Raw genomic sequence first — 144,179 nt, 5'->3', positions numbered from 1 at the left:
GCAGTTTCCTTCATTGTTTCCATCATTTCTTTCATTGTTTTCAACATGCGTAATCTAAATTCCCTTTCTGTCATTCCTAACATTTCTGTATAGGTGGAATCCTCTGCAGTAGCTACCTCATGGTCCCTTGGTGGGGTTGTTCTGGACTGGTTCTTCATGTTGCCTGGAGTTTTATTCTGATTCTTCCTCATGAGTGATTTCTTTTGTCTGTTTCCTTGCCCTAATTTTCCTTTCACTTCCTCTTGCTCTTTACGTTCTCATGCCTGTGGAAGTTGCGGGCGGGTTTAGACGGATTGAACACATGCGACCTCTTGCCGGTTTTCCACTATTTTAGTCCTCCTCTTGGGGTCCAGAAGTCTCTCGCTGACACCCTGTATCCTCTCAGGGGTGATGATAGGCAGATCCCACCAGCCAGAGATGCCTGGAGTCCTATCTCCCCAGACTCACGGTGCCCAGATGCAAGGAAGCTGTTACTCGGCTGCCATCTTGCTCCGCCTCCCGGACATCATTTTCTTATACCGTTTCCCACATAGACGCCAGCCCCCAGTCCCTTATGGGAAACTCATGATTAATTCAGGGGAAACTTAATCTGTATGTTTCTGATTCATTTGCTCAATGTTCTTTGGTTAAGAGCTTGTTGATGTCCAAAGAGTCTTATGGGATTTTTTTTCTTTTTTCTTTTTTTTATTATTAAATCATAGCTGTGTACATTAATGCGATCATGGGGCACCATACACTGGTTTTATACACAGTTTGACGCATTTTCATCACACTGGTTGACAAAGCCTTCCTGGCATTTTCTTAGTTATTGTGTTAAAACAATTATATTCTACATTTACTAAGTTTCACAAGTATCCTTGTAAGATGCACCGCAGGTGTAATCCCACCAATCACCCTCCCTCCGCCCATGCCCCCCCTCCCCCTTCCCCATATTCTTAGGTTATAACTGGTCATGCAAAAGCCATAAATCAGTTTCATAGTAGGGCTGAGTACATTGGATACTTTTTCTTCTATTCTTGAGATACTTTACTAAGAAGAATATGTTCTAGCTCCATCCATGTAAACATGAAAGAGGTAAAGTCTCCATATTTCTTTAAGGCTGCATAATATTCCATGGTGTACATGTACCACAATTTATTAATCCATTAATGGATTGATTATAACAAAGATATTTGTACCAGAATGTTTATTGCAGCCCAATTCATAATTGCTAAGTCATGGAAAAAGTCTTATGGAATTTTTGTAAGTTTTTTAAATTGTTTCTTCAACCCAGAAAAGCATACTTTTTTTTTTTTGGGTGAGACATAGTCTCACCATTACCCTGGGTAGAGAGTGCTGTGGCATCATTGTAACTAATAGCAACCTTAAATTCTTGGGCTCAAGCAATCCTCCTGCCTCAGCCTCCCAAGTAGCTGAGACTACAGACGCCCACCACCACAGCACCTGTCTAGTTTTTCTATTTTCAGTAGAGACATTTTATGTACGATTTCACTCTTACCCTGGCTGGTCTTGAATTCCTGTGATCAAGCAATCCTCCTGCCTTTGGCTCCCAGAGTACTGGGATTATAGGCATGAGTCACCATGCTCAGCCCAGAAAATCTTATTTTCTAGCTTAAAGGGCCCCTCAAAATCAGAAAAACCTCTGTATCGCCTGAAAACACCACATTGAGGGAGTCACCTTAGGCAAATGTGTATGCATGCCAGATGTGAGCTGTGAATTAGGTACAGATGAATAGCCCTCCCGAGGCCGGAGCCGCACCCGAGAAGGGACGCCAACAGAACCTGAATAGAACCGGGGTATGTGGACCTGCCATTTTTTTCATTGCTAAGGAGCAACCAGGGAAGTCCCAGAAATTGTAAAGTCAGATTCAATTTATAATGCACGTGTGGAGCCAAATAATTCTCGATAAGCTTTGTACAACCTCTTTGAGCAAGGCGGAGAATTCTAGGACCGCTTTCAGATTCATAAATAGAAAACAGCTTCGTGCATGAGCACACTTAGCAGTTTGCTCAACACTATTCATCAGCCAGGCTTTATTTCCTGGAAAGCAAGAGACAGTCTGAAGATGTTGATGATGGGGTTAAACAAATTCCAACAGGAACACCAAGTCGGTGGGCTTGTTTGGGACCAGTGAACAACGGTTGGACAGTGTGTGCAAAAGTGGGAGAATAATTTTTTACCAGCCTTTAAGGGTACCTGATGGCTTTTGGAAAAGAATGATCCACAAATCACCCTTTTAAACTAAGGACTTGGCAATGCTTGCAGACCCAACTGAAAATGGCATTTTACTGCTAAGAGCTTGGAATCATCATGGCTTGTGTGTCATTTTTTGCTGGGCCAGAAACGTGTTACGCTATCACAACTCTGGGTTTGGCCATTTTGCCAAAGTAAGTTGCTATTTAACTCTCCTAAAAAGTTTTCCAGGCCCACCAGATAGCAGTGAGGTAACTTAGAAAGGAGGGACGGTGATGAACCCCCCACTTCAATAAATGCCACTACCTTCTGTGTTGTTTCTAAAGGGGCATGGGGAACAATTCTTTTCTTTCCAAGATTTCCAAATGTGACTTCTCAGCACATTCTGTGAACTCTTCCCTCTCAGCCGTGGTCTTCAGATGGACAACATTAGCTTTACCTGGAAGTTTGTTGCAATTTCCAACTCATAGGCTCCACGCACACCTGCAGAACGGCGATCCGCTCTTCACTCAGCTTCTCAGGGAGTCATGTGCATGTTGAACTCAGACAGACCTCTCCGTGAAACACCTTGTGATTCTTCCCCACCTTCTGCTCTGTCTCCCTCTAGTCCATTTCCTAATTCAGTTACCAGAGTAGTCTTTAAAAAAAAAAATAAAGTTAATCAAACCAACTCATCCTGCTCTTTAAAACCTAAAATTTTATATCACATGAAGCAAAATATGAACCTCTTGCCATTGCTTACAAATTCTATACAAAGGGGCCCCTGCACCTCCCCACCCCCTCTCGACCATTTGGTCTGGTCTGTGCTCCTGACATGCTGGTATTTCTGTCCTTTCCAGCCAGCCTTTCCTCCACTTGGTTGGCCTTGGCAGACCTCGGGTTTTTCACCATTCAGGTTCATCATCACCTACATAACTTTCCTGGAGAACTCTCCCCAGCTACTGTCACAGTACGTTTGTGCTGCTATGACAAAAGAGCAGAAATGTACTTCCTCATAATTCTAGAGGCTGGTAAGTCCAAGGTCTAAGCACTGGCAGATGAGGGCTGCTCTCTGCTTCCAAGACGGTAGCTTGTTGCTGCGTCTATTGGAGGGGAGGAAAGCTGTGTCCTTACAGCGTGGGATGGAAAATGGGAAAGGCATAAGATGATTCCCTCCAGCCCTTTTTAAAGGCATTATTCCATGTATGAGGGTATAGTCCTTAGGACTTAATCAATTCCCCAAAGACCTCTTACTGCCACCACAATGGGGGGAAGCTTTCAACACAAGGATGTGGAGGGACATTTGGACACCAGCAGCCACCAAACTTAAATCCATTTCCAAAGTAGTCACTTTCTATCATATCACCTTCTTTTCTTTTTTTTATTGCTTCATGAATTATCTGAAACTGGTCTTTTTTATTTCTTAATGTATTTTTTTGATCCTTATCTAGAATGAACACTTTGGGAAACTTTTCCTATCTCATTTCAGCTGTATTCTCAATACCTAGAATGATACCTGGAGCAGAGGAGGCAGTTAAATGTCTATTTGTTGAATGAATGAATGAATTTATCACTGTATGATCTGGACAAAAGCCAGCATCTTGCCATATATGTTGCTTCCTCTTTTCCTTCCTCTTTTTCTTTGCCGAATATTTGTTAAGCATTTAATCTATGCTAGGTACAAAGCAAACTGGGGGAGGAGAAACAGATCCAATCACTATCTATCTGAATGTACTAGGAAGGGGAGGACAATGTCACCTGAAATCACAGCAATGCTGCTCCATGGAGCATATAACATCCCCATAACTTAGTCCAGGGGAAGTAACAGGAGCCAGGGGATAAAGCTGAGTAGGTGTCAACCATCAGTGAAGGGAGAGGTAGGGAAAGCATTTTTGTGCAGAAAGAGTAATGTTTCCAAAGGCAACATGGCAGGTTGAAGAAACAAAAAGGGGCCCAGAGAATAAATGGGATACTACAGGTGATGGAGCTGGCAAGGCAGGTAGGCAGATCTGCAGGGCCTTCTGGGTAAACTATTTCTCTCTATATATGTATATAGGTTTGCCTAGACAGTTAAAGTTCGTCTCTGAGACCTGCTGTTACAGCATCCCCTTATATTCTTCAAAGTGTCCTGGTTTGAATGATAAACTATGTGGTCACTCTTATAGGCCATCGCATAGGCATTTGTTTTCAGAGGCTTACCACAGAGCTCTGTGGTTAAGAATGACAACTTTGAATCCAAACTGCCTGGATTTTCAAGTGAGTGGCTTGCTATTATTTGCATTGTGTATCCTTAGACAAATTGCTAAACTTCTCTGAGCCTTGACTTCCTTGTCAGTTAGATGGGGATGCAATAATTGTAAGTGTTCAGGTCATGCAGTTTTAATGAGGATTAAATGAGTTAATACACGTCAAGCTTGTAGCATAGTGTGTGTTACACATAGTAGGTAGGTACCTGCTAAGTGTTAGTTATATTAATATAGTTAATATTTTTAATATCTTGTATGATGACAGCTCTAAATGGTCATTCAGAAAAAGTTTCAAATTTACTTTGAAGTGTAGACTAGGTGCTGGCATCAGCGCACAGCTTCCCAAGGCGAGTAATTTAAAGATGACCATGGTGATATTCAGCAAAGAGGTATATAGCACTTTTCTAGAATGAGTTCACAAACTTAATTGTCAGACCTTGTATGAATAATGGAAGCCTGTGGAAGATTTTAGAAGGGGCTGACATGGTTAGAATTCTGTTTTTCAGAGGCCATTTAGACGTTCATGTAGAATATTTGGGGGGAAAGATTAAAGGAGGGAATGCTTACAGAGTTCTTCAGAAAATGTAAATATTTGATAACTAGACACAATAAGTGATCATCCCTATTATGATCATCTTCCACTAAAAGTAGAAGAATCCAGAAGTAATACAGTTCTTGCACACTTTCGACCAATTTCTATTTGGTAGTTTTGGGGGACAAAACTGTTATTTAGAACTTGAGAGCCAACTGAATATTTTCCTAGAATTATCAGGAGAAGTAGCAAAGATCAGAGGTGGAAGGACCCCCAATTTACTCTTTTTAGCTAAATTCTACATTCCCCTAAAGCAACTCAGTCTGTGCATTGCTCAAAGGATTTCCATGTGGATATTCTATTTGCTATTCAATGATTTCCAGGGGTTAAAAAAAAAAAAAATCAGCCACAGCAAGAAGGGTTGGGAGGTTTCAGCAAATTCCTCCCCGTGGGCCTTGACTTGAACTTTCTGGGTCTGGAATATCTCTCACACAGCTCCCTGACACTCCTGTTACCCCAAGGGTGAGAGGAAGCGATGTGAATGAAAAGGGGCCTCTTTCTCCCAGGGTTAGCGTGAGACACACCTCACAGTCACTTGTCACTTTGAAACTCCCTCTCCCAGGAGTGTGGAGAAGGATTACAGAAACCTTGGCAGATAATTAACATCGCCCGGTGTGAACAGAAGGGATTTGTCACACCGTGACTTGAGTATCACTGCTTTCTCACTAAACCTGCGGAACTGCGGAAAGGTGAGGATTTACAGGAAAACCCCATTTCAGATCGGCTGAGGAACGAGGGGTGTTGTGGTAAATTGTTAATGATTTGGTTAACCAGGACTCATCATGTTACCCCATCTGGATTTCCCAGTCTAAAGACTTAGAAGCCACCGCGGTGATTTTAGCAAACAAAGTTCTCTGACCTTTCCCAAGGCCTTCATAAGCCTTTGGGAATGCATTAGAATGATTGGAGTCCATGGGGGGAAATGGAGCTTTTAGAATTCTTTGGTGGATTGACTTTTGAATAAAAGAGGACCTAGTGTACTGAATTAGACATCACTGGTGAAAATCACACAAAACAGTGGCAGATAGGACCTGAGAAAAGAAAAGGAACCAGTTTTGGATGTAAGGCAACCTTCTAATCTCCAATTCATCAATAAAAATATCCTACTTATTTGCCATTGACAGAGCATTGAAAGCTCAATGTCTTTATTTTTCGGGTCTCTAAGGAATCAAAAAGAGATTTCTTGGGAGCCAGGCAGGTTGCCACGAAGGTACTTTAAAGAGCTGGGTCTTTTCAGGCTGGTGTAGAAAGAAGGATAAGAAATTAAAGAATACCTTGGACGGACAATCCAGGTGGAGGCACAGGGAGGGTAGCAGTGATGGTGACGCGATGCATTGTGTTCTGAGTACAACACATGGGGCTGCTGGTAATAAAGATGAAGATAATGTCAACATTTATTAATCTTCACTCCCACTGAGTTCTTCGTAACAACATTTGAAACTCACGTCATATTCCTAATTCCACAGACCAAAAAACCTGAAGATTTTTAATTATTTATTTATTTATTGAGAGAGTCTCACTCTACTGCCTTGGGTAGAGCGCCATGGCATCATAGCTCACAACAACCTGAATCTCTTGGGTTCAAGTGATCCTCTTGCCTCAGCCTCCCAAGTAGCTAAGACTACAGGTGACCACCACAACGCCAGGCTAATTTTTCTTTTATTTGGTAGAGACAGGGTTTAGCTCTTGCTCAGGCTGTTCTAGAACTCTTGAGCTCAAGCAACCCACCCACCTTGGCCTCACAGAGTGCAGAGATCACAGGTGTGAGCCACTGTGCCCGGCCTAAAAACTGAAGATCAGATAGTTTAAGTATCAGTCCAGATTGTAAAAGAACTTGAGTGCCAAGCCAAGCTCTTTGTGATTATGTCCTTTATAACAGGCTATTTTGTTGACATCAGTGGAATGCAATATATTCTGAACTCTTGGGACAGTGATATCAAGCTTTAGGTACTGGACTTTTATACCTTTTTTATGTGTAGAAGCCAAGTTAATGTAAAAAAAAAAGTATCTTGCTGGGAAGGTACAGTCTAATTCGTAAGTAGATGAGATCAGTATTTGAAGAATGTGATGTATGAAAAAAAAATAAACCTCCCCTCAAAATATCCCTCCCATCCCTCAGTGCCGTGAAGTTCCATTTGTGAAGATGCATTTCTTAGAGCCCGAGACTATTTTGGAAATATCTATAGTCTTTGTTTTCTTGCCTCCTTCCCTTGCTCTTTTTTCTTTCATTTTCTAGCATGTGTTGAGCTCCTGCCAAGTATATGGCATGCTGCTCCAAGTGGAGGATACAAACAAGAAAAGCACGCCCCCTCCAAAAGACCTTGGGAGTCTAATGAGGAAATAATCAGGCTAAGGCTAGACAGCCATTGCCATGAAATCCAGCAGTGGGGGACTGCAGAGAGAAAACTCCATAAAGGAGACTGAGACCCTCAGAAAAGATTGTGCAAAGGAAGGAATATTCTAGCAGAGGTCCAAAGGATAGATGAAATACAGGACAGGCATTCCAGGCAATGGGGAAAGCCCTTTCAAAGGCCTGGTGGTGGCCGGGTGGGGCAGCTCAGGCCTGTAATCCCAGCACTCCGGGAGGCTGAGGCAGGTGGACTGCCTGACTGCACGAGTTCGAGATCAGCCTGAACAAGAGCCAGATCCCCATCTCTACTAAAAAAAAAAAAAAAGAAAAAAAAAGAAGAAAGAAAACCTAGCGTGGCATAATGGTAGGCATCTGTAGTCCTAGCCACTCTGGAGGCAGGGGCAAGAGGATCGCTTGAGTCCAGGAGTTTGAGGTTGCTATGAGCTATGATGCCTTGGCACTCTACTTAGGGAGACAGAGTAAGACTCTGTTCTCCCCTCCCAAAAAAAGCCTGATGTCATGAAATGAAGCTATGTGAGGTTGGAGAATACTGAGTGTTGGCTACTTTTAGGACATAATTTGGGATGGGGTGGGGGATTTTAAATTTTATCCTGTAGCTGAATAGTCACTCTAAAGATCAGTACTCTTTTAGCTAAAAGTAACTGCAAGGTAATTTACAAACACCTGGGAAATCCAGGGCCTCTGTGACCATTAATACCAATTGTTTTTCAACTCTGGTTTCTTCTGGGTCAACTTCATCCTTAGAAAAATATGGCACCCAAAGGTCTAGGCTTATATCTAGCAATCCCTACACCAAGAGGTAACCTTTTCAGAATATTTCCACATAAAAGTGCCACAGGAAATTCTCATTGGTTCTGCTTGGGTTGTGTTCCTTTGTCTGAACCAATCACTGAAGTTAAGAGGATGTTGACTTTGATTGACAGATCATACTGGACCTGGTGGGGTGAAATTTGCCTAAATCCCACAGGTATTTCCTCAAGGAGACACTGGATATCTTCTGTGTTGGAAGCTAGCTCCCACAATACGTGTGACTCCTAGCTCCTGACACCCTCTTGGCAGTGGAAATTAAAAGAGAATAAATATTCTTTGTGTAATTATTTTGATAGGGAAACTGGGCATTGCACCATGAAACTTTGCTGAGACCACAAATATGTTCAGGAGAAAAAACTTTGGAAAATTTTGATAAAAGATGTGACATGATGGATTTGGTACTGGAAACTTCTTGTTTTATCTTAGAAATACATCATTTAGCCCTACTATAAAAAAAAAGATATATTTTGCCAATGGGAAAAAAATAACTAAAAGCTATGGCCCCTCAGATGTTGAGCAAAATCGATTGTCTTGGAAGAAGTTCCACATTTGCACAGTGGCCACACACACACCTGCCATAGTAGAGCTTCTTCCTTTGGCTGTGCGCTCATCCCCTGGTTACTGAAAGTGCTGGCTGCTTTCAGCAGCTTTCAGAAGCTCCCTCCTCCAAAGTGGATCAACTGTGTTGTTCCACTAACTATCCAGGGCTCCCTGTGGGATCAGGCTGAGGCCAGCGTTCTGAAAGCACTGTTGCCTGGATTTACCCCTGTGCCCCATCTTAGGGGCAGCTTTCTCCTTTGAGAATCCCCATCTGAGGTTCTACTTCCAGAGAACTGACACCAAACACCTGCAGACACATTTCTGCAGAGCTCCTGGGCAATGAGCCATCTTCACCTGAGATCTTTAAAGGGGGTGGGTGAGTACCAACAGCTGTCTAGGAACTGAAGCCGAGAGAAAGGATGGTTAGGAAAAGAGCACAAACTCTGTGCTCTGTAACTGCGCCGCTGTGGGCCAGGCCCCCTTCTTTTCTCTGAAGTTCTCAGCACGTGTCTGAATTCTGAAGCTTACTCTTTGCTCAACAAATACCCATTGCCCTGCTGCACTTTGAAATTTTGGGGCTAAGTCTAATGCTTTGATTTGCAGCTTTTGTAATCCATAGAACCCCACCCTTCCGGGAGCCTTGGGATATAGACACAGGAGGAGAACATAGCTTGGCTCTAACCTCATAGTATTCTCCTTAAACTAACAAAACAGAAAACAAAAACAAAACTTCCCCCTCGCTCAAGCCAGACAATCTTAATGTGATGCATGTGGTTATATTTTAGCTCAACCTGAGGCTAGCTGTGCAGATCCCAGAGAGGTTCAGATTCTATTTCTTTTTTGTTTCTAAATGTGTTTCTTTTACAGAGATTATTTGAATGGAATCATTTGTCTAGATCCATAAGTAACTGGGATTTTTTTCATGGTTTTCTTTGGCTTCTCTGTAAAAGATGTATTTTAAATCAGAGAGCAGCTGCATTTGTAGCAAATACAACAGGAAGACCTGATAATGTCCCTAAAAGCTCGTGAGGTGGGAACCTAATTTACCTTCACTCACTCCATCCACTTGAAGTTCTCCGGTTTAGCTTCAGAATTCTCTTCTTCCAGAACAGGCATCACTTAGAGAAAGTTCATTGAGGACAGGGTGTGGGTTCTCCATCTGACCTTTGGGAGTCTCAGTAAAGTTCCATGGTCCAGTTCCCAGTTTCCCTGTCAAAATAATTACCAAAAAGGATATTTATTCTGTTTTAATTTTCACTGCAGGAAGGGTGTCAGGAGCTGGGAGTTAATTGGCTAAGCTTCTCACGCAGCTATGTCTACCTTACGCAGGCTGGTTAAGTTCAAAGAACCTGAAAAGACCTGAGTCTTAACCAGGTACCAGGCTGATTTTTAAGAAGGGTGTGGATCATGGGAGAAATTCCTTGGGTCTTATATAACAATGAGATCTATATATCAGCAAGAGTGCTAATAAAGGCTTCACTTTATTTCTGGGCCCCACCTAACTCTGTCCATCTGCCATTTGTGGTTACACCCTCAGGCACTTTTCCTAGTGCCCCACTCCCTGTGGTACCACATTTTTTTCTTTTGACAATAACTTTTTCTTATTTAAATTTTATTTTCCTCTACCCAGCCCAAGGCTGGGTTTTTCACGTACCTAGAATTTTATGTTAATTACTGTCTGAGGCTGCCATATTCTGACATTGTCTTAGTACTGTTTCTCTTGACTGCTTTCTTTTTATTGCCTACATTTTCCATCTTCCTTCTTCAATATTTGTCTAGCTGGGTGAACTTTCGGTGAGCACAAAAGAGGATTGGACCAAATGTGCAGTTATTTCCCTCTGAAGTTAGTCTGGATAGATACTTTCCTAGAATGGTGTTCTTAAGAGTTTGATTCTGCAACATTTCCTTAGATTTGGCATGGGTGGTGCAGTTGCCCTTCTTTTTTTATTATTAAATCATAGCTGTGTACATTAATATGATCATGGGGCACCGTACACTTGGTTCACAGACCGTTTGACACATTTTCATCACACTAGTTAACATAGCCTTCCTGGCATTTTCTTAGTTACTTTGCTAAGACAATTACATTCCACATTTACTAAGTTTCACATGTACCCTTGTAAGATGCACCTTAACTGAACTAGAGGATGTACAATAATATTAGAGATTGTCAGATAAAGATTGTGATATCTTAGTAAAACATCACAAGAATGGAGAAGCATGAATCCTATGTACTCAATTTTGATATGAGGACAATTAATGACAATTAAGGTTATGGGGGGGAAGCAGAAAGAGGGACGGAGGGAGGGGGGTGGGACCTTGGTGTGTGTCACACTTTATGGGGGCAAGACATGATTGCAAGAGGGACTTTACCTAACAATTGCAATCAGTGTAACCTGGCTTATTGTACCCTCAATGAATCCCCAACAATAAAAAAAAAAAAAGATTGTGATATCATGACGACAGCCCAAGAATGTCTTTTAAAAGCTTTAAAGACAAATTACAGAGAGAAAGATGTTGTAATAAAAAATGCAACTTAGCGAAGTTGAATCATCCTCCAAACATTGTTGTGAAAGGTCCAAAAATAAAAATAGAGTGTAATAGATGGTAAAATTATAGCATCTGAGAACAAAAATGATTTAACAAAACTTTCCTGGAAATGACATAAGAGGGAAGAAGTTGGGCTTCGTTTAAGTAGAGATAAAAGGTGGTCATAGAATTGGAAATATATACATAGATAGATTTGTGTATTTAATAGGTCTGATCATATTTAATAGACCATGGATAGATCAGAGCATGGCACTTTTTGTCAGTTTCCCACCCACCGCTCTGTACACAAGCTTTCATTTTGGTGTGTTGCCCTGAAGATGTCTCTGTAACTTAACAAGAGTGATGTCCCAATTCTTATTTTTCCATGACAATGCCAGTGAAAGGAGCTTTTTCAGTCCCCTGCTCCAGACTCATCAGTGCAATGAAGTATTTTCACTTTTAGAGGTCTATGATTTCTTCTGACCTTGAAGTTCTGTTTGCTATTGAAATGGGACTCCCCTGTGTAGACACTGAAAAGCTGGTGAGTTCATCCTCAAATGATGAAGTCATTGCTGACCTCTCTCATGGACATCTTTGTGAACTCCAAGTCCTGTTTAAATGAATTGTGACATATCATCCAGAAATATGATTATGGAATTACATGACTACAGATACTTCCAAGGTGCTGAGCACATTTCATTGAGTGTTATTAGAGCCCTGAGCCAAGGAAACATTTTTGAAATTTAGACAGAGAGGCTGAGAGAGAGATGTGCTTCTAAAATCCCCGGAAGACGCGGCAACTCTGAGAAGTGGGAGGAGCAGCCAAAATGCATTGCCAGGGAGCTGAACTTTGGGGTAACTCATTAGCAAAAGCAGAATTTTCCCTTTCTCATGTTTTTGCTTGCTCATTTCCCCCCCCAAGGAGAGAAACATAGTCATTTGACTTGAAACATGTCTGTAGTACATTCTAAACCATTTCCATTGTAAGAAATCATTTTGAAAAAAGTTCTTGTAATAATTTCCAAGTAGAGAGCAATAGTTTATTTTAATTACCTTCAGAGATTCATAGTGAATTTTCTGTCTGTCTCTATTTCCCATTTAAAATTAAATCATGTAATTTCGTCTTCGTATGTTTCATGTACGCTTTACGAAGATCATAAAATGTAAGGGCCAACAATGAACAATTTTTAACTGACAACCTAAGGGACTTAATACGAAATGTAAACACTGCCATTCAAATTCTTTAAAATCTTGTCTTTTCTTGGGAAGGAAAAACTGACATATATGACATCCAGTTTACAAGTACTATTATTTCTGATTTAGAATATTTATTATTTTTGCTTTATTCCCTAGTGCAATGCTTAGACCCATTTATAACTCTTGATTAAGATTTGAGGTAATCCAAGATTGATGGGTATTTAAGCCTGGGAAATGTGTCTGCTCCTTTTAGAGGTTATGCTAAGATGCTTCTGTGTCTGAAAATCTGGAAGCGATAATGGCTTTGCAATATTCAATTAGATTTCCTTGTTCTTACTGACAAAGTACCCACAATGGAAACCTGATACTGCCTAACTTTGGTACCTGCCAAGTCTTCTTTGGATCTAAAGAAAAAAGAACATGTTAGTGTAAAGAATATTTGGAGATGTCATTTGAGTGTATGATAATCTCATTGGATGAATTAGAGTCAGATGCAAGAAAACTCACGTTTACCCAGAAGTTGGCATTTATGGAGCAAATCACTTAATTAGCTGAGGAATTAATTTATTTGCTAATAAGATCTGTGGAAAAATGTTTAAGTGTAGATAGATGTAAACTTTAAAAATTTGCATTGATTTTTTGAATTGCAGATTAAAAAAAAAATAACAGCAGCAACAACAAGCCTGCTGTTGGCGTGCAGTATTAGGAGGATGGCCATGAACTTTCTTACATTAACTGGAATATTTGAAAGTGAAAACAGGCACTATTAACGATGAACGGCAGCATAGGTAGTTTAAACCAGAATGTTCAGTAACTCTAAGTGAGACTGGTAATACTAGAAGCGTAGTGATGATATGTAATTCTATAATCCAAGGAGTCCAGTCCAATCAGGATAATAGTTGGACAGACAGACACAGACACGCATTCCAGCATCCAAAGAAATTTGATTATTCATGATAGCCAAGATGTGGAATCAACTAAGTGTCCATCAGCAGGTGAATGGGCAAAGAAAACGCGGCCTATGGCAGGATTATGTTGTGTGCGCCGTACGCGTGATGTATATTTGTATATTCCTACATGATGGGATATTATTCAACTTTTAAAAATAAGTGAATTTGTCATTTGTTACAACATGGATGAACCTGGAGGACATTATGGTAAGTGAAATAAGCCAGTTGGGGAAGACAAAACTACTTGATCTTACTATCTTATTTACATAGATGTCCTCCACTGTTCACAGGAGATTGGTTCCAGGACCTCTGTGAATACCAGAAAATCCACACATGGTCAAGTTTCTTACAGAAAATAGTGTAGCTTTTGCATATCCTCTTGTACACTTTAGATCCCCTGTCTATTACTTATAATACCTGATACAATGTAAATGCTATCTGAATAGTTGTTACACTGTATTATTCCAGGAGTAATGACAAGAGGAAAAAATCTGTACACGCTCAGTGCTTACGCTGATTGTACTTTGATTTTTCTGAATATTCCCAATGCTTTAATTTTTCCTAAATATTCCCAGTGCTTTGATTTTTCCTAAATATTCTCAATGTGTGGTTGGTTGAATCCACGGATGCAGAACCCACGGATATGGAGGACTATGTGTTTAATCTAAAAACGAAAAAACTCATAGAAACAGAGTAGATAGGTATTTGCCAGGGGATGGGGAGCAGGGGAATGGGGAGATGTTGGTCAAAGTTTCAGTTATGTGGGATGAATGAGTTCTGGACATCAGTGACAGCGTGGTGATCATAGCTAATGATACTATGTTGTATATTTGAAATTTGCAAAAAGAATAAATCTTTGATGTTCTCACCACACATAAAAAAACAGTAGCTATGTAAGGTGAGAGATATGTTAATTAGCTTAATTATGGTAATCATTTCATATGTGTACATATATCATTATGTATATTACACATATGTATGCATTATATACATGTAATCATCATGATGTACGCCTTAAATACATACAATTTTTATTTGTCAATTATACCTCAGTAAAGATGGGAGGAAAAAAAATCCCAAAAGAAATTTGGAAATATTGAAGTTTTTCATTTGCATTTCTTGAATTCCACGAAGAACATAAAAACATAACCGTGGAAACATTACTTCAAATCTCCTTTCAACAAATTTCCTCACATACCAGACCAGCACTTTTCTCCTCAGAGAAAATTTATTTTATTTAATATTTTAATCTCCTGGACCTGTCTTGGCCTGTACTCATGTTTTTCTTTTTTCCTCTGCCCTGTTTATATTGATTCTGCAACACATAAACTCCAAAGATCTTTTCTGGCTAGGCCAGACTCTTCAGGGAGGACTCCGGGAGAGGAAGAAACTGAGCTGACAAAGTATAATCCTCTTTAGCAGACAGAGAGTGGGCAAAGCTCTAATATTCATCTATTAATAGTCTTGGTCCTGGGCCAATCACTTAGAGGAATGGAGAATTTTCTGTATGGCTGGCACTAGAATAAAATTAAAACCTCACCTAAATCTCACATTGACGTAGAAGCTCTTGATCTCCCACTTTTCAGAGAAGAAGATTGAGGTTTGCTGGGGTAGGTGAGTTGCTCAAGCAGCAGAGACAGGACGTAAACCTGGCAGTTCGATTACAGAGTGGATGCCCCTGGACAGTTTGTGCACAGCCAGACTTGAACCTCTTACCACTGGGATTGCTGAAAAGGCAGTAAAAACCCTCATCTCAAATGTGCTGTCATAAAACACGCTCAGCTTTAAGTTCATGTTCTTTTCTTGATAGAAAATGTTCTTTCTCATTTTGAAAATCACTCTGGTGTGAGTGGGGTGTCTAGAAGGCTTTCTGATAAATGAATTTAATATGACAATAAATGTATATGAAAACAGTCTCTTTGGAAGTTACACACAATTGAACAGAACACACAATGAAAAAGGGCTATTTTTCATCTGCTGAAGAAGTAGTTATCATCGACTGAGTTTAGCAGCAATTGCCAGAAAGACATCAAACATTTTTAATGCTCAGAATATTTTTTTACTACTGCCTGAAGGACATCTGATGAGCCGTCTGTTGTAAATCAATAATTTTCTCTAGATTAATGAGGAACTAAAACTGTTTCCAATAAATCTCCAAACGCTTAGCATATTTTGAAAACCAGTCATTTCATGAGAATTAGATTTCTTCCCTGTCCCTCCTTAAAAGTGAGCTGAGGATGGAAAGAGGAAGAAAAAAATAATGAAACATTTTGGAATAAAAGAGAAAAGTGAAAAACTGTATGAAAGTATATGCCTTCCAGGGTTTAAAAAAAAAATAATCTAAATAATCTCAGCTATTCAGAGGGGTTCTCTGTGGTTCAGAGTGATACAATTCACAGCAGGTAAGATGCCCCTGTACCCTCTGGGCAGCTTCCCGTGACAGTCCGCTGGCTACTTAATGGCTGGTCAGTCTTTGGTATCAAATGAGTGGCTGGAATATATTGAACATAGCTGAATCCTTGTCCAAATTATGGTGTCTGAATCCTGGCAATGGTCTGTAGCAATTGGGTAACTGGAGCATGTCTTGGAATGTGGATGGATGTGGCCCACTTTCTGTCTACTATTTTTTCTTTCTTTTTAATTTTTCCCTGGTATTTAGAATGCATCATGGGAAAAGAAAAATGTGGGCTCAATTCATCCATTAATTTGATACTGTTATAAGTCTGTTTTTCCTGAGAACTTTCTTATAAAACTGGAAGGTGAAAATAAATGCTTTGAGGAGAGGAGAAGTAGAGAAGTATTTTTTTTTTCCCCTAAATGTATCTGGGTGATTCTAAAGTCAAGCTGAAATCTGAAGAGTAACCTAGTGGTTAATAAATCATTGTAATTTCTATTCACCAGACAAAGGAAAGCAGATGATAATCTGCTTGTAATAATAATCCCTGCCCCCTAACCCCGGGCTTATTTTGTGGAAGGAAGAATATTGCAGCTGGACAATAGTTTATCCTGAGCTGGGTTTCTTCTCTCTAGCCCAGCTTTCTCTTTAGCAAGCTGCAGTGAACATAAGAATTTCAGTTTCTGGGTTACAACTTGGTGTAATCACATTGTCTGACCTCTGTCCAATGGAAGATGAGCCAAAATGATAGATGCTGCTTCCCGGCCTGGCCCATAAAACCCTCTCTGATGCCATCTTATTTTTCTTTTTCCATGTACCGGGTTGAATTGATGGGGGCCCCTGGGACCTACAGGAGGGTAGAGGCACAGTATAGAAGGTGCCTGGGTCCCAAAATGAACACATGGACGCCTACCCCACTGTAAAAGCCCATTATTGGCCAATGACAGGCATGAGAGTTTAAACATATTGTGTTAAGCTGCCGAAATTTAGGGATTGCTTTTTATAGCAGCTAGCCTTACTTACTCTACTAATACTGGGCTAGCTTATGCCATGATTAGGATGATGGCCATTTATGATGATCATGACCCTGATCCCTAGGTTAGGCTGTCTGGATTCTGATCCTGGCCTCTGCCTGGTAGTGTCTACACGGTTCTGGGCAGATAGATAACTTGCCTTCCTCTCTGGACTCAGTTTTTTTTTTTTTTTTTTTTTTTTCAGTAGCAAAATACAGAATTTGGACCAATGCCTTTAAGATAAGTTATGGTTTTTTGGTTGACAGCAGCTCTGACAAACTGAAAACAAAGGAATTTGTCATAGGGTACAAGTAGCTCATAGTATCTGAGACACTGTTAGAGAACCAGGTTCAGAGAGGGCAAGAATCAGGGAAGAGCTGGTGGGTGATCCAGACGGCAAGAGGTCATGAGGAATCTCGTGGAGGGCTCCCTCAGAGAGTTTTTTTTTAATAGTTATTTTCTTTCTTTGTCTATTTTTCTGTGTTAAAAAAACTACCCTGTAACTTTGTAGCTTAACACATTTGTATAGTTTGTGGTTTTGTTAAGTTGATGTTTTGGGCTCAGCTGAACTTTTCTGCAGACCCGGGCCAGGTCTGGCTGGTTGCAGCTGAGCTCACTCAGGCATCTGCCTGCCAGCTGCCACGCCAGTTAGGGGTCCGTCACCCTAAGGTGGCCCAACTGGGATGGCTTGTTTCTGTTCCAGGTGATCTCTTGTCATCTGTTAGGTAAGTGATAGTTTGTTCACTTGGCACGTGGGCAGGAATCCAAGAGATGGAAGGAAGTGTGCAAGGTCCGGTGAGGCCCACGATCAGAACCTTTGCTATCATGTCCCTTCTGCTATATTCTCTGGGACAAAGCAAGTCGCAAGTCCAACCCAGATTCAAGGAGGGGATAAATAGACTCTACCTCTTGATGAGAGGAGCTGATGAATTTACGTTGCAAAGTGTGTGGATGTGGTGTGGTAGTGCAGAAGAACTGGGACCATTTAATCTATCATGCTTGCTGGGATCCTACATTTACTCCTTGGGTAGGAGAAAGCTGGTCAATGTCACACTCCTTCAAAGAGTGAAGCAAAGATGGTAGAAGTTAGTTCCCCAAAAGAAATTAGAATGAAAGGGAGATGATCTGAGCTGGGCAGACCTGGGTTCTGAAACCCATCACTATTATCTGGATGTGTGATCTCAACAAAACACAGACACTCGCAGAGCCTACTTTATCTTCTGCAACATGGCTTTAGTAATATTTACAAGATTGTTGGGAGAATTGGAGATGATATAAGTAAGGCATAATACCATGTTATGTACAGTGGCATACGGTAACTTCTCTAGTCTTCACTTTGAACTGACAGTGGAATGAGAGGCAGGGTGTGTATTTATCTCCTTTGGGGTCTTCTGAAAACGTTGCAGGAGAACTTTTAGCACTCAAGCTCAATGTACTTTTGCTTTTACCACTACATTTAGGAGCATTAGTCACTAAGAAGATCTGTCTTCACTCTTCTCAGAAATTAAGTTTGCTCCAGGGCTGCTTTCAGCTGGCAAATTGGAGCAGCCACGTTGTCCTCATGAGCCCCCTTCTTCCGTATTGGTTGAGCGGTGGGGTGTCTCTGATTTATCCCACGATTCAACCCTTGATTATACCCTTGGCTGTGTCTAAGAAACATCCCGCAACCTTGCCAGAGTTTTATTCTGAAAAATACTGTGGCTTTATGGAGCCTGAGGTTCCTTTTGTCTCTAAGATGTTTGACAAGTGAGTGTTGAATGAGCGTATGTGTGACTAGATGGATAAATGAACGATTTGGTGTAATATCCTTGTTTCCTAGTGACAGCTTTAAACATATTAAAAGTCTTAATTAAATGTGAGCAATGATCTATCTCTGAAAGCTGCTAGAAGAGATATTTTAGGGATAGAATTGCAGATGTAAAGTATAGTAAAATAGCATGTTTGTTTTTTTCTTTTTCTTAAAGCTGTTTATCTTTTCAGTCTGAATGAGCTCTTACAGAGTTTGCCATCTAGGATCTAAAGCTGAATTTTATTAATTTGTCCTGAGACTCGCTGTTTTGAGCTTTTGGGATTACGTGCAAGGAGTATACCACCTTGTTTTGAAAACTAAGATTGGAGAACATGTTTGCCGACTTGAGAATCCCAAACTGAATGTGGATATAGTTAGGAACTGTAGTGGTGTGACTGAGATACTGTACCAAGCCACCCTGCCTGCCCACATCCCCCCCTGCCACCTTCACCTGCACCCTCCTGCTTCTTGAGTGTTGAAAGTACATTTGTTACACCCCTCTGCATCATTTTCCCTGACTATAGGGCTGGTGAATTTTAGCCTGTTTGTGCTGTGTCCTCTGCCCTCCACCTGGAATTGTGAAAATGGCATAAAGAGGACAGACCCTAGTCAGCAAAGCCCCTCATAAAGTCCAGACAATGGATGTGGTGTTAGGACACAGTGGATTCTATTTGCTAAGCTGATCCTATTTGGAATATCTGGATGGTGGATACACTGCTTGATTTTTATGGAAAAAACTCCAAGGATTTTATAACCATGAAGGGGCACAAAGTAGGGTGATGGAATAAACTGTGAGTTTTCTTGGGACATTCAGGTTTATGTATCTGTTGTTCTGTCATCCACCCACCCAGGTTAGCATTTGTTCTTGATTTTTTTTTATGTGAAAATCTATTATCAACATTTGCATTAAAATAATCTCAGACACATGGGGAAGGAAGGCCTCCATATTGTACTTTCATGTCTCCTGTGGTCTTGCTTTAGCAGCGTGTGAGATGCATGTGGAGGATCAGAGCTCTCATTTCAATATATGGTCCAATCTGAGAAGGACCAGAGATGACCCAGTTTTCTCTTCCTAACTCTTTCCAGTTGCATCAGAATCGGCATACTCATTTCCAGGGCAGCACGCACAACACATTCAGCAGGAGGGGCTTCTGCGGGCTGATTTCTGAGGACCACGGTGGGAGAACTCAAGGCTCTGTCCAGCCAGGGGTGCCATGTCCTGGTGACACTTGCAAGGCATGGCTTCAAGGACAAGATTAGATAAAGTGGTTTCACCAAAGATTTTATTGGCTTTTTTGTTTCCTCACTTAATTCATAGAATTTAAGCAGAGATCTTGGAAGTTCACTCTGATAAAGGCGAGTTATTTTTTCATAAATGAGTTTCTTGTTCACATTAGTTGGAGATCTTTAAAGCAAAGTACTCAATGGATAGACTGCCAAGAAAATTTCCTCACTTGAAGCTTTTAGAGACTTGAAGTTATTGACAACAAAGCTTGCAGACAAGGAAGACACTTAAATTTATTTCTACACATTATGTGTGTTTAGCAATGAAAGCTCCAATGGTGTGCAGGATTTCTATTTGAAACTCTATAATTATGTTATGGAAAAACTCCACTTGTGGGAAAAATACATTATTAGAGCTCCTATTTTTAACTGGATAAAATTGTATTTTATATGCTGGAATAAAATAAAACTGAGAAGGTCCGTGATGCTGTCATGTCTATGTTTAGTAAAGCATTCAAAAGTATCATAGCCAATTTTTTTGAGAAGTTTTGCTTATAAAATATCTACCTAAAAAGTACTCTGAAAAGGAGCAAAAAGTCAGCACCTATAAAAGTATTGGGGCTGTAATTTTTATACCATTCAATAAATAATAATAGAATAGATAATGACCTTGGCTGCAGACTGAGTTGCATGCCCCAAATTCATATAATGAAGCCCCATAATTAAGGTTAAATAATATCCTAAAGGTGAGGCCGTGAGCCAGTTGTATCAGTCTACTTATAAGAAAAGGTGCTGGGGAATCTTCTCCTTTCTTTTTCTGTGTCTTTCTGTGGACCCAGAAAGGTGGCTGTCTATGAGACAGGAAAAGAGTCTTCATCAGAAATTAAGTCAGCTGGAACCTTGATCTTGGAATCTTGAAGCTCCAGAATTGTGAAAAATACACTTTTGTTGTTTAACTACCCAGTCTGGGGTATTTCATTATCGCAGCATGAGCAGACTTATACAGGCTTGATTAAGCAGAATTTACTGTGAGCTTGGTAGGTACTATAGCTAATGCCAAAAGAGTTTTCTATAAAAGAATTAAAAATTGCATATACTTTAATCATGTCACTTGGATAAGGATTTCAACATCTTATGAACAAAAAAATAATAAGATAATTTTGAAAACCTTTAGAAAAATATCAGCAATATGGTATGAGACCCATGCAGCTAAGAAACTGATTGAAGTATATAAATATATAGCAAGGAAATTGTTTTGCTTATGTTATTTTTTAATTTTCAGATAATAAATATTACATTCAAGAAATTAATGTATGTGGATCTATTCTATACTTTAAAAAATTATTATTTTGTAAAAATGGTTTGGGCAGAACTATTTTATAGTTCTACCATAAATAAGAATTGATATGTTCATTGATTTAAAAATATTTGCAAGTATCATTTAGCTTTATTTGTTTTTAACAAATTTTTTTCACTCTCAAAATTTCTTCTAGATTGGGTTATAAATTACATGATCATGCTTTGTATGGATGAAATAGTCTGTCTGGGTAAGGCATTTTCATGGAAATTTGTGGTTGTTGTCCCTTAATTAATTTAAATTGTATTGATAGATGTAAAGTGGATTCCTCCTACTCAACTGGGGCAGAAAACAGTTTGGAGTGATATTTAAATCTTTGGTCCCCTAGCAAGGACATCCCTTCAAGTAGGTGACAACATGTAACAAAATTCTAGCCAATGGAAGGCTGGCAGAAAATATGTATTTTACATCCTAAACTGGTTCCTGAAATACCTTGAGTGATCCTCTAATATTCTCTTTCCTTTCCAATTGGATTGATGGCAATAATCCACCTGAGGACTTGCAGACCCTAAAAGATGGCACAGCCAGGTGACAGGTGGTTCCAACTCTCTGAGTGAGAGGAGGCAGACAGCCACTTGATTATGAAAACAATTTGAACCCTGAAGGTATATGAATGAGCAGATATACATTAGTCCTTTGGGCTAAATTTGGATTGCCTTTATAATAAACACACATTAAAGAAACAAGTAATAATAATACCTACCATACAGTGGTATGCAAAGCATATATTGATTTACAAACTTTGTGCTAAATACGTGTATAAGCCCAATGTTCATAGCAACCCTTTGAGGTAGATACTTTATTAACCCCATTTTATAGACAGGATTGTGAGGCTTAGAGAATTTAAATAATTTGCCAAAAGTCACATATGTGGAAAATCTGGAATAAGGATTAGAGTCCAGGTGTACTGGACTTCAACACCTGGGCTTGGGCTTTTAATCATAATATCAACCATAGAAGAGACGTTCACTCTCAGTGCCTCAACCTCTTAAATCTTGCCCTGATTCACGATGGTGATGACGGTTGACATTTCTGCACACTCGCTAGTTTTCTGGCCCTATGCTCTACGCTCTATGTGTGATGGCTTACTAAGTCTTCACAACTATCCTATGAGACAGACATTATTACTGTCTGGTATGTGTATACCTAAGTGCATCTAGTAGCTACAGTTAGTACTCAATAAATGTAAATCAATCTAGCTTCCAGAAGGGAAAGCTGCAGGTTAGACAGATTAAGTCACTGGCCACAGTACCTTATTGGAATACTCTTTCAAAGAAAGTGCTTTGAGTAATTTAAATCTTTCTGTTTCAGTTTGTACAGGTTGCAACGCTTCTCTGCAAAGGAAAAAGATGAGAAGGGGAAAAGCAGTAGGGAGTTAAAGCATATTCCCAAGTCAAGGGGTGATGAGGAAACTTATATTTCCTAAGCTGAGTGTTCCCATTACATTAAGAAAGAGGTTTTTCATGTCTTCTCCCACCTCCAACACATATTTCTTTGCAGACCATTATTACTTCTGTGAATCAACAGAGAGCCCAATTCTGCCAAAATGAAGGTAGCACAGCTCAGCTTCACCGGAGACTGGTGGTAGCCAGTCTTCACATTAATTTTGTGCCAGGAGCGGGGGGAAAAGCAGCAGACAACGAGGTTTGAGAAATTGTAGCTACATGGTCTGGCTCAGCCTTCTCTACCGCCCAAAATGACGGGAACAAGAAAAGGAAAAAGAAGCAGAGAAACAAAGCCCCAGACAGAAGGCAGGAGGAGACACTGGGGCAGCTCCAGCTTTCAGCAAGCCGGCTCTGTTCCACTTCCTTTCGATTGTCCAGGAAAGCTAAGAAAAGTAAAAACAAGGCTGTGGCTCCGTGGAAGCAGCCCTGTGGAAACGTCAGGTTAAACAATCGGCCTGTGGGTCAATTGTGAAGGGCGTTAATGTGCGAGACCCCGATAAAGAGATTGCACGAATGGCCACAAAGCATTTCATATTTAAATATGGATCCAAGTTTGTTCTGCACAACAGTATAAATATAACCAAGGTGGGGTGGGGAAGGGGATTTGGAAATCAGCCGATTTTAAGACAGCCAACACAAACACTGCAACAAACGCAGGCTTCGCACAACCTTTGTGCTCATTAGTGGTTATTGGCACGGACTCCCAGAAACACGGAGAGGCCGTGAAACGCAATGGTCGAGGTATCGCATGCCCTGGTGGTAAGAGAACACACTGCTTATCTGAAAACAACCTTCTCCTCAAGATACATTGCTTTTCCTGAAAGAGAGGATCTTGTTTTATTTTGTTCCATGATGGTAGCAGAGTCTCGGAAAGTGTGCACTATTTGAGGAGGCCTTTAGTTTCTTTTCTGTGGCTGTCTCATCATGGGATACATCAGAAAGTTGGAAGCCCCTGTCCTGGAAGAGGTTTTATATTAGGTATTTAATAGGAAGAAATATATTACAGCCTCTTTAGCAAATTCGTACTGCACAAAAGGGTATTTTATAATTGACTGAGCAGGCCATATAAAATTAGTAAACTTGGATCTGGTTCCTAAAAAGTTGGCAGAATTCCCTAGAAAGCCACATTTGAAGGTTTTTAATATATGTTATGAGGCAGAAAAGAATAATTATCTTCTATTGATGTTCCCGAGTGAGAGACGTGTATTTGTGCAGCCCTTTCAAAGAACACCGTTGGTATTGCCAAACTGCTGGGTTTGGGATGGTGTCCTCTCTGCTGCGGCTTGCGGGCTGCTTCTCCCAGAAAAAGCAGACACTACTCGGTGATGCCATGAGACTGCTACCTTGAGAAAGGTGTTTTTGCCAAGGGTCTTGGAACGCTTGGCTGAGAAATTTCCAGAATAAATACTTTTGAAGCCTATGGGTGTGACATGAAACTACCTTGAGTGACTGTGTCGAACACGGGTGCTTGGGTTGTAAGACGCTGCCCCTCTCCTGCTTCTTTCTCCTGAGAGGGTCACCTCGCACTCAGAGCACTCACAGGTTTCCAAAGCATTGGATTTCTGAGGCCAGTGTGGGTTTCCTTAAATACAGACCCCCAGATATGAATTTGCACATATAATTAGATTATTTAGAAATGGATCTCAGGAAGCACATTGAAGGAGCAGGTAAAGTGAGTGAGCACAGAGGAAGGGGCGGTGGTGAAGAAACTCACGACCTCCTTTGAGTTTGGTCCTGCAGAGACTCTCGGTCCACTGTGTGAAACACAACTGAACATCGTCTCTCTCTCTCTCTTTCTTTTTTTTTGGCTTTTAGTTATAGCCCCATATTATCTCTATTATAGCCATCATATTTTCTCCATAGTTACAAACAAACAAACAAAAAAAGGATACAAAAGAGTAAAAATGAGAACAAAATTCTCCAAGTTATTAGAAGTATACCCTGTTTTCCCAAAAATAAGACCTACTTACAGGAAAGATAAGACGTCCCCTGAAAATAAGACCTAGTGCATCTTTGGGAGCACACCTTAAAATAAGACACTGTCTTATTTTCGGGGAAACAGGGTAGATCCTCAGGAAAGAGTTTACCAGAAAGGTTTGAACATTGTCTCTTGGAGGATAAGGCAGTTCAGGCACTTACCCGCCAGCTCTGGTATCCCCTGTGCAGAGGGTTCCACTGAGTTGCTAACCTTTCCTCGGAGACATTCCAGCCTATGTTAGGTTGATAGAGCATTATCCCACAGCCAGAGAATAGGCCCGGACAGTGTCAGACAGACAGTTTGGTCAACATGAGCAGGAACTCTTTTGCTGGCTCCTTTGCAAGCGAATTTTGGTGGGATTTTGGAAGCATCAGCTATACCCACCGTCTCTGAAAATTAAGATGGACTCCTTAGAAAGGAAAGAGTCCTTATTTTTGATAATTGACTTCCCAATCTTTGTTTTTCCTTTTCTTGATGTAAATCTTTCTAGTCTTTTGGAGTAACTGCATATCGGTCGCCTTTGACATCCATAATTGCTAAAAGAAGTAATAATTATAGAATTTAACATTTATAGAGTTCTCATCCTGTTGTGAAAGGCACTATTTAATTCTTACAACAACCTTATAATGTAGGTATTATTATCCTGGTTTTACAATAAGAAAACTGCGGGTCAGAGAGGTTACATTTCCCAAGGGACAGAGTCATGAATCTCCCACAAAGTTAACCATTAAAATTCTACATTTCCACCATCAAATTGGGAAAAGATACATCTTCCAGCCAGACATAGGAGCTTTTAGATGGATATAATGACTGACATGGCAGCTGGCCTCCAATATGATCTGCCGTGGTCCTAATCTCCTGAGACTTGAGGCTTGACAGTCCTCTTTGCAGTGAGTCAGGGATGGTCTGCATGGATCCATATGACAGCACAGAGGCAGCAGCATGTGACTTTTGAGGGAGCATTGCAGCCTCTTGACTTGTCCACTCTGTAGAAACAACACGCGATGTTAAGAGGACAATTAAGCCCGTGGAAGGTCCACGTAGTGAGGAACTGAGGACTTCTTCCCGTCAACAGCACCAACTTGCTGACCATGTACCAAAGTGACCTTGGAAGTGGATCCTCTAGCTCCTGTCCAAGTTTTTAGATGACCACATCCCCAGGCAACATCTAGCAAAACATTGAGGAGAGAAATTAAGAAAGATCTTGGTAATACATACCCTATTTCTAGTTTTATAAAACTCAATGATGCTGAAATGTCTATATTCCTTAAATTGTTCTATTTTAATTAAAAATCTCATCATGCTTTCTGCTAGAAATTGAAAAGTTAAAATTTGTACGGAAAAGCAAAAGACCTAGAGCAGCTAAAGGATCTTAACAAAGAGGAAAGTTGGAGGAACTACTTTATCTTATTTCAAATCTTATTTTGAAGCTATACTCATTGACAGTGTGGTATTGTTGTAAAATTAGGCATATAAATCAATTCAACAGAATAGAGAGTCCAGAGCCGGACTCATACATATAGAGTCAATTAATTTTTAACTAAGTGGCTACCTAATTGAGTAGATAAGGGATAAACTTCCCAACAGATCTTTCTGAAACAACTGGATCCCTTCACAGAGAGAAATGGATATCAGATTCTCATAACATGTATAAAATTCCACTCAAATTGAGTTTTAGATCTAAATATAAAAGCTAAGAATGTAAAATTAAATACAGAAGCTAAAAATATAAAACTTGTAGCAGTCATGGGAGAAATATTTACAAAGATTTCTAAGATGTGGCGCAAAACACTAATTTTATAAGAAAAAAATGATTATGTATATGTGACTGAAGTTAAAACCTACATTTTTCAAAAGATATTCTTAAAAATGCATAATATGCATGTCTGAAGAGAAAGTAATTTCAATAAATATATCTGATGAGGTACTTTTATGAAAAATATATGAATAACTCTGATAATTCAATAATAATAAGACAGATAATTCAACATCCTTAATTATCAGAGAAATGCAAATCAAAACTACTTTGAGATATCATCTAACTCCAGTAAGATTAGCACACATCACAAAATCCCCAAACCAGAGATGTTGGCTTGGATTTGGAGAAAAGGGCACACTTCTACACTGATGGTGGGAATGCAAACTATACGTTCCTTTTGGAAAGATGTTTGGAGAACACTTAGGGATCTAAAAACAGACCTGCCATTCGATCCTACAATTCCTCTACTAGGTATCTACCCAAAAGACCAAAAATCACATTATAACAAAGATATTTGTACCAGAATGTTTATTGCAGCCCAATTCATAATTGCTAAATCATGGAAGAAGCCCAAGCACCCATCGGAAATGAATGGATTAATAAACTGTGGTATATACACACCATGGAATATTAGGCAGCCTTAAAGAAAGATGGAGACTTTACCTCTTTCATGTTTACATGGATGGAGCTGGAACATATTCTTCTTAGCAAAGTGTCTCAAGAATGGAAGAAAAAGTATTCAATGTACTCAGCCCTACTATGAAACAAATTTATAGCTTTCGTATGAAAGCTACAACCCAGTTATAACCTAAGAATATGGGGAAAGGGGAGGGGGGGAGGGGGGAGGATAGGTGGAGGAAGGGTAATTGGTGGGATCACATCTACGGTGCATCTTACATGTGAAATTTACTAAGTGTAGAATATAAATGTCTTAACACAACTAAAAAAATGCTATGAAGGCTATGTTAACCAGTTTGATGAAAATATTTCAAATTGTATATAAAACCAGCACATTGTACCCCATGTGCATTAATGTACACAGCTATGATTTAATAAAAAAAAAAAATAGAAAGATTAGCTGGGCACTAGTGCCTGTAGTTCCAGCCACTCAGAAGGCTGAGGCAAGAGGACCTCTTGAGCCCAAGACTTTGAGGGTACTGTGAGCTATGCTGCCATAGCACTCTACCCAGGGAGACTCGAGGGAGACTCTGTCTCAAATAAAAAAAAAATATATATATATATATCATATGTAGCCATTATATGTATAAATTTTCAATTAAGAGTTTTTTAAAATAGTTAAAAAGATAGGCAAAAGACTCAAACAGAGGTTTCAAAAAGAAGTTATTGGAATGAACAGTTATTATGAACAGTTTTATATATATGTGTGTGTGTATATATATATATATATATATATATGATGTTTATGTTTGAAACCCTAATCCCCAATATGACTGACCATATATGGAGATGAGCCTTTTAAGTGGTAATTAGGGTTTGATGAGGATGTGAGGGTGAGGCCCTCATCTGATGGGATTAGTGCCCTTATATAAGAAGGTACAAAAGGTTGTATTCCTTTTCTCTCTTTCTCTTTGCCTCTGCTGTGTGAGAACCCAGCAAGAAGGGAGCCATCTGAAAGCTAGAAAGAAATTCCTCACCACATCCCAATCATGCCAGCACCATGATCTAAAACTTTCACCTTCCAGAGCTGTAGAAAAATAAAATTATGTTGTTTAGGGCATCCAGTCTATAGTTTTCTTTTATGGAAGTGCAAGCTGAGTAACAAAGCCTGTAAGTCTATTAATAGATGTTCAATATTACCAGTCAGGAAGGAAATGCACATTAAAAAACACGATGAGGTTATCACCACATACACATACACAAGAATGATAAATTTTAAAATGTTGACAATACCAAGATTTGGCAGGGATCTAGAGCAACTGGATGTTTCATACATTGTTGGTGTAAAATTGTGCAACCACTTAGGAAAATAGTTTAATGGTTTCTTACAAAGTTAAACATCCATTTACCCTATGAACTAGTAATTTTTCTCCTGGATACATTATCAAGAGAAATTAAAACTTAGGTTCACAAAAAAAAAAAAAAATCTTTTTTTCATGTTCATGGCAGCTTTATTTGCAATAGTCAGACACTGAAAACAAGCCAGAAGAAAGGATGAAGAAATTGTGGTGTCTCTGTATGAGGAACTACAATTCAGAAATAAAAAGAAGGAACTTCTGATACCTGCAACAATGTGGATGAATCTTATAGACATTACACTGAGTAAAGAAAAGCAGAAAATGTTGTAGATTCTGCTAAGTTGAATTTTTAGGACATACAAAATTAAATTATAGTGATTCTTAGAAGTCAGGTCAGTCTCTCCTTAGGGCCAGAAGTAGGCTGACTGTAAAGGGGCATGAGGCAGCTTTCTGGAATGTTGAAACTATTTTGCATCTTGATTGGGGTATATTGTTGTACAAGTGTACATATTTATTAAAGATTAAAAATGTGCATTATATTGTATATAAATTATACTGAAATAAGGTGAAAAAAATAAGAACAAGACCCGAAAAAGATTAAATGAGGGGCATTTGTTATATTATCTTTTGTACTCTTTTGTGTTTTTAAAAGAATAATTTTTCTCTCATAGGTGTATTCCTAGAGAATTCTCAGGCTCCTGACATGTCCATATTTATCCCTTATATTCCATCTCCCTTCCTATTGCTTTGATACGTCATCCTTGCATTTGGATGTATGAAAGTTTTCTAGAAATAGTGAATTTTGTTTGTATCATTTGGTGCCTTTTTTTAGTTACAAAGTGATTTTTGGCTTGCAAAGTTCATGGATTTACATAGTTGTAGGTTGTCTCAGAAGTTTTTCCAAAATGCAGGATATTTTTTTTTCGTGTATGTGAGCTTTGGGATATTTCTCCCTCTCTTTTTCATTGAGAAAGCATATTTGAAATGCTTAATTAGGTCCCGGAATGAATTCTTGCTAATACCAAGCCCATGGGAAAATATAGCTTGGGTTGACAATTTCCTTACCCAGCTAAAATTCTAGATCTCAGGTTTTCCTCCTTCACAGCTTAAACCTGTGGAGCTTTCTCCTTTTGTATGCATCCCTTTCAAACTCCCAGGTAAATGCATTTTTGTTTCTTCATATAAAAGTCCTTAACACTGAGTGAAAAGATTGAACATTTCTAGGTCAAATTTTTAATGAGAGTCAGAAAACTTCCATCATCTCACTCATTTTATGGTAGCTGGTAGCAGGAATTGCTTCTTCTAGAAAGGAATTTTGCCTGTCCAATTCATTGCTGTATCTCTGTCACCTAGAACTGTGTTTAATAATCATGAAATTTTTACAGATAAGGAAATAAATGCTCAGAAAGATTTAAATGAGTTGCTTAAAGCCACATTGCTCATGACCCAGCAATTTCACTTCTGTGAATAGACACAAACGTGTAGGAAACAGTGTGTCCAAGAGATTATTTGTACAAACATGCTCACAGCATTATTCATAACAGCCAAAAGATAGAAGCCATCAACAGGTGAATGGATTAACAAAATGGGGGATATGAATACAATGGAATATTATTTGGCCCTTAAAAAGAAAATTCTAAGGTCTGCTATAACCTGGCTGAAACTTAAGGCCATCATACTAAGTGAAATAAACCAGTCACGAATGATCAAATACCACATGATTCTACTTCAGTGAGAAACCTAGTGTAATCAAACTCACAAAGGTAGATAGTAGGATGGCGGTTTTCAGGGGCTACGGAGAAGTAAAGTGAGGGGATGTCTAATGGGTATTAAGTTTTAGTTTTGCATGATAAAAATAGTTCTAGCGATGAATGGCAATGATGATTGTATAACAATGTGAATGTAATTAATACCACTGAAACGTGTACTTAAAAATGGTTAAGATGGGGCTAGGTGTGGTGACTCACACCTGTAATCCTAGCACTCTGGGAGACTGAGGTGGGAGGATCACAGCCTGAGCAACGGTGAGACCATATCTTTATTAAAAATAGAAAAATTAGCCAGGCATTGTGACAGGGATCTGTAGTCCCAGCTACTCAGAGAGGTGAGGCAGTAGAATCGCTCAAAACCAGGACTTTGGTGTTGTGATGATCCAGGCTGATGCCGGAGCACTCCAGCCTGGATGGCAGAGCAAGACTCTGTCTCCAAAAAAAAAAAAAAAAAAAAATGAGTAAGATGGTACGTTTTGTGTTATGGTATATTTTGCTGAAATTATAATATAGTCACATAGCGCATGGCAGATTGATAGAACCTGCTATTGTCTGAATGTCTGTGTCCCCCACCAATTCAAATGTTGAAACCTATTTATTAATGTGATGGGACTGGAAGGTGGGGATTAGGATTACGATTAGGATTAGGTCTTGGGTGATGAGATCACAAGAGCATAGCCCTTGTGGATGAAATGAATTCTCTTCTTTCCCCTTCCACCATGTGAGGGTATAAGAGGAAGGAGACATCCACAAGCCAGAACGTAGGCCCCTGCCAGACACCAAAACCCCTGGCACGTCCATCTTGGACTTTGCAGCCTCTAGAAGTACAAGAAGTAAATTTCTCCTGTTTATAAGCTACCGAGTTTATGAAACTTCTTTGTTTTACTTTCAACATATTAAGGAGTTGATACAAAGGTTTTTTGTTATTACTTTACAGTTGCTCAGATCAACTAAGACAGAACTCAAGCCCAGTCAGTCTCTCAGCTTCCAAGTTCGACTCTGATGATTCTTATAGCCTGCTGACATTTCAGATGCTGTTAGGTGGGTTTCTCCCTATCTGACTTGATATGGAGGAAAATCATGAAGGTGATCACCTAATACCATGACTTTGAAGATGCTGGGATAGCTCTGCCACTCATAAAAGAGGAGCTTTCTTAATTAGCTTCATGTCCCCTGACATTTCACTATTTTGGTCATTCTCAGTCTTGGCAGCACATGAGATCACCAGAGAAGATTTAAAAAATACTAATGGCTGTGTTCTGCCTCCTACCCCCACCAGCCCTGGGTATTCTGATGTAAACCAACTGGAGTCTAGACTGGGTATCAGGATTCTTAGAAGCTCCAGTTCTAAATGCAGCCAAGAAGGATGGCTCTGTTAGGAGACAGATGTCTTGATTCCTGGTAGCACAGGGTCCCTCTGTGCAGCAGACCTCCAGACGTTCTTCAGATCATAAGTGCTGAGCCAAACTGTAGCCTTGGGCGTCTTATTTTCAGCTCTGGAGGAAAGTTCACCAGATCCTTTCTTGACATTTAGTTAATAGCATGTGTTTAAAACAAGGGCCCTGAGTCTGGCTGCTTGGATTGGAATTTTAACTGTACCACCTGCTATCCATGTGACTTCAGCCTAATTGCTTAACTTCTCTGAATCCCCAAATAGACATGATATGTCTTCTTATTCACAGAATTATTTGAGAAATGAATGATATAATTCCTCTAGAGCAGTGGGTCCTGTCGCGACCCCCAGGAACTGTATTAAGGGGCTGCAGCATTAGGGAGGTGGAGTACAACTTCTCTAGAGCATGGTGTTCAACAAAAGCTGAGAACTTAATCAGTTTTACTACTTATTATAAAAAATGCATATTCTTGATTCTGGTATTGTTTGTTTTTATCATTTTGTGATGAGACAAATTTCTATAATTGGATACTTAGGTTTACTATGCATGGAATATAGAAGTTTCTGAGTTTCTAAAGGTCAAAGGAGGGGGGACAGGGTGGAGAGACTGGTGAGAGGAGGCGAGAGAGAGAGAAAGAGAGAAAAAGAGAGAGAGAGAAAAGGAGGAAAAAGATAGAGCCGGAAAGGATGGTCAGACTACCAACAGTGCTTACTAAAATAAGATAATCAGAGAAAACTTTTTGACCGAACTCGACACCAGATACAAACAGAAGCTTTGAGAAGACACCGGAAAGCATCATCAGGAGGGAGAGGGCTGCCACCCATGGATGGAAAGCACGTTGGCAGAAGAAACTCAGAGAAGAAAGAACGAGCCTTGGAATCAGCCAAAAGGAAGATAGAATTCAGAGAAAGACCACGAAGGCCAACACTTCAAAGATATTTTTTTTTTATAGTGCTACATGAAAAGCTTAAACTTGGAAGAAAAGCATGTTTGGGTTTATATTTTGAATCTTTTTTGCAAAGGAAAAAAGCCTGTCTTTGAATTGTGCATAGGAGCCATAGAAACAGCTCTGTGATGAATTCATATACACTATGATGAATCCAAATGCACCTCCCCATCTTTCAGACTTGAGGGCTGCCTGAACTCCTCTGTGTACAGTTCCCCCTCACCCCTCTCTACCCCCGAGTACAATATCATACCCCCTGCAGTGGGAAGGAAAGACTGCCTTGACCTAGTTGCAGAGAGCTGAGACCTGCCCAAGGGAATGAGCTCAAATCCTCTGATAACGGTGCAGCTGGAAGCCTGGCCCAGGTCCATGACGGTCATCCTGAATAGTTGTTGTCCTTCAGAAGGGTGTGTTGTCCATGCACCTTGGGTGGGTGCTGGGAATATTCACTGCTTATTCCTGAAGGCATCCATTCCATTTGCTGACTAATTCTTTTGAGACTTAGTCAGAGAGAAGGGTTTTGGCTTTTCCTTTCTGTGCTCAAAACATGGGCCTCTACTCTCACCATTTGGGAAAGTTAGCCTTTCTCTTCATCATCTGGAAGGTTTGCAGATTTCTGCTGTAAGACTGGTGACCCTTCCAGCCTTCTACTCCCTCAGAGCTCCTCTATGCCCTTGCTGGAATGGGCCTCTGTGTGCAGAAATCCCTGGGTATTCTTCCATTCTCCTGTCTCACTGTTTGACACACCTCCCCACACTGGGATAAAAAAGGCAATTTCAATCCCTTAAGGTTCACTTTTCACCCATCTACTTGGTGGCTCCCATGGGATTAGCTTGGAGAAAAGAAAATCTCCAAGGAGTTTCCATAAGTCAAGGGCTGGGAAGCTCCTCCCTGGTGCCATCAGGTCGGCTAGCCTGCATGTTTTGAAGTTGTTGTTGTTTTAATATAACAGTTCAGGCTTGAAAACCAGTACATTTGGAACTATAAACTAGATGAAAACAAGCTATAATGAAAGTGAAAAAAATATCAGTTTACTGCCGATTGAAAATCAGGACCAGATGAGGCTGTGAGGCGCTGGACATTTAATTTACCGAAGGAGGTCACTGCTTGGCAAAAACCAGGCTTCCTACCAGCAATATTGTGTTTATTCGTTTGTACACTGCCCCAGTTTGTAGGAGGGAATTAATGAACAAGCTTGTTTGAAGTTCTTTCTGCCTTCCTATATCATAGTATGTTTCATTTCATGTCATTTGGAAAGGGGGCAGGGTAGGAAAAAATGTCAGTGGCCCACCTGATGGTCCAGTTTTGTCTCCTAAAAAGCACAGAAGGCTGGGGACTCACAGAGGAGTGTCAAGACACTCAGTGGAAAGAGGAGGGAGGGGGTATCGTCTGCTCCAACCAGAAGGGCAACTCACTGTACCTCCTCTCCAAAGAAGGGAGAAAAGCAAAATAGAGTAAGAACACGGAAGAGCCTATCCTAGTGTGGCCCATAGCCCGGCAGCGCACGTGTCACTGGCAGCTTATCAGTCCTGCGATCCCCAGTCCTCATGTAAGCCCTTCTGGAAGGGATACCTGTGATGCTTTTGTTCCGAGGTTGCCCATGGGCAAGGCAAAGACTGCTTTAAATCGACAGATCTGTTCTGTTTGGGTGGTAGAGTGTTGGCCCACAAAATATTTTTTTTAGAATAAAATTTGTCACTAACATTTACAAATCTGGATGTCAAAATGTTTAGATTTACAGCTCATTGTGGCAAAAATTGCAGGTCAATCAATTGGATCTACACTTTTTGCAGGACATAATCTGTTGGAACTGAGCACAACTTGCTTTATGGTTTTGTGTGGCCACAAAATGTGCTTTATTTTCTTCCCTCCAACCCTAAGGTCAAAGAAAATGTGCTTTATTTTCTTCTTTCCATCCCTAAGGTCAATGTCTATTGTAGTTTGGCACAGACTGGAGGTGCTTGTTGATTGGCTTGAAAAGGGGCATGTGGGCTAACCCACTGCTCAAGAAAACATAAAAGAAATACTACTGAGGGCTTTTTTCTTTTATTGTTTGGGATTCATTGAAGGTACAAAGAGGTCACACTGATTGCATTTGTTAGATAAAGTCCCTCTTATAAATGTATCCCACCCCCAATACACTGCGACCCCCCATCCCCTCCCTCCTTCCCTCTCCCGGCTCCCTCATTCCCCTACCCCACCCTTGTATTAGCTCATCTACTGCCTTCATATTAGAATTGAGTACATTGGATTTTAAGAAAAGATTTTTTTTCTCTCTGAGGGAATTTCTGTTCTTTTTCTTGGCTCTGTCGTCATGTGTGGAGTTAACATTTGTACCCATCTTGCTACTCATCTGTGAAAGAAATCAGACCAACTTGGCAGACTGGAAACACAAGAGAACCTGGACCCTTGAGAACCTTGATGAACTGTGGAATCCACCCATCCTGATCCTGCCCCACCTCAGCGCTTCCTGCTGGAAGTGATAATACAGTTCCTTATTGTTTAAGCTGTGTTGCTACCTGCAACCAAAAACATCCTAACTGATTCAGCAGACAGAAAAGCAATTCTCCAGAATAGAAAGCTGCATGCTTTGTTTATATCTGCCATCTTTACTGGTGTCTATTATCTGCGTAGTTTGAGCCTGAATGTCTAAACCTTGGCATGATAAGCCATACTGACTGTCCTGGGTTGGAGTGCGGTTCTGTTGTGACGCTCGTGTGTGGCAGTACCTCGTACCACCCCAGGTAAAAGGATGTGGTAGAACACAATGTGTGCTTAAGAGAGTAGATTCTGGATCCAGTGTTTCCTGATCTAGGCAAGTACCTTGTTCAACCTCCATACCCTCCTCTACTAACTAAGTAAACTACTAACTTACCTTAGAGGGTCGTTGTGCAGGTTAGATGAGATGGTTGCAATAATCTGCCTTCTTCTTCTGAGTTTCTTTTTTTTTTTTTGTGATTTTTGGCTGGGGCTGGGTTTGAACCCGCCACCTCCGGCATATGGGACCAGCGCCCTACTCCTTGAGCCACAGGAGCCTCCCTGCCTTCTTCTTCTGATGCTTGAGGATTGATAGCTTTTAGGCCTCACCCCTCTCTTTTCCTCATGCCTCCCTTTGGGGAAGCGGATAAAGCTTAGCGTTTCCTCTTTTGGTACTGGTAGGAGATTCAAACCACACAAGCCCCCATCTGTATACAGAAGCACTTACCTTGCCCAAGCCTGTCCCTTTTCCCTGGGCTCTCTCATTTTTAGTCGAGCTAGTGGGGGGCCTGCCCTACCCTGAAAGCCTCAGGCTGTGAATAATGAGTGTTGTCATGCCCTCTTGGTGAGTGTGGCATCATCATTCTTGACATCCAAACAGAATTTTGGGTGCAGGTATGTCTGGTTCCTACGGAGTAGTCACAACAATGATGTGTGTAGGGCAGAGGTCACGTCACAGGTGCTCATTCTAACCCTGCACAGCCATGAAAGGGAGTATCACGGTCAGGAATCACTTCTAAGAACATTTTTGAACATTCACGGATGGAAAGAAAATTGTTTTGCAAGCCCTTTGTGTTCATCACTTCCCTCTATCATTGTCTTTCTGCCATTCTTGTTCTATCTTCACTTTTTCCCTCTGTTTTTTGAGCTTTTAAACAAATTCTAGAAAATTCACTCATAAGCAATTTAGTATGTGTCTTTTGTAGATGCAAGGACCTTTCTTATGTTTTAGAATTTTAAGTGTTTATTGTTATATTTTGTTATACTAGTAAAATGATTAGTATAGTTAAGTGAATTAACATATCTATCCTTGTCACATTGTTAGCTTTTCATTTTTGTGGTAAAAACATAAGATTTACTCTAATTGACACTGTACGCAAATATCCAGGATATAATACAATATTACTAAGTATTGTCTTTGTGGACAAAGAAATTATGGTGATATATGAGAGGTAGAATATTATTCAGCCCTGAGAAAGGAGGTCATTTATGACAACAGGAATGAAACTAGAGGACATTATTCTTATTTTATTTTTTTAAAACCACTGTCACACAACACAATTATCTAATTAATTCTCTAACATCATCAAACATGTTGTGTTTTTTCAGTTTTCCTTCATCCCCTCAAACATGTCTTTTACAATTGCCTTCTAAATCAGAATCCCAAATAAAGTCCACATATCTTTAATTTTCTACACAGCCATTTGTTGTTTTTATTATTAGTTAATTTGCTATCTTGTTGATCAACTCTGTTCACCCTTTGAAGCTCCATTACAGGAAAGCAACATAATTCCCGTCAATTTTGTGTGCTGGTGTGTCCTTGGCATCTGGCATAGCACGTATACTCAGTCCTCAATAAATATCTGTTGAAGAATAAATAGAAGAATGAATGAAAGGCCACTTAGGAGAATTGCTCGGTCCAAACATCAACCTGTATGTATCTGTACAATCTCTCTTTTTGGGCTCCAAAATCTACATACAGGACACAGACTCAATTCTTTTCCTCTTGCTTAAGAAGATAAAAATAAGAAGTGAAAACTGAGTGAAAAGTCAGCAGACTTTCTTGAGGGAGTCCTTGGGAGATGATGCTAAATAGTTAACCAGTTCTAACAAGATTGAATGATGAATACACAGAGATAATCTTTTTTTTTAGGTGAATTAGCAAAGGTTGAATCAGCTTTATTAGAGCAATTTACCAAGTGAGAGCGGACTAATGATATATTCACTTTCTGAATCCCTGATTTTATCAGCACCTAACAAAAGAATTTCAGATTTTTTTGAATTGGACTTCAATTTACATAACGTTATATAAAGGGAATGTTTTTCTCAATTATTACAAATACTACAGGAATTATATTTTGATCTTTAAATGAATTACAGCTCTGAAATAGCAGATCATTTAAAAGCAAGTCTGTGGGGACCCAAAGAAATGTCCATGAGATCTCAAGGCCATGTACCTTACCATCATTCTGGAAATGGCATACTTGCATTTTATTTTTTGTAAATTCAAGAAAATCTCACAGAATTCTTGTGAGTCTGAGTGGTTCTCAAAACCTTTTTCCTTTAGGCTCATGGCAGAGTTGGCACACGTGATCTAAAACGTGCATATTTTTGGTCTAAAGGTCAAGTACTATCCTTCCGATGTTGAGAGCCAGTATGTGGCCTATTGTATTAGGGGGAAATGGAGAAAGAAGAGTGAAAAGACAAACAATAATTTATACAGGGCTCTGGACAAAACTTGAAAAAAGAAAAACTCTTGTTTCTTCCCTCTCAAATATCGGTGACATTTAATGTGGCATTAAAATATTAAATAAAATATCAATGCACTAATACACATATATTTTTCATCACTTCACCCACATTATGCATATAGCCTCTGAACGGAAATATAAAAAGAAGGTCGAGAATACTAGCGTTGCCAAGATCACACAGAGACTGCTACTTTAGATGATCTAACAGATCTTGGTGATCACACACATAGATCTGAGGGACCCAGAGGCATGCAGCTTTATTTACCATCCGTCTGTTAGCACCCCAAGTCTTGGCTGAGAGAGCAGCTCTGCAGATCTGAGAATTCTGTCTTCCTTTCCAAGCATCCCCAGCTGGGCTTTTCAGAGGATTAATGGAACCTGAAGAAATAATGTTTCCTCCCTTTCAAACTTGGGGCAAATGAGGGAGGGTTAATATAATAACTCAGAGTTAGTTACAGGGCCTTTCATGTTTTTGTCTGTAACCCTGGTAGAGACATTTCTTTACTTACCTTCCATAAGAGAAGTCAATTAATGTTTGTAGAGACTCAAAGAATGAATTCCACATCCAAAGAGGGTCATTGCTGTATTGGGTGGGGGGGAAAAGACTCTGTATTTTTGCTGGCTAATACAGCATTTCTAGATGCTCATTAAGCTGTTAAAAAATGTGAAATGATGATTCACTGCGTACCCCTCCCAACCCCCCTCCCTGCTCCAATTTGCCTGTGGCTAGAAGGAATGTATACTGACTTGAGTTAAAGAAGAAACTTGTGGTTTTCATTATAGTCTGTAAACATCGATTGCTGAAAGCCTCAAGCGTGCTATCATCTCCTGCCACACACATGCTTTATATACAGTTCATCTTGGAAAACGGATTGGGAGAACACCATGTTTACAACTCCAGAGAAACCCATCTAATGGGGGGGCTGGTCTGCCTGAGGCCTCTGACCATCACTGTTCACAGCTAAGTGGAGGTCTCCTCTGATGGCCTAAGCCGAGCCCAAGTTTCCTTAATGGAAGTCCTCCCTGGTGTCTGCAGTGCCCTTTGCCTCAACGTAATAGGAAAAACAAAATGCCCTTTGCTTCTCTTTTCAGTTTTGTCCTTAGGTCTTAGCCTTAAAGTCATTTGAAGAGCTGGTTTATCTATTATGTCCAAGGCCACTGGCAGTGCCACCATTTTGGATTAAAGATTAATTTAATTTTATGGGTGTTGGGGGGCAGGGTGCAGACAATTCAGGTCATTATTCTGGTAGAGTCTGATGGGTTTAAAGGGCATCCCGAGGGGGATTGCAGAGGATATCCTGAGATCTGCTTGGCATAGAGGCTGTGACTGATAAGAAGAGATCGACGGGTCATTTTCTTCTGGAAGGAGGAATCATAAATGTGGTATGGGTGGGAAAAGTAGAACAGGGTTGAATTTGCTTCTGGCTTTGGCATGCAGTGGGTCTGTGACCTGGGCCATTGCTTTCTAAATTTTATGTATATGCATCACCTGGCGGGGGGTGGGGGGACAGATTGACTCAGCAGGTGTGGATGGGGACTAAGACTGCCCAACTGGTCTTCCCACACTGTGCTAGGAGGAGCAGAGAACCCAGCAAGTCCCCTAACTCATGGGAACCCCACTTTGTTCTCTAGTAAAACAGGATTTAGAATAATGCCAGCCTTTCAGAATAATCTTTGGGACTCACAATGCTGGTCAGAGTGCCCGGTGTGGGCAGCAGCTGGGGGAAGGCAAATCTTGGATGTTGGCTATGGGATCCCAGAATGTCAGTGATGGAAGACACTGAGGCAAGGCCTCTTTCCCCACCTTTTGCAGGTGTCTGTAGTGGCTTAGTAAATCACTACAACTGTGCCTGTTTTCTGAGTCCAAATCGAGGCCCAGTAGACAGAGGTGTGTGATTCGTACTCAGGGTGGGTGTGACTTGACTCCCTGGCACAATTTGACCTATGATTTGATGTAAAATGAGTCATCATTGCAAATATTTCTCCTCCCTGTTCTCTCCCCACACCCCTTGTTTATTTATTTACTGTAATGAACTAAGGAGGTCCTGAGACAGGCCAGGCTAATATCTTTGATTCCAAACAGAATGGGCAAGGAGTCTGTGATTCCATTCATGCTGAGCTAGAAGCATTTGCTTTCCTCTGTTGTCTCACTTCCCACTCATCCAGACTCCCAGCTCTGCATCTCCTTTCCTCAGCTCTTAAGAATGTAGAGGCAGGCCTAGTCCGTCCTCCTTAATCAAATGACAGGATCAGTAAACACTATAAAATCATACCTTTCTGCTCTTTCTGCATTGCAGTAGTGGAGAAGGCACTAATAATGCCATGAAAAGGCTGATTAAAACCTCATAAACCCCAGAGTCTTTGAGTTTGGAAAGTGGCTGTCAAGAAAGGCTTGATTTCACAGCTTGCTTCTTAAGAACTCAATGGTCCTTATTAGGAAGTAATTCTCACTTTCTACTACTCTCTACTGAGACTTAGCAACATAAGGTTGTTGAAAGAACCTCCACATGGCTCAGTTTGGAAGAAGGCAATGCTTCTGGAGTTTCCCAGTTTGTGGAGTGTTGTGTTTGCTGTCACCCGTTTTCAGCAGTCAGAGCCAGTTGTCTGTATGAAGCTAATGATGTTGGAGACTTCACCCTAGGCATGTTTGTAGGACTCGGTACAAAGAGACAGTTGATTCTATGACACCAGATGGCATTGCTCATTTCTCTGAACAAGGGGAGGACCCGGAAAAGGCAGAGGCTGGCTTCCCGAACCCTGAAACCTCTGCCATGTGGAGGGGAGGCCTGCGTTCTGGACAAGTGGGTGGCTGCTTTGTCTTCGTTTGCAAGAGGTGCCCGCAAACAACAGATGGCAGAAAATAGGCAAGGGGTGTGTTTCTTCAATAACCACCAGGAATGGGGGTCACATAGGGAGATACACAGGTTTAGGGCAAGACAGGATCGCATAGTGGCCATTCCTGGGGTGAGTAGGACCTCAAACCTGAGAGGGAATGGTCTTCATACCCTCACCTCCTGATTATTGCTTTAGGAGGGCAAATAACTAATTCACCTGACCAATGTACAGATAGGTCTCAAAGTACCATCTGAGGACTTCTAGGCTCTGAGCGTTCTAAGCATGTGACAGCTGCTGGTGAGGACCAAAACTAAGTGAGTGTGTGAGTCTGACTGTAGAGACCCTGTGGGAACAATGGTTAGCAACCAGCCAACCGAATGTGACCCATTCCCCCAAACAGCCCCAATTCCTTACCTTTCCTGTTGGTTCCCCCATCCCTTGGATCTGGGCTGGCCTTGTGAGTTGCTTTGGCCAATAGTCTAGTGAAGGTAAAAGGTGATGTCTCCAAGCCAGGGACTCAGGAGGCCTTGCACACTTTCACTTGCTGCTGGGACTTCCACAAGCATCCTATGAACAAGCCCTGCTGGCCTGCAGGGGGATGAAGCATGGAGAATGGCCATCCAGGTGAGGCTTGTCATAGACCACCCAGCCCTCAGCAGCTCCCTCCTGCAACAATGCAGATGTGTGAGTGAGCCCAGTTAAGATCAACCAAGCCCACCTAAGAGGAGAGGAGCCCATATATTTGTGAACTAAATAAATGCTTGGTGGTGGTGGGCACCTGTAGTCCCAGTTACTCGGGGGCTGAAGTAAGAGGATCGCTTGGGCCTAAGAGTTTGAGGTTGTGAGCTATGATGCCATAGCACTCTACTGAGGGTTACAAAGTGAAACTCTATCTCAAAACAAACAAACAAACAGACAAACAAAAACCAATTAAACAAAAAAAGAAACTTTGAACATACAAAACAATTAAGAGACTTTTTTCAGTGAACAGCCATATACCTACAACCTAGTATATTTTTAAAACACATATCCATCTTTCTGCCTGTCCTTCTATTCATCCATCAATGCATCTCCTTTTTGTAATTATTATTATTTGATTTGATTTTTAATAAAATTTTATTTTATTAAATATGGGTTCGTTACGTAAGAATTAGAAGGATGGCAGGTGAACTTAGGAATGAGAAAGATGGGAAAAGAGAAAGGAGGCATTGGGGAGTCATGATATGTGGTTTATTTACTGTGAATTCTCAGGAATATTTATTTCAGCTCTTTTCAAATGTCTGGCACTGTGCTGGGCCCATTGCGTGGAACCAGTTGTGGAAGCCAGCCTGTATGCTGGGAAACTTAGTCTCAGCTGGTGTGATAAGATGCAGGGCAAATGCCTCTGGTACTGGCATCGCAGACTCATGGCTTGCCTCTGATTTCAGCCCGCTCGTGGAGGACAGTTCCATGAACTGAAGGCTCCAGCCCAGCCGCCAGCATCTCACTTCAGGGTATACTATGTGGCTTCCTCTGCTCTGCCCCAGGGCTTTCTGCCAAGCCGTGGGAGCTAGAGCTTGTTTAGATTATAATTGGCACTCAGAAGGCTTTGGTGGGACACTCAATCAGTGAGGGGTCTGATAGGGAGTTGCCCCAGCCTCCTACCTTGCACTCAGACAAAGTGCACCTAGTAGAACTGAGTATTATCATCTGCTATCTGACCTGATAATGCTCCTTTGTATCAGCTTGTCTTCCTTCCTGTCTTCATTCCCTCTGTCCTCTCACTCCTGGTTCTGAAACCCTTTCCCAAACAAGCCACTTAAGTCCATACCTTGTCACAGGTTCTACTTTTCCCCAGTTAAGAGAAAAAAAAAATAGACTCAGAAAATCATAAATCACATAGCAATATAACACTAAAAGGCAGTATGTTTGAAAGACAGATGTATTGATATAAACAAATGGAAAATATAAAGGTTTAAGACACAAGACATCACTGAATATTAGGGTCATTAGTGTCAAACATTTGAGAATGTGATTTCAATCCATTGTTAAATGGAATCCTTGGCATGAGAATCTGTGGGAGGCAATTTTTCTGGATTCTTAGAAACCTCTTTTTTTTTTTCCCTTTACTAAATTTCAGCCATGAACAGTGCCTAAGTAATGCAGTGGAAACTTTCACCACCCAGTGCCCACCGTGAATTATCAACTTGTTGACTGCCAATGCAATTTGAAACTCAACTTGTCTCTATTTCTTTCCTATCTTTGCTTGTGGCATAACTTTATTAGGGTTGACCCCTTATGCTTTAGGGATGATTGTTAAGCTCCATTCCCTGGTAGGATATTATGAGCATATTCAATGCCAACATAGTCCTGTGAACAAGTAGGCTGGGAAAGCCAGGGATGGTTAGTGATTGAACTTGTCATTCCCGAGAAGTGCAAATGCCATGTGGTTGGCTTTTAAATCAAGACCAGATGGCAAACAGTATTTAGAGGCTCTTGGTTATTTTCCAGTTTTTCTAAATGCTCAGAAGTCAGATGAAAAGTGGGGATATTTTTGCTACAGTGAAATTCTGGCATTTGTATCGAGTTGCCTCGATTTCCACCAGGGAGGGCCAGCTCTGAAATGTGGCTCAGAAAGGGAGTAGTGAGGAAGGACTCCTGTGAGAGGGTGGTCCCGTAGGGTCAGTGATTAGGCCAGAGAAAGGGCAGGGTGGGAAGTTTTGGAGGGCAGCTTCCTCCACCGTGCCTTTTTTTAAGCAGACAGCTTTAGTTTGCCAGACTGATTTCTCTCTCACTCTTCATCACCAGCTCAGAGCCTAAGAGGCGAGGAAGTAGCAGAGGGGAAGCAGGAAAGAGGAAATTCAAAAGAGAGTGAAAATAACTGCACATCATGGAGAGCATAAACAACTTGCAAACCTTTGGTAACAGGCAGCCATAGGTAGAAGAAAGGAGATGAGGCAGACCTACTCTCTGCTCCAAGTTCCCACATCTGCACAACTGTCCACCTTCTGAAAACACTTTAAAAGCTCTAAACATTAACTATTTTGTTCTTTTCAAAGTTTATAACCTTTTCCCTTATGCTCAGCTGTGTTCCGATGACATTTTTTTCTCTGTTAAAGAGGATTGGTTTATGAGAACAGGATGTTTGTATTAAATATTAAATCGTCAAAGCTTCCTTCAGCTGAGCTTGGCTTTAGTTTTGATGGAAATAGACAAACCTACATTCCTACAGAACTACAGAGAGTACAAAGAGTTTGTCAAATCTTGATAGTGTGGCCCGGCATTGGGCCAAGAACAGAATAATTGGCTAATGTCTGCATAATTCTTTGAAGATACAAAGTACTGTGTAAGTTCTAAGCAGTAGTATTGAGAGTCAAGCCAGCCCTCGGGGGCCTGATTCTAGGGGTCATAGGTTATACTCTCCTCCAATTCTCTCTCGAGGAGCAAAGCCATTGGTTCATGTGGATGAACCGGACTCTTCGTGGGGAGCCATCTGGGGTGCAGAAGTTGGCCTTAGCTCTGGGGTGCCTACTCACACTGCTTCTTCTTGGAGGCTTGTTATAAACTCATCTCTGGCTTTTGGAAGCGATGCAGTGTCCTAGAAAGTAATCTTCACTTCACATGTAAACTCTCTGAGCTTAGGAGGAAGAACTTTGAGAAATTGAGCCAATACTACAGAGCTTAGCAGGATTTTCTAACTATTCTGCATCAACATGTACTCACAACAATGAAGGTAATATGGCAAAATAAGTACTGGACATGTGCAGCCCTCCTCTTGGAGAGTTGTGAAACAGATAAGTATATTGTATGCATGAAGAGTTGTCAAGGAAATGGAACCCATGCAAGGTAGTTTAGTGCAATTTAATACAGGTGCTGAGCTGGAAACACACTGGAAGGGCTCAAAATAGAGGAAGGTGAGGCAATCTAAAAACCAAGCCCAGGGCTGGAGGGCAGAGCAGGGAGGCAGTGTCAGGGGAGCTCAGAGGCTTCTTAGGGAGGTTTGATCCTGGGAAGGCCCATGTTGACACGAGCTGGAGCCACTGAGGAGACACAACCTCCGCACAAGGCAGAGAGATGAGGAGGAATACCCTGGCCACCAGAGCTTCCCACCCATCCAGAAACCAAAATGGCAAGGGGGTTCAGGAAGTGTGCTCTGTGAGGGGCCAGCCCTATGGTGCAAAGCAGAGCAGAGGTGGCTGAGAGATGGATCCCAGAGCCACCAGGTGAGTGGACAGGCAGGTGCATGACAAGTGCAGACAAGCCGCAGTCGCGAGGGACATCAGAATCGGGGACATCATTTGACAAAAGGCCTTTGAAAGTTTTGATTTAACTTCCATTGATCCTGTGTTGCCATGTTGCATGGAGTTTCAGTAGGATTTCCAATTTCTACGCAAGCTCTGCTGACTTCCCCTGAAGCAGCTTGTTGGTGTTATGCTGAGATTAACCAGAGATAAAGAATCAAAACTAAGTGGAGGCCAGGGCTTGTGGCTTTTGTTTCTCCTCCCTTCTTTACCCACATTGCGGAGGCAGAGGCAGGCATGGAGTTTGAGGGTTGGGTTAGTGATGGCTACTGTGATGCTGGCAGAGGGAAGTCCCCTCTAGGGGCCGAGACAGGGGACATTGACAAATCGGGACTCTCCTCAGGGGACTTTGAGGTAGATGTTGCCAATGGAACTTTCTGTTTGTTTGTTTTTTAAGATAGTCTTACTATGTCACCCTTGGTATAATGCCATGGCATCACAGCTCACAGCAAACTCCAATTCTTGGGCTTAAGTGATTCTCTTGCCTCAGCCTCACAAGTAGCTGGGACTATAGGTGCCCGCCACAAACCCGGCTATTTTTTCGTTGCAGTTTTCATTGTTGTTTTAGCTGGCTCGGGCTGGTACCCTACCTGCTGAGCTACACACTGGCGCCAGTAGAACTTTTATATCTGCAAATGGGTATGACTGTCACATGGAAAGTTTACAGCTGAGAGTTGGGACTATCGGTCTCAAGTGTCAGACCCTCCACCTATCACCTCAGCTGCCCTCTAGAGCCAGCTGTCCCCCTTCTCTGTGCTCTGGGTCTCCTGCCTTGATGCCTGGTCCTTCCCAGGACTACAGCCTTCAGCCACATCTATCGTAAGTGACACACACTTGTAAGTGTACACACCTCGGCAGTGTCATCTGCATCTCTGTGAATCCTTTGTAGTGTGTACACGTTTGCGTTCATCTCTGTGTATAGATTTCTGCTCTTCCTCCTGCACTAGAAGTGGGGAAAGCACTAGAAAGCGCAGTGCTGGTATTTCAGGGGAGCATTCACCCCAAACACTCTGCAGCATGCATCCCCCTGTGAAGGGACCTGTGGGGTCTGCTGCCCTGAGCCCTGACTGAGAACTGGGCATAGAGAGAGGATTTGGTGTAGAGTGCCAAGCTTTCTTCAGAACAAAGGAGAACCCTTTCAGAAAGAAGGTGACAAGGCATGAAGCCATTAAAATTTTGATCCCAAATCTGGAAAGCATGCTTAGGAAAGGTATTTCTACTAGAGGACCATGGTATCCAATTCCCTGGCTGCTGCCCTCCAAGCTCAGCCAGTGGCAAGGGAGCATTACCCTGTGTCTGCCACCAAATTCCAAAAGTAGTTGCTTTTCATTTCTTGGCTTTCTCCTTGCCACAAAAGCAACACATTTAATAAGGCCATTTTCTCTTAGTGCTCAATATTTCACTGACTTTGACAAGTGATGGGGGTAATTTAGGCCTTGACAATGAGATTGCCGGTAATCTAGGAGTAGGGTGAGGCTTTGTTCTTCTCTGAATATAATTTTTCCTATTTTTCTTCTTTTGGTCTGGATAAATTTCCACTCCTTCAATCAGCTCTTATATTCGAGAGTTTGTCTGGCTGCCTGAGAAGCCGATTATCTTTGTAGTCTAAATCTTCAACCTGTTTATTAACCACAATTTCCTTCGTTCCTGGCTTTGCTCAGCTTTTTAATGCATCTCCTCAAGTCAACATGGGCCAGAAGGCTTTCTCAGTAATCAATAAGAATACCCATCCCTTTTGGATATAGTATCAGTTTATGCCAAACTTTAGCCAAACCCAGGAGGACCTTTGCATACAATGTTGATTAGATTACTGCAAATAGACCAAGCAGCTAATCTCTAGAATTCTCCCAAATTCCAGATTTAGAATTCAACTCAATATTATGATATCAAATATATTAAAAGGTGAGAGAGAAAGAAAAGGAAAATCAGTCACATGATTAAATGCAATTGAACAAATTACCGGCATGTTTCCTGCTAGTGTGGTAAAATCCCATTGAAACCTCTTTGGAGGGGATGTAAGTGAGACCTCCCACAACAGTTGTTTGGAGCTTTGTGTCTTTTGCTGCTTTGCTCTTCTTGGTTGTGGCTGGGATGGAAGGTGGGAGTAGGAAAAACCACGAGAAAGGCCATGCTTGTGATATTGCCAGCCTGACTGGAAACAGGAAATACCAAGAATCTTGTACTAAATGTGGAGACTTCCAGCCTCATTTTGCAGTCTCAGAAGTTTGAATAGAGGTTAGACCTGGCTGCAAATCTTGGGCGTACGTTTCAACAAAACTTCCGGTCTCAGGGTGACCCACCCTATGTCAGAGAAGTTGCCTGTGAAATTCAGTCTTGGTTATCTAAATTCTGAGATGACCAATTCCCAATGCCCTTCAACTTTTTGAGAGCACCATGCATAGAAGGTGGGCTTTGGCCATTATTGGACAATGGGAAAGAGATAGTATCACCTTGAAAAGTCTCCAAGCCACATTTTTCTGTGGCTTAGATAAAATCCTACTGGGACAAAAGGGGGAAGAATCTAGACAATTACTACTCACAGTGGCGGTATTAACATCACCTGGGAGCTTGGCAGAAATGCAGACTCTCGGGCCTAAACCTACACTTTCTACATCAGAATCTGTGTTTTCTTTCATAACCTTTTCCAGGGATGTGTGTACAAAGTGGAGCATCAAAAGCATTGACCTGGATGACTCCTGATGGTTCTTTGAAAGTTCAGGGATTTCTACTTGGTGTGTGAATATTGAATAGTTTCTGGAAAATAGTTATATAGTTATATAATACTATCTATACAGCAGAGGTAGTGTAGTTTCTGTGTAATCTGAAGGGTCCCATAATGCTTTCCTCTGATTCATTCTCCAAAATTTCCTTCCACTGGAGGGGTTTGAATGTGTGTGTGCACATGTGTGTGTATTTCCCTTACTACTATATAACAAATTATTAGAAATCTAGCAGCTGAAAATAACACACATTTATTATCTAACAATTTCCATGGATCACTAGTCTGGATGTAGATTAACTGGGTCCTCTGCGTACTGTCTCATTAGGCTGAAAGGAAGGTGTCAGTTGGGACTTCAGTTTCATCTAAAACTCAGGATCCTCTTTCAGCTATTGACCAAATTCATTTCCTGGGGCTGTATAACTTATACCTCTGTTTTCTCACTAGCTGTTGGTTGGGGACAGCTCTTAGCTCCCAGATGCTGCTCTTAGTTTATGCAACTTGGCCCCCCTCCTCTCACAACATGAGTCTTTGCTTCTGCTAGGCCATTGGAAAGCCAATACTGTCCCACCTGGTTAAGCCAGGCTCACGCAGGATAATTTCCCTTTGGATTGGCTCAAAGTCAATTGACAGGGACCTCAATTCTATTTGCAAAATCTCTTTTGTTATATTATGTCATATAATATAATATAATTATGAGAGTGATATCCCATTATATTCTCATGTTTTGCCTGTACTCAAGGGATAAGGGATTATACAGAGTATCTACGTCAGGGAATACTGGGGCCATGATAGAACTCAGCCTGCCATTATAAATACACATACGCAGAAAGACAGACAGACAGACACACAAATTGCGTACAATTTATATGTAAGCGAATTATAGGATTATACATAAATAAAAACTCTTTGGAATAAAGTAACATGTACCAAATTGTATGGCTTCACTTCACACTTTTATTATTTTTACATAATTTTGAAAATATTATACCATTACTCACATACAAGGTGGCCATAAAGTTCATGATTGCACACAAACTTTATGGCCACCCTGTATATTTTCTTTAAATTTATTACCTTTTGAAGTTAAACATGTGTTCAGAAGGAAACTTTAAATGCCAGTAACATAATTGAAAGCCATTATCAGATTTTATGAAGTAGAAGGTAACACGACATACAAATTCAAGAGGAAGAAGACAATATCAAATTAAATCTATCAACTATTGCCTGGACTTGAAGTCTGAATCTGATGTTTGCTTTTCTTTGATACAAAGGGAGTGTATCAAGTATTTAAAGAGGGATTATGATGTCCTAACTTTAAATCAAATCGTTCTCTCTGATATAATCAGGAGTTGAAAGGAGTGTGAAAAGAATCACTTTCTCACCACATGTTTCAGTGTTCTTGATGCTGGATAATTACCCCCCGATTAAGGTGAGCCCCACACGTTAGTATATGTTGGGTTTCCTGAGGGTCTTTATGAAAAATAGTATTTTTTGCCCTGAGTGAAATAACATGTATGCCTGGTATGTGACTTTATTTCACTAGGTCTTTGTTTCTTCTTGTATAAAATAGTCATACCAGCATGTCAACTACTCTCATTTCACTAGAAATAATTTCTAAGTACTCTTCTAGCTGCAAGATCTATGATTATATCCAATTAGTGACATTAGATTAATTGCATGGGATTTTTTTTTTTTTAACTAGATTGACCAGTTTGGCCTCCTGGCAAGGAATAGCTTTCATTGAAAGATTAAGATGTCGGAAGATGTGAAGCAGATGGTAAAGACTATGCTCATCTTACATAGGAACTGTCACTCAATGAAGATGAGCCTATATGGGGCCATGTGGGGCCTGTGGACGGTCATGGAAGCAACACAGGATGATGACAGACTTCTGGTGGTGGCAGTGGATCGGCCATAGACTGGGAAGAGATGACTGCCAAAGAGTTTAGGAGACATCGAGACAAACCATTTAACTCCCCTTTTCATAAAGCAGAGCCTGACCTTCAACAGCCTACTGGTGGGTATCTTCCATCTGCCCCTTTCGGTCCATTGACTGTTGTTTGCCCTGATCTGATGTCTGCAACTCCACTGACTTCCAGCTAGGTTGGTAGGAGGCACCAGGAAGAGTGGGGAGGGCTGAAGGATGCTGGTGATGGGTCATCTATTCCCCAGATTCCTGCCTGCTCCCTAATCACAGACTGGCTGGTCCTGATGTGGAAGGCCACAGCTCTGGCGGGGCAGCCCTCTCCTCCAGCTTACCGTCAGTACTCTGGTGACTGCCTCCAACTCTTCCCTTTTTGGTTTAGGGGTCAAAACATGCTCCTGTCTTGCCAGTCCATGTTGGTTTTCTAAATCCCTCCCACCAACAGAAAATAATCCCTTCCTGAAATTCTTCTCAGTTTGTGTGTGCCATCCTTTCCTCACCAGGATCCCCTGTACACACTGCCAGCAGATTCGAAGAATATAAGCTTTGGAATATTCCATGGCTGTAAGTAAAAGAGATGCTGTCCTGTTAAGGGCTCACTTTTCCCATTGTGGCTTGTGAAGTGAGATGCTGGTGACATTCTTCTTAGGAGTTCCCACATCTGATTACTTGATCTGAGTTCTTCCTATATACTGCAGACCCGAGCTGTAAATAAAAAGATACTCAGAAATAAGAGTGTATTATTGTTCTTTTATTTTAGGAAAACTATCTTCTGAAAGGGTAAGTAATAGATTTACTCTGCTGAAGTACAGTTCAATCTGATTTCTACTTTTAATCTCAAAATGACAGAAGTGCTTTTGAACTGGGGAATATAATATAATGATGCTTCTCTTTAGTATTACGCAGACTTTTTTTTGTTTGTTTTTTGAGACAGATCTCTCTATGCTGCCCTTGGTGAAGTGCTGTTGTGTCACAATTCACAGCAACCTCAAACTCTTGGGCTTAAGTGATTCTCTTGCTTCAGCCTCCCAAATATCTGGGACTACAGGTGCCCACCCACAATGCCCAGCTATTTTTTTGTTGTAGTTGTCATTGTGTTTTGGCAGGCCCGGGCCGGGTTTGAACCTGCTGGCCCCAGTGTATATGGCCAGTGCCCCAGATGCTGAGCTACAGGCACCGACTTGACTTGAAATGAGACACTTAAGTCCATTGAACCTTTTCAATTTTGTCTATGAAAAGGATCAAAGTCACAGGTATAAGCCTGAGACAGGATGCTGAGCATCTCATAAAGGAAAGAGAAATGAGGCTGGATGCCAATTATCCTAGAATTCAATGGTTTCTATTTCAAACCAGGATAGGGACTGAAACTTATTTTTTTTCCAAATTGAACAATAGCTATATTCCAGCAAAAGATTAGGTAGGATGAACCTGAATTTGCAGACAAAAAGACGTGGATATTTCCTTAAAAGGAATCACAGGAAGCTTGCCATGTATTATTCTGGTGAGTCCTTATGAAGGAAGCACTCATCCTATTATTTGGTGACTCAGCTTTCTTCAGCTAGATTAAGCTTAGATACTGTCAACAGTGACACTTGAACCAGAAAATCTAATGACAGTTGTTCTCTTTGTATGTAACGAGATGAAATAGTGTGAACAGATGATCGTAGGCGCCTTTGTATGTACTATGAAACATTTTAGGCTTGTAACTCCAGCTTCTCTTGAAGAATTTGGCTTCCTGATAAGAACAATAACCACTCTTCATTTATTGAGTATAAAAGTTGAGTAAATATAGCTAAGAACCACCGCTGTGGGAACTGGCTGCAGGTGATTTACAGACAACCCAACAAATAGCATTCTGTGCAACGGTTTTCTCCTTTCAATCATCTTTCAGGCCTTCAGATTATATTCAGGAGTTGGTTTCAGTTTGTTGAGATCATATTTCATTGATTTTAGAATGCAATAATTTTTCATGTTAACATCACTGGGATTGGGGTGGGTCCTACAATTTGATGCTTCTAAACACGTTTTTAGTCATCTGGAAGTAAGATGCACTTGAATTATGATCACATGGCTGAACTAAAGTTTAGTTACTCTTCATACTGTTAAATTTAAAACATTAGCATAAAAGAGTTCTTTGAATATCTACTAAATATATAATAGATTCTTTTTGAAAAGAGTATTATCCCACAGTTTAATTGGCAGCAGTTTCTTTTTCTTTGCATAACATCATAGAATAATGTGTCTTATTCATTGGCGTGAATGAACGGCATCATAGAGTCTAGGAGACGTACACTTGGAGGCCAGGCGACCAACAGAAGGTCTTGCTAAGCTGAGGAGCTGCCTGGACTTAAGAGGAAGCAGGGCAATACGAAGGAGACCTTTTCGGGAGAGTGAGAGTGACTGCCTCAAACCAGCAGTTAGAGCACGGCGTGACCTTGGCAAAGCTGTTTAACGTCTCTGAGCCTCAGTAACGCTTCCATTTAATGATCATAACAATAATATGTAGCTCAGGATATTGTTGTAGAAACTAAGTGAGACTGCATTCATAAATATGTCTTTTTTAAAAAACTATGTCTAGAAAGATTCTTTACAGTGTTATTATTCATAAGAATGTACCAAAATTCATCTTATTGCCCTAAGGAAAAAAAGATGGGCACATTATTGTGTATCTACAGAATGGATGTCTATGCAGGGCTCCAGTGCAACTTTTAAGAGAACATTTGATCATATGGGGAGATACAAACACATGAAATACTAATTAACAAAAGGAGGATACAAAAAAAAAATAAGTAATTTTAAAATATTTTGTAAGTTATATAGGTAAGATATTATTACAAAAATGCAACAACAATCATGCATTTTCTATTATAATCTATAAAGCTGGTTCACCTACATTTTCCCATCTCAGGATGGAGCTAGAACATATTCTTCTTAGTAAAGTATCTCAAGAATGGAAGAAAAAGTATCCAATGTACTCAGCCCTACTATGAAACTAATTTATGGCTTTCATATGAAAGCTATAACCCAATTATAGCCCAAGAATATTGGGAAAGGGAAGAGGGAGGGGAGGGGGGAGGATGGGCAGAGGGAGGGTGATTGGTGGGATTACACCTAAGGTGCATCTTACAAGGGTACATGTGAAACTTACTAAATGTAGACTATAAATGTCTTAACACAGTAACTAAGAAAATGCCAGGAAGGCTTTGTTAACCAGTGTGATGAAAATATGTCAAATGGTATATAAAACCAGTGTATGGTGCCCCATGGTTGCATTAATGTACACAGCTATGATTTAATAATAAATAAAAAAAAAAGCAGGGCATTTTCCCATCTCATTTCCTCATGGGAACTCTGTTAAGTGCCAGCCTGTGACCAGTGGAGGATGTCACAGTTAGAGAGCTGATGCCGTGAACGTTCAGGATAGCTGCTGTCAGCTGTCTCTTCATCCATGGCTGTGTCTGAGAATGTCCAGGTCTGTGATGAAGGGAATGGGGCCCCACAGGGCCAGGCATCAGAACACCTTGCTTCTCATTCTGTCCCTGACCTTGTGTCACCTGCCACCTTAGACAAGTTGTTCTGCGTCTGAGGTAAACTGGGCTAGAAAAAAAGGTGAGAGTCTCTTAGGCTTGGTGAGAGTGGATCTGACACTCTTCGACTTAAGAATCTGGAAATTGTGTCCCCCAGTTTAAAGTCCTGGATTGCTCTTTTAACTCTTCCTTCTGTTCTGTCTTTCACAGCTATCCGCTGGGTCCCCTCACTGGTGTCCTCTCCTTCTGTGTCTACAGCTCTTCCCCACAGCTACCACCCGAGGACCAATCTTCATCCACTCCCACATGGAAATGGGCCATTCACCTTGCCCCCTGCGGGCTATGAAGATTTTCATTACCTTTGGACTCCATTCTCACTGATTTATTTGTTTCTCCTGTGTGATTTCTCTCCGGAGGTAGTTTATTAAATCGCTACCCCTCCAACAGGAGTTTTCTAAGGCTGCTCAGAGTTGGTTCATTGCCTTCACTCCCGTCCCGGGAGTTCTCCATTTGCTGCCCCAGCAGTTACTCTATTCATTCCCCTTCTCTGCCCTCTCTTGTTTAGTATGGCCTCCTCCTGCACGCTTTTTTTTTTGAGACAGAGTCTCACTATGTCACCCTGGGTAGAGTGCTCGGGCGTCACAGCTCACAGCAACTTCCAACTCTTGGGCTTAAGTGATTCTCTTGCCTCAGCCTCCCAAGTAGCTAGGACTACAGGCTCCCACCGCAACTCCCAGCTATTTTTTGTTGCAGTTGTCATTGTTGTTTAGCTGGCCCAGGCCAGATTTGAACTCGCAAATCGTGGTGTATGTGGCTGGCGCCGGAACCACTGTACTATGGGTGCCAAGCCCTCCTGCACACATTTTTATCACACTCATTCCCTGAGACATACAGAACGCATTAAAACCTTCGACCTCTCCTGGTACCTATTATCTTGAGCAAACAATTCAGTTCCCTTCCAGCTACTGTCTTGTAATGGATAATCTTACTTTTGCTAATTTGCTAATTTAGTTTCACCATAAACAAGTCGTTTTTCTCCTCTGCATCCAAGATCCCTTATTTGTCACGAATAGATAATAACACTTCATATTGCGACTATTGCCCAGTGGTGTGTTGAGAATCAAATGCTGCAATGTGAGAGAAAGCCTTTTGCAAAGGTAAACCTTAGAATGTCATATTGCTTGACAACCTTCAGTCCTGTAGGTGACTTTGCCAGGGCTCCAAGCAGATCCCCTTGGATCACTTTTAGTGGTTGAGGGTGGTTGGTTATCCTCAACCTCTAGGTGCTTTAATTTTTGTACCTTGATCTATTCTAGAGTCTTGCCCCCACAGGGAGCAGAAAATGCCTGGGAGTTGACACCTCCTCAGCATGGCCTTTATTTCATTACTGATGGGTAAAAGAATCAGTGACTTTCTAGGGAGGGGGACAAATTTTGAGGTGTGAGGATCTTGCTGAGGCTGGTTGTCACCAGCCATCATACCCACTTTTTAAAAAATTTCATTTATTTATTTATTTTTTGAGACAGTCTTACTATGTCACCCTTGGTAGAATACAGTGGTGTCATGGCTCACAGCAACTCTAACTCTTGGGCTTAAGCAATTCTCTTGCCTCAGTCTCCCAAGTAGCTGCGACTACAGGCACCCACCACAATGCCTGACTATTTTTTGTTGCAGTTGTCATTGTTGTTTAGCTGGTCCAGGCTGGGTTTGAACCTGCCAGTCTCTGTGTATGTGGCTGGCACTGTAACCACTGTGCTACAGGTGCCAAGCCTTTTTTTTACTTTTTGAGACAGTCTTAACTCTGTTGCCCGGGGTAGAGTGCTGTGTCATCATCTTATCTCACAGCAACCTCAAACTCTTGGGCACAAGAGACACACTTGCCTCAGCCTCCTGAGTAGCTGGGACTATAGGCACCCACCACCACAGATGCTAATTTTTCTAATTTTCTAATAGTAGAGATGGGATTTTGCTCATGCTCAGGCTGTTCGCAAACTCCTAAGCTCAAGCAACCCGCCTGCCTCGGCCTCTCAGAGTGCTGGGATTCCAGGCGTGAGCCGCCACGCCTGGCCATCATGCCCTTTATTGGTATGGCCTCTTCCCTACCCTTCTCACTCACTTATCAGTTTCTCTTTGGAGAACTTTCTTGTCTAAACCCCTTACATACATACCTTCTCCTCAAATTTTACCTGAGGCACTCAACCTGACACATCAGTCTTATGAGCTTATTCAGAGATGTGATTTCCACAGCATGAGTCGTTTGTTGACCTGTAATCTCAGGTGCGTATTTATATACACATACTCACTGGGAAAATACTAACAGGGGAGCATTGTCCTCACGTGGAGCTGGTCACCCCCTTTGTGGACATAAAGGCTCACCCTTAGAAAGTGAGAGAGCCGGGGTTTGAGCATCTTGGTCCTGAGTCCAGTGTTCTTCCTTCTGTTTCCTGTCTGTGGATGCCAGATGTTCTTGTTCATCTCCCTGAGGAATTTTGAAAGTATTGTTGGTTGATAATATTAGTTTTTATAACCTATAAGCGAAATGATGTAAAAAATCTTGTATACATTTAGTTTGCCTTTCGGTCCTATTTCAGTTTCCAGGGAGAAACATGGTGAGTTTGGTCAGTCACTATTGCGTGTGATTCCTGGGTTGACTTTTTTTTTTTTTTTATTGTTGGGGATTCATTGAGGGTACAATAAACCATGTTACACTGATTGCATTTGTTAGGTAAAGTCCCTCTTGGGTTGACTTTTAAGTTAGACAAAGGTTTAGAAGAGCTTGGCTTGGCCTCAGGGCAGCCAGAAATCTCTTCCTATTGATGGCTAAGGTCTTAGATAACGGCAAAAACCCACCCACAGGCTTCTTGGTAAAACATTCACATGAGGGATGGTAGGAGCAAAATGTATAAAGACATGTCCTTTGAATCTGAGCCACTGAGCGCAAAGCTAGGTATTAAATCTGCTAACATTTTGAAGTCCTGGGGAAAGGTGGAACTTCAGATAGAATGCTAAGAATTTGATTGCTTCTTCAAGAGGGCAAGAAGACAAATGGGCCACATGCGGGGCCTTCCGAGTACCCCCCAAAATCAGGTTTTGAGAATCTTGATGTCATAGAATAGTAGGTTGATGTTTGGGAAGTGTAGGAAGAGCACAAGGAAACATAAAGACCCCCACATTGATCTCCAAACACTCCTGCTTAGTGTAATTTATATCTGCACTGACCAATTTAGCACTCCTCTGGGATGGATCACTTAATTAGAAAGAATAAAAAAAAACTGTTGTTTGATGTATGTGTCTTAATTATTTCCAAGTGGCAGAATTGATTCTCCCTGTTATGAATTTGCCTCCATTTGTGAGACTAATGAAGCACCATTAAAGGCAATGGAAGGTCAGAGGTCACCCTTTCTTTACATTTCGTGTCTTCAAGCTGGTGGATTATTTATGAGGGTTATTATGTCTCGGATAATGCTCCCAGTTTTTCAGGAGAGTTATATCAGTCCGTAATGACGAGGTGCCACACAATTCGACTTCATTCACACGAGCTCCAGATGTCAACTGCAAAGGAGGGGACCACGGGTATTATTAACTGCCGCAGATATTGGCAGTGGTCAAAATGGCTTTTATAATCTTGGATATAAGGATGTGGCCACTGTGGGCTATAAAACTTGTTCTTACCCAGTGTTGTAGACAGTGCCTTGTATCCTACAGAAAAGGTGCTTTTTCACCAAGAGAGCTCATAGACTGGGTTCTGAAATGTTTTTTTCTTTTGGATTTCATTTTTCCCCCTTTTATATTAAATCATAGCTGTGTACATTAGTGCAATTATGGGGTACAATGTGCTGGTTTTATGTACAATTTTAAATACTTTCATCAAACTGGTTAACATAACTTTCACCACATTTCAACCAGAAATTCACACTTTCCTGAAAAATAGAGCATAGAGCATAACTATGAGAAGGGTCATGAGTTTGTGTTTCTACACTAGACTTTCTGAGTTCAAGTGCCTATAATTTATATAGTCCTGGGCCTATTCCTTAACATCCCCATGACTCAGTTTCCTCCTCTGTGAAAAGAGCATAAGAGACAATGTTGAGAAATAAATAAGTTCATGCAAAAATGCTTACGATAGTTTCTGGCATACATTAAGGTGTTGATAGTTACTATTATAATGACTTACAATTTCTCATAGGGTTATGTTCTTCATTTCTGCCCAGTTTCTGCCCCACAGCTTAACTGCTGGGCAGGGCTAGTGGGTTGAAACTTGGGTGGATTATCTGTTCATTCCCCTCTGCTTTGTCCCAGCTTTCCCTCAGGGCCACACTCTGCCGCCTTCTCTCTCTGGGCCCAGTCAGGATTCCCATTACCTCTTCTGGAGGGAATTTGTCACAAGCCAGTTCTCATTAGGATGGGAAGTGGAGAGTTGCTGTGCATGTGTTTGTGCAAGGGGCCATGGTGGGGTGGCGACTGGATGGCACATTCTGGAGGCAGATGAAATCAGGTCTTTAAATTCATGATGGAAGCGTCTTATAACCTGGGTCAAGTTATTTCCTCACTCTGAGCCTCAAATCCTCACCTACACAATGGGTGTAAATCACAAAGTGGTTGCGAGCATCAAATGCAACAAAGAGCTTGGCAGAACTCCTGGCACAGGGTATGCCATCTAGTTTATAATCAACACTGCTTCAAAACTGTCCTTGTCAGCTTTTATATGAAGAATCTCACTAAATTATGCAAATGTGAAGTGATAAATTCTAGCACTGCCAGAGTGCTCAGGGTTCAGACAGTTCCACTCTTGATCTTCTGTCTTTGGTAGAAACCCACGGGCACACTCTCCTTTGACTAGGTGGTCAGTGAAATGGCATTTGTCACTGCCAGTGGAGGGCCCTACACTCATTTTGGAGAGATGGCAAGGGCTCGGGTCTCATGCATTTGTTATTGCTGGAATTGAAATCTCATTTAGGCTTTGTCCTCTGCTAGAGAGAATTGGGCGGGGTGGGAGGAGGCTTCACTGTAAAATGTGGAGCTGGGGATATTGTTCAAAAGGTGAAGTCACATGGGGACAGGACTAGAACTAGAACTCCACAGTCATGAGGCTGATGCTCAGCCCAGGGCTGACCCTGGGAAGGCAGCAAAGGGTGCCTCCCAGCTCTGAGATGGGCTGGAAGAGAAGCAGGGAAGCCCAGCCGATCTTCAGCTTTTGTGCTGTCTAAACTCTGAGTCCATCTGGGAGGCCATAGGACCTGAGGTGGAAGGCCCAGGCTTTGGGTTTTCCCCATCTCCTGGGTTCCTTGAGGCCCAGGCTTTGAGAGACACAACAGCACACACCAAGTCCCATACTGAATGCCATGGAGTGTTTCAGGGGGTCATTGATGTTTTACCTAAAATAGTCTGAGATGGATAGAGTGATTTGTGGTGATGATGGTTTAATCCTAATGACAATCCTACACAACAGATTTCCTCCCATGATCTATTTTTAAATAATAATAGCGAAAATTTACTGAGTGCTTCCTATGAGTATTTTAAATTTATGATCGCATTTTATTTGCATAGCACCCTTTCGAAGTAGCTGCTAGTGTTGATCCCATTTTATAGATGAAGACTTAAAGCCCAGAGGGAGGAGACTTCCATGTAAGTCTCACAGCCAGAAAAGAGGAGAGTCATCCCTAGGGTGGCTTTTGTCAAGAGTGACAGGTAGAAGTTTGTCATCCAAGCTCTGACTTTTTGAGAGTGAGAAGTGGCACTGTCAATGATAACCCAAGGGCAACGAGCAAATGGAGGGCCACCTCGCAAACTGGGACACCCACCAACTCTAGGCTCTAACACAGTCTATTTTGATTTTGGAATTATTTTTAAATAAATCAACCCAGGCAAGTGATTATAAATGGATGTTCCAGGCATCTTTGCTAAGTTGGAAAGTGAATGATTTGAGGGGCAGGGAAGCCTTTTAATATTCCTCAAATGCATGCACGTTTCTCTCTGCCCCATGGGTATGATTCTTAAGTCTGATTCAATATTGTCTTTTTTTTTTAAATTTCTTTTCTGTTTCTTTCTTTTTTTCTTGGAGACAGGGTCTTTTGCTTACTGTAGCCTCAAACTCCTGGGCTCAACAATCCTCTGAGCAGCTGGGTGTACAGGTGAGTTCCACCACACCTGGTTAATACTTTTTCTACCTTTTTGTAGGGTCTTGCTCTTGCTCAGGCTGGTCTGGAACTCCTGGACTCAAGAAATCCTCTCATCTCTGCCTCCCAAAGTGATAAAAACCTCAGGTCTTTTCCTTTCTTTTTATTTTTTTTTTAATGTGGCCTTCAGTCATGACCGTTAGATTTTCATTTCAACTCCCAAGAATCCTTCTCAAAATCAACATGGTGCTTCAATATAGTAGGGAAGTTAAGCAGCTTCCCTTGTATTGAATAATAATTAGATGCCTTTGTCACCTGTGATCTTGTCCTAAGATAAACCAGATGTATCTCTAAACTTATCACAGGTGGGGCTACTATGAATTTAGTTGTCAGGAAAGAAGACCTGGGGAGAATCATCTGAATTCGGAATTGTTTAATAGAAAGTTTTGGGATATGAGGCAAAGTTAGAACAGAAAACATTCTGATCATCTTCTTCCTAGTCCATGTTCCAGAACACATTGGAAGATAGGATCAGGCCAGTCGTGCCACATGCTGATAAGCTATGGCCCTTAGTTAAATATTCATGGAAAGGATGTTTGCTTTTGTCCAGAGCCATAATAGTTTGCTGTGTTTGGGGTAGGTGATGCCATTCACAAGAAATAAACACCAAAATGGATCATCTGGAACTTGCTTATTGATAATCTCTGCAAACTTTTGTTTTGTTGGGCAGTGCTATTAAAGATGAAATTATCTGGCCTTCCTTAAAGGGCCTGTTTCTACAAAAGGAAGCTTTGGGAAGGCCAGCCTGTTTCAACACTTGGATGTTCTGGTTTCCGAGGAAACCAAATGAGGAGGCTTCTGGAGAACTCCCCATCAGTGCAACGGTCTATTTTGAAGACTATTTTAATGAGTAGATTGTGACCCGGACTGGTCTTAGGGTGGTCCACAGCTTTTACTATCTTAATTTGTAAAGGCCAGAGGTCACGATCTGAGTGGCAAAGAAAGAATGAAGCTCATTATTATGCGTCACCGAGAAACGAACTGTGGGACACTGCAGTTTCCTCTCACTGACACTCTGACCGCTGGGTACACGTGCATCTCAGAGTTATCTTGCCCATTAGGCAAGAGTATTAAGGAAATGCCTCTTGATAGTCATCGAGGGGTGCTCCTATGTGGTGGGCTCCAGCGGCCAGAGGCGGTCCTCAGGTGAAGAATTCCAGGAGCTGGTTGGAAGTCAGCCAGGACTCATGGCAATTGTACCTGTCATGGGACATACAGGGAGGGAGCCTGGGCACACGTGCTACACAGTCCTTGCAGTGAGGGCAGTGGTAGGTGAAGGGGGGAGGAAAAGAAGCAGGGAGGCTCTTTTAAGAATCGTTCAACGTCAATTGGGATCATGAATGTAAAGTAAAGTATCCTGGAGCCTGAAAGCTGAGTTTCTTGGTAGTCGATGAAATCTCTGAATGCAGATGCTGATGTGCCTGTGTTTATTTTTATAGTCCTTTTCATTCATTGACTGTACAAAGACAGAAAGGGTGAAGGACCATAACTTTAGAATTTACAGATCAAATTCCAGGGATGCTTGTTATATTTTGACCTTTCAGAAATTCGAGACTACTCAAGTCATCTTTAGTTAATTTCATAAATACTTTTGTTTGTGTTGCCCATTTCCTTACGATTTCTATTTAACTATTTTAACTGAGTGTATTTTAAGTATTCTAGAGTTAAGGTATAGAAATAAAGCACGTATTTTCAAAATGTTGGGCTTTGTTTCTCTATCAGGGAGATTTTCTGATCTGAATATCTAGAAATAAATTGGTTCTGTTATCATCTTGTACATTATTATATATATAAACATATATATATATATATAATTATCTGGGTATAAATGATCAGATCTGCCAGGCATATAGTCTTTTTTGATCAATAGTTATGTGTATATGTATCTGAATCTCTCCATTCTCCATCTACTCTCTACCCCTGAATTTATTTTTCTACCTAGTTTTAAAGGTAAATCAATGATATTAATATAATTTTCATTCACTGGTGTTTTTACATAATTTATCTCTCTCTCCACACACACAGACACACACATGCAATTGAACACAACTTTTAATAGGAAACTAAGAACACATAACCAGCTTTTTTCATTATATTTCAGATTTGGCATTTTTTACAGAGAAGCGTGGGTCTTCTGTGCATCTGATTGGAGAGTTCTGAAGGGGAAGATGGTGAAGGAGGCTTTGGTCTTATCTCACATAGTAATGATGGGAACTAGTCTTAAAACAGCTTAAGAACTGCTAAGATAGAAGACTTTCATCTGAAAGTTATAGCAAATATTGGGGCTTTGCAACAAACTCAAACCACTTTTAAGAAAGAGATACAAGATTTTTGTTCTTTTGGACAGCAAGTAACCAGGTTTGTGTTGGTTATAATAATAAACTAAATCAAATCCATCTTATCAAGAGACAAATTCTGATACAAAAAAGAGGAAAATCAAATACTTCAGTTCTGCTCACAAGTTCAGGGCTCATCATTTTATTTCTATGTGAAATATTCGTTGGGCAGCTAATGTAGTCTAAATACTGAATATGCTAGGTGCTAGCTGTTCCTACACTCTTCATTTACACTAAGGTAAAGGCCTTGCACCTCTGCCTCCTGCCTCCTGCCTCCTCCCTTTTGTGCACTCAGGTGGGCAGGCATGTATGTTCTTGTTAATCATTTGCCTGGGCCTTGAACTCTTGGGAGAAGCATCCTAAGCATGGAAAGAATTCTGCTGGAAATTGCCCATTGATCACTACCCCTTAGAATTTTTAAAAGGCCAGCTTTATTTGGCCCTAGTATCCTCTAGGGAACACAGACCTTCTAATCTCAAGTTTGAAAAATATGGAAACAAGTTATGAACTGCAGGAAATGATGCTGTAGCAGAATGGTGGCACCGAAGGGTTAGGGTCTCAGTGGATCTGGAGTCAAGCTCTGCCTCAATCATTTCCCAGCCGTGTAGCAAGCTCCATTCTCAGAGCTGGGTGATGGGCCTGCACTGCACCTTGTGCTCTGACAGGCTGTGCCTATTAGATGTGTATCTCTGCCCAGGCATCTTCCTCCTCATGGGCAAGATGCCCACGAGACTAGTGACATACGCTAAGACACACTCTCTCTGTCAGGTCATGCCCCAAGTAAATGAGAACAGAATCCACTGTTAAAACTGCCATGGATCCTTTCCAAGGCCCGGAGGGGACTCTTCTCTCAGTGCGTCCTCCTGACAGAAGGTGTCCCAGCTAGCGGATGCAGTGTTAGATCTGACGGTGGCCAAGGCCACCTGTTTCTAGAGTGATGGGGTCTGGATGAAGCATGGGCAGAGCCTGTGTCAGATAAAAGATACCAAGCAATTAGCACCATCTTCACTCAGAGAAAGTGTGCAACAAACACTAGCTATGATAACTGGCAAAAGATGGGCTCATATCTCTAATGTCTAATTTGTTCATTTCTACATCTGATAAAAAGAGAGAAAACCTTTAGCATAAAATCGAGCCATAATTGGTTGAGCACATTCACTCTGTTAGAAGGGACAGACCTCCCTCTGCCTGTGTAGACAGTTAGCTGTAGATATGTAGCATGGGACACAGTTATTCAGATGGAAGTTTTTCTATCCCCAGCGTGTAGAAGAGGGCCATGCCTCTGTACAAAGACAGAAAATAAATTGTGTGAGGGAGGAAAAGAAAAAGAGTATCAAATGAGCCCTGAAAGCATACAGGGAAGATGATAAGGAAATATTTGACATATTATGCCCTTCAGAGATAACTAATCAAAAGCTGAGTTGGCTTTATTGCTTTCACAAAATGCTTTTGTTATGGGGACATTCCCCAGGGCCAGCCAGTCCCGTGACAGTTGTCTGCAGGTTTCAAGTTCAAGAGAGATTACTGTCTCTAAAGCATCATTTTTAAAGACTTTTTTTTTTCTTCTGGAAAGGGGCAGGTAATTCGATCCATGCATTATAGTAAGGAAGGCACATAGGAATTGTGTTTCTAGTCTGCTGGGCCACTCACGTGAACAGAAGCAAGTAAAACTCTGTTGCATATGTGTCCTGAGTGACAGAGGCTGAGGTGGAGTGGGGAGAGGAAATCTCATCAAGCCTATAGTCAATAGAAAATGCTTCCAAAATGAAGACACTCGGTAGGAAATGACTTGGAAAGCTACAAGCTGGAGTTAGACCAAGAAAACCAGACCACTTGGGGTCCTAGTTGCTGAAAATTTTCAAGATCAGCAGTAAGGCATGGTCTAATGTTGGGCTCCCTTGAAGCAGAGCTTGAGACAAGGATTTAGTGCACATGATTTGTTGAAGAAGTGCTGTGGGAGAAAGGGAATGAGGGAAGTAGGATGGACCAGGGAAGGTGTTGAACAAGTACAAGTTCTTAGCTGGAGTTGAGCTTTAGCCTCATTCCCTGGGAAACTCTGTGGTTTATCTTATCTTGAAGCCAGAAAATTGATTTCATTTATTTATTTTTAAAATTCATTTCAGAAAAATCACTGACTGCCTGTCTATGGCTCCCAGCAGGAGCAGGAAGTATAATCTTCTAGCTAAGTTGGCTCTGGTTTAGCCAAGGTCAATAATCCAAATAAGGGGGGAATTATAAAATACTGGCAGCTGTGGAGGATGAGAGCAACAGCCTGTTTGAGGGAATTGTAGTGGGGAACAAGGATGTCCACTACAGAAATCGTGGTAGGTGATTTTATATGTGTGTTTGTATGTGCAGACACTTAACTTTGAGCTTCAGGATTATGCTTACCTAAGTGTGTTTCTGGGGGTCACAAATATGAGTTCTAAGTATGACTACGTCTACATCACTCATGGACATGTTTGGTTCAACTGTGAGTATTAAGAAGCTCTACGGCACAACTAGGGCTTTCAGGAGTGCCAGATTCCTCCTCTGTACAAAACCGTGTACTCTGGAACATGGTTTGGCCCCTGTGGTGTAAACTTCAGACCTGATCCAGAGCATTTTGCTTCACCTCCATGCTGAGGAATGAGTTGAGCATAATGTTCACCTCTGGGGCAGATTAAGTGGGAGATGTGCATGGACACTTTAGGGACCAGTTGTAGAAATGTCCTCTACCAACTTCATTAGAATGATACGGAAAGAGAGAAAAAGTCCTTTCTTTGGCTTTTCTTACATTTGGTAAAGAGGGCTGAGGGAGCAGGCAGCTTTAATCCATTCCCTGTCCCCTTGATTTGAGTTTTGCTACTTTAGCTTCCAGGACTCCCAGGAGCTTCTACTTGGGTCTGTGAGGTTGGGACAAAGCTTGCATGCACGATGTCCTGTGTTTCCAGTTTGCTCGAGACATGAGGTGGTCCTCTGGTTTCAACAGACTACTCACATGCTTACAGCTTTTAATTTGTCAGCTACCGTACATTGTACTTGAGAATGGGGCAAATTAGCTATAGCATTTCCAACAGATATGACTAGCTTCATGCCATGGAGACATAAAACTGGTAAAACATTCACATACACACTGCATTTTTAGAGTAGAAATGAGGGAGTGATTATGGCTTCCTTTCTCCTGTTTCATATGTACATCTAACTCAGCGATTTACTTGGGAAGATTTTTAAATAGGCTAAAGCCAAATTTATCCAACAGGTTGCATTTTACTTAAGGTCCAGGAGTAAGTACAGGAAAAGAATATAGGTACCTAGTTTTCCTTATAATTGTCTTAAAACTCTCAGAGAACTTCTTTATTGTTCATCTAGGAAAAAAATAAAAGGGACATTGCAGCAATAATTTAGAAAAATATTAACATTTTTGTTAATATTAATTATTATTAATAATAATATTAATATTTGGCTGTATTAAGAATTCTTTATTACAAGCATGCTTGACAAAAGGCCAACAGAGCCGGAGTACTTGATAAAGCAATCTAACTATGATGAAGTTACATTACTTTCTTCATTGTTGGGTTCTTCATTGATTTAAGTGTTAAAGTCTTTTTATTACATTTTTAAAAAGTAGGGTAAACTTTTGGTTTTGCTATGTGTTCTATTATTAATTCTGTTCTTGCTCACAGCATGGGTTTTTGGGTTGCTTTTGATGATAGGTTCGGTGTTGGAGTGTGGTGTGACTCTCTTTCCCTGCCTCCATCTCAGAATGCTTCCCTCATGATCACACAATCAGAAGTTGTAACTACTCTGCTAACAGCGCTGCACAACCCATGCCCTTCAATTATCCTAGAACAAGAAAGTAGAGAAGACTTCTGGGCAGGGCCAAGAGTCTTGCAGAATCGCCTTCTACTCTAATAAGCTGGATGACTTTCTCTGGCTAAGAAACAGTACCAAGTATAATGCAAGCAGAGACTTGAAATGTGCTTGAGCATTGGGGCTGGCTCTTTCTTGCTATTTTTTTTGGACCTCGAGTCCACCAAGTGAAGAAGCCTGGGCTTGTCTGCTGGAGGATGAGACACTTGGCCCCAGTCACCAGACATGCAAGCAAGGCTATTCCAAATAAACCAACTACCAGTTGACCACAGTCATGGGCACATGAGAGCCCAGTAACGTCATTCAAGCCTGCCCAGATCAGAGCTTCCCAAATGAACTATGGAAAAAAATGAGCCAAATAAATGGTGATTGTTTTTAAGTTAGTATGCTTTGGAGTAGTTTAAAGAAAACTGATATAGCCTTGAAAATTCATTGGCAGGTGTGATTTCTAAACTCATTTTTGTTCACAAACTCTTAATTATTCTCAGGTTATTCGAAAGGTAGATTAATTTTTCTCCATTAGTGCAGTAAGTGGGTAGCTCTAAAATTTCTCATTTGCAGGTAGTTTATTTCTTAGGACTTAGCAAGTCTGGTGCCCCACCCCCCCAGATGAAAACTCCCAAGAAGGACTGGGGCACCCTTTAGGCACCACTTTGGGCTCAATGAAGCTCCTACCCCTCCGTTCCCTCTCCCTCAAGGCTATCTTAGTGAAGAAAGAACCACCCCGGCCAGTACCTTCTGCACTCCACCTGTGGAACAGAGGCCACAGACGGGGTTTGTGCCAGAATTTCTCTGTTCATCAACGCCTGTCACAGAGCTCACACTGGGCTGGGCTCTGCCAGTTAGTGATGTGACCTCACCATCAGCAAGGGTCATTGCAAAGCAAAGGCCTGGGCAGGCCCAGGGCTGCAGCCTGAGATTTGGGCTTGATACAAAGGAAACGAATTACCCAGTGAATCATTACAAGTCCTTGATCCACCGGATGTGGGCCTTTACCTGCCTAACACGAGTGTCGGCTTGTTAGCTCACACATTCCACGTGGAAGACTCAGCAGGGAAACCCCAAGCCTGGCCTGGCTCTGACCACAAGAATTCCTGACACACACCTAGTGCCCAGCAATGAAGTGAAGCTTGCGAACAGGCGAGGTACTTTGATTCTTAAGCCACTAGTTCCAATATTTATTTCTAAGATTTCTTTGAAAAGGGAGTTACAGCGTGCAAAGAACACGAAGACGAGAATGGGGAAGCCTGAGTTCTTCTTGCCAGAGCTCTGCCAGGCACTGGATGTGTGAACATAGCCCAGGCACTATCCTTTTCAGTGAGGACTTCCCTTTTATCAGTGGTAAAATGAAGAAGCTGAATTGCACCTCTTGGGCCATTTGAGGTTTATGAATTCATCTTATGCAAATGCATAAGTTCTCTGAGAACAGATCTTTGTATTTTAGCACTTAGGAATCACTTGGGAATCTTGTTAAAATGAGCATTCTGTTCAGGAGAGCTGGGTGGAGCCTGAGAATCTGAATTTCTATTATGTTCCCTGATGATGCTGATTCTATGAGTCCATGGACCACACTTTGAGTAGCAAGACCCTACAGGTTGTTTTTCTCATGTGAACCTCTCTTAATTCCATGTAGAACAGGAATGTTCACTGGGAGGCTAACATGAGCTGATGACTTAAGGAGCAGAAATCATTTAAATTTGTTGTTTTTGAGTGCTCATAACATGAGAAACCAAGAGATAATTTTTCTCGTGGTTTTGGGAATGTTCAAAGCCAAATGCATTTCTGGAGCCCCTTCTGGTTTTGTCGAGTGCCTCCTGCAGAAACTCTCTTGTTTTCTGGGGTGACTTGGAGTGTGCTTCTAGAGATGAAGGTCTTAAAAATGTCCTTTGATGTCTCTTCTGTTCAACTACATATTTCACAGATGAAATCTATTGCAGAATGACCAAAGTCATGACTAAATGCAGGAGAACAAGAAGCATGTATAGCACTTGCAAAAGATTCAGGATAATTGGAAAACTTTCAATCAACAGTGTTTGGTGATAAAAAGATAAATATTTTTAAAGTGACTATCATTCTTTGTTGTATAAGTGTACCTTGAATTTTAATTAGTGGCCTAAATTGGGATTTTTAGATTGCAAAGCAGTCTGTTTTTTTTTTTTTTCTTTGTTCTTTTCTTTTTCTTCTTCCATTTGGGGAAGGGAGGTGGAGGTGGTAAGAAAGTCCAGGAAATGACCTAAGCACTCTACTTCAAAATCACATCTGGGCAGTTTTTAAAGCTCTGTTACAACATCAGGAGTCAGAGGGATAAAAGAAGACAGTTCTTTTTACATCTTTCTTCTTGGAAGAAGCAAATGTGATAAGATACAATTTTTGCTGTATTTATCAGGGCAGATGCCCCCAACTTCTGTTGTTTCCTGTAGGGGTGGTAATTCCTTCACTCTCCTTAGCAGAGTCTAAGTAGGAGCTGTATATTTATTTCCTCCCAGGGACCAGGCAGGTAACATAACCCAGTCAGATGGCTGCTGAAAGACAACAAGGACTGATGTAGACTGTGCTAACGTGGAAAACTCACAGTCTGCTCAACAGGTGTAGATCTTTTGCAATTTCCATTTTTTCTGACAAAGTAGGTAATCTCTTTTATTTTTAGATATTTAAACTCAGATTAAGGCTAAAAGTTTGTTAAGGCCCCAAAAAACATGCCTGTAAGTTAGGTTTGCCCCAGGGAAAGCACGACTTGAAGATGCCTGGTTTTACCTACAGATCTAGTCTCACCCTGAGATTCAAAACCTTGACCCACAATATGTCAATTCTGACTTTGTTTCTTTAGGTAATGATGAAATGTGTTGCAATTTTAAGTATTGTGATTAATACATTTACATTGCTCGTATTTCATATTGATAATCTGAAAAAGATGCTATCAAATGAAATATTTTACCGAAAACTGAATTTTTTTTAAAAAAGACACTCTAAGTTTTAGGCAAAATTATGTGTCCTCAAAGATGACTTTAAAAAAATATACATACAGTAGAAACTGTATAGCTGACCACCTCCCTACACTGACCAGCTCCTTAAGTTGACCTGATTTTTATAGACCGGACATGCACCATGTGTAAGTACCAGTGCGGCAGCCTCATCCCCTATGTTGACCACCTCTGTGGACCAGTTTGTTACAGTCACTTCAGTGGTCAACTGACAGAGGGTCTATTGGATGTATTTTTTGACCTTCCTACCAATGAACATTTAAGTCTGAAAAAGTTTTTTTAAAAAGGCACCTGAAGAGAAGATGTACATAATTTGAGCTAAACTGTTTTTTGTGTAGCATTATACAGAGAATATCAACATATTTTGTTATTCACTGTTTCCTCTTTGCCACCTTCAGAATTGCAGATGTGGTTTTCCTATTCTAGAGATGAAATAAGTTTGATTGGCTTCTGTTTGAAACCTGAACTCTTCCTGGCTTCTATGCACAGCACCTGATGAGATCTCCTACTGCCTCCCAGCTGGGTTTCTCTCTCCTCAATAAGAATATTCCAAGACAGTTGTTAGCATCCATCTTTTTGGGTACACAATGAGCTTCTTGACAAGCTCATTCTTTTTCACAGTTTTGACTAGAAACCGTAGGAGGCCAACTCTCAGAATCTGTGCTTTATCCTCAATCCTATGGCCATACCACCTTCCCATTCCCATGGCCTTAACTGGCTGAGGACCCATCACCTTGATCTTGAATGGTTCCGTCAGGCAGACCTGATCATTCTTCACAGCTCTGCTTCTCAAGCCTGGCCCTCAGTGATGAGACAATGACAAATAACATGTTTTATTTATTTCTTTTGTTTATTTCTCTTTTTGTTAAGGTCCTTTAGATCTGTTCAGGTCTTAATTATTTCCAAAGGACAAATGCCTACATTTATTTTAATGTTTAAAATACATCTGGACGTTACAACAGGCCCAGGAAGTGAACCTCAAAGGAGCGGATGTCTGTGCCGTACGTCTGCTTTTCCAGTATTTGAAAAGTAGTAAAGAGTGCTGTAAAGATGGAGCTAATCAAACACTCCTAATATTGTCTATTGATGGTACAAAGTAAAAAGATCTTCTGGTCACACACTTCTTTTTATATTTTTTTAAATTTATTTTTGAACTGGGGATGGTAGCTCATGCCTGTGATCCTAGCCTCTGGGAAGATGAGGCAGGAGGATTGCTTTGAACTCAGGATTTGGAGAGTAGCCTGAGCAAGAGTGAGACCCCATCTCTGCTAAAACTAGAAAAGCTAACTGGGTATTGTGGCTGTGGGAAAGGAATTCTTATAACCCTGACAGGAGTGCAGCCGTTTTTGAAAATCAGGTAGGAAACCAGCAATCCCTTCCCTAGATTCCTGGAATGTCTCAAGGCCAGAATTCCTGGGAACACTCTACACATATCCTCACCCTAAGGATACCCTACAATCCTGACCCACAGTGGAGAAGAGCCCCAAGTGCTACTCTGGGCTCACATACCTATTTCAGCTACACTAATAAGGCTAATGAAAGCCTTTTGCAACTGTATGGGAGCTGAGCTGACATGTGGGCAGTCTCCATTCTCCTTTTCTCTTCTGTTAAAGTCTTTCTTTGTCCCTGGACTGGCCTCCTCTCCTTTCTTGCAAGACTTCACCCAGGTTTTATGATAGACCTTTAGTCCCAGCTACTTGAAAGGCTGTGAGCTATGATGCCATGGCACTATAGCCTGAGGCACAGAGTGAGATTCTTATCTCAAAAAAAAAAAATCTGTGTCTCTATGTCTCTATGTCTCTATGTATGTATGTATGTATGTATGTATGTATGTATCTATCTATCTATCTATCTATCTATCTATCTAGACTGTGTGTCTAGATAGATTTAATGATTTTTAAATGATTTTTTATCATTAAAAAAATTTCAAAACATCAGCGGGGTACAACTGTTTTTGTTACATGATTACCATGTGTATTGCTTAAGTTGGGGCTTTCAGTGTGCCCATCACCAGAATAATGTTCGCTTGTAAGAGATCAATTTCTACCCTTCACCCCTTTCTTGGTTTACAATGCCCTTTATATCTCTTTGTGCCCATAATTTAGCTCCCAATTATTACAAAGTACATGTGGTGTTTGTTTTTCCACTTCTGAGATATATCACCTAGGATAATGGTCTATGGCTCCATCCAAATTGCTGCAAAGACATTATTTCATTCCTTTTTGTAACTGAATAGTACTCCATGGATGTGTGTATGTGTGCATGTGTGGTGTGTAAAAGCACGCCACCTTTTCTTTATCTACTCATGAATTGACAGGGACTTAGGTTGGTTGATTCCACATCCTTGCAATTGTAAATTGTGCTGCAATAAACATTCAAGTGCAGGTGTCTTTTTGAAAAAATGACTTCTTTTGGTTTGGCTACATACCTGGTAGTGGGATTGCTGGGTTAGATGGTAAGTCAGCATTTCTTTCTTTTTCTTTCTTTTTTTTTTTACTGTTGGGGATTCATTGAGGGTACAATAAGCCTGGTTACACTGATTGCATTTGTTAGGTAAAGTCCCTCTTGCAATCATGTCTTGTCCCCAGAAGGTGTGGCACAGACCAAGGCCCCACCCCTCTCCCTCCTTTCCTCTCTCTGCTTTTCCTTCAGCATTTCTTTCTTTGAGACATCTCCATACTGTTTCCCATGGAATATTACTTTTCAGTCCCACCAACAGTAAATAAGCATACCTTTCTCTCTGCATCCACACCAGCATCCTATTGTGTTTTGACCATTCTGACAGGGGTAAGATAGTGTCTCATTGTGGTTTTAATTTACATATCCCTGATGAGTAGTGATGTTGAGTATTTTTTTCATATGTGTGCTAGCCATTCATCTATTTTCTTTTGAAAAACTTTTGTTCATGTCTTTTGCCCATTTTTTAATGGGGTTGTTTATTTTTGCCTTGATGATCTGTTTGAGTTCTTTATAAATTCTATATTAGATGCTAGCCTTTTATCAGATACGTAATTTGAAAACATTTTCTCTCATTCTGTAGGTTGTCCATTAACTCTGTTGATTATTTCCTTTCTGTGTAAATTCCTTTTAAATCAATTAAGTCCCATTTATTTATTTTTGTTATTGCCATATTTGTCTGTGGCCACTTAGTCACAAATTCTTCAAGTAGGCTGATGTCTAGAACAGTTCTTCCTGTGTTTTCTTTTAGAATTGTTATGGTTTCATGCCTTACATTTAAGTCTTTTATACATCTTGAATTAATTTTTGTATATGGTGCAAGGTCGAGGTACTGTTTCATTCATCTGCATGTGACTGTTCAGCTTTCTCAGTACCATTTATCCAATAGGCCTTCCTTTCCCTGGTGTTGGTTGTTGTCTGCTTTGTCAAAAATCAGTTGGTTGTAGGTAGATGGTTTTATTTCTGGATTCTTCATTCTGTTCCATTAGGGTTTTTTTTTTTGTTGTTGTTTTTTTATTAAATCCCAGCTGTGTACATTAATGGAATCATGGGGCAACATATACTGGTTTTATAGACCATTTGACATATTTTCATCACACTGGTTAACATAGCCTTCTTGGCATTTTCTTAGTTATTGTGTTAAGATATTTATATTCTACATTTACTAAGTTTCACATGTACCCTTGTATGATACACCATAGGTGTGGACCCACCATTAGCCTCCCTCCACCTATTCTCCCCTATCCCAACCCCTCCCTTTCCCCCATATTCTTAGGTTATAATTGGGTTCTAGCTTTCATACGAAAGCTATAAATTGGTTTCGTAGTAGGCTTGAGTACACTGGATACATTTTCTTCCATTCTTGAGATACTTCACTAAGAATAATATGTTCCAGCTCCATCCATGTAATCATGAAAGAGGTAAAGTCTCCATCTTTCTTTAAGGCTGCATAATATTCCATGGTGTACATATACCACAATTTATTAATCCATTCGTGGGTCAATGGGCACTTGGGCTTCTTCCATGACTTAGCAATCATGAATTGGGCTGCAATAAACATTCTGGTACAAATATCTTTGTTATAATGTGATTTTTGGTCTTCTGGGTATAAACCTAGTGGAGGAATGGTAGGATCTAATGGCAGGTCTATTTTTAGATCTCTAAGTGTTCTCCAAACATCTTTCCAAAAGGAATGTATTAGTTTGCATTCCCAACAGCAGTGTAGAAGTGTTCCCTTTTCTCCACATCCATGCCAACATCTCTGGTCTTGGAATTTTGTGATATAGGCTAATCTTACTGGAGTTAGATGATATCTCAAAGTAGTTTTGATTTGCATTTCTCTGATGATTAAGGATGATGAGCAATTTTTCCATATATCTGTAGGCCGTGTGCCTGTCTTCTTCAGAGAAGTTTCTCTTCCAGTCCCTTGCCCAGCCTGAGATGGGATCACTTGTTCTTTTCTTGCTAATTCGTTTGAGTTCTCTGTGGATTCTGTTTATTAAACCTTTGTCAGACACATATCCTGCAAATATCTTCTCTCATTCTGAGGGCTGTCTGCTTGCTTTACTTACTGTGCTCTTGGCTGTGCAGAAGCTTTTTAGTTTGATCAGGTCCTAGTAGTGTATTTTTGATGCTGCTTCAATTGCCAGGGGCTGGGGCGGGGTTGCGGGGTAGGGAATCCTCCTCATAAAAGTATGTATCTACTTTTATACCAGTACCAAGTTGTTTTGGTTACTACAATCTTATAATATAATTTGAACCCACGTAACGTGATGGCTCAAGATTTGGTTTTTCTTAAGATTGCTTTGGCTATTCAGGCATTTTTTGACTCAAAATGAAGCATAGAATATTTTTTTCCAGATCTGCAAAATAGGACATTGGTATTTTGATGGGGATTACATTGCATCTGTATATCATTTTGGGCAGTATGGACATTCTAATGACATTGATTCTACCAATCTATGAGCATCAGATATTTTTCCACTTGTTTGTGTTATCTATGATTTCTTTCATTAGTGTTTTGTAGAGTTATTTCACCTTCTAGGTTAAGTATATTCGTAGGTATTTTAGGATTTTTCTTTGTAGCTGTTGAAAGTGGTATTGAGTTATTGATTTGACTCTCAGTTTGATTGATATTTGATCAAGTGTGTTTCATCTCATGGGTGTAAGGATGGTTTAACATTTGAAAATCCATAACCATAATTCACTACAACAAAAACAAAAATAAAGACCACATTACCATCTCAAAAGATGCAGAAAAACACTTGGTGAAATCTAGAAATATTTAATCATAAAAACTGTCAACAAACTAGGCATAAAAGGAACACCCCTCAAAATTATAAAGGGCATATATGACAGACCCACTGCCAATGTAATCCTGAAAGCAGGAAAATTGGAAACATTCGACTGTTACCCCAGAGGACAGAGACACACCTCATCCAGGTGCATCATTTTTTGTTTATATCAATATATATGATTTTGTATGGATACATTTCTAACCTGTTTGCAAGCTGCAAATATGACATCTCTTACTCCTAAATACTTTCTCTTACACGGCCACAGTACAGCCATCCAGAGCAGACTCTTAAGAAGGATGATGCTTCCTATTAGGCAGTTTACAGACTCCACTGCAAGTTCACCAGTTACCCACTCATTTCCTTCATAGCCGAAGAAAGAGAAATCTGATGTAGGATCCGATACAGGATCACTTGATGCTTTTGATTGCCACACCTTTTACGTCTTGTTTAATCTGGAACAGTTCCTCAGCCTTTCATGTCTCATATACCTTGACATTTTTACAGAGTACAAGTCATTTCACAGAATGTCATTCAATTTGAATTTGTCTGAGCTTACTCATGATTAAGTTCATGTTATACTTCTATTTTTCCTTTGGCAAGAACATCACAGAAGTGATGTTAAATCATTGTCAGTGTACTGTATCAAGAGATATTTGATTTCTTTTTCCCCATTAGTGATGATATTAACAAAGAGCAATTATCAAAATGAGGAAATTATGATCATGCCAGTACAATACAATAAATTGCAGATCTTACTAGAACTGTGTCTGTGTTTGCCTTAATGCTCTGTTTTCTATTTCAAGATCCAATCCAGAATCCCACATTGCTTAGGTTTGTTATATCTTCTTAGACTCTGCCAACTCCTCCAACTACTCCAAGAATGATTATTCTTCACTCAATACTCTTTAATGTATGCTGGTTATTTACTTCTTAAACCTTCAGTTAGGGCTTGTATGCTGTACTCCTCTGGTTAGATTGAGGTTATGCATTTGTGGCAAGAATGCAGTGGAAATCACGTGGACGATTATGTTTTTTTTTCTTTCTTTCTTTCTTTTTTTTTTTTATTGCTGGGGATTCATTGAGGGTACAATAAGCCAGGTTACACTGATTGCATTTGTTAGGTAAAGTCCCTCTTGCAATCATGTCTTGCCCCCAGAAAGTGTGGCACACACCAAGGCCCCACCCCTCTCCCGCCTTCTCTCTCTCTGCTTTTCCTTCCCTTCCCATGACCTTAATTGTCATTAATTGTCCTCATATCAAAATTGAGTACATAGGATTCATGCTTCTCCATTCTTGTGATGCTTTACTAAGAATAATGTCTTCCACGTCCATCCAGGTTAATAGGAAGGATGTAAAGTCTCCATTTTTTTTAATGGCTGAATAGTATTCCATGGTATACATATACCACAGCTTGTTAATCCATTCCTGGGTTGGTGGGCATTTAGGCTGTTTCCACATTTTGGCGATTGTAAATTGAGCTGCAATAAACAGTCTAGTACAAGTGTCTTTATGATAAAAGGATTTTTTTTCCTTCTGGGTAGATGCCCAGTAATGGGATTGCAGGATCTCATGGGAGGTCTAGCTTGAGTGCTTTGAGGTTTCTCCATACATGATCTTATACTTAGAGAATCCCAGAGACTCAACCACAAGACTCCTAGAAGTCATCAAAAAATACAATAATGTTTCAGGATATAAAATCAATGTCCACAAGTCAGTAGCCTTTGTATATGCCAATAACAGTGAAGGTGAGAAGCTAATTAAGGACACAACTCCCTTCACCATAGTTTCAAAGAAGACGATTATGTTTATATGTCATATTGGTGAGAATGCTGCCCCTGCTCACGTGGTTGTGCAGTATCTCCTGGGTTTCTGCACTATAAAATTACTATTTTCCCTTTGTAATTGATGGCTCTCTTGGGAGAGACGCTTTGAGACAGTGCAAATACATTGTTTCTCCTCAAACTTTCACCGTTGATCATGGCATCTACTAATGGATTTTTTCCTGCAACTGTTATTACTTTCTGTCTTTGCCTAATGGTGATTTTGTCTGATACATTGTTTCTCAGTCAACTTTAACTCAGATTAGCCTCCACTGAAGATTCTTGACTGGAACAATTATTACCGTGGTGATTGCCAAATGGTAATTTATGAAATCTCCAGTCTTGCTTTTTATGATGAGCATACATTTTTTCAGGAGCATAAAACTAGAGTGTGTAAATTCCTACCCTCAGCTGTGAACCCAGGGATTCTATTTTATGCAGTCCTCATGCTGTGGTCATTGAAAACAAGATTGCTTTGGGAGAAACTATTACCCCGGAAGAATTATTAAGAAAATTCTATGAGGCTATCCTGTATCTTTGTAATTTAGAAGGTGATTTTCGTATTAATTGGGTATGAGTCATAATAGAAGCAGCCACTGACATTTGGTGTAGCACCTTATAATTTTGTAAAGAAGTTCTTAAAACACTCTAAAATATATTCATTGCTATGTCCGTCCACAGGCTGGGTTTTGTTTACTGGCAGTTGTGAATGTTTGTATAGTTTCCCCCCGCCTATTTTCTAAATCTTTCTTGGGAAGGAAAGAGTGATTCAAATAAGTAACACTATCTTAGTATAATAAACTCTATTAATATCCTCCTCTCAGCAGCTTAACATAATAAAAGTTTATTTTCTGTCCATAGAAAGTACAATGTGAATGTTCCTGACCAAGGGGAGGCCTTTCAAATGATCACTCAAGGACCAAAGCTCTTGTTACAGTGTGGTTTCCCCTCTCCTGGCTCTTAGTTCTTGGCTGGATTCACCACATGTGGATAGCAGAAGAGAGAAGAGGGAATTTGGAGAGTAGCTTGAGAGATTCTTATTGCCAGGATAGAAATGGCACAGGGGACTTATGTTTGCACCCCATAAGCTAGAACTCAGTCCCATGGCCATTCTTACTGTAAGGAAGGTTGGAAATGGTCATTTACCTGTATGCCCAGGAGGTAGAGTACATGGTTTCTGTTCCAACATAGCAGTTTCTTTATAGTTTTGATTCTCAGCAGCCACATGGCACACAAAGCCCAGGGCTTGGCTCAGATTAACTAATGTGTTGTGTTAATTGCATCAGGAGTACAGAGACATTTGTGGGGCTAAGGCTCAGTCTAATTTATAAAATGGCTTCCTGGCATTTGACTTCAGCTAGCTTTGTAGGAACCCTCTGTCTCCCCTAACAACCTTTCACCCTTTGAACAGAGTATCTCTAGGAATTTTTACTTCAATGAATTACTATTCATCCACCTAAGAAGATTACCCACGCATTCAGGAAAGAGTCAGTAATTATCCTTTAACCCCACGCCAGCATAGAATACTCTGGAAGAGATGTAGGAATCAGCAGCCTTTCCAAGGAGGACGTGGAGAACCAACGTAGATAGTATATTGAAGGCTTTTGGGAGTGAAATGTCTCCTTTGCCCAATTTCTATGAGAAAAAAACTGCCAAAGTCAGAAGATTTTGAATTCTACCATGTGATGAGGACAAAGTGAATTTTAAAAGGACTATTTTAAAAATCTTATTTGCAGCAGCATGATTTATTCACACCTCTTTAGCCAGGTAAGAAGTGAACTCTATATTTTCTTCAAGTTAAATATTCACTGAACCCCACCCACACAGTGAAGATGTACTGATCACCTCTATCCCACACTGACAGAGGCCCCCAACCTCCCAGCAGTCTGGGCAATGAACACTCGTGTTACTCAGAGAAACCTGAAGGGCAGGGTGTGGCATCCCAGCCGTCTGAAAGGGAGTATGGGAAAATCCTCACCTCAGAGAGAGATTCTCACTGGGAATTGCTTAAGATTGTTATCATGAGATCAGCTTCAGAAATTAATAAATCCACCTCACAATGGAGTTTTTGTTTTTTAATCAAAAAAGAATCATTCCAAATCCTTTACTATTGGTAAATTGTCCCATTGTCCACGAATCCAAAGGATGTTAAGGTAATGTGATGGTGAAAATGCTTTTATCTGAACATAATTGAGTTTTACAGATGATAAAATTGAACATTTAAATTAAAATTACAATTAACAGTTATCAAAAAGGGGTGTTCTAGGGCAATGTTGAGTGATTTCAGTTCTCAGACGTCTTGCTCTTTCTGTTGTGACATCAGAAATTTGTGGCCATGTTGGTACTGCCACCCTCACTTGGCCGTGCTGCCATCCCCGCTCTCCGGCCAGGCAGAAAGTCACCCGTACACTGTGTTTGCTCTTCCAAGGTATTGCAACATCACCTTAGTGTTAAAAAGAAGAAAGTGAGGCCTTATCCTTTCTTGTGTAATCTACCTCCAGTGCTGTCACTGATGTGGAACGTAAGTTTTGCAGTTGGGGGTCAACCGCCACATGACCTCTCGACTTCCACTGAGTCAGACCATCCAACTGCCTTTTCTCATTATTATTATTTATTGTTCCTTGAACTCAGCAAGCAAAAGCGGCTTATACAATAACGTCGGTGATGCCAAAACAAACAGACATACTTCTGCCCTGCGCTGCTTGGGGTTTGGAGACACAAACGATACTACACAGAAGAAAAACAGAACAAATGCAGAATGGAGGATGCACATTTCTGCTTTGTCCCATTTCTTTTGCTGTAACATTGACTCCACACTCTTTGCTTCAGTGAAGAAAATGTGCTAGAAACATGTATTTCAACTTCTGAATAACTGTTTGAAAGCATTGAGAAAATTGACCTATTTGAATAACTCTCACAAAAAAGTGTTTAAGCAAGTCCAAAGATTTAGAAAATTTCATTCTAAAATTTCTGAAATAGTTGAAAAATAACTTGGGGCTAGTTCCTGAAAAAAGAATACTGCTGGGTATTAAATCTACATCTACGTGTGAGGAAGAACAGCACAAAGAACAAGCAAGACATTTGAGGAGAACTGAAATCCCTTAATGTTGCCCCAGAACACCCCTTTTCGATGCTTGCTATTTATCATTTTAATTTAAAATTTTATATTTTATTATCTGTAAAGCTCGGGATAGAAGTGCCCCTTGGAATGAATTGAAAAGTAAAGCATTGCAGGCATAGAAAGAATTAAGTCTTGTTAGAGACTCAAATAAATGATAACCGTATGGAAAAATACATGAATTAATCAGTTCTATAAATGCTCTGTCCATGTCCTGGACATGTCCTGTTGTCTTTTTGTCTGTTATCTCTTTTCTTCTGGCGAAAGCATTCATGTATTTCTTGAAGACCTTTCTTCCTCCATAACCATGTAATTTGGGCAGAGTTGACTCCCCCCTGTTCCATGTCCACACGACTCAGGCTTATCAGGTGACTGTGTAGCCCACGTATGCACCATCACAGTAAATCCAAGCACTTTTGCTGGATGTATAGGAAGTTTGGAAGGAAGTTGAGGATAAAGGGTATACAGGGTCTTGTCTGCTCACTAGAATTGCTAAGAGCATAAGAAATCGGTCTGGGACTGTGGAGTATCACCTTAGCATCTTGAGTTGTGGTGGTGAAGTTGGTTTTGGAAAGGAGTTCACCAAGAAAGTCCATGATCCCAAGATGTTCTGAGGATACCGTTTGTGTTCCTAGTTGGGATAGTTCCTAAAACCAGTCATGGGCTATTGAGTTGACTCTAATACTTATTTTTCTTATGTCATTTGAGTTCAGTTTGCTGTCAATTTTTCAGAAGAGTTTGGACAAATGAATCTTCCCTAGACACAAATCCAGCATCTTTATTTTAAGGAAGAGCATCAACTGGAATTATAGCAGTGTTTTCTTATATAGCTTGCATTGATTTTACGATCACTACGAATTATTTTCTTGGTATTTTCCTGCAACAAAGTAAACGCTTCATAAGTCTCTCAGCGCACTCTTACCCACATTCTGAGAATAGAAGGACACGTCAGTTCTACTTAAGGTTATTAGATGGTAATTGTTAAGGCTGTGGGTTAAATTGTGCGTCAGCGACGTCCCTCCTCATCGCTGTACTTTGGCTGAATCCTGTCTCCAGAGGGAGGAAATGTTTCTGTCACTCTGTCTTCCTGAGGAAGCGTGTCTCCAGCCTTGCAAAGTCATCACGCCTGAACAAATCACCACCAGGCTCTGATAACAGAACAGATCCCTCCCCTGTTAAGAATTATGCTGTCTCCCAGTTGAAGCTGCTCACCCTGCAGAGTCCCCATTAATGAGTGATTGGCTTTTTCTGAAACAAATACACACAGCATGTGCTATAAATGCAGACAGGTAGGGAAATTTTAGGGAAAAAAAGTAAAAAGAAAATAACGGTGCATTTTATGTTCCATCAGCAATAACATGATAGGTTTTATTACCTCTTACTTTATTTCCTCTTTTTCAACTCACTCCTTAGCACATGGGCCCCGAGATTTTATTGTGAATCCTAACTCTTCTATTCACCAAGTATACAGCGGGTGCCAAAAAATGTATGTACATTTTAAGAAAGGAAACTGCTAAAATTGTAATATTCAAGCCATTTGATTTCTGCAATTGTAAGTGATACAAGATACAATATAGAAGATAACAGACGTTATTGGTGTGTACTCAGTGTTACAACGTTTTTCCTTTCTTAATGTAGATACATTTTGGGTCACCTTCTGTATAATCTTGGGTAATCTGATGCTCTATCCCTGTATTTATTAAAAAGTATTAATAACACATAATTCATGGTATTGAATAATATGCATACAGCGTTTAGGACAGGGCCTTGAGCATAATAAGTGTTCAATTAAGATCAGGTGGTGGGTATTGGCTGGCTAATTTCTGTCTTTCTTCCCCTGACCCGTCTCCCTCAGTCTCTCGTCTCCTGTCCCATCCCTGGCTAAAATGATCACTTTCTTTCTTTCTTTTACCTTATGACAAGCCTTGATATGTTTATTTTTTCCTATTTTTTATTAAATCATAACTGTATGTGTCAATACACTTATGGGGTACAATGTGCTGATTTTGTATACAATTTTGAATGCTTACATCAAACTGGTTAACATAGCCTTCACTTCACTTACTTAGTTATTGTGTTACGACACGTAGGGGTCCTCAAACTACGGCCTGTGGGCCACATGAGGCAGTGTGATTGTATTTGATCCCCTTTTTGTTTTTTTTTTTTTACTTCAAAATAAGATATGTGCAGTGTGCATAGGAATTTTTTCATAGTTTTTTTTTTTTTAAACTATAGTCCGGCCCTCCAACGGTCTGAGGTATAGTGAACTGGCCCCCTGTTTAAAAAGTTTGAGGACCCTTGCACAGTTAATAGATTTGACATGTACCCTTCTAAAATGTACCATAGGTGTGGTCCCACCATTTGCCCTCCCTCCATCCAACCTCCCCAATCCCTTCCCATCCCCCTTCTCTTCCCTCCTTCATCCTGGGCTATAGTTGTGTTTTATCTTTCATATGAAAGTGTCTGTGATTATAAGTTGGTTTCATAATACTGCTGAGTACATTGATACTTTTTCCTCCATTCTTGAGATACTTTACTAAAAAGAATATGTTCCAGCTCCATCCATGTAAACATAAAAGAGGTAAAATCTCCATCTTTTTTAAGGCTGCATAATATTCCGTAGTATACATATACCACAATTTATTAATCCATTTGTGGGTTGATGGGCACTTGGGCTTCTTCCATGACTTGGCACTTATGAATTGGGCTGCCGTGAACATTCTGGTGCAGCTGTCTTGTGATCATTCTCTTTGTTACCTGGCACAGGCAACCCCTCACAAGATGGTTTGGGATAGCACAGAAAGGTGTCCCTTGTGCCCAAGTATTTATCTCTTTGTCCCAGCTAAAATTCCCCCATAACTTCATCCCAGACTTACCGTTGAAAGTCCCTGTGGAAATGTAACAGCTCTAGTCCCTGCAGACTTTGAATTGGTTTACTGATTCTTAGCAGGGATCCAATCATGGGGCTGTGAGGCACAGGATGAGCAGGAGAAGGACACAGGCCCAAACTGAATGTTTTGTCTCTTGTTTCAGAGCTTTAGCGGAGATGAGAATGAGGTGCTGAGAGAGAGGATGCTCTCTAGCCAACCGGATTGCAGGATTAGCTGGTGAACTGTGGGTGATGGTCGTCGAGGTGAGAGCTTCAGCACCACTTTGTGGGATGCTTCCGAGCAGGAATCCAGGCTGATGCACACGCTGGATGGCGTAAAGCCACTCTCAGCATCCATTAAGGGTCAGTCAGGAGAATAGGAAACCAGAAACATTTCAAACAGGGAGTTGGACACACAGTTGATGAAGGCTCTGAGATACCAAATAGAAGTGGATAAAGAAATGTGGAGATTTGCAAACAAGGACACGATTATCACCCCTGGGGCTGGAAGCACAAGGGAGGTGTGGGATCCCTGAGATTGGGAGCCGAGTCCACTTAGCGAAAGCCGGAGCCTAGCAGCGTCTACGGCAAGAGGCAGTGACGTGAAAAAGGCCCTGTTGCAACCCGAGACGCTGCCTACGACAGAGAAGAGTAGGGAGCAATCCCTGACCTCTCCTTTCTTCTGCCCTCTACCTGCTGCCAGGGTCGCCTGTTGGGTGAACTTGACTGGAAACCACTAGTACAAGAGAGGTCACCTCCCTGGCATATAGAGCTGATGAGGAATGAATGATCCGATTTGACAATAATGAAATGAAACTGCTTCATTCTGACCAAATAAGAATGTGGTACTGAAAAATTTGAGTTGTTGAAATGTCCTGTGTGCCATGGGAATCAGAGAATTTGGCTTAGTTACAGTATGGACCTAGATGAAGAATACTGTGTGCCTAGGTTCCTCAAGGTTTCTCCAGGGTAGTGGGCGAGGCTTTGTATTAGACACAAATGCACTGCTGGTTGAGCATGCTAGTTCCTGGGCCTCACACCAGGCCTTGGAAATGCAATGCATCTCCCTTCTTATGGGGCTCAGTGGTTTGCCTATTTCTATGTTGTTACTGAGGTTTGCGTTTATAGCATCTTTTCCGTTTAAAATGGAAGTAATCACTCCCTGAGCAAGCTTTGCTCCTTTTCCCTCTTGGAGGACGGGTGATACTGTCCTCATGAAGCTCTAGCCTACTGGCCTGTTCAATATCTGTCCAAACGTTCTGCTTAGGATTCAGACTGCTGATGAGAAAAATGTCTCTTGTTTAAAGATTGATGGTTTAGCTCAAGAGAAGGGCAACAAATTCTCAAGCATTTTAACAGATCTCCCATCCCAGGAAAGGAGTTGCACAATTGCAAAAGTTAGAAATAGAAACCAGAGGAATTCCTTGGTGCAAGAGGTCAGCAAGATAGACTCCCCAGCTGGGTTGCATAGCGTGCTGCTGGCTGGCCTTGGGAAGCCGCTGTGGGCATTGGAAGCCAATTCCTCTGTACTTCCTTCCATGCTGCTAGAAAGGGTTTCATCTTCACGGCTATGACTGGTGGTGTGATGCATAAATCTGAGACACAGACACTTGGGTTAAGTGTTCCTTCTGTGTACAGGCCAAGACCTACATCTTTTCTGAGCCTGTTTTCTAGTCTTACATTGAGCACGGGTGCTGTGCTTCTCTTACAGAGTAGTTGGAAGGATCAGTTTTACTAATCAAATATGGATTTATTTATTGAGTGCATTCATGTTCTAGATCTAATGTTAATAACTGCAGCTTCTAGGATGGTGCCTGTGGCTCAGTGGGTAGGGCACTGGCCCCATATACCAAGGTGGTGGGTTCAAACCTGGCCCCCGCCAAACTGCAACAAAAAATAGCCGGGTGTTGTGGTGGGCACTTGTAGTCCCAGCTACTCGGAAGGCTGAGGCAAGAGAATCGCCTAAGCCCAGGAGTTGGAGGTTGTTGTGAGCTGTGATGCCATGGCACTCTACTGAGGGTGATATAGTGAGACTCTGTCTCTAAAAAATGGAAACAAACAAACAAACACAAAATCTGTAGCTTTGAGATGCTCTGTTGGGTTGAGAAGTATTATTACAAATGCTATAGTAAAATAAGTTGGGCTTTCTCTAACAGGCAGAGTTGAGGTAGGTAAATATTAGTTCTCCATTTTTGAGATCCAAAGGGTGTCTCAGAATATCAATGTCTCTAACCTGGGCACCTCTGCAAGGGAGTCAGCTGTGCTTGGCAGGCTGCTGGCTGCTGTGAGTCCTCATTAAGGGGAGGAGAAAGAAAGTGTAAATGAGATAAGGAGGATTAAAAGACAGGAGAATTAAAACAAACTCAGAAGTCACACAATGAGAATTAGTGTGTAACTACTAATGTCCACTGAAGTTACTCTTTAAGGCACCTCTCTGCCAAATCGTTTCATCCTTGTGAAACACTTTATGAAATGTTTACAATCAGGAATAATATAACTGTCAGCAAAAAAACCCATTTTCAAGGGAAAGCAAAGACTTGTCTTTTATCTTTTGGGATTTATTTTCTTCTTCCTTACAAATTATTGTTCACATTTATTCCCTTTGTTTTTTTCTTCTGAGGGTAAACAGTACACTTTCTTTTATTCTTTCAACTGCGGTTGACATGCTGTTCCATTAAAAAAAAAAGTACTTCTACTATTTGACCCAATACTTGTTTCACTTTGACAGATCTTTTCTTTTTTTTTTTTTTATTGTTGGGGATTCATTGAGGGTACAATAAGCCAGGTTACACTGATTGCAATTATTGGGTAAAGTCCCTCTTGCAATCATGTCTTGCCCTCATAAACTGAGACACACACCAAGGCCCCACCCCCTCCCTCCATCCCTCTTTCTGCTTCCCCTCCTCCTAACCTTAATTGTCATTAATTGTTCTCATATCAAAATTGAGAACATAGGATTCATGCTTCTCCATTCTTGTGATGCTTTACTAAGAATAATGTCTTCCACTTCCATCCAGGTTAATACGAAGGATGTAAAGTCTCCATTTTTTTAATGGCTGAATAGTATTCCATGGTGTACATATACCACAGCTTGTTAATCCATTCCTGGGTTGGTGGGCATTTAGGCTGTTTCCACATTTTGGCGATTGTAAATTGAGCTGCAATAAACAGTCTAGTACAAGTGTCCTTATGACAAAAGGATTTTTTTCTTTCTGGGTAGATGCCGAGTAATGGGATTGCAGGATCAAATGGGAGGTCTAGCTTGAGTGCTTTGAGGTTTCTCCATACTTCCTTCCAGAAAGGTTGTACTAGTTTGCAGTCCCACCAGCAGTGTAAAAGTGTTCCCTTCTCTCCACATCCACACCAGCATCTGCAGTTTTGAGATTTTGTGATGTGGGCCATTCTCACTGCGGTTAGATGATATCTCAGGGTGGTTTTGATTTGCATTTCTCTAATATATAGAGATGATGAACATTTTTTCATGTGTTTGTTAGCCATTCGTCTGTCATCTTTAGAGAAAGTTTTATTCATGTCTCTTGCCCATTGATATATGGGATTGTTGGCTTTTCTCATGTGGATTAATTTGAGTTCTCTATAGATCCTAGTTATCAAGCTTTTGTCTGATTGAAAATATGCAAATATCCTTTCCCATTGTGTAGGTTGTCTCTTTGCTTTGGTTATTGTCTCCTTAGCTGTACAGAAGCTTTTCAGTTTAATGAAGTCCCATTTGTTTATTTTTGTTGTTGTTGCAATTGCCATGGCAGTCTTCTTCATGAAGTCTTTCCCCAGGCCAATATCTTCCAGTGTTTTTCCTATGCTTTCTTGGAGGAGTTTTATTGTTTCATGCCTTAAATTTAAGTCCTTTATCCATCTTGAATCAATTTTTGTGAGTGGGGAAAGGTGTGGGTCCAGTTTCAGTCTTCTACATGTAGACATCCAGTTCTCCCAACACCATTTATTGAATAGGGAGTCTTTCCCCCAAGGTATGTTCTTCTTTGGTTTATCGAAGATTAGGTGGTTGTAAGATGTTAGTTTCATTTCTTGGTGTTCAATTCGATTCCAAGTGTCTATGTCTCTGTTTTTGTGCCGGTACCATGCTGTCTTGACCACTATGGCTTTGTAGTACAGACTAAAATCTGGTATGCTGATGCCCCCAGCTTTATTTTTATTACTAAGAACTGCCTTAGCTATACGGGGTTTTTTCCGGTTCCATACAAAACGCAGAATCATTTTTTCCAAATCTTGAAAAAATCAAAATAGTAATGGCATTGAATAGGTAGATTGCTTTGGGAAGTATAGACATTTTAAGAATGTTGATTCTTCCCATCCATGAGCACGGTATGTTCTTCCATTTGTTAATATCCTCTGCTATTTCCTTTCTGAAGATTTCATAGTTTTCTTTATAGAGATCCTTCACCTCCTTCGTTAGGTATATTCCTCGGTATTTCATTTTCTTTGAAACTATGGTGAAGGGAGTTGTGTCCTTAATTAGCTTCTCATCTTGACTGTTATTGGTGTATACAAAGGCTACTGACTTGTGGACATTGATTTTATATCCTGAAACATTACTGTAATTTTTGATGACTTCTAGGAGTCTTGTGGTTGAGTCTTTGGGGTTCTCTAAGTATAAGATCATGTCGTCAGCAAAGAGGGAGAGTTTGACCTCCTCTGCTCCCATTTGGATTCCCTTTATTTCCTTGTCTTGCCTAATTGTATTGGCTAGAACTTCCAGCACTATGTTCAAGGTGACAGAGGACAACCTTGTCTGGTTCCAGTTCTAAGAGGAAAAGCTTTGAGTTTTACTCCATTCAGTAAAATATTGGCTGTGGGTTTGTCATAGATAGCTTCAATCAGTTTTAGAAATGTGCCACCTATGCCTATACTCTTCAGTGTTCTAATTAGAAAAGGATGCTGGATTTTATCAAATGCTTTTTCTGCATCTATTGAGAGGATCATGTGATCTTTATTTTTGCCTCTGTTAATATGGTGGATAATGTTAATGGACTTGCATATGTTAAACCAGCCTTGCATCCCTGGGATGAAGCCTACTTGATCATGATGAATGACTTTTTTGATGATAAGCTGTAATCTATTGGCTAGGATTTTGTTGAGAATTTTTGCATCTATATTCATGAGTGAGATTGGTCTGAAATTCTCCTTTTTGTTTGGATCTTTTCCTGGGTTTGGTATCAGGGTGATGTTTGCTTCATAGAATGTGTTAGAGAAGATTCCTTCTTCCTCAATGTTTTGGAATAATTTCTGCAGTACAGGAATAAGCTCTTCCTTGAAGGTTTGATAGAATTCTGGAGTGAAGCCATCTGGACCAGGGCATTTTTTGGTTGGAAGACTTCTTATTGTTTCTTTGATCTCAGTGCTTGAAATTGGTCTGTTCAGGAGCTCTATTTCTTCCTGGCTGAGTCTAGGGAGAGGGTGTGATTCCAAATATTGATCCATTTCCTTCACATTGTCAAATTTCTGGTCATACAGTTTCTGGTAGTTTTCGGAGATGATCTCTTGTATCTCTGGGATCAGTTGTTATTTCCTCTTTATCATTTCTGATTGAGGTTACTAGAGATTTTACTTTTCTATTGCTCGTTAGTCTGGCCAGTGGTTTATCTATTTTATTTATTTTTTCAAAAAACCAACTCCTTGTTTCATTAATTTTCTGAATGATTCTTCTGTTTTCAATTTCATTGATCTCTGATTTGATTTTGGGTATTTCTTTTCTTCTACCGAGTTTAGGCTTAGACTGTTCTTCTTTTTCCAATTACATAAGATCTCTTGTGAGATTGTTGATGTGCTCTCTTTCTGTTTTTCGAATGTAGGCATCTAAAGCGATGAATATTCCTTTGAAAACTGCTATTGCAGTATCCCACAGGTTTTGGTAGCTTGTGTCTTCATTGCTGTTATGCTCAAGGAAGTTAATGATTTCCTGCTTTATTTCTTCCTTCACCCATCTGTTATTCAACAGAAGATTGTTTAATTTCCATGCCTTTGGGTGGGGTCGAGCGTTTTTGTTCCACCTTTAGTGCCTTATGGTCTGAGAAGATACAAGGTAAAATTTCTATTCTTTTGATTCTGTTGATATTTGTTTTGTGTCCCAGGATATGATCAGTTTTGGAGAATGATCCATGGGGTGATGAGAAGAATGTATATTCTTTATCTTTGGGGTGGAGTGTTCTGTATGCGTCTATCAAGCACAGTTGTTCTAGGGTCTCATTTAAATCTCTTATATCTTTGTTTAATTTCTGTTTAGAGCATCTGTCCAGCTCTGTAAGAGGAGTGTTAAAGTCTCCTATTATTATGGTATTATCAGATATCATATTGCTGAGACTGAGTAAGGTCTGTTTCAAGAATCTGGGAGCATTTAAATTGGGTGCATAAATATTTAGAATTGAAATGTCTTCTTGTTGTATTTTTCCCTTGACCAACATAAAGTGACCATCTTTGTCTTTTTTGACTTTAGTTGCTTTAAATCCACATGTATCTGAAAATAAGATTGCAACTCCTCTTTTCTTCTGAATTCCACTTGCCTGAAAAATTGTTTTCCAACCCTTGACTCGGAGCTTTAATTTGTCTTTTGAAGCCAGGTGTGTTTCTTGTAGAGAGCAAATGGATGGCTTGTGTTTTTTAATCCAGTCAGCTAATCTATGTCCCTTCAGTGGGGAATTCAAGCCATTAACATTTATTGAGATAATTGATAAGTGTGGTAGTATTCTATTCATCTTATTTTGTGAGAGTCCATTGCTTAGTTTTATCTTTTGCATCAGCGTGGAGGTTAAGTTCTGTCCTTTAATTTCTGAGTTCTTTGCTGCTGATCCATTGTGGTGGTCAGTGTGCAGAACAGGTTGAAGTATTTCCTGTAGAGCTGGTCTTGTTGTGGCAAATTTCCTCAATGTTTGTATATCTGTAAATGATTTGATTTCTCCATCAATTTTTAAGCTTAGCTTAGCAGGGTACAGAATTCTGGGCTGGAAATTGTTCTGTTTAAGTAGATTAAAGGTAGATGACCATTGTCTTCTTGCTTGGAAAGTTTCATTAGAGAAGTCTGCAGTCACTCTGATGGATTTGCCCCTGTAGGTAAACTGGCGCTTACTCCTGGCAGCTTGCAGAATCTTTTCTTTTGTCTTGACTTTGGACAGGTTCATCACAATGTGTCTTGGAGAAGCTCGGTTAGAGTTGAGGCGACCTGAGGTCCGATATCCCTCTGAAAGCAGTGTGTCATAATCTTTGGTGATATTTGGGAAATTTTCTTTTATAATATTCTCTAGTATGGCTTCCATTCCTCTGGGGCATTCTTCTTCCCCTTCTGGGATTCCTATAACTCGTATGTTGGAACGCTTCCTAAAGTCCCATAATTCTGACAGTGAATGTTCTGCTTTCTCTCTCTTCTTTTCTGCCTCTTTTACTATCTGAGTTATCTCAAGAACTTTGTCTTCTACCTCTGAAATTCTTTCTTCTGCATGGTCTAACCTGTTGTTGATACTTTCCATTGCATCTTTAAGTTCCCTAATTGACTGTTTCTGTTCCTTCAGCTCTGCTATATCCTTTTTATATTCTTCATATCGTTCATCTCTTATTTGATTCTTTTTTTGCATTTCCTTTTGGTTATTTTCCACTTTATTAGCAGTTTCCTTCATTGTTTCCATCATTTCTTTCATTGTTTTCAACATGTGTATTCTAAATTCCCTTTCTGTCATGCCTAACATTTCTGTATAGGTGGAATCCTCTGCAGTAGCTACCTCATGGTCCCTTGGCGGGGTTGTTCTAGACTGGTTCTTCATGTTGCCTGGAGTTTTCTGCTGATTCTTCCTCATGAGTGATTTCTTTTATCTGTTTCCTTGCCCTAAGTTTCCTTTCACTTCCTCTTGCTCTTTAAGTTCTTGTGCCTGTGGACTAAGGGTTACAGGACCAGAAGGGTGAGAAGGTTGAAGAGCAAAAAAGGGATGAAAGAAAGGAGGAGCGAGTGATAAGAAAAAAAAGAAAACAGAGGAAGGAGAGGTGGTGGGTAACAGGAATATTGACAAAAAGAAGAGAGGCACAGAAAGAGGGATACAGAGCAATATAGGTGTACAGTAGGGTACTTTGACACAACCTTGAAAAAAACCCCACCTTCTGGGGGTGCCCAGTTGGGTGGTTCCCTTGAGGTCAGCAGCTCTTTGCTAACCTGATCAGACGCAGTCAGTACCCCACCTCCACCAAGTAGAGAGGAAAGACAAAAATGCTATAAATCAAACCAAAACAAGGAAACAGAAAACTTTACGGGATAAAATTGGGTGAAAAACCAAATAATAGCGGTAGAAACACTAGCAAAAATGCAGTTCTAGTTATCGAAAGAGGCAGCAATGGGAAATTATAATTAAACTAGAAAAATTGAGAAAGAAAAAGGATCTGTATGGAAAAGGTTGAAAGTAAAAAACAAAACCACATCAACAACATCAAAACAAACAAACAAACAAAAAAAAAACCAAACCAAAAAAAAAAAAAAAAACCACAAGCAAAAACAAAGCAGTATGTATATGTTATTGAATATTGTCTGGTCAACACGTGGTCTTCTGAGGTATAAGATGTTAATCCCAGTTCTGATACGACTGGAGGCTGCTGATTTCTCAAACCCCAGCAGGTAGACACCCTACATCTCTCTTTATCCCACTTAAAAGGCACTTTGAACTTGTAAACTTGCTGAGCAGAAGCTTTCCTAGGAAAGTGCTTGTCGCTGGAATCACTGCTGAAGTGGCTATCCACCTACCCAGTGTGCCAAAACTGGTCTCACTCTGCCCCTGAGGTTTAGGGCTGCAAGGCGGCTCAGACCCCACCCTTAGGCTACTCAGTCACTAGGTTACCAGCACCCACCCGATTCTACCTCTGCGACCCTGAGGGCGGAGCTTGCCGGGGCAGATTGCTCACTATGGCTCCCTGTGACCCACAGCCAAACACTATTAGCTCCGTCTGGCTCAGCGGCTCAAACTGGGGCCCTAGACAATGGCCAAAGTTCTCTGTGCTCCCGCTCAGTTTCTCCCCAAAGCAGTTCAACTGAGTGCCAAGTCCAAAGACACCAAAACAGTTCACAGGTAAGGCCTTTCTGGTTTGCAGTCTCGCTGCTACTGAACTTACAGTTGCGGGCGGGTTTGGATGGATTGAACACATGCGACCACTTGCCGTTTTTCCACTGTTTTAGTCCTCCTCTTGGGGTCCAGAAGTCTCTCACTGACTCCCTGTATCCTCACAGGAGTGATGATAGGCAGATCCCACCAGCCAGAGACACCTGGAGTCCTATCTCCCCGGACTCACGGTGCCCAGATGCAAGGAAGCTGTTACTCGGCCGCCATCTTGCTCCGCCTCGCCTTGACAGTTATTTTCAACCTTCGGCTGCATCAGAATTACTGGGAGGGCTCATTAGACACAGAAGACTGAGCCCCACCTCCAGAGTTTCTGATTCAGTGCTGGCCTATGTGATGAGGCCCAATAACTTGCTATTTTAACAAATGCTGATGCTGTTGGTTCCCTTAACACGTTTGCAAAGTTTTCTATTCATATGATTGTGTGTGGGTTGAAATTCCCTCATTCTAATAGCTTCAGGGTATTCCATTATATAAATAAACCACAGTTCATTTAGTCATTCAAATGTCATGAGCATTTTGGTTCTTCCTAGTTTTGGTTGTTATGAACAGCATTGATATGCAGTTTTCTGCACATGGCTATATTGAACACATACGTGCATCTGTGGGAGTGCAACCACTGGGTTTTAAAGTGTGCATACGTTTTGTCTTTGGTGAATACTGCCAAAGAGCTTTCCAGAGTGTTTGTACCATTTACATGGCAACTAGCAGAGAATGACAGTTCCAGTTCCTCTATGCCCTTACCAAAATGTAGTATGATATTTTAGCCATCTTGGTGGATGTGCAAAAACAAAACAAAATAAAAACAAAAATTCCAAATTGAAATGAGCACAGACGTCCCTCTGCCCCATACCAGTGTTTCATTGTACATTGAGTAAACTGCTCTTTTGTAGAAGTGATCACCACATGATGGTTAGTTTAATCTGTATAGAGAGAGGACCTGAAACAATTTAAAATAATGCACAGGGTTGCCCCATCAGGGTGAAGGCTAAACATTATAGCACAGGAAGTATTCTTGGTTTATTATTACTACCTGAAAGATCAGACAATTAGATTTGCAAACTCGTCCTAGAAAAAGTGCCACTTACCTCCTTGCTGAATGTCACTACAGTCACCAAATGACCACGGGGAATACCTCAATCATGACCAGTAACAAAGCATGGAGCACTTTTTTTTTTCCTAGGACAAATCTGTGGACTTCACTGTGAGACATCGTATCATAAAATTCTTTTTCAGGGCAGATTCAAACCCGAAATTCTTCTTTACACATTAAAATCAGAGGGTATCAATTTATTCAACTGTCTGAATAGATAATATGTGCATACATGTAATGGATTAAAACACCCTGAGATTCACAGAAGCCGCAGGACAGAGTCTGTAACATCACAGTATCTGACACTTCCTAATACTGAGCATCAGTGTTTAGAAATTTACAGCAAATATTGAGAGAACAAACATCTTATTTATTTATTTATTTTTTATTAAATCATAACTGTATACATTGATATGATCATGGGGCATCATACACTCACTTCATAGACCATTTAACACATTTTCATCACAATGGTTAACATAGCCTTCCTGGCATTATCTCAGTTACTGTGCCAAAACATTTACATTCTACATTTACCAAGTTTCGCAAATACCCCTGTAAGATGCACCACAGGTATGATCCCACCGATCCCCCTCCCTCTACCCACCACCCCCCTCCCTCCCCTCCCTTTCCCACTTCCCCCTATTCTTAGGTTGTAACTGGATTAAGGCTTTCATGTGAAAGCCCCAAATTAGTTTCATAGTAGGGCTGAGTACATTGGGTGCTTTTTCTTCCATTCTTGAGATACTTTACTAAGAAGAATAGGTTCCAGCTCCATCCATGTAAACATGAAAGAGGTAAAGTCTCCATCTTTCTTTAAGGCTGCATAATATTCCATGGTGTACATATACCACAAGTTATTAATCCATTCATGGATCGATGGGCACTTGGGCTTTTTTCATGACTTAGCAATTATGAATTGGGCTGCAATAAACATTCTGGTACAAATATCTTTGTTATGTTGTGATTTTGGTCTTCTGGGTATATGCCCAGCAGAGGAATTACAGGATTGAATGGCAGATCTATTTTTTCAAAAGTTGTCTCAAGAATTTAACGAATTTAAAGACAAAACCACCAAAGACTTAGACACACTGAAGCAAGAATTTACAGCCTTCAAAGATATGAAAAATACAGTAGAATCCCTCAGCAACAGAATGGAGCAAGCAGAAGAAAGGATTTCTGACATTGAAGATAAAGTCTTCGAACGCTCCCAATCTCTCAAAGAGGAAGAGAAATGGAGAGCAAAAATGGATCACTCATTCAGAGAACTCTCAGATAATTCGAAGAAAAGCAATATACGAATAATTGGGATTTTGGAGAATGATGAAGTGGCCTCGAAGGGCACAGAGGCCCTTCTGCATGAAATTATGAAAGAAAGTTTTCCAGACATGCCTAGAGAATCTGAAATTCAGATAGCAGACAGCTTCAGAACCCCAGCACGATTCAACTCCAATAAGTCATCCCCCAGGCATATCATAATTAGCTTCACTAAAGTTAACATGAAAAAGAAGATTCTCAAAGCAACCCAGTAAAAGAAAACTATTATGTACAAAGGAAAGAATATTAGAATAACTGCAGATCTCTCTGCTGAAACTTTTCAAGCCAGAAGAGGGTGGTCATCAACTTTTTATCTCCTTAAGCAAAATAACTTTCAACCCAGGATCTTGTATCCAGCTAAACTGAGTTTCATTTATGATGGAGAAATTAAATACTTCAATGACATTAATATGTTGAAAAAATTTGCCATAAGTAAACCAGCTCTTCAGGATATTCTCAGACCTATCCTCCACAATGACCAACCCAATCCTATACCACAAAAGTAAACTCACTCAGAAACTTCGGATCAAACTCCAACTTCCACACTGGTGAAAGGATTAAAAATGTCCACTGGACCTTTGAAACAAACATCTTAAATAATAGCATTGATGGTATATAGAAAGAGCAGTAACAAGAGCCCTGGATGTTTACTTAATTGTGTGTGTGTATGTGTGTATAAAGCACAAACTTTAAGAATGTACAGGTATGGCTCAGCGCCTGTACCTCAGCAGCTAGGGCACTTGCCACATACATCAGGGCTGGTGAGTTCAAACCTGGCCTGGGGTCTCCCAAACAACAACAACTACAACAAAAAAATAGCCAGATGTTGTGGTGGGCACCTGTAGCCCCAGCTATTTGGGACCCTGAGGCAAGAGAATTGTGTGAGCTGTAAAGCCACAGCCCTCTACCAAGGGCAACATTGTGAGACTCTCAAAAAAAAAAAAAATATATATATATATATACAGGTAGCAATTTCTCTGTAGTTGGTACTAAAAACTGTATGTAAGGGATTGATCATTCTAATAAGATATATGTGGGAGAAACAGAATAAATAAATCAAAGAAAAACTAAAAAAAAAAATAGTATATAAACTGTTCCAGGTCAGAGATATTTGCCTAGAGATTTTGGGAATTCATCATTGAGATAGTGAATCTGAGTTATGATTAATATTTTTATCACATTGTTTTATAATTAATTTTCAATTGAGTGCTAAAAGAATAAAAACTAAATGTCACTGCCACTCTATCAGTTATCTATTTTTATAATTATGCTATACAACAGTCATTGGCTCCTAGGCGTGTATAGCAGTGAACATTTAGTAAAGTTATAAGTTTGTGTATCAGTACAGCTGATTGTGCTGGACTTGCCAGATTTTGTCTGGGCTTGTTCATGTGTCAGTGGTCATACCTGGCTTTGCTGGCTTTCTCTGACAATCTTAGTCTGGATTGCATGTGTCCCTGGAGGTTGGTTCATCTAGGATGGCCACAGCCGAGATGATTGAGAGAAACTTGCTCCATTTCAAAACTCATGGCATATAACAATAAGCAGTTATTTAGTTCACAAAGCTGTAGGTCAGCTGGGTTGTTCTTCTGGTCTTGGCTGATGTATTAGTTATTGATTGCTTCATAACACACTAGTATACAAACTCAGTGGTTTAAAACAATACACATTTATTATTTCACAATTTTTTTTCTTTATAAACCTGGGTCTAAATTAGCTGGGGTTTCTTCTTCTGGGTCTCATCAGACTGTAATTAGTGCTGGCTGGGCTGTGCTTTCATCTGGGGGTTAGACTGGGGAAGAGCTTCCTTTAAATTCACTCAGATTATTGGCAGAATTTGGTTCCTCACAGATGTTGGGTTGAGACCCTAATAGTCTTCCCATAATTTTTATTTTTTCTTCTTGCCCCCTGGGTCTCTCCACATTTCACACATGGCTGCTTCCTTCCTCAAGGCCAGCTGAAGGGTAAGAGCAACTCTTAGTGAGATGGTCTTGTATACCTAATGGGGTCATGTAAGTGGCATCCTCTCACATCGTCTATATTTATTAACTGGCAGCAAGTCACAGATCCCACCACACTCAAAGGGAGGAGATTGCATAAAGCTCTAACACCATGAAGTGGGATCATTGAGAGCCTCACTTGGGCTTGCTCAAATGTCTTGGGATCTGTTGACTGTCTGCAGATGTAGGAAAGCACACAGGGACATAGGGTGGGAGTAGAAATGCATAAATGACTTTTCAGACCTCGCTTGCATCCCATCTGCTGAACCAAGTCACGTGGCTCAGAGACAGAGTGGGAGGGCACTGCAAAGTTACATGGTCAGGGGTGTTAGCACAGGACAGGTGGAGAATTGTGTCCATGATTGTCTCAGCTGAATAATTCAAGAATGCAGCCCTATGTACACCTCATCCCTCTCTTTTTCAGACGAGCATTTGTGGTGTCTTCTGTGTGCTCACAATCCTAGTCATTTCCCCTTCTCTGCTGCCCCCAAACTCTCACATGGATGGGAGCTTTCATAAGCTTCCTCTGACAAGCTTCATGAGAACACTAATGTTTCAGCAGATGTGCTGTCTGCAGTACTCCCAAAGCTCAATAATCTTTCTATTTTCTACCAGAAGAGGGAAGGATGTTGTTCTTATCTACTCTGTGTCCTATTCTTTGTCTCACAGAATCATTCATGAAATCAGTTTCCTGATCATCACCCATCTCTTTTTCAGGGATGAAGCCAAAATCATGGTGCCCTCCCATCTACCCACCACATATGCAGTTACTTGTGGAACTAACCACCTCTCCTGATTTAAAGAATGCACCAGAATTTGTCATAGAACAACACTTCTTGACACTGGCTGCTCATCAGAGTCGCCTGGGGAATTTTAAAAAATTTTCATGCCTGCCGAGAGCAGTGGGTCATGCCTGTAATCCTGGTACTCTGGGAAGCCCAGGTGGGTGGATTGCCTGAGCTCAGAAGTTGGAGACCAGCCTGAGTATGAGGAAGACTCCCTTCTCTACTAAAAATGGAAAAACTAGCCAGGCGCTGTGGCCAGCTTCTTGGGAAGTTGAGGCAAGACGATAGCTTGACCCCAAGAGTTTGAGGTTGCTGTAAATTATGAAGCCACTGCACTCTACTCAGGGTGACAAAGTGAGACTCTGTCTCAAAAATAAGAAAAATTCCCATGCCCTAGACATACCTAGGAACAACCTCTATAAATAAGTTCCAGACACTGGGATTTTGAAAGCTTCCCCAGATGATTTCTGCTGTGTGGCCAAGATTGAGAACTCCTACTGGATGGATCTGTAGAACAGAGCAGCTCAAGTAACAATTGCATTTAAGATTTTGGAGCTCAGAGTGGGCAGAAAAGTTCATTTGTGTTTGACTATGGCAAAAAACATTGTCTCCTTCAAGGAATTTTTCAGTGAGAAACTGATAGAACCATGTTGAAATATAGTAGAACCTCCATAGTTGACCACCTTCCTACACCATCACCTTTTTAAGTTGACCTAATTTTCAAAGACAGACATGCACCACATGTATAGATCAGTACAGTAGACTTTGTTCCTTATGGTGACCACCTCTGCATGTAGACCAGTTTGTTATAGTCCCTTGGGCGATCAACTTACAGAGGTTTTCTCATCTAACACCCTGGCATCACATTGAGAAAAAGAAAATCCCAGAAGGATTTATTCACTTGCATAAGATCATACAACTAATTAAAGCACGGATATCAGTGAATCCCAAGTCTTATTTTTTTCCATTTTCTATATTAATCTGTTTTCAAAACATGGACCTAAAAGTAAGAAGTTAACAAGTTGTGTTCTATTGTCTTTCCAATATACATAAAATAGCCCCATTTTTGTTGTGGAACCAACTTGGAAGCAGAATTCAAAATTAATGGAAAATTCTAGAAAAATAAATTAGAGTTTTCTAAAGTGAAACTCTGACGAGGCTGCACCTAGGGTCCTTGGCCCACAAACTGTCTTTCTGATCATTCTGAAGATTAAGCATCAAGTTTTATAGGGTACATAGGAGTGCCTCAGTGTGCTGTTTGTTATTGACAACTTTGATTGTTTTTATTCTCATTTAGACACAGCTGTTTAGGGAACATAAAGAAATAGGGTTTTTTTGTTTTGTTTTGAATTTTCATGTGCATTTAATGCCTTTGAAGAAAGCTTCTTCAGATCGTCTATGAATAAACATTTAATATCCGTACTTAAAGTTTCTAATTCTTGAGGAAAGGAAAAATTCAGGCATGTAATACGGACTTATAATACCTTGTGTTACACGGAACATAAGAGACTAAACCCTAAAATTGAGGATTTCACGGTAATGTGCATGAGAGTTACCCAGAGTGCTTGTGGAAACACTCCTGTCTCGGCTCTCAGAGCTTCTCCATCAGCAGGTCTAGAGTGATGGATGCATTAACCATGTCTTCTGTTTTTGGTGTCCTGATGTTTTATTGTCTGGGACCTTACTGATCCTGGAGCAACCGCCCCTCCTAGGCTTTGCCAGATCCTAGAGAAAGATGGAAACAACTCAGTTGTTGCACACTTTTCAAATGCAGACCAACCAACTCACCCCACCCTCCTGCTTTATCCAGTTGTCAAACTCCAGGCCACTATTCACCTGCCCTACCCACCTCTGAGTCAGATGCCAGATGACTGGGAATAGACTGCTACCTCAAAGCCTGCCAGAATTATTCTAACTATCTGATCCTATGCCTTCCTATAAGCTCTTCCTTCCTATAAGCTCTGAACCCACCCAGGAGTTTCCCCATGTGGCCCTTCCCATGGCTTGGGTGCCCCCTTCTCTTGGGAAATTTGTATTAATATAATAACTTACCTTTTTCAATCCTCTCCTGATGTGTTGGCCTTGCCTTACCTAATAATAATAAAACTTATATTAAAACCAGTGAGATAAAAGAGTTTGCATTTCTGACATGTTCTTAGGTGACACTGATGCTTTTCATCTTGTGGACACACTTTAAGAACCACTTTCCTAAAACATTTGGCAGCTGCAGTATTTATGTCTGTTAGTGTGGGGAAGGAGAGTGGGGGCAAGTGCTGATGGTAACATATAGAGAAGGAAGATTTTCATAAAAGCTGTTTCATCCACTTAATCATTATTCTTCCATGCTTATTAAACCATTTTACCATCTATTGGAGTCTTCATATCAAAGCCTGGTTGTTATTCCTCTATCCTAATACTACGGTTGTTTTTTAATTACTTGTGAAAGAATTGGACAATGAGGAAAGGGGTTAGGAGCATTGATATTAATTCCAGCTGTGGCATGACCTTGAGAAATTCACTTCCTAGCTCTAAGCTTCAGTTTCCCCTTCTGTAACTTGGCAATGATATTATAGTCTGTTTATGTTGCTATAACAAAAAAACCCATTAAACTCAGCGATTTGTAAGTAGCAGAAATTTATTTTTCACTATTTTGGAGGCTGAGAAGCCCAAGATCAAGGCATTAATAGACTTATTCTCTGGTGAGGCTGACTTTCTCATCCCGGCAGCTTCCTGCCTTGTCTTCACATGGTGCAAGGGGTGAGCTAGCTCTGTGTGTGTGTGGGGGTCTGTTTTATAAGGGCGCTAATCCCATAAACAGAGGACTCTGCCCTCATGACATAATCACTCCCAAAGGCTCCACCTCATAGTACCTGGGGAGCTAGGATTTTACCAAGTACATTTTGGAGAGGCATAAACATTCAGGTCATTGCCCTAACTTACAGGGTTAATGTCATGATTAATTTGAGCTAAGTGCCAAGAATGTGCTCAGTACAGCCCATGGCACCATAACTAGATTTAAAAATGCAAGCTATTGTTATTAAAGTTGTTTTGGGAAGAAAACACAGAATTACAAGTGATTTCATTGTCTTGCCATTTATATAATATAATTTTATGCCTGGAGTTTTGACTCAAGAACAATGGTGTAAAAAAAATCAAAGGAAACTAAAAGAAAGATCCCACTACATCTGTTGTTCTACAAAACAGAAAACCAGAATCCCCAGATGAAACTCCCTGAGATTGTTCTCCAAGTGATAAAACTAGAACTGATATGATCTGATCCCAGGATTTGATGTCGGGGGAGAATCACTGTTTTGCAGGATATGTTTCAGTTTGGGCTGCACCATTGCCAAGCCCAGAGATGCCGTGGTGCATACTAATTCCTCCCTGAGCAGTGACATGGTCAGGGTAGTAGCTGTGTAAAAACAGCCACTTCTGACCTACACGCCTGCTGTGTACCTTGTTTTTGAGATAGCCACTTTCCCTTTCACATAAGCTTCATTTTTAGGCCCTTTGAGGCAGTTTATCAGGAAGGGGAGAAATTGCTATTTCTTCTTTTGTGTTCATCACCAGCAGAAGTGACAGATTCGCTCTGATTATAATATCCTTTTTATTTGTGAGAACAAAATAGGAAAAAAAATGCTTAAATTTAAATTTCCAGGTATCTATCTGGGGCAGGATTAAACTTAGTCATAGTGCATTTATGGGGCATCTTTCTTATAAAACATAAGGCACATTTTATTTTCTCTGTGAACTAAAGAAACTGACAGTTTGTCTTTGGGAAAAAGATTCTACATTTCAGTGTGAAAGAAAGGAAGCTGAAGAGGAATATTTTAACGCAAGTTACCCGAGCATGCTGAACAAGCAGTGAGAGGAAAACTGTGACTGGCGCAGAGGGGATTTCCACCCTGAATGGGGCTTTGGGATATGGGAGTAACCAATTTTTCCCAAGGTTTAAGGCTGTGTTTTTAAAACTGTGGCTGATAACACACCACTGCGTCACAATCAATGTTTTAAAAAAATTAAATAGAACAGAATAAAAATAATCAGAGTGCTTTATTCTTTGAAAGGATAAATATTTATATATGAGAGAGAGAGTATGGAGGGAGGGAGGGAGAGAGAGAGAAGGAATAGTTTGCAAAATACAACCCATTTTTTTTTCAATAAATCATGGCTGACAAAGAGTTTGAAAAATATTGTCAGGTGGCACCTGCGGGTCAGTGGGTAGGGCGCCGGCCCCCTATACCTAGGCTGGTGGGTTCAAATCCAGCCCTGGGCAAACTGTAACAAAAAAATAGCCAGGCAATGTGGTAGGTACCTGTAGTCCCAGCTACTCGGGAGGCTGAGGCAAGAGAATCGCCTGAGCCCAGGAGTTGGAGGTGGCTGTGAGCTGTGTGATGCCATGGCAGTCTACTGAGGGTGATAAAGTGAGACTCTGTCTCTACAAAAAAAAAAAAAAAAAAAAAGAGAGAGAGAGAGAGAAAAATTGCCTTAGATATTTCTTGAAATGATTTATTTGGGAGACTGACAAAGAGCAGAACTAAATGACATCAGCTCCTGCTATGAGATTTACTTTCTTATCCCTTTTTTTCTCATTCCTTGTGAGTCGACAGACAATCTCCATTTGCTGTGAGCACATCCCAGGGCTTCTCTGTCTCCTGTGAATGTTCTTTCTAAAGGAAGAGAAGCAGGCCCTGGGCTTGGAGGCTGGGTCAAGAAGGTTGCTGCTTAATTTCTGTTATATTCTGTTGGAGCTGCTCACATACTTTTGTTTCCAAGTTTCTATTTCCACTTTATCCCACAAGGATTTATTATTTTCTTCTTCAATGACTTGGTTTAAGCAAAAATTGATGTGAAGAAAATATTTACTAGTACAGCTTTGTCAAACCATGCCAAAGGTGGTCCGGGCCTGGCTGGGAAGTATGGGGACAAGTGCTCAGGCACCATCTTTTCCAGAACTCTGGAGGTCTGGTGAACCTCCCCTTGGCCAGCACAGATTAGAGACCTCTTTGTAAAGCCAATCAGAGTGATGAGCATGAATATTCCCAGGCTCCCAGGTGTTCTGAATGACAGCTGAATTTCCTCCACAAAAATTGAAAAAAAAAAAAAAACCCAAAAGCCCACAGGTGGACACGTCCCAGGAAGTCCTCTCTGCAGGCCTCCTTTCAATGACATTTTTACTAAAGATAGTGACTTGGGTCTTGGAATTATTTACTTTTTCTTCTATTAGTCATACCACCCCTATTATACTTCTCTTCCCTTTCTCGCTTACTTTGTTTTCTTCTCTTTTCTTTCTTTTCTTTTTGTTAAGCATTGCTTTAGCAGGAAGACTCCACCAAGTGAATGGAAAAATCAAACAGGGTGATGCTATAGATCCCGCTGGGAACAGATAACCGTGCTCACATATCCAGGGTCAGCGGCCACTCTGAGATCTGGCTCCATGGCCTGGCCAGGTCTCTACAGAAAATTATTCAGGGCCTTTGTGTGCAGGGCAACCTGAGAAAATCGAGTGTGTGCTGAGGCCCCAAGTGTAATTGGCCCTGCTCTCCTGTCTTTGATGGAAGAGCCTAAAAATAAAACAGAGGCCCTGAGTGTTAACTGGGCCCCAGTACTCTTTGCGGGTGCAGACTGCACTCCTACAATGCCGCAGTAAGTAGGCCAGAGGGGAAACTGAGAGTGGCCTTTGTCTTGGTGAGATTTTCTTGTATCAACCCAAGAGCTAATTTTCTCTTTCCTTCGGTTGTGGCTTGGCACGGTCATCGCTGTGATTCCTTTCCCGGGGCCCCAGCGTGAGAGCAGAGGAGCTGCCTCAGCAGCCCCCGGTGCACCGAGGAATTCCCGCTTCTCCGGGAGACCCACAGGGGCGACGGGGCCCCTGCTGGAGTAGGAGCGAGTCGTGGCCTTGTGCTTTAGGACACAACTTCCACCCCAATCTGCGACGAGTGTTCCTTCCTCCTCCCCACCTTGGATCCCTCCCAGAGGTCCTGCTGGAAGATGGTTCTGTGAAAGGAGGGTGCAGATTTTAAGCGAAAGGCCCAAATTGCCCTTGGCATGGCCTGAGCTGCGCTTGCTTGCCAGTCTGAGAATGGAGGAAGTGGAGCCAGAATGAGCTGCCCAGGCAATTTATGCCTTTGGCAAGTTGTTCTGGAGCTTGAGAGAAGGAGACGGAGGGCACCAAAGGGCTCCCATTATAATTTAAAAATAGCTGGGCTGTAGCTCCGCCTCTTCCTGCTCCTGGCTCCCGGCTCACAGGGAGAGCTTTAGAAGGGAGACCCCTCCCCTGCGCTGTCCCCACCCCCACCCGCTCCTCTTCCACACAGTGGGGCGCCAGTTCATTTGAAAGGCAAAATTTTTCTGAGCTGGAATAAGCGAGATACAGGAAATCACTGTTGAAAGACTCCTTTATGCTTGTGGTCATTATCACCTTAGCGGAGGGACCACCGGAGGGTCCGGTGACCAGCAAGCTGGCAAGCACGTCCCAGGATCCAGAGGTGACAGAGATGAAACTGATTACCCCCGGAGGTCAATGGCCACAGCCAAGTGGGTGAACCTCACTGCCTAGGGCTTGTGACTGGGACTTTACACCACACCCTGGGACTCCAGAGCTTTTACAGTCCTTTTCATGTTGCTAACAACAGTCACAGAGGCAGAAAACTAACAGGCATTCCCCGACTCCTGCTGGAAAATTCTCCACCCTTTCTACACCTTCTTGTGACTGGGAGTACGTGGTGGCCAAATGAGCTTCCTCAGCCTGCAGATTAATAAGTATCTCCCCTAATTTTGAGTTGATTTCACTCTGAGCTGAACTCAAAACTGAAGTGAGAATTATTGCGTCTTTGGTTTCCAAAATGGGTAGGGAAAGGCTCCTTTCTTACCTACCAGCCCAGTCAACATGTTCAGATGGCTTGAGGCTCTGCAGAGCTGTTATCACAACAGCTACATAGATGCAGGCTAGTGGTTCCGAAAGTGTGGTTCCCAGACCAGATCCATGTAATTACTTGTTAGAAAAGCAATTTCTGCAGTTCCAGCCCAGCTCTTTTGAATCAGAAACTCTAGCAGGGTCCTCAAACTTTTTAAACAGGGGGCCAATTCACTGTCCCTCAGACTATTCGAGGGCCAGACTATAGTTTAAAAAAAAACAAACTGTGAACAAATTCCTATGCACACTGCACATATCTTATTTTGAAGTAAAAAAAAAAAACAGAAACAAGTACAATCACACGGCCTCATGTGGCCTGTGGGCGGCAGTTTGAGGACCCCTGCTCTAGAGGGTGGCAACCAGGAATCTGTGTTTTACTAAATGTTCCAGGTGATTCTGATGCACACTGGAGACTGAGAACCTCTGATTGAAACGACTCAGAAAGCCACCTCTATTTCCTTATTTTAGTCTTGCCAGTACAACTGTATCAGTCCTGAAGAAATACCTTTTATCGGTTAGCACAAATAATTATTCTGAAAGTCACATTAAATATAATTATGGCCAACATCATGGAATCATACCCATTGTCAAAAGATTACTTTAGAATGAATATACCATTGATAACATATGTTGAATCTTATTTCCTTTACTAATGTCCATTATGAAATTGGGGAACCATTTTGACTAAAGAACTGGTCTCAAGAGAGAAGAAAAGGCAATTTAGAATTTAGAAAAGTTCTTTAAAAACTTAAGGAGAAAAGTGATTATTTTCTGGGACCAGTGCACAATTCCTGCTATGAATCAAATGTGTTAATAGATGCCATCCTGTTGTATTTTTATGTTCTGTTATAAATGACAGCTGAGTTACTAGAGCACACTGGAATGGATAAAATTCTCTTTCCTCTGTTTAAGGTTTCTCAGAAAAGTAATAAGATTTTTTTTCTGGCTCAGGTATCATTCCCCGCAATGTACAGCTGGCCTTTAGGAAGGAATAGAATGATTTGAAGTAAAAACAGACGTGCACAAATCTGGCGCAGAGGTAGATTTGAGTGACTCGAACTTTCTGAAACATGAGATGGGGGACACCTAAGCACTTTTATGAAATAAATTTTGCGGTAACTCAACCAAGTAGTTTTATGTTTTTTTCCAAATGTTTACATAATGAACTTTCCCAGTGGGATAGCCCCAGGGCCCCAGTGTCCCAGTGGAGAGTGACAGCAGTCGTGCCCACTTGGTAATGTGAAGTTCATTAACCTTAAATTTCAAATACAGCATCCAGAGTGGAAGAAATTTGGAAGATACCACGTGGCACAAATCAAGACCTCAGAATAAAATGGGCCATAGCTTTGCACACTTAGCATTGCATCTTTCTGAAATCAGTCATGTATTTGCAAAGCCCACACATGCCAACCTCTGCAGAGAACATTAGCAAATGAATTGGGTAGTCCTGTAAGTTCATCTCTTCTTTCCCAATCCTCCTACTTCAAAGAGTGTAATTTCACTAAAAGTACACATTTTTATATGGTTTTTCATCGCTGTGAAGGACCTAATTATTTTAAAGCGTTTTGGATGCATAAAGCCCACTTATATCTATCTTTTCTGTGTTAGGAAAACAACAGTGTGAAATATTTGAGTTGGCAATTTGTTTTTCTTAATAGAATTATGTTGTGCTAGGATCTCTTTTGGAACCTGTTTATTTTCCATATTATTTCATTTGCCAAACAGACTTTCTTAAGAGCAAAGGTTGTTACACTTGGGTTTCCAGTGTTGAGAATTCAATAGGGGCTTAATAAATTTGCTGTCTCCTGATTTGCCAACTCATATCAAGAACTTGGCCTTTTCTTATCTCCCATGTAACTGAAACAGATTTGCTTATGTAATCTGGAATTTGTACCTTCAGGCCTGAAAGAAAACTTAGCTCTAAAAGTGTATAACCCTGTGATTTTACAGATGAGGAAACCAAAGCATAGAGATGTTAAAAAAAAGTCACACAGAGACCAAAGGGAAAAAATGCAGGAGTACAACTTAGATTCCCCAGTTCTCCACCTTGATCTAGTCTCACTATGGCCAGTAGTATGATCAGTAATTAACCATCAAGTACCAAATAAAGCAATGTGCCATTTCCAATTTCTGATCCATTTTAAGCTTCTCTGCCTACTCCTAACAATGCATAAACCACAGAAAGATGTCTTTAAGACTCAAAATTCTGAGAAAACGAGTTATCATTTTTTTGATTTGTAAATTATTTATTTGACATTGGCTGAGAAAAATCCATAGCTGAAAAGTCATTCTTTTTTACACTCCTTAAGATATAACTTTTTCTCCGATTTAGCATTATTTATTTTTCCTTTTTTTATTGTTAAATCATAGCTGTGTACATTAGTGCAATCAAGGGGTACAATGTGCTGGTTTCATATACAATCTGAAATATTCTCATCAAACTGTTCATCGTAGCCTTCATGACATTTTCTTAGTTATTGTATGTAGACATTTGTATTCTGCATTTAGTAAGTTTTGCCTGTGCCCATTCTAAGATGTACCATAAGTGTGGCCCCACCCATTACCCTCTCTCCACCCTAACCTCCCCCCTCCCTTCCCCTCCCTTGGCCCTTTCCCCATATTCTTGTGCTATAGTTGGGTTATAGCCTTCATGTGGAAGCTATAAGTTAGCTTCATAGTAGGGCTGAGTACATTGGATACTTTTTCTTCCATTCTTGAGATACTTTGCTAAGAAGAATATGTTCCAGCTCCATCCATGTAAATATGAAGGCGGTAAAGTCTCCATCTTTCTTTAAGGCTGCATAATATTCCATGGTATACATGTACCACAATTTGCTAGTCCATTCCTGGGTCAATGGGCACTTGGGCTTCTTCCATGACTTAGCAATTATGAATTGGGCTGCAATAAACATTCTGGTACAAATATGTTTGTTATAATGTGATTTTTGGTCTTCTGGGTATATACCTAGTAGAGGAATGGTAGGATCGAATGGCAGGTCTATTTTTAAGTCTCTAAGTATTCTCCAAACATCCTTCCAGAAGGAACGCTATAGTTTGCATTCTCACCAGCCTAGAAGTGTTCCTCCTTTCTCGACATCCATGCCAACATCTCTGGTCTTGGGATTTTGTGATATAGGCTAATCTTACTGGAGTTAGATGATATCTCAAAGTAGTTTTGATTTGCATTTCTCTGATGATTAAGGATGATGAGCATTTTTTCATATGTCTGTAGGCCATGTGTCTTCTTCAGAGAAGTTTCTCTTCCAGTCCCTTGCCCAGCCTGAGATGGGATCACTTGTTCTTTTCTTGCTACTACGTTTGAGTTCTGTGTGGATTCTGTTTATTAAACCTTTGTCAGAGACATATCCCGCAAATATCTTCTCCCATTCTGAGGGCTGTCTGCTTGCTTTACTTACTATGTTCTTGGCTGTGCAGAAGCTTTTTAGTTTGATCAGGTCCCAATAATGTATTTTTGATACTGCTTCAATTGCCTGGGAGTCCTCCTCATAAAATATTCACTCAGGCTGATTCCTTCAAGAGTTTTCCCTGCACTTTCTTCAAGTATTTTTATAGTTTCATGTCTTAAGTTTAAATCTTTTATCCAGTGAGAGTCTATCTTAGTTAATGGTGAAAGGTGTGGGTCCAGTTTCAGTCTTCTACAGGTTGCCAGCCAGTTCACCCAGTACCATTTGTTAAATAGGGAATCTTTTCCCCACTGAATGTTTTTAATTGGCTTGTCAAAGGTCGAAGAATGGTAAGTAGCTGTATTCATCTCTTGGTTTTCTATTCTGTTCCAGACATCTACTTCTCTGTTTTTGTGCCAGTACCATGCTGTTTTGATCACTATCAATTTATAGTACAGTCTCAGATCTGGTAGCATGATTCCTCCTGCTGTGTTTTTATTGCTGAGTAATGTTTTGGTTATTCGAGTTTTTTCTAATTCTGTATAAAACGAAGTATTATTTTTTCAAGATCTTTAAATTATGACAATGGAGCTTTAATAGGAATTGCATTAAAATTATATATTGCTTTGGGTAGTATGGACATTTTAACAATGTTGATTCTTCCCAGCCATGAGCGTTATATGTTTTTTCATTTGTTAGCATCTTCAGCTATTTCTTTTCTTAAAGTTTCATAGTTCTCTGTGTAAAGATCTTTCATGTCCTTTTTTAGGTATACTCCCAAATATTTCATCTTCTTTGGCACTACTGTGAAAGGAATAGAGTCCTTGACTGTTTGTTCGGCTTGGTTATTGTTGGTATATATAAAGGCTACAGATTTACGGGTGTTGATTTTGTAGCCTGAGACATTGCTGTATTCCTTGATCACTTCTAAAAGTTTTGTAGTAGAATCCCTAATGTTTTCCAGATATACGATCATATCATCTGTGAAGAGTGAAAGTTTGATCTCTTCTGACCCTATGTGGATACCCTTGATTACCTTTTCTTCCCTAATTGCAATGGTTAGAACTTCCGTTACAATGTTAAAGAGCAATGGAGACAATGGGCAACCTTTCCTGGTTTCCTGATCGATTTCAATATAACTCCATTCAGTACGATATTGGCTGTGGGTTTGCTGTAGATGGCCTCTATTAGTTTAAGAAATGTCCCTTCTATACCAATTTTCTTAAGTTTTCTGATCACAAAGGGATGCTGGATATTATCAAAAGCTTTTTCTGTGCCAATTGAGAGAATCATATGGTCTTTATTTTTTAGTTTGTTTCTGTGCTGAATTACATTCATAGATTTATGTATATTGAACCAGCCTTGAGACCCTGGGATAAATCCCACTTGGTCAGGGTGTATAATTTTTTTGATATGTTGTTGGATTTTGTTTGTTAGGATCTTCTTGAGTATTTTAGCATCAATATTCATTAGTGATATTGGTCTATAATTTTCTTTTCTTGTTGGGTCTTTCCCTGGTTTAGGGATCAAGGTGATGTTTGCTTTGTATAATGTGTTGTGTAATATTCCTTCTTTTTCTGTATTTTGGAAGAGGTTTAGTAATATAGGTACTAGTTCTTCTTTAATGGTTTGGTAGAATTTTGACGTAAAGCCATCTGGTCCTGGGCTTTTCTTTTTAGGGAGATTTTGTATAGTTGATGCTATTTCAGAACTTGACATAGGCCTGTTCAACATTTCCACTTCATTCTGGCTAAGTCTTGGTAGGTGGCATACTTTCAGGTATTTGTCAATTTCTTTCAGATTTTCATATTTCTGAGAGTAGAGTTTCTTGTAGTATTTGTTAAGGATTTTTTGAATTTCCGAGCGGTCGGTTTGTTATTTCATTGTTACCATTTCTGATTGATAAAATTAGAGATTTTACTTTTTTTTCCTGGTTAGGTTGGCCAAGGGTTTATCTATTTTATTGATCTTTTCAGAAAACCAACTTTTGGATGTATTGATCTGTTGTATAATTCTTTTGTTTTCAATTTCATTTAATTCCGCTCTGATTTTGGTTATTTCTTTTCTTCTGCTGCGTTTGGGATTGGAGTGTTCTTCCTTCTCCAGGTGCTTGAGATGTCCCATTAAGTCCTCTCTTTCTGTTTTCTTGAGGAAGGCTTGTAGTGCTATTAATTTCCCTCTTAGGACTGCCTTTGCAGTATCTCAGAGGTTCTGATAATTTGTGTCTTGATTGTTGTTTTTTTCTAAAAATTTGGTGATTTCCTTCTTAATCTTGTGTATAACCCATCTATCCTTCAGCATAAGGTTGTTTAGCTTCCGTGTTTTTGTATGGGTATGAAGATTCATGCTGTTATTGAGTTCAACTTTTATTCCATGATGGTTTGAGAAGATACAAGGAAAAATTTCTGTTTTTTTAAATTTGCTGAGGTTAGATTTGTGGCCTAGGATGTGGTCGATTTTGGAGTATGTTCCATGGGCTGATGAGAAGAATGTGTGTTCAGTTTTGTTGGGATGAAATGTTCTTTAGATGTCTGTTAAATCCTGATGTCAAATGGTTAAGTTTAAATCTAAGATTTCTTTGGTTAGCTTCTTTTTGGAGGATATATCCAGTATTGCTAACGGGGTGTTACAATCTCCAACTGCTATGGAACTGGAGGAAATCAAGTTGCTCATGTCTGTTAGAATTTCTTTTATAAATTGATGTGCATTCTGGTTGGGTGCATAAATATTAATAATTGAAATCTCATCATATTGAATATTACCTTTAACAAATATGAAGTGTCCATCCTTATCCTTCTTGTTTTGGTTGGTTTAAAGCCTATTGCATCTGCGAATAGGATTGCAATGCCTGCCTGTTTCTGCTTTCCATTTGCCTGGAGTATAGATGACCATCCCTTCACCATGAGTCTATATTAGTCTTTTAATGTAAGATGAGGTTCTTGTATGCAGCAGATATCGGGCTTGAGTTTTTGTATCCAGTCAGCCAACTTGTGCCTCTTTGGAGGATAATTTAAAGCATTCACATTAATTGAGAATATTGATAAGCCTTTCGAGAGTCCGGTGGACATTTTTAATCCTTTTGTGACTGTGGTAGTTGGAATTTGATCAAAACTTTCTGGGTGGGTTTACTTTTGTGGTGGTGGTCTTTATGAAGGTTAGGTCTGGGAATATCCTGGAGAGCTGGTTTAGTTATGGCAAATTTCTTCAACATGTTAATGTCATTAAAGTATTTAATTTCTCCGTCATAAATGAAACTCAGTTTAGCTGGGTACAGTATCCTGGGTTGAATGTTATTTTGTTTTAGGACATTAAAAGTCAATGACCATCCTCATCTAGCTTGAAAGGTTTCGGCAGAGAGATCTGCAGTTATTCTAATATTCTTCCTCTTGTAGGTGATGTAGGTGATCTGCAGTTATTCTAATATTCTTCCTCGTCCTCTTTTTTCTTGCTGCTTTCAGACTTTTTTCCTTCATATTAACTTTAGTGAAATTGATTATGATGTGTCTGGGGAATGTCTTAATTGGGTTTAATCATTCTGGAGTTCTGAAACTGTCTGCTATCTGAAAATCAGAATCTCTTGGTATGTCTGGAAAGTTCTCCTTCATAATCTCATGGAGAAGAGACTCTGTGCCTTGTGAAGCCACTTCGTCACTTTTGGGGATCCCTATAAGATGAATATTGGTTTTCTTCAAATTATCCCAGAGCTCTCTGAGAGAGTGATCACTCTGTTGTTGCTGGATCTTTATAGGTGTGACCCTGTGTAGTTCTTCTGGGGCTGCCCCAACCAGGGAGTTCTGGTTGTGGAAGCAGCTCCGGAGTGTGACACACCCGGATCCAGGAACAGGGCGGGAAGTGATGCACATGGATCTGGGAGTGCCTTACACCCATGACTTTGACACAGAGAGCCCAAGTCTCAAGCAGTCTCTGGCCAGGAGAAGGGCTCCATGCAGAGGCAGGGAGGGCTCCAGACGAGCAGGCCGGTGTGGAGGCAGGGAAGCTACAGGAGGGAGGATGCAGGGTTGTGAGGCTCCCACAGTTCCTGGTGAGGGTGGGCGGAGACCCGGCAGGCACGGGTCTTGGGTCAGGGGTCACAGCGCAGCTCTTATGGAGGTCTGGGTTGGCGCTGATCGCGGTTGTGGCACAGCTCTTACGGAGGTCCAGGTGGCCTATTTTTCCTTTTCTATAGTAAAATTTTATTATGTTTATTTTCAAACATATTTTTACAGGGAGAGAGAATTTTATTTTCAGTTCCCCCATAATCCACCTTAGCTTCAAGAATTCCTGAGGATTTATGGTATTTTTTTATATCTATTCCCCTCTCTCTTTATTTTTCTGAATTATTGTAAAGCAAATTCCAGGGGTCATTTTATTCCAGTTCATTTTATTTTAACCCTACATTCCTCAGTATGTATCTCCAAACAGGGACATTTGGCTACACAAGCCTAGTGTTCTTATAATACCTAAAATTTATAATTACAAGGTCATCAAATAGTCATTCAGTATATTGCAATGTATCCCATTGATTCAGCAAATTATTTCTAGGCTTGGCTTTTTTCCATTAATAAGTTATGTGGCTCTGGGTTCAGGATTATGTGAGACATGGCAAACTTTAAAGAAAGAAAAAGAAAAAGAAAAGAAAAGAAAAGGAAAGAAAGAAAGAAAGAAAGAAAGAAAGAAAGAAAGAAAGAAAGAAAGAAAGAAAGAAAGAAAGAAAGAAAGAAGAAATAAATTTATTTAGCAAGAAGAGTTTTCCCAAATTCTCACAGCTCTAATCTGGATACCATTCAGTGTGACAGGCTGCTCACTGGGTTCCCACAGCTGGTTAGTGTTTTGAATTCCAGCCCCATGAACTCATCTCAGGCTCCATGGACTAATGCTCAGCGCCCAGCCTAGCGCTCGTATCTCTGATGACAGAGGACTAGAGCTGACATGGGCATTGTCTGCCTCTTTCCAAATGCACTGTCATCTCTGTTATTCTTCCATCTTTGCTCGGAGTGAGTGACTCTAATGCCTGTTGGATGCATTTAAGCCATTATGGAGGCAAAAATAGTGCCATCAAAGCACATTTTGTTGAAAGACCAATAAAATAACCAGCTATTTTGTAGCCAACCCCCTGCATCCTCAGTCACATCTCTTCAAATCCAAGTTTCTGTCTCTAAGTTGAGCTTTAAGAAAAGACTTAAAAAGATAAAATAGAGATAGGAAATATAAATATATGTAATGTAGTTAGATACATAGTTTGCAGCAGCTTTGAAGTTTGGTTACGGCTTGTCTATCCAGCTAATACAAAATTTCTCAGAGTTCAGGCACTTCTGTTTGAAAATTTTTCTGTAAGAAGCCATATCTAAATCAGAGCCATTTTATTGAAAAACATTATAGGCCCTTAATGGATGCAAGGGGTGAGTTTAGGGACCTCATTACCAGCCTCTGTAAGACTACCTAGTGCTTAATGATTGATGCCTAAAATTTAAATTATATTTTTTTAAAATTGTAAATGTTTCTTCTCTTCTCCATTTGCATTTATTAATACAATATGAATGCAAATAGGTTCTGAGAAACTGACAGAAGAGAGCATGAGTGCTGAGCTTTTTTGAATTAAGAGGGGTTTCTATTGGAAAAGTGGCCATTAAAAATACCTGGCATCTAAAATACCAATGGAGCTCCACATTCTAAACTCACAAACAAACTCAGAGACAAAGTGATCTCTGATCTCGGAGGGTTGCTACACATCTAGTGGACAGCGTTGGTAGGAACTTCAAGGGTATCTATGGTGTGGGGGGAGGTAATTTACAAAAGATTTGGTATTTGAATAGGAGCCTAGATGAGCTGAGGAGCCAACCAGAAAGAAGAAGGTTCCAGGGAAAGTCCTCAAGCTGGTGGTGGTGGTGGTGGTGGTGGTGGGGGACAAACCAGGCAGAGGTGGATAAAGGGAGCTTTTGGGACTGGAGCTTATAGGTTGGGGTACGACTGTGAGGTCCTTGTAGATCATGAAAAGCTGGATCCCAGGCTCAGGTGGCATGCACAGAGCTGATATGTGAGAATTTTTATATGGCAGGAATTCTTAGGCTTTATTTGGGGTATGAGAATCACTTCAAGAAATTGTTACAATTCAAATCACTGGTCCTACCCCAAGGGCTTCTGATAGGGTAAGTCTGGGGTAGGGCCTGAGATTCTGCATTTCTAACCACTTCCCAGGGGATGTCCTTGAAAGCCACTGCTTTACAGAGCAGCTTCAGTGGAGAGGGCCCTTTGTCTGTCCTGCACAGTCTCCGCAGAGAAGAGATTTCCAAGTGGAGCAGTGAGATGGCAGGGTACTCTGACAAGAGGGCTTCAGTCTTCTTTAGCATGAGTCTGAACCTCTCTTTGATATATATCTCCCCCAGATTATTCGCAGAGCCACAATTTCTCAATGCCCTCAAATCACCTTTCCTAGTCACTCTCCCCAGGTGCCAGATTCCCTGTCTTTATGGAGACAGCAGGCTAAGGCCACTACAGCAGGGGGTGCAAGTGAGGGCTGCTCCCATCATTGTTAGGTGAAAAGGGGGCTGTCTTCCTCTGCTCCCCCATCCTCCTCTTAATCTGGGGCTCTCTGGAAGCGCACTTCATCTTCCCAGACATTTATACGAGAGTAAAACAAGTTAACAGGGGCCAGCAGCATCGCTAATCTCCAACCAGGAAGCGTTCAGACCGTTAGGAAACACGGGTGAGCGAATGTTTACTGACCGTGTAATTAATATGATGCCTTGCCCTGTCTATTGGCCCCTGGTACCATATTTCCTGTTCAAGGCTATAGAAAGCGAAAATATTACTTGCTGTCTGACCAAAGGAACAAGTGTCTTCCAAATGAACACATGATCTATTAGCAGCCCTGCTGAGTCTTCCCATGGGAACAGGCATTCTGCTTTGTTTTACAGCTAATTTCTTTTTTGCAGCAGGTTCCCAGACACATCAAATACTTTGCATTGGAGGCTGAAGTCAAGATTTATAGTCTAGGCTCATGTAATTCAGTGTCAAACAATTCTGATAACATAAGGGCTGGAAGTCAACCATTTTCTCGTGGGTTCTCATAGAAGAGTCATTTTAGCAGAACTGAGTTTAAATAGCGGGTGTGTCTCTCTGAGTTGCTGGTTCCTCCCTACCCGTGAACCCCTGCAAAGAAGCTGGCTACTTTCTTTTGCTACCGTAGCAGTGGAATCTGAAAATGGACTAAGTGATTGCTGGTTGATTGTTATTGTTGGCTAATGCAGTGGTGAATTTTGTTGCTTTTTGCCTCTATGGACTTCAAAGGGAGAAAAAGAAACTCCAACACTTTCTCTTCGGATGGGGCATGTATCTACCCTTTTTGTCTTTGATTTTTTTTCCCGGTCCTATCACTGGCTCAGCGTCTCTCTGTGACCCATACATCCTGAGGGTCTGTTATCTAGAGGAAAACCCCCACTTGTGCCAAGAGAAAGAGAAAGTTGGAGAGGAGGGTGCTTTTTTTTTGGTTCTTGTCTGTAGGTTCATGGGCTTGTAGACTCTTGAAGATGGAATGACCTTCACTAAAACAAATTCCTCTCCTACAAATGAAGAAGAGGGGTTTGGTGGCCCTCTTAGAATGACAAAGCTAAACAAGAATGAGGGTCTTATGAATGCCCCCAATATATGATGCCTTGGGTTTTTAACCAGCTGTGGGGTAAAGGACCAGAGGCAAAGTTTTGTTTCACATAGCCAGATGTTTTCTAGGTTATGACATAATTGACCACTTCTTGGCATGAGGAAGTTAAGCATTCACATCCCTCAGCAGGGTGATGTCCACCAGGACAGCCCAAACTGCTGGGAAGAGATCTGTACCGTGTTGGAGCCGATCATCAGTGGAGGTAAACTGCCTTGGGCTTTCTGAAGAAGGAGCTGAGGATTGCTTCGAAGGCCAGACATGGTGCTGGCTTTGGTGCATAGCTTCCCAAGGGGAGTACTTTGAAGGTGACTATAGTGACATTCAGCAATGAGGTGTGCAGCACTTAGAAAGAGTTTGTGAACTGAACTGTCAGATCTCATATGTGATACGGTATTGATTCCGTGACGCAAACCTGATGAAGGTCAGAAGGTACCAAGCTTTTCCTTGGTAACGTCTTTTGGAGGTTGTAATGGAAACATTTTTGAAGTATAAAGTAAATTCAGCAAAGGATACAGATCACAAATGTGCAGTCAGTGCCATGACTCTACAAAGTGAGATCAAACCAGTAGTTAAGTCAGGAAGCGGAACGAGGCCGGCGGCTGCCTAGGCTTTCACGCTCACATCACCACACACCCAAGGGCAGCTGCGAATCTGACTTCTACCACCTAAGAATAGTTGTTATTGTTTTTGAAACTTTATTTGAATGAATCACAATGTATGTGCTTTTTTGTGTCTGTTTTCATTTGCTCGTTTGTGTGTGTGAGATTCATCCATTTTGTAGCATTTTAATGCAGATCCTTTTCATTACTAGACGGCATTTCATTATAGGAATATACCATGATTTATTTATTCTATTCTTATAGGTATTTGGGTGATTTCCAGCTTGGGCTATCACAATTAGTGGTCCGTGAACAGTTTTAAATATGACGTTGGTGAGACATGTGCCCTTATCTGCTGGGTATGTACCTCAATGTGGAATGGTTGTCTTATAGGATACACACATGTTCTGTTTTTATCAGTATCGCCAGTTTTCCAATGTGGTTACACAGACTTGCAGAGTGTGGGGTTTCTACTTTTTCTGATTTCTTACTAACACTTGTGATAGTCTGTTCTGGCGGTATTTATGGAATTTCACTGGGGTTTTAATTTTCATTTCTGTGATGAACAGTAGAGTACCTTCTGACCTGGAAATTTAGCTATCCTCTTTTGAGAAATGCCCATTGCAATCTTTTGTCCATTTCTGAAAATTGTGTTACCTTTTCCTTATTGATCTGTAAGCATTCTTTATACATGTATATTCTGAATATCTATCCTTTGCGAGGTATATGAATTTCAAATTCCTACTTTGTGACTTGTCTGTTTTCCTCTTGGTAAAATTGTCTGGCTTTTAATTTTCTTAGGGTTGCCAGAGAAATAAAGGACTGGCCGTTACATTTGAGTTTCAGATAATCTACAAATAATTTTTAGTATGGTCATTGTATGAGACATTCTTAATGTAAACATGTTTTATTGTTTATCTGAAATTAAGAAGTAACTGGGAATTCTATGTTCTTATTGCTAAATCTGGTACCCCTATTCAGAAGGACATTTTCCTTCTACAGAGCACAAGCTTTTCATGAGTGGCGACATGCCCTAATGCACGAAATGGGTCCTTGCTTACCCAACCGTATCATCTTAACTTTGGAGGCTCATCTAACATACAATACAGGATTGTGCAACCTTTGTGCTTTTTCTTTTGAAACCCTTAAACTCTCTATATCTTTCAACTAAACTATTCCTAAAAAGTTATTATTAGACATGTTCTCTTATGGGTGTGGCTTTTTCCAATTTTGATGGCTTTGCTTTTTGGTTCTGAACGGGGAGCTTCAGTATTATGTGGCCAGTGCGTGTTAGTGGAGGTTGAAATTAAAAGTGATTCAGTGTTTCTGCTTTTACCTCTGTTTGCTCCCCTCAGACTCCTTAACTGCTTTCCTCAAAGGCAAGTTATTTTTTTTTTTCTTCTTTCCACTTGCCACTTCATATTCGCTGAGGGGGTGAATAGCTTGGAAGTAAAGCACAGGGGAAAGCAAGTGTTCCTGTGGCTGTTGTATACGGATGAGATGGTCATTGGTGCCAGGCTGGAGCAAGGACTAGAGAAACCAAAATAGGAGACTTAAGAAAGAGAAAGGGGGGAGGAGACGAGGGTCCCAGGCACCAGACATTTTTTGAGCAATATGTTTCAGCCTTCTGCTAAGATTAAAAAAAAAAAAAAAAAAAAAAATCACAGCCAAGCTCAGTGGCTCACGCTTGTAATTGCAGCTTTCCGGGAGGCCGAGGCAAGTGGATTGCTTGAGCTCAGGAGTTTGAGACCATCCTGAGCAAGAGTGAGGCTCCATTTCTACTAAAAATAGAAAAGTTAGTGGGTGAGTGGGCACCTGTAGTCCCAGCTACTCAGGAAGCTGAGGCAGGAAGATGGCCTGAACCCAGGAGTTTGAGGTTGCTGTGAGCTAGGCTGACACCATGGCACTCTAGCCTGGGAGACTGAGCAAGACTGAGTCTCAAAAAAAAAAAAATCCACAAAAAGTTAAGAATACAATAAAATTTAAGTTCTAGGTGGTTTAAGGAAACGTAACTGCCAGTTGGAAACTGAAAAGAATGCCATAGTTCATATGACAAAGAAAATATGAGAGTCACGTAACAAGAGAAAACATTCAGATAGGAATTCAATTGGAAGTAATATCATACATCAGAAAGTTCTGAAAGAGCACTCAGAGCCTGGTATCTAATCTTGCTTTCTGTGCGATTGCTAGGATATTGGGTGATTTAGTCAGGATGAGACCCACTACCCACGTTCCCCAGGTCTCAGTTTCCCCAAATGTAAAACAAAGGTGTTCAGCCCTCATGATTCATGGTTCCTGGATCAGCAGCACCCTCCATATTTGAACCTTGTTAGATGTGCAGAATCCTGAGCCTCTCTCCCCAGATGTGCTGAGTCACAACCTCTAGCGACAAGGCCCCCAAATCTGTATTTTAATAGCATTCAGATGTTGGGGGAGTACTGGCCTACTATAGTGATTTTCAGTATTTTTTTAAATTGCCCGATCCAAGGCCACTCAGCCTTGGATTAACAAACCTCTCACCAAAATTCTAGCCCTCAGATTCCCAGTGGTCTTTTTTCTGACTAGAAAATATGCACATGTTTGCAGAAAACAGGTGCAGTTGCTTCTTCTAACCTGTCAAATATAAACTGTCAAATGTGTCTGTAAACCTTTTAACACTAAAAACATACAGAACCAATAACAACTGAAAAGTAGGGGCTATAGAGATCTTTGAATCACTGCACCAGGCATCACATTGCTTTAAGAAAGTAATTTTTTGGAGGGGATGGGGAAGCTCTGCAAGAGTTTTCTTTTTTTAAAAACTTTCAGAATATTACAGGGGTACAAATATTCTGATTCCATGAATTGCTTTTGTATAGTTTAAGAGGAAATTGTAAATGTGTCCATCACCCAGACAGTGAGCATGGTACGCCTGGAACCTGTTGGGTGTGAATTTCAATGTGCATCCAGATCAGAGGGCTTGTTCTGCAGAGCGATACTGTGGTCCCCTATGTCTGGAGTCGCCCTAACAAGCTTTCAGCTAAAACCAATGAGGCTGGCTAGCAAACCACACTTTGAGTAGCAAGGATGTGGAATTGTCTCTAAGCTTCTTTTGAACTCAAAAAATAATAGAGGAAGAATGTCAAGGAGAGAAAGAAGAGAGAAAAGGTAAACAAGTATGCCCGTATCAGTAGACACTTTCACATTCAGGAGGACAATTGTGTTTATGAGGTACTTCTTCACGCCATTTTTGTATTGTCCTAGACAGCAGCAAAAAACAAGTTAAACTCTTTGTTTCTGTATCTACTCTATTTGAGGTTGTATTTATAACTACAAGATAAAGCTAGTCTAGAAAAATCTATATAAAAATTGGCTTCCTAATTATCATCACCCTACCCCCCACTAGCAGAAAGTAGTATTCTCTCCCCAAATCATGAATTTTTCTGAGTTTGTGTCCGTACAGGGCCTTCCCACTCTTAAGTGTACACACACACACACAGAGTTTCTGAGCGACAGCAAAGCAGGACAGATTCATGAGCCAGTGGAGGCCACAAATGTCTTGGCCCCAACATTGCTCCCAGGCCTGAGGAATCCCAGCTTGCACCACATTTAAATAAGGCAAACCCCAGGCTCTTAGAGTTCAGGCTACGGGAAGTGGCAGGAAGCTCCTGGCAGGCAGCCCCCAGGCCTAAAGCTTCACTTGGGAATTTAAGTGCATAAAATGTCCAGCAAGTTGTCACTGTAGAAGGCTGGTCTATCTTCAACGGGTGTGTGGGTGTTGGTGGGGGTGGAGATGGGGTGTGAGGTACAGAGCAATAAAAAAATGGATGCTGAATGAGAAAGGTTTGTATTCCAGGGCCTTGTAAAAGAGGGAGAGATGTGAATGGGGGGATGAAGATGTTCATTTTGTCAATATTGATGATGATGATATATTAATATTTTGAGTACTTTAGGTGACAGTCACTTTTTTAAAACTTCCTGGATATTATTTAATCTTCACAATACTCTTGTGAGCTGGGCTCTATTATTAACTCCAGTTTAGAGATAAAATGGAGATCACAGATGGGTTAAACAATTCACATAATGTTGTATAGCAATGACATGCTGAAAGTTTTTAAGAAGCCGGAGAGTGTAACTCTAAATCCACCATGCTCTGTGTACCTTGATGCCTGTTGGATAAAGTATGGGTTAGAGTTTGTATAACTTCCTGTGGGATAGTAGGAAGGGTCTGGACATTTAAAATAAGAATGTTCCCCCCTAACGTGGCCACTGGTTAGATGGATGTGGTAGGTTAATTTTAAAATTGGCCCCCAATTTTTCTTTTTCTGTAATCCATTCCTTGCAATGTGACTTGGAAGCAATCCTCAGTAAGAAGTGGAGTCTATATCCTTGGCCCCTGGAATGGGTTGACCTTAGGACTTGCTTTCACCAATCAAATGCCAGAAAAGTGAAGCCTGGGCCTCAAGAGGCTTTGCATGCCTCTGCTGACCCTCTTGGAATGCTAAAAGCAGTGTGAGACCCAGTCAAGATTAATTCACTGGAGGATGAGAGACACATGGCCTCATCACCTCCACTGCACCAGCCTATGACTACCAATCATCAGACATAGAGTGAGGCCATTCCAGCTTCTAGCTGCATGGCCACGATCATCTGAGCTTGGCCCAGATCAGCAAGTCTGCCTAAGTGACCCATAGCTTTATAAGTAATAATTTTGGTTGTTGTTGCCGGGCAGTAAGTTTGGGGTGGTTTGTTATAGCAAAAGATCATGGATACATTGATGGTCCAAGGGAAACCAGTTAAGCCCTACAGAATTCTGTCAGAACAGCATAGGTGAGCCCGTCTTCCAAAAGTCTCATCATTCCCCCATCCTGGTCTTGGTAAGGTGTGATATTCTATTCAGCATTGCCAGGAACTTGGAGGCCACTTTCTTCTTCATGTCATAGATGTTTGTTTAATGGACACCTAAATTAATTCTCAGGGTCTGCTATATCCTAGGAATGCTGTGTGAACATGCTGGCGGCCCAGCGTGATGCGTCTTTTCTCTACCTCTTACTTTGGCCTCCCCTTCTTGGTGGGGCTTCCTTCCTTTTCCTCTGCCTTGCAAAAGGTACAAAAGACAACAACCCAGCATTGTTGTCTACGTGTGGTTTGCCTCTTTGAAGCTTTAATTAGTGCTATCTTAAATCTTGATTGCTTCTGGAATAGCCAATGAGTTCAACTTTCCAAAACAGATACCCAGAGGGTGTGAAAAATGCTCACTCATTAGATTTAAGAAAAGCAAAGTAGGCTTTCTGTAAACATCCCAGAAGACTTTTTTTTTTTTTTTCTGGAAAATCACTATCACATTGGTAGGCAGAGGAATGATTGGTTGATGATGGATAGGTTGCCTTCTACTGTGGATGAACTTTCTCCAGCTATTAATAATGGTGATTTAAATTTTGGGTGGAAGATGATCTAATCTGTTAACTATGATGTAGGTTTCTGTAACTGCTGTGTGAGGGGGATAAAGTTTGTTCTGTCTCCTAGAAAGGGAAGCAGAGGGAGCCCAGTTGTGTTGCTTTGCCGAAGCTCTCTGAGCGTGCCACATGTGTGTGGTTTAGCTGGCGACCGTGGTGTCTGTATGTATGTGGTCATAGATATGTTACAACCTCTTGTCTGCCAAGGCAAGACCACCAGTTCCATTTTAATTCTAAGTTAACCTCAGGCTGGAGCCAATCCATGCTGCTCGAACATAAACGCTGACACTTGATCCACTCATCCTCTTGGCCCCACAATTTGTTGTTTTTCTTTTTCTTTCTTTCTTTTTTTTTTTTTTTTTCTTTTTCCAAGGGAGTTTGAACATTTGTTAGCAATCCAAAACCAACACTTCGTGTACAGGACATAGTGATTACATAATCCTTTATAGGTTCTTATACTTTCGCTGTATTACAAACTTCTTCCCCAGCGTTATAAAATGGGTCCAATTGGACAGTTATTTCTAAATGACATTTTTGGAGCTACGACATCAAGCTTTACTGTGGTGACCATTTCAATTCTTTTTAGAAATACAGAATATACAGAATTAATACCCTAAGTGGAGGGCTCTCTTTTTAAAAAATTGCTTTAGATGGTCTTCTGCTCACTGTATCTTTTGAAAGGGGAAAAATGGACGGATATGTTTCTGTAGCTTGGTAGTAAAAATACAGTGTCAAGACGACTTTCTGTGACGAAAATGTAATGACTTGTTTTTAAATTTTAATTTTTTAATCAAAGGAAAAGCAGAAATTAGTCTGTTAAGCTTTCCAAACCTGATAGCTAATTCGTATCAAACTCATGGCTATGACAGAATTTTCATCTTTAATTTCTAAATCTGAATTTGAATCTTCTACTTCATAGGCAATCCAAGTATTTTTGAACTTAATGAAGAGTTGGCACATTTTTTCACCCGATTAATGCTCTGTGGCAAGCTTACATGGTGGCCTATGCCCATTGGTTCAGTTACAAAAGTTACTTGATTTAAATCTATTTCTATATTTGGAGTTGTGTGTGTTCTCCAAGATTGCCTGCCCTCTTTCCAGAGAACTTGCTCATGACTTGTTTGCAGAAGTAACCAGCTAGATACTTTGTGAAATTGCCAAGGGTTCTTCTTCTTAGTTACTAATCAACTTTCCCAAACACCACATTATCTGAGTTAAAAATAATTTCTATTGGGCCGATTGGAGAAGAATGCTAACTGCTAAAAATATTGGGAGTGTTATGTGTGATGCTAAGAAAGGAGCTGATGTTTTCAGCTGTCACATCCCAATTCCTGCTTGCTAAGAGCTAAATCCAGGCCTTATTCCTCCGAAAGGGAAGACAGGTGAGATGTTAAGGGCAAAGTGGAGGAAATGCTAACTCTGAACTCACCAGATGATCTGGGTAAGAGCTCCAAAGCTATGAACACATTTCCAGTGTACAAGCCGCTGAGCATATTGTTCAACCCTACCTAAGCCTTAGTCTCCCCATCTGTAAAATGGGGATAACAAAAATTCATTTTATTAGTTGACTGTGGTGAGGATTATATCAGATACCTTGTGCTCAGTGCTGGATGGGGTGTCCTAACTTTCCTCCCTCTCTCCTGCCTTCTCGTCCTCCACTCTAGGATACAGCCCAAACCTCCTCCCAAGCTTGTTAGGCTTTCCATAAACCTAACCCACCTCCCAACAGAGTGTTCACCAAGCTCTTTACATGGCAAACTGTAATTCCTGGCCATGCCATATACCTCCAGGCCTCATGGCCCCCAAGTTTCCTCTTGCTAGAATTGCACCTCCATTCCCATTTACACAGCAATCCCCATCCTTGATTTCAGGATCAGCTCAAGCATCACTTTCTCCCAGGAGCTTTTTCTCTACCTGTCTCCTTCAGCCTTATCTATACTGCAAACTGACTGACTGCATATGAACATGTTGCTACTGATGCTACCATTACTGCTCTGACAAACTCACCTCTGTCTCTTTCTGTTTCACAGGCTATGTGATTCCCAGGCTCATTTGAGGTTCTTTCTTTCAATCAGAGGTTTTTTTTTTTCCCCCCTTATGATTGCATTTGGTCATATTCAGATTCGGCCAGCAAGACATGTGTACATAGAAATCTTTGACCTTTGCTGATAAGAGGGAGCCTAGAATTCCAAGCCAACTCCTTCATTTAATAGATGAGGAATATAAAGCCAAGAGAAAATGATAGGCTTGACAAAGTCAACATAACTAGACCCAGATTGTCTGACTGCCAGCCCAGTGGCCTTCTAGGGCAGCAGGAGGCATTGTGAAGAACAGCTGACTCAGACAGCAGCCTCCATTTCCCTTCTTTTGCTGACAGTTCCTTGATTTTCCTTTAGGGAGTTGTGCTTCCCAGTCCCCTGAGAGGTCACTTCCCCAACCCTAAGGGAGGACACATGACCCCAGCTGGGTGAACTAACATGTTCTCCAGCCACAGGTTTGTAATTGGCATGAAATTCAGCTTGGCCCAGTGAAACTCCATTCCAGAACTTTTATGGGGATCATGGAGCAGATGACTCTGGAATCATAAGCCACAGGTTAGTCTTGTTCTGCTGGGGGGTGGGGGTCACCCTGTGGAGCAGCTTAGTAGAGAGTGAGGCAAACATGAGGAGAGGAAAGCCCAACAGGGAAGGAAGCGGAGGGAATGGGGGAGTGAGGGAGGAGCAGTAAGAACAAGAGAGAAAGAGAGAAAGCCTGGAGTTCAGATTCGAGACGCTGGATCCAGCTGTACTTGAAGCAGGAACCCCTGGCTTTAAGACAAAGGAGCCAGTAATTGTCTTCTTTGTTTAAGTCAATTTGATTTGCATTACTTGTGCCTGAAAAAGTCCTAAATTATACATCTTCTAACTTTTCTTTCTTGTTGCTTGTTCACTTCCAAAGAGATGTTGAGTACCTCAATTCTAGAAGTTTCTAGCTAAGTTACTCAAATGTCACTCCTCCCTGAGCTTCAGTTTCATCATATTTTAACTGAGAAACAGTAACCCCTACTTCATATTTGAAAGGGTAAAATGAGATGCCCATGTAAATTACCTGCCAAGACTAGACACAGGGGTGTCCAACCTATGGCCCATGGGCCACATGCAGGTTATTTGAGGATTGTTTTGCCTATCTGCGGTGTCATATATTGCAGGAATACTCACAGACCTTTTCTTTTGCTCATCATCTTTCATTAATGTTTGTGTATTTACTGTGCAACTCAAGGCAACTTACATTTTTCCAACATGTTGCAGAAAAGAAAAAAGGTTGGACACCCCTGGACGAGAGGGTCCATTAATGGCATTTATTATGGTAATTATGAATCTAATGTATCACAGTTTGAGCTTTGGATGCCATAGTGATTCTTCGTGTGTGTGTTGTTTTTAATTTCGAATGGGATTAAATTTTTTTTTTTTTTTTTTGTAGAGACAGAGTCTCACATACCACCCTCAGGTAGAGTGCCGTGGAACCACACAGCTCACAGCAACCTCTAACTCTTGGGCTTACGCGATTCTCTTGCCTCAGCCTCCCGAGCAGCTTGGGACTACAGGCGCCCGCCACAACGCCCGGCTATTTTTTGGTTGCAATTTGGCCGGGGCTGGGTTTGAACCCGCCACCCTCGGCATATGGGGCCGGCGCCCTACTCACTGAGCCACAGGCGCCGCCCGAATGGGATTAAATTTTTAAAGCCATTTTTCCCAGTTGTTGTCAAGATACCTCCATTAAAAGCATTGAGCATTAATATATTTATAAAGTGCCTCCTTCTTGTGAAGCATTTTTCCAAATATTTTATAAATGTTAACTCATTTAACCCTTACAACAAATTGAGAGGGTAAGTTTTTGTATTGTCTCCATTTTACAGATGTAGACACAGAGGCACTGGATTAAGTATCTTTTCTTTTTTTTTTTTTCTTTTTCTTTTTTTTTGGTAGAGACAGAGTCTCACTTTATGGTCCTTGGTAGAGTGCCGTGGCCTCACACAGCTCACAGCAACCTCCAACTCCTGGGCTTAAGCTATTCTCTTGCCTCACCCTCCCGAGTAGCTGGGACTACAGGCGCCCGCCACAATGCCTGGCTGTTTTTTGGTTGCAGTTTGGCCGCCACCCTTGATATATGGGGCTGGCGCCTTACTGACTGAGCCACAGGCGCCGCTCTTTTTTTTATCGTTGGGGATTCATTGAGGGTACAATAAGCCAGGTTACACTGATTGCAATTGTTAGGCAAAGTCCCTCTTGCAATCATGTCTTGCCCCCATAAAGTTCCAATGCCACACAGCTAATAAGTAGCAAAGCTGGGAGTTGAACTAGGCAATCTGGTGCTACGATCCATATTTTTTGCCCTGTGTTTTGTTGCCTCTTGATGAAGTGTATAGGCTATGGCCCAGGAACTAACAGCATCAATGTCAACTGGAAATATTTAGAAATGCAAATTCTGGGGCCTAGGTCCAGAGTTACAGAATCAGAAGCTCCACAGACTCAGAATCTCAGTAAGCTGCAGATTAACATACCGTTCCATGATTCTGATTTGGGCTGAAGTTTGAGAACCCCTGCCTACCCTAGGTCAATCAATTGAAGTTATAATTTGTACATTGATGCTTCTCATACATTATAGTCTATCATTCAAGGAGGGATCTTTGGATGCTTTCTGTATACCAGCCACCACTGTGCTGGTAGGCGCTTCCACCCAGTTTATCTGCATGTTTCTGGGCAACAGTCAAATACAGACATAAATACGAGATCCCGGCTGTCAGCTCTGATAATTTCCAGGAAGGAGAGAAGTGTGATGCTAGAGCATATGACAAGGGGTGGGTTTGAGGGTGGGGGACAAGGGTGGTGTCATCAGAGTCTTTCCTAAGCGAGTGATATGTGAAGACCTCTAAAGCCTGTAGTTCTCGACTTTGGCTGCAAATCACCTGGGAGGCTTAACCATGCCAGGCCTCAGACCCTATCCCAGCCCAACCAAATCAGAAAGTCGGGCATGGAGCCCAGTCCTCAGTATTTTTTTTTTAAAAGCTCCTCAGTTGATTCCAGTTTGCAGCTCAGGCTGAGACTCCCTGAGCTGAAGGATGCAGTCTTTCAGAGGACAGAGGGGGTTAGTCCTCTAAGGACTGCAGAGGGGGGAATTTAGGCCCAAGGGTGGGGTACAAGGCATTAGTGTCACAACAAATACATTTTGATAGCACAAAAAAGACTGAAAAGTTATAAGACTTTTCTATGTACAATATACTCATTTAATATATTATATTCACTATATTGGAAAATAAAAGCAATCGGTTTCTAATTAATTATAAGCTATTAGGATGATATGCATTAGAGAAGGAGATATGTGAGGGAGATACTAGAGGAAAACGGAATATGAAGAGAGGTGACTTCTGGAAGAGTATTTCAGACTTTGGTTACATGAAAAATTTAACCAGCCTTTATGGAGCAACTGTCTATGTGCTATCCTACCAGAGACTCTGAAGACAAGCCTGAGTTTGCAAGCTTTCCCATTCCCTGTAGTGTCAGGGTGTGTTAAGGTAGTGCATCTAACGTCCAAGGCTGAGAAATAAAAATAAAAGTAAAATTAAAGTTTTGATTTTTAAAACAAGTTGTTGCTAAGTTTGTGACACATCCATTTGCAGGAAATGAAAAGGTCTGTTCTTCTGAGAGTGGCATTGGTTTGTAGGCCGGGAATGCAACTTTTTCTCTGTTCATTTCTGCCGGCATTCCTCTCTGTTTTCCCTGCAGTGCAGACTGAGGGGGCTGCCTGTCAACTTCTGTGAAGTCCGTGGAAAGAGTTCACAGGCTTATGGGAGAGAATGTCCTACGGTGGAACTGAGGCCAATCAGAAGTTAGGAAACAATGCTAACTCTTTGCCAGTTGCTCCCTACTGAATGATCTTGGATAAGCAACCAACAAGTTCTTGTTCACGTAGAGAACAAGAATTTTGAGATTAACAATCTCTTACACTCATTTGTAGCTATTTATTATGACAATAGCTAGGTAACATTGGAAGGCCTGACCATAACGTCTATGATTTCCATTTGTTTCATGAGCTAAAACGTTAAGACTAAAAGACCTTAAGATTGCTCCCTGCTACCCAATCCTGGCTCTGTTAGCCACCTTTAGGCTTTGAATTCAAAATGTCCTTAACGTCTTGGGGTTCACATCCAGGTAGTATTTACAATTGAATATCCATTCTGAAATAATTTAGAGTTATTTTCATTTAACATCCTTAAAGTGAAAACTTTGATATTTAAAAGGGTATGCTTCAATTTTTTGGAGATTTTGCTCATACAGACTTACAATAATTCATGTAATTCACTCCTGGAACTCCTTATCAGAAGAATTAGTAGTCCATTTAGCAACTCCATTTAGCTATCTTTATAGAAACATATCTCTACGTGAGGGTTCAGTCAAGGAGTTTTATTGATATCCAGAGTATGCTGCTTTTTTAAGGGGAAAAAAAGCCTTTCCTTTTTGGAAACAGATTTCTGATCAACTTTGGCTACGGCTTAAGTAATGATTTATGGCTTTTGGTTGACCCATTTGTTTTTTATCTAAGCAAAATGAGTTTTCTATTGATCAGCTGTCTCCCCTAATCTCATTTAATCTGTGGAATGGGATCTAATGATGGAAGAAAGAGAAATGATGAGAAACATATCTTTATTCACCCCCAGGGAAGTCTTGGGAGGAAGTCCTACTATGCCATCTGGTTCTTTCCTTCCTTCATGATGGCAAACTGATGCATCACATCCTGAGTTTTGTGTTATCAGAGGCACCTTTGCTGGTGTGAGATATTTATAAGAGCATAATTCATTCAGGAAACTAACCCTTTGTGCTATGTGGCATTTTGCCCTATTACATTGATAGGACTATTGAATAGGATAGTTTTTGTGGCAAATTCTTACAGCATTTATTTGCACTACTACATACCTTCCTTTTCTAAAGGTTGCACAGCTTGATAAAGATCACTTAATAGGCATTTTGTGTGCTTGTGCTTATTTTACTTTTATTTTTTTAAAAAGAAAAGACAGAGTTTCACTTTGTCACCCTTGGTAGAGTGCTGTGGCGTCATAGCTCACAACAACCTCCAGCTTTTGGGCTTAGGTGATTCTCTTGCCTTAGCCTCCCTAATAGCTGGGACTACAGGCACCTGCCACAATGTGTGTGGCTATTTTTTTTTTTTTTTGTTGCGGCTTGGCTGGGGCTGGGTTCGAACCCCCCCACACTTGGTGACACCCTACTCACTGAGCCACGGGCACCACCCGCGTGCGCATGCTTATTTTATGTTGAAGTATGACACACATGTAGAAAAGTGAACATGTCATAAGCAAATAGCTTGATGCCTTTTATAAACTGAACACACGTGTTACCAACAGCCAGATTGAGAAATCGCTCTTTAGCAGCACCACCCACCCTTACCGAATCTCTTCCCCTGCTCCTTCTGGGACCAAATGTAACCTCTGTCTTGACTTGTAACAGTTCAGTTTGGTTTTGCTTATTTTTATATAAAATGAATCTGTAGTGCCTGGCACCTTCACTCAATATTATATTTGTGGGCTCCATCCCTATCATTGCGTGTGATCGTACATCGTGATCATTGCTGGGTAACCATTCGCCATGTGGTATGAGCCAATCATGTATCCATTTCACTGTTGATGTGCATTTGAACAATTCTACTGTACATCTTCTAGTGAACACATGTGAATACTTCTTGTGGAAATATTGCTGGAGTATAATGTCAGACTTAGGTATGCAGAACTGACTGAATTATCACACCAAAACCTATTTTTTTTTGAAACCTGAAGTGCTATTTGAGGAAAAAAGAGTAATGCAAAAGAATATAACATTTTTATTCACGGGAATACATTTCATGTCTTCTGAACTAACATTGCCAGCCATGACATCTGAAGGGCAGGATGCTGAGAGCGTGCTGACAAGGCCATTTTCTGCTGGGCTGTTCTCAGCCCAGGGTTTTTCCACATGAACTCTTTTAGCCCAAACCTTGAAAGTGTTACAGGAAGTGGCATCCACTCTTTTGTGCTCTTTTCCGGCACCAGGTTGCTCATCTCTCCCTGTGCCCATTTGAGGTAATATACTCTCAATTGTCAAGATGAATCACGGCTCTTTCTCACACACACGGGAAGACAGAGTTTGTGACTAATCGACAAATCCTCTAGACACAAGCTGAGCCACCGAGTGCCACCCTAGTCCAGGCAAGTTCAGGCCTGGGCTGCAGCCTCTGACAGCCAGAGGGGAAAGCAAACCTTGGCAGAACAGTTGTCTTTATCTGCTTCTCTGATTTTGAAGAAGACATGTAGCTTTCTCTCTCTCTTCTCCATTTCCTCCAAAAAGCTGTATGAGCTTATTTATGGACCAGTGTCTACCCACTTATGCACGGGCTCAGGATCTAGGTGGCATGGGTGTGAAGGGCAGTCTCCAGGAAGATGTGGGATCAAGGCCGGTCCCAGAGGTCTCTGAACATCACCATCTCCGTCCCCATCTGTTACTCTCTATGACTCCCCTCAACCCCTCTGCATGGGTGTCACTGGATTAAAATAAAGGGGGGTTTAAAACAGTAAAGAGAAATAAGATGTGAGCAGTAGATACTGATTATCTGCATAGATGTTTCAGGCCTGCTTGGATTTTTTTGGAAAGCATTTTCTTGATTGTCCCAAGTTGGCTTTCTCAGATGTCACAGAGTTGTGAGTGCACGTGTACAATGTCAGCACCAGGCGTTTGGCAATCACTTCCGTAGCATCTCCACAGAACCAATCCTTGCAATTACAAAGACAGTCTGATATTGGCTGTAGGTGTTTCCTTGAGTGAGAGTCAGATGACATTTTGAATCCCTGAAACTGGCTTCCTTGCTTTGCAAGCTCCTTCTTCCCTGCAGCCACTCTGAGAGAGCCTTGCACCCTGGCCTGAAGGGGGTACAGCGTTGGGTGGGGGTGGAGGGTACTTAAGTTAGTTTCAAGGGACTGGACAATTTCATTCTCACCTACTGAAAGCACCATGTTTGTTGAAGAGAAACTTTTAGAGTGGGCTCAATTAAGCCCAGACGGTTTGATTTAACTTGTTCTTAATTGTAACAGGGTTATTTTTTCTGGCACAGAGCCACCCAGAATTTCATCTGTGAGTTCCCCAGACAATCTCCACCTACTTTCACAATTTCCTCAGTGATATTCAGACTCCTACTATAGCGAGACCTCTCCCTACTCCTGCCTTTCCTTTCCTTTTTATTTTGTGTTTTTAGCAGACTTTACATGCCTTTGTTGGTCTTTTGAAGGTGTGGAGATTGGAAAGTGTCCTCTTGGTGGATTGGTGAGGGTTGGCAGGAATCCTCTCCAGAGGCCAAAGTTGCTCACTGTGCAACTGGAGGACTCCCGCATCTGTGGCCTTTATCCCTATATTCAGTTATTCATTTTTTGCCTCAAGATTTAGGCAATTGCTCTTGATCATTACAGGATTACAAGGATGGGCCTATTACAGTCTGTGATGGGAGGAGAGGAAGGGTAGAGGTGAGGGTGAGGAGTTAGTGTCAGGGACACAAGTGCCCTCTGTCTCCATTGCTGTGGCTTACAAGGCGTGGTCCTTGGGTGAGCAGCATCGGACTCACCCAAGGACTTCATAGAGGGGCATGCTTACTTGGAACAGAAATATTGGGCAGGGGTGTAGCAATTTATGTTTCAACAAGCCCTCCAGGTAAATCTGAAACAGAGTACAGTTTGGGATCAACTTTTCTTATAAAAGGATTGCCTTTGTTGGTCTTAAATATTAAGACTGTAAACTCTGAATTTTTTTTTTCTTTGCCATTTGCTTATGGTTTTCAGTGGTAACAATCTATACTGCAAGTAAGATTAAATGAACCCAGATAAAATATTATCTTCAATGTCCTTAAGCCTGGGGTGTCTTTTCTCGACCAAAAGAAGAGCTACCTCTAAGTATATTGAGTATTGGTCCCTTCCTCTTGTGTATATGTCAAAAAAAAAAAAAAAAAGACTTGAGTCTCTAATCTTATGCTTGCAACCTGAATGTCTTTTAGACTAGGCAGTTTGTTGTGATCCTCTAAATAAAATTTCTAACTGCCTTTTTGGATGTTTTCTTTTACAAGGTTGTTTCAAAACAGTGTCTCCCCTCTCCTTTTCATTTCTGGAATTTTTTTCCCTGTACATCTTTAATTGTGGGTCTCTCTTGAGTATATATATGACAACAACACAAAACTATGGGTTTCAACAATGGGAAAGAACAGAATTCAGAAGAAGGCTATTTCTCACTGCTATGTTAACAGGGCTGTGCCCCTGCTTGTCTGCTTCAGGGCACTGAGTGATGGAAGGACTTGCTTCCTGAAATATTAAATTAATGTGTCCTTAGTGTGCTCAGGGGAAGAAATCAGGGAACAGCAAATCACCCTACATTGATTTCCATGCCAAATTTCCAGAAAGCTTTGATGACTGCCCATTTAATTGTGGGAAGATCAACTCTTGTGACTAGTAGGGTCATAGCTGATGTGCAGTACTTTACCTTTGCCTGAAATATTCAGTGTTCCAAGAGTTTTTGAAATGTATACTTTTACTTTTTGACTACTGACTTTCAGAACATTTGTTTTCCTCAAAGAAACCATAGAGTAGAAATCTATCACTTTCAAAAAGAGAATGAAAGAAAATCAAGCTGAGAGAGCTGGAATTGGGGGGGATGGGTAAATTAACGCTATTGGATACCGTGTACACTCTCTGGGTGGAGGGCATACTTATAACCTTGACTCAATTTGTATGAAAACCAAAATGTGTAAAGGAAACACATGGACCCCCTAATATCCTGAAATTAAAAAAGAGCATTATATGAAAAGAATAGTTGATCCTATTAGAGAGCTAGATATTAGGAAAAAAAGCTCAAAATATCATCCAATGAATTGAAACTTTAGGAACTGAATGAGATTTTTAAAGGTATAGTGGCCTAAGCAAGAATACTGGACTTGGTTAAAAAACAATTTTTCGTGTATTTTGGGGTGAGGGTGTCAAACTACCTTGCAATAACAAATGTAAACACCTGACCTTGAACTCAGCCCAACATTTTCTTTCAAAAAGGAAATCTTGGGGACCTCGAAAATCCTTCAGGAAAGGAAGGCATTATGATCATAATTGGCAAGAAAGCTTTGGTTCTGTATGAAAACTTTTTCTCTTCAGAACTTGACAACTGCTGTCTGCTAAGACAAAACTAACAGTGCTCCCTGCCTTACCTGGTGTATCTGTCTGTCCTTACAAGGGCCAGTCCTGAAGCCGGTTAAGACACAGAAGGCTTCGAACCCCGGAGATGTTTCTGGCCCCTTTGTTTCTTTTCTTCCTGTCAGTCAGATGAGCTTTCTTCGGATGAAGGATAGAATCCTTGTATCAACTTCAGCAAATAGGCCCTGAGCTTTCAAACTCATCTAATTATTAGACTTACTTCTTCCCAAAAGCTACTTATTTATTTTTTTAATCACTTCATTGAAGTATAATTTACGTGCAACAAAATATCAGGTATTAAGTAGAGAGTTTGATGAAGTGGGCAGGTGTATTCATATACAGCTCTCTCACCAATTAGGAAAAATGGCATTTTTATCAGCCCAGAAAATTCCTAGCTGTAATTTTATAGTCAACCCACCCCCCATCTCTGCCCCAGGCAACCACTGATCTGATTTCTATCACTGCAGATTAGCTTTGTCTGTCCTAGAACTTCACACAAATAGAATCGCACAGTATACACATTTATGTCTGGCTTTTTTCACTCAACATTATGTAAACATCCAAACTTATGCCTTAGGCTAACATTTTCTCTGAAAGGGCAAACCTTGGGAGGCATTGAAATCCCTTTAGGAAAAGAAGGCAATTCACCTGTTTTGTTGTATATAGCAGTATTTGCTCTTTTGCATTACTCTGGTAGTATTCTATTATATGAGTAATCCAATCTCCCATTGATGGATATTTCCAGTTTGTGCCTATTATAAAATAAGTTTCTATGGATGTTTATGTACAAGCCTTTTTGTGAACATATGTTTTGATTTCTTTCCAGTAAATGCCTAGGGGTGGAATTGCTTGATCATATTTAACTCTGCAAGCAACTGTCAATTGTTTTCTAGACTGGCGGTTCACACAGAATCTGTGAAGGTTTTGGTGGTTCCAGATGTTTACCAACACAAAAAGACATAAATAGATGTGCATGTGTCTTTTAATTTTAACCATTCTAGTTGGTTTACGTGCCATCTCATTTTGGAATGGATATTATTTTTAATCTCCTATCCCTTTTTAGGTTTCCTTGCTGGTAATTCTGACATGGGAACTAATGGGTTTAGAATGTAATGCTAGATGTAGAAAATCTCCCAGTACGGAATGGGCAGAGCCCACTAGCTCATCTTCACAGCTCCTTAACTGTTGACCTGTGATCAAACAGGGAACTTCAGGTAATTGCTTCTACTTGTCTTCTTTCTTGGAAATTTAATCTATCTGAATATGCTATCTTTCAACATTTACATTTCTTTAAAGGAGGTGAACATTGAAGGAAGACATTGTAGTAGGTTTCTATGGTTGTTGTAACAAATTCCCATATATGTGGTTGCCTAAAACAACAGGAATGTATTATATCACAGTTCTGAAGGCCCAAAAAGCAAAATCAGCTCTCTCAGGGGCCCAAATCAAGGTATCTGTGGGGCTATGTTGCTGCTGGAGATTCTAGAAAAGAATCTATTCCTCGCCTCTTCCAACTTTTGGTGGCTGCTGGTTTTGGCTTGTGGCCAAATCACCCAATCTCTGGCTCCGTCTTCACATTGTTACCTCTTCTGTGATGAAGGATTGAGTCACCTTTGCTTCTCTCTTACAAGAACACTTGAGATTGTATTCAAGTCTTACCCAGCTAATCCAAGATAATCTTCCCAACTAAAAATCTTTAACTTAACCACATATGCAAAGATCCATTTTCCAAATGAGATAGCATTTACAGGTTCCAAGGAATGGCATCTGACATCTTGGGGATGAAGGTGAGGATTTTCCAGCCTACATACACTCAGCCTTCAAGCTAGTTGTGTTCAAGCCGAAGTTGTTGATCTCTTTTGAGGAAGGGGAGTAAAGGATACTTGGGAAAATAATGAAAAAATAATGTGCATGCACAAATTCAATAAACAATTCCTGCAGGTTTCTGTGACTCTCTGGAATCTATCTATAAATATTAAAAATAAAAATGCCCTGATGAGGAGAATGCAGCCCAAACCCACACGCCAGACTGTATTACTTGTTCATAATTCTTCCTTCCTTTGAGCCCTTGTCACAGATTCCCTGTAAGGTGGAGTCTTCTTCCTGCTGAGTGTGGGGTGGCTATGTGCCTAGCATTGGCCAGTGAGTGGCAAGGAGAAGTCACCGTGTGACAGTTTGAAGTTCAAATCTTACACAGCTTGGTGAGTTTCTATCAGTCCTCTTGGAGTTCTGGTCTCTACCTGAAGATCGTGTCTTAGTTAAGCACTGCTGTTTCTGCCTAAGTCCTGAACGGAAACCTGTCCCAATGCTGGGAGTCCAGTCTGGGCCCGGAGAAGCCTAGCTAACATCTTCAGAACTAAGCGTCCCTAAGGAGGGGAGCATTAGTTACATGTCTGCTGTTGCAAGCCACCGACACTTTTTTTTTAGGCCTTTAGTAGCATTGACATAGCAAAATCTGATGGATACCTCATACTTGAATTTCTACCTACTTTTCTACTCTGGCAACCTGTATTGGACAGTGTAGCAGGACACCTCAGAGTGTTCCTGGCTTTCCTCGTTCTAAAATTTAGACCACCAGTTAAACATCCAGATCCTCATTTCTTTTTTTCTTGCCATCCTTAAGAAATGAATCAAAATGGCTTTCTAAATTGAAGGCATGCTACTCCTCAAAATATGTCAAACATGATCCTCTAGGTTCTCAGAATCAAATGGCCTATAACTCCAGAAAGGAAGATGAGCCAAACAAACAGTTCTACTCTCTCACTGAAAAGTCAACTCTAACTTTACTATATCTAGGAACAAAGGAAGGGGGAACAAGTTTGTCATCCTTTTCTTGGAATTGGGGCAAAGATTTGTCTACCCGCCTTCTAATTTTTTGATTGCTAATTTCAGGGTCCATCAAAAGGAGGTGGAGTTGGGACTGGGAGGAGTTGAAGGCTTAAGTCCTGGTCTCGAACACTGGTAAAACAGGCAAAAGTTAAAAAATATTGTGTTTTCTCACAAATTTTACAATGTTGACTGTATTTTGCTTTTATCCACAGGCAAGTTTTATTATGTACAATGCAGGTATTTATAAAATCCATGCTGGTTTGAGGTTAATTATGATAAAAACAAAAACCAAAAATCAATCAAACAAAAAAATCCAATATTACTTCCCCTCACTTGCTGAGTGCCAATATTTAATCAATGCCACTTTGCTGTATACACTCTTATTAGGATCATTGGTAGCAGGTTATAGCCATGGTTTTAATATGGAAGAATGCTTATTACCTATTAAATTCAATTGTATTATTTTTTCTTTAAAAAGTTATTTTTTGTTCAATATTAGAAAAACAAAGATGTTGGAAATGTATAGTTATTTTAAAAGAATATCTTCCCTGACTCAGAGACTCTGGTCCCTCATTTTCTAAAATTAGCTAATGATGTTTGGGGAAAACATAAAGAACTGCTTAAATAAAATCAATTGTAAAATTCTATGGTGCTGATACCATTATAGATTTTAAAAAAGTGGTGAGTTGGGAAAATGGTATGACGAGATGACAGTTTGTATGTTCCTCTTTATGAGGTGGTTGGGAGAATAGGACATAAATTATGTCAAGCTACCCTCACCTGCAATAGCGAAGGTCTGAACTTTGTTCAGCTGGATATATTTAAAGTCATTAAAGAGTAACAGATACAAAAGTGGTTCTGTCCCATCCATTTAACATTTCCAACATAAATTACTACTTTGCATGGTACACTTAGAGTCAGGTCTGCTTTGTGTCAGTGCTAAATGAAAACGGAAAAATAAAGCTGGAGAAGATGCTGGCATTCATTGATGCAGTAAAAAGTGAAAAGGAAAGCAAAACAACCTTCCATTTTCCAAAAGGCTACCGGGTCTGCCTTTGATGTTGAGATTGTTCAATTACCACAGAATGTGAAAGATGTTCTGTAATCATTAAATTGTCATTTCCCCCTATCCGGAATATTGTAGTGCATTTCCTGTCGTACTGAAGCAAGATAAATTAGGTTCAGGAGTCTCTGTGGAAAGGGCACCTTTCATTCCATGCAACGCTGACCTTTTTTCCTTTCTAATGAATACAATCTTAAAATGGTAGCTACTGATGTGTCCCTGTCTCTGACTGGCATTCAGGTTCTTATGCTTCTGTTAGTTTTGAGCTCTTATAAAGCATCATCTTTTCTTTAGTATTTAAGTAGTTGGATGCTACTCTATGCTGCATTTAAGGTAAGAGTTGACCCTTCAGCCTGTATCTGCTTATTTGAGGTGTGAGAAAGTAACATTGAAAAGTTAAGAGTTATTTTAAAACACCACTTGTTTGGATGTATATCTAGTGAGCAGAATGAAAAATTGATTTGGTAAAAATTACTGGTTGGATCTCAGGTTCTTCTTCTTCCTACTTTAATATGTATGTCAAGCACAAGTCCTAGGACCATTGGTCTTGCTCAAAACATTCCTGTGCACACTTGTTAAACATGGCCAGATGAAGGTGGGCATTTCTCACAAGGTGGCCCAATCTGGAGGACCTAGTTCTGCCGTGTGAGGCCCTCCTTCCACTTTTCATTCCATCTGGTTTCTTTCACCTCTCAAAGTTTACATTATTTGGTTACAAAACAGTCAGGGTCAAATTTGCTCAAAGTTATTTTCCACTGATGTGGTGAATATCATGATCTGCTTGGTTCTCTGGATGCATTTCTTCTTTCTCCTCTCTCGGGCACCCAGCTGCAGGTTAAGTTCCATTCATTCTTGTTCTTAAGAGTTCAATATTGTGGAATATATAATACTTATTCAATTATATTACCCATTTCTAGAATTGAGCTCCTCTGATGTTTTTGAGACCTAACATTTGTTTCATTTTTTTTTCTGTTCTTGAGTCTCTGTCCTAACAAATGTCCAGTACCAATATTCATTATGACTTGATCTGATTCCAGATTCATACCCACAGCCTGATTCCCCACTCTCAGGCTGCATAAATGCCACTACTACTACTACTACTAATATTGAATAATAATAATGATAGTAGCTACCTATTAACAGATGCATGCTTACTACAAGGACCTAATACTAAACATATTAAATATCCCAGTCTTTTCCAAAGTTGAGACAATCATTTTTGTATTAAAAGTCATATAGTTGTTTTAACTGATATCAGAGAAATACAAAATATTATCTCAGAATACTGTAAATATCTCTATGGCTATATCCTTGAAAATGTGGGGGAAATGTATAAATTCTTGGAAACAAACCTCCACAGGCTCAATCAGGAAGAAATAGAACTCTTGAAGAGACCGATATCAAACATTGAACTCAAAGCAGCAATAAAAAATAATGTTTCAACTAAAAAAGTTCCTGGATTTTACATCTGAATTTTACCAAACCTACAAGAGGAGGTTGTGCCCCTACTGTAGAAATGACTCTATAACATTGAAAAGGAAGGATTCCTCCCCAGCACATTCTGTGTAGCCACTATCCCCTTGATACTGAAACCAGGAAAGGACACAGTAGAAAAAGATAACAAACCAATATCCCTTCTGAGTATAGATGCAAAAATTCTCAATAAGATTTAAGCAACCAGGGCGGCGCCTGTGGCTCAAGGAGTAGGGCGCCGGTCCCATATGCCAGAGGTGGCGGGTTCAAACCCAGCCCCGGCCAAAATCCAAAAAAAAAAAAAAAAAGATTTAAGCAACTGAATTCAGCAGCACATCAAAAGAACAATTCACCACAACTAAGTGGGCTTCATCCCAGAGATCCAAGTATGGTTCGACATACGTAAATCTGTCAATGTAATTCACCACATAGATTCACAAAGACCATATGTTCCTTTCAATCAACTCAGAAAGAACATTTGCCAAAATTCCTTACCCTTTCATAATAAGAACACTCAATAAAATCAATAGAGAAGAAACATTTCTCAAAGTTACAAAGGTAAAATATGACAAACCTATAGCCAATTTCATATTGAATGGCATAAAAAAGGAAAGCATTTCTGCTTAGAACTGGAACCCGACAAGATTGCCCACTTTTACTACTTTTATTCAACATAGTGCTAGAAGTTCTTGTCAGAGCAATTAGGCAAGAAAAGGAAATCAAGGAGGTCTGAAGGGGAAAAGAAGTGGTCAAAATATCACTTTTTGCTGATGATATGATTTTATATTTAGAAAACCCCAAAGATTCAACAAAGGATCTCTCATAATTGATAAATAAATTCAGCAAAGTCTTAGGTTATAAAATCAATGCACATACATCAGTAGCTTTCATATACACCAACAACAGCCAAGATAAGAACCAAATCAAAGACAAAATACCTTTCAAGCAACAAGAAAATAAAATACCTAGGAATATACTTGACAAAGGACGTGAAAGACCTATATAGGGAAAATTATGAAACACCGAGGAAAGAGATTGGAGAGCTTGTAAGTAAATGAAAAAATACACCATGTTTATGGATTGGCAGAATCAACATTGTCAACGTGACTGTGCTACCCGAAGTTATTTATATATTCAATGGAATTCTCATTTAAATACCAATGCCATTTTTTAAGATCTAGAAAAAACAATTTTATACTTTGTATGGAACAAGAAAAGACCCCAAATAGCCAATACAACCTCATATAATAAGAACAAAGCATCACTTTACCAGACTTCAAACTATTCTACAAGGTTATAGTAACCAAAATAGCATGGTACTTGCACAAAAACAGAGATATAGACATATGGATCAGAACAGAGAGCCCAGAGATGAAATAATCCCCATATTGTCATCTGATTTTTTAAAAAGAACTGATAAAAACATGTACTGGGGAAAATAATCTCTGTTTAATAAGTGCTGCTGAGAAAACTGGACAGCCACATGTAAAAGACTGAAACAGAATCTGCACATCTCCCTGCTCACAAAAATTAACTCATGATGGATCAAAGATTTAAACCTAACGTTGGAAACTATACAAATCATACAAGAAAATGTTAATAAAACTCTTGTAGATATTGGCCTAGGGAAAGACTTCACGAAGAAGACTCCAAAAGCAATCACAGCAACAAAAAAAAAAGGGACCTGATCAAATTAAAAAGCTTCTGCACAGCCAAGGACACAATCAAAAGAGTAAATAGACAATGCACAGAATGGGAGAAAATATTTGCATGCTATACATTGGATAAAGAACTAATAATCAGAATTAGCAAGCGAACAGCAAGAAACAACCAAACAACCTCATTAAAAGGCGGACAAAAGACATGAACAGAAATTTTTCAAATGAAGATATACCAAGAGCCAACAAACTCATGAAAAAATGCTCAACATCTCTAATCATTAGGGAAATGCAAATCAAAACCACAATGAGATATCACCTAACTCCACTGAGAATGGCTCATATTAAAAAATCTCAAAACAACAGATGCTGGAGTAGATGAGGAGAGAAAGGAACCCTTATGTGCTGCTGGTGGGACTGCTAACTAGGACAATCTCTATGGAAAATTTATGGAGATACCACAAAGAACTTAAAGTAGACCTACCATTTGATCCAACAATCCCATTGCTGGGTGAATACCCAAAGGAAAAAAGGTCATTTTATAAAAAGGATACCCGCATTTTAATGTTTTGGGCAGCACAATTCACAATCACAAAGATGTGGAAACAAACCAAGGGTCCACCAGTACATGAATGGATTAATAAAATGTGGTATGCATGCTGTGGACTACTACTCAGCCATAAAAAAATTGGTGATCTAGTATCTTTTGTGACAACCTGGATGGAACTGGAAACCATTCTTCTAAGCGAAACTTCCTAAGAATGGAGAAACAAACACACCTACTCACGACCAAGTTGGAACTAATTGATCAACACTTAAGTGCACAAATGGAAGAAAATCTCAATGAAAATCCAGATGGGAGGAGACCAGAAGGTAAATTCACACCTATTGGGTACAGTGCACACTGTCTGTGTAAAGGGCACACTTATAACTTTGACACAATCTGTACAAAAACAAAATAGATAAACAAAACATGCAAAAAAATAAAAATAAAGCATGTACCTCCTAACACGCTAAAATTAAAAATAGTTTAAAAAGTTATATAATTATTTTAATTCACATTAGAAATGCTTTTACTTTAAAAAGTTATGAACTTATTTTAGTAAGATTAGAAAAATTATCACATTTCAAGCCTGTGAATTCAAGGATATTATTACTTGGGACAAGGTTAAAGGAGAAGGGAAAGTAAACTCACAATTGACAGATGGGTATTTTTCTCCTGAACTCTTGCTTCTGCATTCAAGCCCACAGGGTTTCCAGCTCTCCCGAGACATCTCTTCCTTCCCTGCAACCTAGGAGTAAGAATGGCTTCCAGTGGTTGCTAATTTTTGAGTTTCCTCAATATCCTTGGCTTTCAGCTTCTCCACCTCCTGTTGATCAAAACTTTTTTGTGTGTGTGTATATATATATATATATATTCTCCTAGTTACACTCTCCCTGACGCAAGTACTTATCTTGACCATATCTTTTTTAAAGGGTAAGAAAACTTAGGTTAAGTTTAACAACTTGCTCAGGATCTTACAACCAATAAGTGACTATTAGAATAAAAATCTAGCCCTGTTTGACTCGAAAGCCTATTCTCTTGCTGTCTGCTTTTCTATATGCCTTAATCAGTTAGTAAGCCCTAAACTAGCTCACCTAACTCTCTCATCTTGCTGGTGATTAGGCGATATTTGATTCTTTGGAAGAGTCCTACAATCCTGGATCTGGGGGGACCCTCCAATCATCTTGACTGCAGCCCTCAGAATGCCAGCAGAAAGAGATGGGGGACTCAAATGAGGATAATTCAAGGAGCAGGTGGCAGACGGTATTTCGCAAAGATGGCCACCACACTGATATGTGTACACATATTCCATATTTCACATGCTCCCTTTATGATATGTGAAGTTGGCATGCCTCTATCAAGAAGTAGGTTTTATATTCCCTCTTCTTAATTTGGTGCAATTTTTTTTGACTATTTTTTTTTTTTTTTTTTTTTTTTGTAGAGACAGAGTCTCACTTTATGGCCCTCGGTAGAGTGCCGTGGCCTCACACAGCTCACAGCAACCTCCAACTCCTGGGCTTAAGAGATTCTCTTGCCTCAGCCTCCCGAGCAGCTGGGACTAAATTTGGTGCAATTTTTAACTGCCTTGACTAATAGAATAGATGGAATGCAGAAGTGATGCTCTGTGAATTCAGAGATGAGGCCATAAATATGATTCTCCTTCTCTCTCTGTTGCTCTGGGGAAACCACTTTGCCCAAAAAGCAGCAACAGTTTGCCCACCATGTGAGTGAACTACTGTGGCAGAGCCCCTTAGATCCTGATGTCTGCACCCCTGGGAGAGACCCCAAGCAAAAACAGTATACTCAAGTCATCCCTAAATTTTTTCCTGGCAGGAACTATGAGAATTACCACATGGTTATATTTTGGGGTGATTTGTTATGTTATGATAGATAACTAAGTTTAATAAGGGGATTTATATGAAAATCTGTCACTAGGCTGATGATACTGAGAAAGGGTGGGACAGGGTTACGGAATTTCTAGTAACCAGGATGCCATCACTCCTAGGCCTTGGAAGCTCTGGACTGTGCAGATGAGTTTACCTGGAGAGAAGTGGTGACTTTGCCCAGGGGAATACAGCCAGCCCAGGGACATCCCTCAGGGAAATACCTGGGGGAATATATCCCTGTACCTCACTGCCTTCTTCCTTAGGTCTCTGGGAAATTGGCCAAATCAAACCATCAGAGGATGATTGGCCTTTAATCAACAAGATATTGGGAAAGGTGATGTGTTTGCATAGCAGTACATGCAGGCAAAGAAGCAGGCTTTTAACAGGATATAACTTGTCATAACCCACGTTTTGTCTCTAGCTCCACTCTCACTAGACAACCCACTTTCATTGTTCCCTAATCATCCAACCTGTACCTGCCAGCCAGGGCACCACCAGCTTTCACATTCGACATCCCTTTCTTGTGAACTGTCAGCAAAGACAGAATTAGTTGGAGAGTTCTAATCCATTAGGGAAGGGATGCCAGAGATGATTTTAGTAGCAAAGATATTTTAAATAAATAGTGAGTTTTGTTTTTTTTCTCTCGTGGTTCTGTACTGACAAGCCCTTCCCTTCACCTTCTTCTTGTCTAGCTACTGCTCTTGCTCACTCCTTCCTCTGCTACCAATATCATCAAACTACCAATCGGTATCAGCCATCTGCACTGTCTTGCCTTACCCTCACCGCCTAGTGTACATTATGTTCCAGCAAGTAGCACTTTGTGGGTCAATGCATTCTCCAGTTCTTAAGGTATCTAAATATGATTCATGTCCATCTTTTTTTCACTCACTATAGAAAATAAAGTAGAACTACCATTAAACTTTACTAACTCGGATCCACGTTCTTTTTAAAACGTGATTAGAACTAAAGATTCTCATTCTGAGTAAACTGGTATAAAATCTCACTGGGAGACCTGATACTAAATAATGTGCAGGATTAGTCAGAATTTTGATCTTACAAAAACTCTCTTTCTCTTTTAAAAGACCACCATGATATTTTATTTTTTATTTGTCATTCCTATCAAAGTATGACATTTAATTAATGACCACATTTATTTTCTTTTTAAAGTGTTTTTTTACTTTCCTCATAATAAATCTCATTTAGGAAAAAAAAATTAATCTCATACATTATTAATAATGTTGACCAATGTTTTTATCTTTGCAATAGATGTCACAGACATTAATAGACACTCATCTCCATTTATAACATGAGGAGAAGGCTGTGGCTCAAAGATACAGAGGCATAGAGACTTAACCAAGGGGGATAACCCACTTATCAGTGGTGGAAGTAAAGTGAGTTTCCTATCTTGCCTGGATTTCCAGTTCAATGTTATTTAATATTAGACTGAATTTCTTTGTTCTAAAAATTGTGTGATTTTCTAGATCCATAAAACCAACAACTATTTTGAAGAATGTTAATATACTAAGAGGAGAAATCATTTTCCTATAGAGGATATGGTATATGACACATAGCAGGGGTTCAAGAATTCTTGGTTGAATAAATCAATGCCAGGAACCTTCTAGATAAACCCAGTCAAGTTCTGCTTCCCTTTTCTTCAAGTCTTCATTGTGCAATGTTATCCTCAAATCAACCCTAAATCTACTTTCCCAGAAGCAGTGAGTGGTTTTCTACAAATATGCTATTTCTGGGATCTTCTTTGGCTTCAGTATCTTCTTTTTTTTTTTTTTTTAAGAGTCTTAACTTTCCAGATTTGAGTAGCAGCTGCTTTTTTGAATGATCTACAGGTCTACACATGCTTTTTCTGCCTATTTCTTTCCTCTGAACCCCGGGGGGACAGACATCAAGGGTTGTGATTAATGGTGTTTGAGTATTTCCCTTGCCCTCCTCCACACTTTTGTACTGTGAGCATCTTTCTTTAGAAACATCCATCTCCATCTATGTCTTGGTTTCTCATGTGGTTTTCTTTGCAATGAGAATCTACTTAGCAATCCCCTTTTGCATTCTTTTGCCCTATTTCCTGTTATTTTATCATCTAATATGATTCCCTTCTCTTCCACCCATTTCAATACTCCGATCAGTATTTTCACGTCCATTGGAAAGGAAATAAAGTGTATTGTTAGTCTACTATAAACCAAGCAATGCTCTAGGCTTTCCCAGATAGCATCTCTATTAATTCATACAGCCTTGTGAGGTAATAAAAACATAGTATTTATGTTTTTCAGAGGGAAAAGTAGAAGTGCATCATTGCCAAATAATCTGTGCAGGTTTATACGCTTGATGGGCCCATGCAAATTCCGGGTTCTTCATATCTATGCCGAGTGGTAATCATGGGTGGGCAATGTCCTGTTTGTATTTGGTAGTGATAGTGCCTTCACTGTTCTCATTCATGTAGTTGGGAAGTAGGCAAGTGACAAGGTAGAATTGGAAAAGCTAGAGTGAGAGGAGAAATAGGAAAGATAACAAAAGGTCAAATTTCTAGTTTTTCCTCCAACCTTAGCAGGGCCTTCAAGAGTATTTCTGAATAATTAGACTGTCTCATAATTTCCAGTGAGTAAACTCTAAGACTTTACTATTCTTTTCAAATCCTCTACCCAATCTAGTTCTTCTAACTCCCAACAAGTGACCTCACCTCATAGTCCAATGTCTAAATGGAGTGGTACTAGGCATCTTCTCTGACTATCAGCAAAAGATGATGCTTTTTTTTATATTTCCCCTTCTTTGGACAAATAATGCTTTCTGTCTGTCTGGTCATACCAACCATTACTCTCTTTCCTTCTTACCCAATCATCTTGTCAAACAGCTTCAACTGCTTCTTCATCGCCTTGGAAACACACCTCACTGCCCTCCACCTGCAGGTCTGAGTTGGCTTTGACAGTCTGGTGCTGTTGGACCTGCTGCAGTAAAGGTTGCTCCAGCCTTTGTTGGCAAGGCCCTGTTCATCCTCTGCAGTGCTTGACATTGACCACGTCATCTTTGTCACCCTTTAATTTCTTGGTCTTTCTGGCATATGGGAATTTCCCAACCTCCCAGTCAAGATTAAGAGCATCTATCACAACACCCAGCCCTAGGGAGCAAGTCAATGTTTGTCAAACTCATCTCAAGCCTCTGACCATACCCATACCTCTTCCTAATTCTACCCACTAAGGGAAATACAAATACTTTAAAAATGTCTTCATCTTCCTGACATTAGTCAATTCTTCCTTTACCTACCTGTACCATATTCTTTTTCCCTTCTGTTATTCTGGACATTAGAATCTAGAGTCTCCTTAAAGAGAAATGAAAAAAAGACCAACAGCAATGGTATCAGTTGCAGTAATAACCACAAAGAACACTAAAAAGAGAGGAAGAGATAGGATGCATTCTAAATGACCTAAATTCTCATTGTTTATATCAGAGAGATAATTGATAGCAAAAAGAAATAGTACAATAAGCTTATTTTTGGACAGTTATGTGAAGAATCTTGAGCAGAATCAGAGTTAGAGATGATTGTCTTTAGGGAGGGGTACATACGATGAGAAAAGGGATTGGTACATTTCTCTAACGTTATGTTTATTTTCATTACTTTGATGCCAAGGCGATGTAATCTGAGATAGGCAACTTTATAAAAAGAGTAATAATATTTGTCTCTCAGGAATGTTATACTTCAGTGAGTTAATAAATATCAAGGTGCTTTGTAATTTTTAGAGTATGGTTCAACTATTTTATTAAGAAAGATTTTGGATC

This window comes from Nycticebus coucang, chromosome 21 (assembly GCF_027406575.1).
Source record: "Nycticebus coucang isolate mNycCou1 chromosome 21, mNycCou1.pri, whole genome shotgun sequence".
Lineage (NCBI taxonomy): Eukaryota > Metazoa > Chordata > Mammalia > Primates > Lorisidae > Nycticebus > Nycticebus coucang.
This window is presented reverse-complemented; position numbering follows the sequence as displayed.